Genomic DNA, 144,179 nt, shown 5'->3' with positions numbered 1-144,179 from the left:
ATGTACACCGCTGTAACAGAGGATTATACTGTGTTTCCCTGAAAAGCACACAAGCACTTCAAACTGGAGCTTATTTTTGGGGTAGGGCTTATAATGCAGCCCTCCTGGAAAATAGCGCTAGGTCTCATTTTCGGGCAAACATGGTATTTTTGGGCAGTTTCTCCTAGTCTTCTTTGCAGGACCTCTCAATCTCCACCAGGCTGGATGGGGAGCGTCAGTGCACAGCCATTTTCAGATCTCTCCAGAAAAGTTCAATCGGGTTCAAGTCTGGGCTCTGGCTGGGCCACTCAAGGACATTCTCAGAGTTGTCCCATAGCCCCTCCTTTGTTATCTTGGCTGTATGCTTAGGGTCGTTGTCCTGTTGGAAGATGAACCTTCGCCCCAGTCTGAGGTCCAGAGAACTCTGGAGCAGGTTTTCATCAAGGATGTCTCTGTATATTGCTGCATTTATCTTTCCCCCGATTCTGACTAGTCTACCAGTTCCTGCCACTGAAAAACATGTCTGCAGCACGATGCTGCCACCACCAAGCTTCACTGTAGGGATGCTATTGGCCAGTTGATGAGCAGTGCCTGGTTTCCTCCAGACATGACCCTTGCCATTCAGGCCAAAGAGTTCAAACTTTGTTTCATCAGACCAGAGAATTTTGTTTCTCATGGTCTGAGAATCCTTCAGGTGTCTTTTGGCAAACTCCAGGTTGGTTGTCATGTGCCTTTTACTGAGGAGTGGCTTCCGTCTGGCCACTCTACCATATAGGCCTGATTAGCGGAGTGCTGCAGAGATGGTTGTTCTTCTGGAACATTCTCTCTCCATTGAGTTCTTGGTCACCTCCCTGACTAAGCCCTTCTCCCCTGATTGCTCAGTTTGGCAGGCTGACCAGCTCTAGGAAGAGTCCTGGTGGTTCCAAACTTCTTCCACTTACGGATGATGGAGGCCACTGTGCTCATTGGGTCCCTCAATGCTGCAAACAATTTTTTTGTACCCTTCCCCAGATCTATGCCTCCATACAATCCTGTCTCTGAGGTCTAAAGACAATTCCTTGGACTTCGTGGCTTGGTTTGTGCTCTGACATGCACTGTTAACTGTGGGACCTTATGTGGACAGGTGTGTGCCTTTCCAAATCAATCAATCCAATCAACTGAATTTACCACAGATGGACTCCAATCAAGTTGTAGAAACATCTCAAGGATAATCAGTGGAAACAGGATGCACCTGAGCTCATTTTTGAGTATCACGGCAAAGGCTGTGAATACACACATTTGATGCTTTTCGTTTGAAATCTTTTCAAATTTATTAAAAATTAAAAAACAAACTTCTTTCATGTTGTCATTATGGGGTATTGTTTGTAGAATTTTGAGGAAAATAATAAATTTTCTCCATTTAGGATTAAGGCTGTAACATAACAAAATGGGGAAAAAGTGAAGCGCTGTGAATACTTTCCAGGTGCAATATATAAATAGACCCACAAGTGTTGTAGTTATACTGATATAACATATCATATAACATAATTTGTTTATAAAGAAATTATTCTATTTTCAGCTTTTAACCAGATTTGCAAGCTTCTGATTATTAGTCTTTGCAAAACTTTCTTTCAGACTTTGATGAGGTGGTAGAATTCTTAGAGGACGTCATTGAGGCACTTTTGGCAGATGAAGACGTACGCTCCTTCAGTGAAGTTTTCTTACCCGTGTTTGATGTTATTCTGGAACGTGTCAGGGAATTGGATTTATGTCAGATGCTTCTTTACAGTTATCTCGACATACTTCTATACTGTACCAAGCAAAAAGACATTGCAAAGGTAAGCAAAACAAAGCCAAAATTGAGCACACTAAGGCACATATCTTTGTCTGCTTAGCTAATTTCCTTAGAAGGAATTCTTTCTTTCTGAGGTTCCTGGGAAATTCAGCAACAAGCTTCAGCTGTTCAGATTTGAAAGACCCCTACCTGATCCTCTGTCCACACTTTTACTACGTTTTACAAGGTAGATTTACTCACCTCTGCAGACTCCAGTAGGTTGCTTTGTAGTGAGGTTTACCCTTTCGTATTTTGGGCTTTTTGCCATTGTGCTATGTTGCTCCCCATCTTGTTCATGGCTTTGGGGCATCCAAAGTAGTCCTGGATATAAATAAACCCTATGTCCTATGATGTACAATAAGGAAATTAGGATTTTTGGTTTACATTTAAAATCCCTTTTCTTGGAGTACTCTTGTATTGTATGGTTTCTCATTGCTTGTAACAACTTGAAGACTGTGCTGTGTTGGGAGGGGTTTAGCCTAGGCAGAGAAGCCTGTTGTTGTGTTGTCAGTGTTTTCCAGTATTCTTTCATCTGTATGTGGCAGCATTAGTCAGCATTTTATGGCCAGTGTATTTTCACCTGTAGGTGCCAGCATTTTATGGCCAGTGTATTTTCACCTGTAGGTGGCAGCATTAGTCAGCATTTTATGGCCAGTGTCCTTTCACCTGTAGGTGGCAGCATAAGTCAGCATTTTATGGCCAGTGTATTTTATGGCCAGTGTATATTTACCTGTATGTGGCAGCCTTAGTCAGCATTTTATGGCCAGTGTATTTTCACCTGTAGGTGGCAGCATTAGTCAGCATTTTTTGGCCAGTGTCCTTTCACCTGTAGGTGGCAGCATAAGTCAGCATTTTATGGCCAGTGTATTTTATGGCCAGTGTATTTTCATCTGTAGGTGGCAGCATTAGTCAGCATTTTATGGCCAGTGTGCTTTTCACCTGTAGGTGGCAGCATAAGTCAGCATTTTATGGCCAGTGTATATTCACCTGTAGGTGTCAGCATTTTATGGCTAGTGTCCTTTTCACCTGTAGGTGGCAGCATAAGTCAGCATTTTATGGCCAGTGTATTTTATGCCCAGTGTATATTCACCTGTAGGTGTCAGCATTTTATGGCTAGTGTCCTTTTCACCTGTAGGTGGCAGCATAAGTCAGCATTTTATGGCCAGTGTATTTTATGCCCAGTGTATATTCACCTGTAGGTGGCAGCATTAGTCAGCATTTTATGGCCAATGCATTTTCACATGTAGGTGGCAGCATTAGTCAGCATTTTATGGCCAGTGTCCTTTTCACCTGTAGGTGGCAGCATTAGTCAGCATTTTATGGCCAGTGTCCTTTAACCTGTAGGTGGCAGCATTAGCCAGCATTTTACGGCTAGTGCATTTTCACCTGTAGGTGGCAGCATTTTATGGCCAGTGTCCTTTCACCTGTAGGTGGCAACATTAGTCAGCTATGTAGTTATGAACATGAAAAAAAACCCATGTCCTGTGATGTACTCCAAAAAATTGTTTTACATGTAAAGCAAAATTCAATTTTTTTCCTGCAAATATGCAAAATGTGAGTTTTAAAGTCTGTAAACTCCTACATGCATGAAATGTATCAACAGCAAAGCTGCTTTTCTAGCTTTACAACATCTCTTGCTTCTTGCATCTCTTTTTTTTTCTGTACCTAAATATACTGAAAATTCCAGTTAACTTTGAAATGTGAAAGACGAACCCTTTCCACAGATCTGGATCTTTAAGTTAATATCTGTCCTTGTTATTCTGATCTATGTTGGTAACATTGTAAGGGTACTAATATATTAAGCTTTTTATACAATTTCTTTTTTTTTTTTGGTGCCATTTCTTCGGTTCCCCATCAGACCTTGTGACTGTTTTTTGACACACGGTGTATTTTATATTCCTGCGAAAAACTATAAATAAAGAATTAAAAAGACACAAATGGATGCAGCTCTGTAATCATAAATATATAATTAAATAGTTTTTTTTTTTATTATTAAAAGCAGTGCAAGTAACTGGACATGGCTTGGTGTCGGCCTCTAGCAGTTCCTGCAGAGCCAGGCTGTAATTAAATTCAAACTGTCAGCGCTCAAGTGGAAAAAAGGAAATAATCTTGCTGCAGGGAAACTTTGAAATATGTCTTTCCAGATAAATGTTCACTGTTGTTGCTGTAATTTTAATACTGAATGACTGGGAGCCTTTATAAAATACCAAAGAACAAGCAGAAAGTGTACAAGCATCCTGTTACATTTTAAAGTATAACTAAAGGATAGAGAAGAGAAGGATTGGAAACCCTGCCAGGCTTTTATTGCTGTCTGTGCCCCCATTAGGGAAATTCGCCCTCTATATTTGTCCTGTTTACCATAATCACCAAAAGTGAAAGTAAAAGAAAATCCAACATTTTGGGTTGTCCCCAGAATTGTAATGGGGGGAACTCTTCCAATGGGAACACTAGTTCTGGTGAGCTTGGTGACAACCAGGAATACCATCAATTTACTCCTCCTTCCTGTTGACTGTGGGACAGGAAGTGAAGGGAAACCCAATGAAACACAGATAGAAAAAAAAAAAATAAAAGCACAAAAAAAAAAATCTGGCAGGGTTTATAATCATCCCTCACTCTATCCAAAATGGTTCTGCTTTAATTTAAAAATAGTAAAGACTGGTACTCACAAATATTCTTTACAAACTTGCTTTGTCATATAAAATAACATCCAGGAAGAGACCTGCTCACTCGACCATCGCTGCCTAGAAAAAATCCCTGTAGTATATCCTTTTAGACAGCATGCAGCCACTGTCCCTAGCATCACCACTGACACATTTAAATGGCAGACCTTCACAAGAGCTGGTTTTCTTGGGCCCACTATTAGTTCACACTGCTGCGATGCGGGAACACTGCGAATATACTGCGAATCTACATGCCTCCCGGCGGCAGTTCACACTTCTCTATGCGAACTGCTGGGAGTGTCAGTGAAACGTTAATGACGTTTAGGGCAGCACAGTGGTGTAGTGGTTAGCACTCTCACCTAGCAGTAAGAAGGTCGCTGGTTCAAATCCCAACCACGACACTACCTGCTTGGAGTTTGCATGTTCTCCCTGTGCCTGCGTGGGTTTCCTCCGGGTACTCCGGTTTCCTCCCACAATCCAAAGACATGCAGGTAGGTTAATTGGCTTCTGTCCAAAATTTGCCCTAGTATATGAATGGGGACCTTGGATTGTGGGCTCCTTGAGGGTAGGGACCAATGTGAGTGTGCAATGTACAGGGATAGGGACAATTGTAGACACTCACTCAGGTTGAACTGGATGGACTGGTGTCTTTATTCAACCTAACAAACTATGAAACTATGAAACCTCCAAATCTCAGTGCGATCTGCAAACTCGGACAGGAATCGGATCGCATGGTGTGAACACCCATGCAATCCGATTCTGCTGCGGACCAAAAAAAGGGTTCTGTACGAGTTTGGGCCGGATGCGATGCGAATTCAGCCATACTATCTGTATGGCTGAAATCGCATTGCACAGAGATCGGATGTGATCTGCAGTGCGGTGCGAATCACATCCGATCTGGTACACCACAGCAGTGTGAACCCAGCCTAAAAGCCAGGGTCCCAGGCTGTGTAACACTGTCAGGTTTTCAGGACTCTACAGCTGTTGCCAAAAGTTGTGTATGACATAAATATGAATTTTCACAAAGTTTGCTGCCTCAGTTTTTATGATACCAATTTCCATATACTCCAGAATGTTATGAAGAGTCCCTTTTTGCTGTGAAAATGAACTTAATGCCATAAAAAAACATTTCCACTGCATTTGTGAAGAAGGCTTCAGGGTGCCCAAGAAAGCAAGCACCAGGACCGTCTCCTACAGTTGATTCAGTTGCGGGATTGGGGAACCACCAGTGCAGAGCTTGCTCAGGAATTGCAGCAGGCAGATGTGAGTGCATCTGCACGCTCAGTGAGGAGAAGTCTTTTGGTGGATCGTCTGGTGTCAAGAAGGGCACCAAAGAAGCCACTTCTTTCCTGGAAAAACATCAGGAACAGACTGATATTCTGCAAAAGGTACAGGGATTGGACTGCTGAGGACTGGGGTAAAGTCATTTTCTCGGATGAATCCTTTTTCCAATTTTTTTTTTTTTTTTTTTGGGGCATCTGGAACAAACCTTTCCCAGAGAAGAAAGGGTGAGCTCTACCATCAGTCCTGTGTCATGCCAGCAGTAAAGCATCCTGAGCTCATTCATGTGTGAGGTTGCTTCTTTGCCAAGGGAGTGGGCTCACTCACAATTTTGGCTAAGAAAACAGCCATAAATAAAAAATCCCCTGCCCCCCCCCCCCCGCCTTGGGTGCATGGCCAGGAAACACCCCAGACCTTTATCCCATTGAGAACTTGTGGTCAATCTTCAAAAAAAAAACACAAATTCTGACAAACTCTAGCAATGATTATGCAAGTAGAGGCTGCCATCAGTCAGGATGTGGCCCCCGAAGTTGGTTGACTGCATGCCAGGGTGAATTGCAGAGGTCTTGAAAAAGAAGGGTCAACACTGCAAATATTGACTCTTTGCATAAAGGTAATAAAATTGTCAATAAAAGACTTTGACACCTATGAAATGCTTGTAATTATACTTCAGTATACCATAGTAACATCTGACAAAAAAGGCCTAAAAACACTGAAGCAGCAGACTTTGTGAAAATTAATATTTGTGTCGTTGTCAAAACCCATGGCCACTGTTGTAGTGTGAGAGGAAAGTGCAGTAAAAGGAGTGCAGATTGCCAGGGAAATTTACTCATTACTATGCTGCTTCTCCTTTCACTGTCCAGTCACAGATTGGGGCAGGTCCAGGGCAACCTGGGATCAAAGAAAGTGGGTTGAATGATGCTGACCATCAGACTGGGGTCACCTACCAGAAAAAAAAATAAAAAGTGTTGTGAGGGAAATCTGTGGATTCAAAGTAAATATTGCCACCAAAAGCTTTTTTTGTTATTTTCGCTTGTTATTTTTGGTTGACATTCTGATTTAAATCTGCTTACAGTTTCATTGACCTAGCAATTTTGTTTATTGAAAACACTGCAATATAGGTAAGAATTTCCATTACAGTAATAAAATAACTTCGGTGATGACAGTTGGCTACAGTGACACTGGGATCATTCACTCATGCTGTGGTTTCCTTGTATACGGAAACATATTTTTTTTCTTTTATGTAGGTTTTTGTGAAACATATTCAGCCTCAAGATATATCAAATGGACATCAATACCAAAAGACTTTACTGGGTGAAATTCTTAGCATATCCTGCTTATTGCGTACCCCTGGTGTGGTAGAAAATCATGGATATTTTGTAAACCCATCACGTTCCAGCTCACAGGAGATAAAAGTCCAAGAATCAAATATCCACCAGGTAAAACAACACTTTCAGAGCCCAATTCACTAAAGTTTGCCAGCCTTTTTTTCTTCTTGTCGTAAACCAGATCAGAGAAAATGCACTTCATTTTGCAACCTGTTTTGAAAGCATTTCCCCAATGCTGGTAATCATCTGGGCTGGTATCCGCATAGCAGGGTCCACATGCCTACTGGTACTAAAGCCATAGGGGCCAACAGCCTGCATGGCTCAGAAGGAGAAAGATTTTACATGAACAATCTAAAGCAGAGTTTCTCAACCGGGGTTTTGCAGAACCCTAGGGTTCCCCAAGAGGTCCCCAGGGGTACCACCACCATCTACCCGTCAATCACAGGCATCTGACAGGTAGATCGCATGCTCACTGCCAACACATGCAGAGCGATGCAGGGAAGCATCTGTAATAGTGCTGGTTGTGGCATACTATTCCAGTCTGGCCCCTCCTGTCTATCCCAGGTGCTTGAATGTAACATGACATGGGATGCATGAGAGAGGAGGGGCCAGTGAGGAACAATGAGCCACAAACGGAGTTATCACAGACGCTTCCCTGATTTGCTCTGCATATGAAGAAAACTGCTACCGTAATGTGCCCTGTTGTTTGCCCAAAATTTAGCATCTGTGCAGAAAATTACAAACATTAAATAGGTACATTTTAATATTTATTTTAATTAATACTATTTAAAAAAAAAAATGGTTGTTATATCAACAGCTTGCTTGATCACACCAGTGTTCTGTGAGCTATAGATGTGAATGTTCTTTCTGGGGTTCCCTGAGATCTCAAGCTTTTTTCCAAGGGTTCTTCCAGGGTAAAACGTTTGAGAAACTCTATTCTAAAGCAATCGTAGCACTTAGGCTCTTTTCACACGGGGTGGACTGTTGCGATCAGCAGGGGATCTCTGAACTGATCCCCCGCTGATCAGAGCAGAGCGGGTGGATTACACATCCGTGCCCACTCTGCTCTATGGAGGACCGGGAGTAAGCGAACTCCACGGCTACCCCCAATCCACTCCACCTAAACGGAGGAGATTGGAGTCCTTTTATGCCGGGTACACATGATCGGAAATTCTGCCAGCAAAAGATCGATGAGAGCTTTTGGTTGGAAAATGCGACTTTGTGTATGCTCCATCGGACTTTTGCTGGCCGAATTCCAGTCAGCAAAAGATTCCAATCGTCTGCAGCAATTCCTACGCATGCTCAGAAACAATTCGATGCATGCTTGGAAGCATTGAACTTCATTTTCTCGGCTCGTCGTAGTGTTGTACGTCACCGCATTCTTGACGGTCAAAAGTTCAGTGAACTTTTGTGTGACCATGTGTATGCAAGCCAAGCTTGAGCGGAATTCCGGCGGAAAAGCCATCCAAGATTTTAACGGAAAATCGCTTGTGTGTGCGCGGCATTACATGTTTTTTAGCCGGCTTGGGAGTAGGAAGGTGTAAACGGACATCGGTCCATAGGAATACATGGACCTTCCGGTTAGGTCTGCCTGAAAAACTGACAGGCAGATCTAATCGCATCAGCTGCGTGATAGGGGGACCTTACACATTATTGTTACGCTCAGTGAAGATGCTTTGTGAATTGGGTGTGACATTTGCATTGTGTTACATTGTGATAATATCACTTTATATGCAATTTTTCACATGCAGCATTGTAGCTTGATGAATCAGAACCATTGTGTTCTTCAAATCGGAAATGCATAAGTTCAACACACTGTTCATTAATTTTCTGATTCTTAGTAACCTGTGAATGTTTTGTATAGAAGATTTTAGGGCTCTTTTTAAACAACAGAATAAGTTCAAATATGTGGAAACATGGAATTTGGTTTAAAGACTGATCATTTTTGGTTAGCTGCATATTGTATGTAACTATTTACTTATTAAATACAATCTTTTGTAATTTCTCTCTTGATCAGTTCATGGCTCAGTTTCATGAGAAGATTCATCAGCTTTTGAAGAACCTCCTTCAGTTATCTGCAGATACCAAGCACCAAATCTTGTTATGGCTAGGGAACTGTCTACATGCCAATGCTGGTCGTGCTAAAATTTGGGCAAGTCAGGTGCCTGAAATTTTCCTTCAGACCTATGCTTCCGATAGTTTCTTTTTAAACTTGGGTGCTGCCTTACTTCGCTTGTGCCAGCCTTTTTGTAAGCCAAAATCTGCTCGCTTGCTAACATTTAACTCCACTTACTGTGCTCTGCGGGAGATCAATGAAGAGGAACGAAGGACCTGGAATGTCCACATGAAGGGTGAGCACAGACAATGTAGAAGTTATTCTCTTTTTCATTATTGGAGATGCTGTATCTAGTGTTGTATTTCTTATATAAGAATGGTGATATCTATCTTAAGCTGGCCGTACACATAAAGGTTTCTCCATAGACATCCATAGATTTCCTCAACCATACTAAACAGTGTGTATTGATGAATCTCCAGATGCCATCTATTGCTTGGGACACCCAGCTCTCAAAATACCCGAAAAATGACTGCAGCTGATTGACTATAGTCAATGTTCAGCCAACTTTTTTTGTCAAGATAGGTGATATCATGCAGAATGGGTTGTAATGGATTTCTCCTCTAATTACTGTTCTAGTGTCAACCCACAATTTGGGATTTTCCTTTACTTTCACTTTGATGATTACAATGAAGAGGACTAATCTCCTAAACAGGGAGCAATTAAAACTGAAAGGCGTTCTAATCCCTCTCCTCTCTATCCAATTCTAAATAAAAAGAATGTTGCCTTTAGTTACACTTAAAGTAGAACTTTGGGCAACTTTTTTTTTTTTTTTCCGGATAGAGCAAGAGAGGGTTATAACCCCTTTCATTTTTTATTTTTTTCCGCCAGCTTCATCCCATTGTGGAGATTTCATTTCTATCCTATAGCCAAACAAGAATTGAGAGGAAATCTCTGCAAATTAAGGGAAATCCTTGGGGTCCCAGGGTCACCAGAACTAGTGTCCCCATTGGAAGATTTCCTCTCTATTACTTTTCTGGAGACAACCCAAAATGTAGGGTTTTCTTTTACTTTCAATGATAATGGTTACCAGGACAAACGGAGAGGGCATATCTATCTCCCTAATGGGTAAACAGACAGCAATAAAAACTGACAAGCATTTTTTTTTTTTTTTTTATCAATAACAATTTTATTCAAAGTTTTGGCAGATACATGGAAAATGCATAACGTAGTCTTCAAAACATGAGCAATTCACTTTCTAAACTGACATGACTATTACTGAGGCTTGTAGCCTCTGATTATCTAATAGCCCTGTATCTTTCTTTTGTAACAAGCTAACTCAACTGTTGTATACAAAGTAGCTATCAGCTAAACATATTCGCATAGTAAATAGCAAACGAGAGTCCGGGCAAAAACTGACAAGCATTTTAATCCCTCTGCACTCTATCCAAAACCTACAAAAAAAAATATTATACTTCAATTCCTACGAAAGAAAAACTAAACTGTTTTAACATTTCAAGTTAAAAAAAAAAAAAAATGTTTCTTTATACCTACCCAATCCTTACCCTTCTTACCTAATGTGCCCTCATTCCCTATATAATTAACTTTGCCATTTTTCTTCTCCATATAGGACTCGACAAAGAGACTTGTTTGATTCCAACAGCCGATGACCAGCAACCAGACTTTCCTCCGACCTTCAACTTAGTGACAGAAAACTTGGTGCTCACGCAGTACACACTTCATTTAGGCTTTCACAGGTACATGAAAAATAGCTTTTCATTTGGCCATAGGGTGAGGGAAATGGTGCAACAATTATGTAGCTGCTGCAAATGATTCAAACAACATGCCCTCAAATTGTGGCTTAAGAAGTGTTTTGTCTTTCAGTAATTTTTGTTCATCCGCACTGTATGGAATTGTTGGTTTGGGTTAAAATAAAAGTGAATTAAAAGCATTGTAAGCAAGATCACGATCTTTAGTAACTAAATAGCTGTGCTGTTACATTTTTCTTTATTGGTTTCAGTTAAAGCGGAGCTCCACCCTAAAGTGGAACTTTCGCTCATTGGAACCCTCCCCCCCTCCGGTGCCACGATTGGCACCTTTCAGGGGGAAGGGGGGGGGTGCAGATACCTGTATAGTACAGGTATTTGCACCCATTTCTGGCATAGATAGCCGCAGATTCTGCGGGTATTTACGCCACTTCCTGCGGGTCCCCCCCTGTCTGCTGGGAAACACACGGATCCCAGAGACAGTGGGGACCATTCTCATTGCGCGGTGCAACTCGCGCATGCGCAGTAGGGCACCGGGAAGTGAAGCCGCAAGGCTTCACTTCCTGATTCCCATACTGAAGATGGTGGCGGCAGCACCCGAGAGCCGATTGAGTCAGCAGCTGCAGTATTTGTAGCTGCTGACTTTTAAAAACAAAAAACGGTGGAACTCCCGCTTTAATAAGGAATGCACTGCTGCATTGTTCTGTGTGAATCTTCTAATACAGCTGAAAATGTTTTGTATTATTTTAAGGCTGTGTAGGATTGTGAATAAAATGCTTACTTTAATGCTGATTTCAGGTTGCATGAGCAAATGGTAAAAGTGAACCAAAGCCTGCACAGACTGCAAGGAGCATGGAGAGATGCCCAGCAGAATGGCAGCCCTGGTGCAGAGAACCTAAGAGAACAGTTTGAACGCCTTATGACAATTTATTTGTGCTTGAAAGCATCTCTAAGTGAACCTCAGACCCTACAGAACTGCCTCCATCTACAAGTCTCTACTGCAGTCCTGCTTGTGCAAATCGCATTGGGTAATCGAGGCACAGAACTGATTCCACTCGCCTTTCCTCTGCAGGATGTACAGCACAGTGCCCTGGCCTATGTACCAGGTAACATTCTCTAATATGTGAGTAGCTGCAATTTAAAGTGCTGCAACTTCCACTGACCTTTCTTTCAGTTAACCTGTTTTGAGACAAAGAGTGCCTTAGGTAATAGTGTTGAAGTGCAGGTGTCTTGTGGTGTTTGATCATACCTGATCCCTGCATCCTCAAGGAGGTCTTAGATGCTAATCTCCCGCTGTACACAGGATCTTAGCCTCTTTCCAAGTTCATATTAAAGTGTTTCTAACTCTCTGCATTAAGTAAAAAACCTTTCTGTATGCAGAGTTCCCCCAGCCTCCTCCTTATACTTAACTGAGCCCAATCTCAATCCAGTGCTGTGGGCGAGAGCAGAGGCTTTGTTGGCTTTCTCTCTCCTTACTGGACAGAGGCAGCAGCTGGAGCCATTTGCAGCCATTTAGAGGGGGGAGGAGTGGAGCCGCAAACTATGGGTCAATGGAGAGGGATCAGCTGGATCAGTGTCACCTCAGGATCGAGTCTGCACAAGTGCCCCAGAGCAAGCTGCTTGTTTTCAGGTGCACTTTTCAGGGGAGAGGCACCATGAGCGCCAGCAGGGAATCTCAGAAGGAGAGGATTGCACTGCTCTGTGCAAAACCACAAGTATAACATGTTTTGTTATTTAAAAAAAAAATAGGTTTACTATCAATTTAAGCCTTGTCCCAACCTCAGTCACTCACATGTCAAATGCCAGAGTTTTAGTGGACAGGCACAAAGTCAGGAAGTGACTATTTAGCTGCCGTTGTTTTCAAGATCTTTACTGTCCTACTGAGTTTTAATATTTCTGCATAACTTTGGTACTTATTTTTTCCTTTCATCTACCAGCTCAGGCAGAAAAATGATTGAGAAGAGCTAGGCCAAATTTTAATCTTCTGTTCTATCCTTGATCCTTTTAGCCTGTTTTGAATGCGTTGCAGTTACTCTCTTTCTTTTACCTTATAAGAGGAAAGTAGTGCTTTTCAGCGAGCATGTGTTGAAAGTTATTGTAATATTTACCCTAATTTCCCATCTATTAATATACGAGTTTGACATTTTTGTACATGCTTGCTTTTAATATTTTGTTGTTGTATTAAATGTAGAGTTCCTCTACAGGGGGCTCTGTGCTATCACTCTGGCATCACTATGCTTTCCTGACACACAGCTAGTGCATTCTTTCAGTGGGTTGGGTGACATGTAGACTCATGTTGTAAGAACAGTGGCGGCTGGTGCTCAAATTTTTTTTGGGGGCTGGGGGGCGCAAGCAAACTGAAAAATACTCAACCCCCCATCAATTGCAGCCTCACTGTGCCCATCAAATGCAGCCATTGTGCACATCATATGCAGCCACTTGTGCCCGTCAAATGCAGCCACTTACCCTGGCAATAAAAAAATTGCCAGGTTAAGTGGCTGCTCGGGGCTCGCAGCTGCTGGCACTAGCACACACACACCCTCGGGGCTCGCAGCTGGAACTCTCACCCCCGTGCGGGTACTCACTTTTGTTTTCCAGCGGTTTGGACATTTAATGGCTGTGTGTTGAGTTATTTTGAGGGGACACCAAATTTACACTGTTATACAAGCTGTACACTCACTACTTTACATTGTAGAAAAGTGTTATTTCTTCAGTGTTGTCACATGAAAAGATATAATAAAATATTTACAAAATTGTGAGGGGTGTAATCACTTTTGTGAGATGCTGTGTGGCACTATAACTTTCACACAAACCAATAATAATTAAATTTGTGATTTTTTTTTTTACCAGACATGTAGTAGAATACATTTTTGCCAACATTTTTGAAGAAATTAGATTTTTTTTTTTTACTTTTATTTTTTTTTTTTACTTTTTTTTTTAATTGGATATGATTTATAGCAGAAAGTAAAAATTATACATATATAATTTTTTTTTGTTTGTTTTTATATTGCAAAAAAAAAAAACAGTGGTTATCAAATACCACCAAAAGAAAGCTCTGTTTTGTGTGAAAATATGTGTGTGTGTGTATATATGTGTGTGTGTGTGTATATATAATATATATATGTGTGTGTGTGTGTGTGTGTGTGTATGTATGTATATATATATATATATATATATATATATATATATATATATATATATATATATATATATATATATAATATAACGTTGCGATTTTCTTATTAAAGAAAAGTGAAAGAACCTGTCTGAAGCTTTTGTAAGCTCTCGCGAGCATGGGCTCTCCTAACCCACTTATATTGAATAGGATTTCTGCTGACCCAATGATATGTAACCTTTCCAACAAATCCCCACGTCTCATTCCTCCATCACAACTGGCATGTCTTCTGTTGGCAGCTGTGACAGAGGAAGGAAGGATGGGCAATCATGGAGAGTGTTGTTATTCTTTACAATATATTTTATGTCATCCAACGCCAACAGACATCAGCAGAAATCATAAAAATATTTGTTGGGATTTAGTGCGACAAATATTCTGCATTTTTTTTTTAACAGAGTTCTTCGCTGATAATCTTGGTGATTTTTTCATCTTCCTGAGACGGTTTGCAGATGAAGTTTTGGAAACGGCAGCTGAATCTTTAGAACAGATACTGGACTTTATTACAGTGTTCTTAGGCAATATTGAAAGGTAAGAATGCCAGGAAATATGGAAAGTGTTACTGCCCTGGACAGGAATAGTATAAAGTTTTCTGTATTATCAATGTTTAGGAAATGTATTTTAGCTTTTAAGGAGCCTGTCACTCAAACACAATGTCTTTTATATTATTAGGATGTACAGTTTGTGCTTTATTTGTAATTAATATTGCCCCATGTGGGTTATAATTCTGTTACTTAGAGTGTAAACCCTTCCATATACCCATTGAAGCGACTGGCCTCAGATGATGCACGGAGATGAAACAAATCCTCTTACATAAGTTGTACCTGTTTACCTGCTGTCTTATCTACAACCATTAAAACTGCAGAATTTATAAAGCTTGTCTGAGCTGTCAGAATAAAGGGGGCAGAGAGATAAAATTACACTCTTCAGATCTCAGTGAGAAGAGATGAGTGCTGATTGGAGGGAAGCAACAGCCCAACACACACACACACACACACACACACACACACACACACACACACACACACACACACACACACACACACACACACACACACACACACACACACACACACACACACACACACACACACACCTACCTTTCACACAGGAACAGAGCTGAGGCTGTCAATCAGCTGGGGCTCCCTCCCATGTCACCATTTTTCTCTTGGTGTCAGGAAAACTTGTCATAAGTGACTCATGCTGATAGCAGAGGAATGAAGCAGCAGACAGAAATTACACTTTGCTTTGATATTTCATATCTGAGGTGTGCAACCACTTTAAGGCAAAACATGAAACTGATGAAATGCATATATAAGGCAGCTGTTTTACCTGCCGAAGAACTTGTTTTTCTTTTCTTCCAGCCGGATATTTACATAGCTCTGCCACTTAGTACAGCTCTGTCTGGCAAAGCAGGAGACATTTTTGATGCTTTTTTTTTTTTTTTTTTTTTTTTTTTTTTTAAGCAGTAACACTTACAGGTCTTTTCCCGTCCCCAGCCAGTGACTGGTCATTGAGAGGAGAAGCAGCAGACTGATGAGTCACTCTGCTCTCTCCTTCTACCAGCATGTTCTTTCATGAGTACTGAAGCACAGCTCCTTATCAATCTCAACTATAAATCATGGGAAATAAATACTGCATAAAGGTTGGGGCATATCTTTTTCATCAGCTTTAGTTGTAGTTCACTTGTAATTGTACGTGCTGTATATACTGCATGAAATTTACCTTCAAAACAACCAAAAGTGGACATTCAAAATTAGTGAGTCCCATCTACAATGAAAGGAAAGAAGGTACTCCCAAGTGCCGCACATCTCTCAAAACCCTGTGTGGATGATGAGCCCAGGCGCCCTGCAGGCCATGCCCCTGATGTGTAATGCCCCGCCCACAGGGCTTAGTCACGGAGGTGGAGATTCCACAGATAGGAGGAGAATAAGTACATCATTGAGATCCATGAGATTTTTTATATTTTTCTCTGATATTTTTCTTTGATCTTTTTGATTTTATCTGTTATAGAATAAACTTAAAGTGGTGTTGCCACCAAAAATATAACTTAAGTTGTATGTGCAGCATAGGGTCTTAATAAAATTAATTGGATAACAAAAACATTTTTTACTTACCTATTTCTTGCTGTTGCTAGGTGGTCCCACGAAATCTGCCTCTTCCATTGCCCGGGCTAAAAACGTCACTTCCCTCGGCAGCCCGGCTCGCTAAGGCTCCTGGGAGAAGTGTGTCACCATTTCCCAGGATGCCTTGAGCATCACAGAGGGCTACAATCGTGTTATTTCCCGTTGTCATGGCAACCGGACCTGTTGACGCCGCTTGATATTGCGCTTACTGCGCATGCGCGAGATCTTTAATCGAAGGGGCGGTGCATGCTGGTCTTTTAGCAGTACACTCTCCCGGAAGAGGATGCCTGTGGGCTTCACATGCCCACAGGCAAAATGACAACCGTCAGGAGACGGTTTTATAAAATCTTTTCGGATGAGAAAACGGCAGTCTTATATTTAATACTAATAATGATTGTCAGTATGCCCAAAAAAAAAAAAAAGGATAAAGACAGTGGAATCCCGCTTTAACCCAATAACATTTTAATACACTGCAGGACTTCCCGTTATAAATTTTTAGATGAAGGGGGTTTCCTACTCTGAGAATGTCACCCCCCCCCCCCCCCCCCCATTCTCTGGCTGCTTTTGCTTTTTTTTTTTTTTTTTTTTTATTCTTTATAGAGTTTTTTGTATAGTGCACATTTTTTTTTTTCAGATGGTTTGCTGACACAATTCTCAGGGTGTCTTTGGTCCTGTGTCCTTTTGGATGCCTGTGTGCTCTTTGGAGGCAGCTGAAAACAGCTGTATGTCAGATGTTCATGCCTTGCTGTTTCTGTATCTAGCTGACAAGCGCCTGATACACATTGTTCCTTTTATTAAGCATCAGTAGTTATTTTCCCTCTGTGGGCGGCATCTCCATCTCCATGACTAAGCCCCATGGGCGGTGCGAAACAAGTCAGAGGCATGGTCTATATGGAGCCTGGACTGAGGCTGCTCTTGCCTTTCACACAGGGTTTTGAGAGATGTGTGGTACGCGTGACTAATCCTTTTTTCCTTTGCTTGTATCTATTGAGCTGATATCAGCTCTTTTCCCTGCCTGCACTCCCAGTAGTCGTTGGCGGACGAAGATTGGCATGAGCCTGGGGTGTCACCCCTTCTCTTTGTATGGGTATACAGCTACTATGGTTCAATAGCTCATCTTGGAACAAGGCCATAACATTCATGGTCACACATCTAATATTGAGTAGGTCCCCCTTTTGCCACCAACACAGACTTGACCCATCAAGGCATGGACTTCACTAGACAAAGCATTACACTGCCTCTGCCGGCCTGCTTTCTGCCCATAGTGCATCCTGGTGCCATCTCTTCCCTAGGTAAGCGACTCACGCTTACCCAACTATTTACATAATATAAAAGAAAATTGCTCTGTGGTGCAGTTTTGATGCTCATGTTCCCATTGTAGGCACTTTTGGCAGTAGACATGGGTCAGCCTTCCCCCTCCTTGCTTGTCTGCAGCTACACTGCCTCATTTGCAGCAAAATGCTAAGCACTGTGTTCTGACACCTTTCTATCAGAACGACCATGAACTTATTCAGAAATTTAACAGTAGCTCTTGTATTGTATGAGACTATATGGGCCAGCCTTCATCTCCCATGTGCATCAAAGAGCCTTGGCCGCCCATGACCCTGTTGCTGTTTTTCTTTTCCTTGGACCACTTTTTTAAGGTCCTGCTCACTGCAGACCGGGAATATTTGGCCAGAGCGACCTTTTCATAAACCCATGCTGATTACTAATAATGATATTGTTTTCATCAGCAAATTCTTGGATATGGTCCCTTATCCCCTCATATAGTTTACATACTACTGATATTAGACTGACAGGCCTGTAGTTTCCAGCAATATCCCGTAAGAGCTGCAGTTTTGGAGATGCTCTGACCCAGTCATCTAGCCATTACAATTTGGCCCTTGTCAGAGTTGCTCAAATCCTTATGCCTAATATATCCAACCCTTTTTCAGATGCCATTGTAATGCGATAATCAATGTTATTCATTTTACATTTCAGTGGTCATAATGTTATGGTTGATCAGTGTATGTATATGTGAAAGGAGGAAGTGGTCCAAGCTCGTTTGGCTGTACTTCACCTGTGGATCACATCACAGGAGTGCAGATTGTTTTGCATTCCTGTGACTTGTTTTCAGCAGACAGGCTGAAGCCGGATGTCGGCTAATGTCACAGAGCCAGTCCAGGTTTGGGAAAAATCGTGATCATATGGTCGTAATCCACCCACATGCCTGGATCGGTACCCAGCTCAGTCTCCCGTCAAGCTGCTGAGAGCCTGATCTGGCTGCTCCCACCCCTTCACAGCCCAGCGCTCCAGTGAGTGGGGAGGGTTGGAGCAAAGCAGAGAGCCGGTGATTGGCAGTCACCAACTCTCTCTGCTCACAGAGCACTGAGAACCGAGCAATCAGCAGTATTTGATCGCTCGGTTCTCAGCCTTAGAGCCTGTGGGGGACAGATGCTGCATACACCTAGGTTAGTATGATTTAGTGTTGAAAATATATTTATTGAACATTTCAAGTAAAAACAATAATAGACAGTAACCTTCATGAAGCAAATACAAGCAGGAACAGTAACAGGACTACATTTATGAATGGACGGCTAACGACTATCAACCACAGTCGGCCCCGTCGGAAAGTTTGGAAAACAGGGAAAACAGCCTGTTCCCGATCCACAAGGCCACAGTAGGGAAAAAATACTCATGGGTTACTACATGAGACAACGTGTAATTAGCATTACGAAGAAGACAGAAAGAAAGAGAGAAAAGAAAGGGAAGAGAGGAGCAAAAGAAAGAGGAACAGAGTGATACAGGGAAAAATGAATATCAAGATGAGAGGAGAGGGAAAAGGGGGGAAGGGGAAGGGATACGGGTAGGGGGGGGGGAAGGGTAGGAGAGAGCCCACAGCGTCCTTATGCATTCAAAATTTGTTCCATTAAGGTGTCAGAGGAAGAGAAGCGGAGCCAGATCGACCATTGAGATATAAACTTGGTGTAAGTGTCATTGTCCAGTGCCAACATCTCCTCCATTCTCATGGTGTCATTCATAATGGATACCCACCGTGACAATGGGGGGGTAGTCGTCGTCTTCCAATAAGCAGGTATCAGCTGCCTAGCAGAGGACATAAAAAAACGAAGCAATCTTTGTCTCTGCGATTTAATAGACCCGGGCAATATTGAGAGTAATGCAATTTTCGGAGAGATAGGAACTGGAGTATCAGCTAGAAGATTATAACATTCAAAAACCTGTGTCCAGAAGGGGCGGATCCTCTCACAGTCCCACCAGACATGTAGATAGGTTCCGACTGAGGCTTCACAGCGCCAGCAGGTGGCTGGCGTAGACGGGAAGATTTTGTGTAAAGTAGCAGGGTCTCTGTACCATCTGGACAGCAGCTTATAGTTCTTCTCTTGAGAGTAGCAGGAGATGGTCGACTTGTGTGTGAAGTGGAAAGAAGTTTGCCAGTCCGGCACAGTGATGTCTTCACCCAAATCCGCAGACCACAGCCTAGTATAAGGTGGGAGCTGATCATGCGCTAAAGTCTGTAGTAAGTTATATAAGGAGGATAGCAGGTGTTTGGGGGCTTCTGGGAGCGAGCACAACACCTCAAAGTCGGTAAGCTTGCGGTGTATTTGAGAGGAGGAGTGTAGGCGTTTGGTAAATGCGGACACCTGTAGGGCCGTGAGCCAATCTCCAGAGTCTGCCAGGGGGACCGGGGTCCCCTGAGAGGGATGCACAAATGTGTGAGCTTGCGGCCACTCCGCACGCCTAAAGGGTCCTAGGGAGGCTGCCCCTGTACTTTGTGGTAAAGCAGGATGGTCAAAGAGGGACGTCAGGGGGCCCGGATCAGAGGAAAGGGTGGTGTTTAGCCCTGTCTTATACCATAATTTCAAGGAGGCCAAGGTCAATGGGGATAAGGATGTCATACTAGAGTAGTCCTGATTGTATCCCCATAGAAGAGCTCGGAGATCCACAGGAGAAAGGTCCTGTTCAACGGCCACCGAGGCCTTGCAAGGAGGACGGGGGAACCATTCTATGATGCGAGTCATATGAGCAGCTGCATGGTAAGTCTCAAAGTCAGGGAGGCCTGTTCCCCCCATAGTCTTCGGGAGTGTAAGCAGTTTAAATTTAACTCTGGGGAGGCCCCTGTTCCACATGAATCTGATGGCTATCGAACGCAGGGAGATGAAAAATGATTTGGGGACTTGGATGGGGATGGTTTGAAATAAATACAGGAGCTTGGGCAGGATGTCCATCTTTAGGATATTAATCCTTCCGAACCAGGGCAAGGGAGACCCCCCCCATTCCTCAAGGTCCTTCCGTATACGGTTAAGCAGGGGAATATAGTTCAGGGAAAACAGGTTAGCTAGGTTGGAGGGTATAATAACCCCTAGATAAGAAATCCCCTTGGTCTGCCATTTAAATGAGAAATTGGATTTTAGAAGGGACAGTGTGGAGGGGGTGAGGGATATGTTAAGGGCTTCAGTCTTAGTAATGTTGATCTTGAAGTTACTATGGGTACCAAAACGTTTAAATTCTCTGAGTAGGGATGGTAGGGAGGTGTGCGGATTCTGAAGGTACACAAGGAGGTCATCAGCATACAGGGAAAGTTTGTGATGCGCAGACGGAGTGTGGATACCTAGAATGGAGGGGTTTTGTCGTATGGCACAGGCTAAATGTTCAATAATAATGACAAAGAGGAGGGGGGACGGGGGCAGCCCTGGCGGGTACCGTTTGCAATGTCAAAGGGGGCTGATGTGGTACCGTTGACTAGGACCGTAGCCGAGGGTCGTGAATATAGGGACATAACTTTAGAGATGAAGGGAGTTCCGATGCCAAGTTGTTGTAGAGACAGCTGTAGGAACCTCCAGCTGACCCTATCGAAGGCCTTTTCAGCGTCAAAAGATAAAAGGCAAGCTTTCAGGCCTTTACGTTGGATCAGGGAGATAAGATGTATCGTCTTGGAGGTGTTGTCCCTCGCTTCTCTGCCAGGGACAAAACCCACTTGATCGTTGTGAATAATTTTAGGCAATAAAGGGGACAGACGGGTAGCCAGAACTTTCGCAAATAGCTTAATATCTATGTTGAGCAGGGATATGGGTCGATAGCTGCTGCATTGGGATGGGTCCTTGCCTGGTTTAGGGATAATAGAGATGTTGGCAGATAAAGATTCCTTGGAGGGGAGGTTAAGACTGTCTACCGAATTAAAGGCCTTTGTCAGAAGGGGTGCAAGTTGTGGGGCAAATGTCTTGTAGAACCGGGGTGTAAAGCCGTCAGGACCCGGGCATTTGCCCACTTTAAGGGCTTTGATGGCCTGCAGAAATTCAGAAGTAGTTAGGGGCTCATCTAGGGATGTCGCGTCTGCATCATCAATAGTGGGTAGAGCAGTTTCCATAATATAATCCTGTGTGGGGTCGGGAGAGGGGGGGGACCGATCGGAGGGGTTTGCACGCGGGAGGTTATAAAGCTGTGAATAATATTGCCGGAAGGATTCAGATATCCCGGAGGTGTTAAACGTTTTCCTAAGGTCCGATTGGACGATAAAGGGGATAGAATGTCTTGGGGGTCTAGGGTGAATAGTTCTGGCCAGGTGTTTACCACATTTATTCGCCAGGGAGTAGAAGTGATTCCGCGCTTTATCCCGGGCAATGAGGGAGTGCGCGTCTAAGAGCTGTAGCAAGTCTCTGCGGGCGTTGGAAAGCCGGACAAAAACCGTAGGGTCCAGGTCTTTTTTATGAAGGGATTCAAGGAAGGAAAGGAGTTTGCGTATATCATGAGCGCGGGCCTTCTTAAGGCGGGAGCCGTGTTGTATGAGGGTACCCCGGATCACACATTTGAGTGTGTCCCACTGGTTCAAAGGGGAGGTTGTGTCCGCGGAGTGGTCACCTATGAAATTTTTAATGACTTTGGAGACATCCGCCACGCACACGGTGTCCCGCAGCAGATTGTCATTAAGCCTCCAGCTCGCCCCCCGGCGGGCAACAGGGGGGCGGACTAGAGTCAGATAGACGGGGGCATGATCGGACCATAGGAGGTTACCGATCGCCGTTTGGAGAGGCGTGTCTAGAAGTGATTGCGATATGAGAAAGTGGTCCAATCTACTGTAGGAGTTGTGTGAGACTGAAAAATAACTGTAATCCCTTTCCGTGGGATGCTGGACTCGCCAGGCATCCACCAGATGGGAGGAATGGAGGAGTGATTTAATACGTGTCAAGGTGGAGCAAGGTACAGAAGACTTACCCGAGGATGTGTCTGCGGATGGGGAGAGGGCAACATTGAGATCACCTCCAACAATAAAAGCCGACCCTCCAAAGGAGGATAGTCTGGTGAGGACTGAAGAGAGGAACCGAGCCTGGCCCACGTTCGGCACGTAAACGTTAGCTACTGTAAAGAGAAAATCGTTTAGTTTCAATTTCAAAAATACATAGCGGCCTGAATCGTCTATGAGAGAGTCCAGGACCTCCGGGTTAAAAGATTTATGAAAGGCAACAGACACCCCCTTGGATTTGGCCTGCGGATTAACACTGTGGAACCATTGAGGGTAGTACCTATTGCGCAGTGCCGGAATAGCTCCAGCTCGAAAATGTGTTTCCTGGAGCAACAGAATTTTCGCGTGCTTTTTGTGAAAATGGTAAAGTGTCTGGCTCCGCTTCTCGGGAGTGTTGAAACCCCTACAATTAAAGGAAGCAAAAGTTATCGAATCGTCACTAGCCATGGGGGATCATTAGGGTGGAGCTCGGGATCAATAGGATAAGTGACACTATGGGCAAACCCCATTGGGGTAAGGAACAGGAATAGAGGATGTACAGGGGAGGTAAGGGAGGGGGGGAGGGGTGGGAGGGTAAAGGCAGAGAGAAGGTGAAGGGGAGAAGAGAAGAAAGAATAGAGAGAAAGAACAGTATGACAACCTTGCATAAGTAGTAACAACAGTGGCAGGTATGGTAACCCGTTCCCAGCACAATAAGCAGGGGGACATGAAACAGGGCATTTAGAAACATCAGTGATAGGAGACGGGCCCAGTAGGTCAGGCAGAAAAGAGGAGTAGGCAAGAAAAGTAAAATAAAAATAAAAATAAAAAAGGCCACTAGGTGGCTCCAAAAGGCAAACATTACAAAGAAAAGAAGCCTGTCATAAAGGCACAAATCAGTGCATCGCACAGTGATCATAGGATCACCGTGGGGCGCACAAAAAAAAAAAAAAAAAAAAACCCCGTAAAGGGGGGGGGGAGTGTGGGATAAAAACACAGAGTCGGGCAGCTCCCAGCACCCCGGCCCCATGGGTAAACCAGTATCAGTTGCGACCTAAAGAGTAAACTAAAGAACATAGTAAGCATAAACATCTTAGTGGTCATCAATAAATGCAATTGTAAACCGGCATAAAATAGAGAACATCTATGAGTCATAGGGGGAAGAACATGCAATAGGCCCAACAAAGGGATCAGATTAAACAAAACAATAATCATAAAGTATGTCAAGGGCAACACGGAGGGGACCGTTGTATACAGTGGGTTGCAAAGACAAGTCTTGAGATCAGTCCAGGAACTATCAGCACAACGGATAACCCCAACTATAGGGAAAGGGGGGAGGGGAACACAGCAACGGGGGTTGTAAAAGATATGCAAAAAACCTGTAAACAAAAGGGTTAATCAACATGTGAGATATTCGACCCATACGGGTCCAAGGCCATCACAGGGGAAGGCCCCAGCGGCGGGAGGAGAAAACAGGCCCGGGGGGCCCACTGGATCGGGTCAGTCGTTGGGATCCTGAAGCTGCGGGGACCGAGTGGTGCGCTTGCGTCCTTGCTTCTGCCATTGCGGGGTGTAGGGTAGACCTGGAGTGGTCGGTGCAAACGGCCAGTCAGGCAGGGCAACTTGGGGCAGTTCAAGCGTACTAAGAAATGTAGGCAGGTCCCCCAACGTACGAAATACAGCGGTTTTACCCGCGTGGTGCACTCGAAGATGGAACGGGAAACGCCATTGGTATTTGATCTGTCTTGCTTGCAGGAGTTGCGTGAGGGGTCGTAGGGATTTCCGCAAAGCCAGTGTTTGGCGAGAGAGATCAGGAAGGAGCATGATGGGTGCGTCATTAAAGAGGATCGACTGCTGCGTGCTGGCGGCCCTCATAATGTTCTCCTTTATTTTGTAGAAATGGACACGGCACAACGTGTCGGTTAGTATGATTTAATACTTCTCTTTTAACCACTTCAATACTAAGGGCGTCATATGACACCCTTGACATTGAATGGGAATATCTGAATGATGCCTGCAGCTACAGGCATCATTCAGATATTATTCTTTCCGGCCGGCAAATCTGTGCATGATAAGAATGATCATAGGGGCAGTTCCGCCACTTGATCGTTCTTATAGTCGACATCCCTCCCTCCCCACCCCTCCCGCCGCCATCCAGAATCAGCCACCGCCGGATGACGAGCGTAGAGATTTCCGGTGACCAGATGGTCACCAGTTATCTCTATGACCATCGAAGGCCCGGGCGCGACGTTATGATGTCACACCTGGGTTCCTGGAAATAAACAAAGTCGCGATCGTGACTGTCAGCATGAGATCAGTGATTTTTTTTTTTTTTCACGATCTCATGCTTTCCAGCCTGAAGAAGAGATGTGGAGTCTTATTGACCCAATGACCCTGCATCTCTTCAAAAAGAGGACCTGTCACACACCATTCCTATTACAAGGGAAGTAAAATAATAAAAAATAAATTAAAAATGTAAACCGCCCCTGTCCCCGGTAGCTTGCGTTCAGAAGCGAACGCACATGTAAGTCCCGCCCACATATGTAAACGACATTCAAACCACACGTGAGGTATTGCCGCGTGCGTTAGAGCCTGTGCAACAATTCTAGCACTAGACCTCCTCTGTAACTCTAAACTGGTAACCTGTAAAAAAAATTTAAGCGTCGCGTATTGAGATTTTTAAGTACCGAAGTTTGGCGCCATTCCATGAGTGTGCGCAATTTTAAAGCGTGACATGTTAGGTATCTATTTACTTGGCGTAACATCATCTTTCACATTATACAAAAAATTGGGCTAACTTTACTGTTTTGTTATTTTTTAATTCATAAAACCGTTTTTTTTCCCCAAAAAAAGGCGTTCGAAAAATGATTGCGCAAATACCATGCAAGATAAAAAGTTGCAATGACAGCCATTTCAATGATGATTTTTACATGTAGGAGTGCCAGAATATACCTGGTATTGAAGTGGTTAAGCAGGTTAATATAATAGATTTTTTTTTTCCTGAATGAGGAGTATACTACACAGAACACTGGTAACTTTTACATGGTCTCCGGAGTCCAGTAAGTAATATTGGTTAATACATTACTGATGGACTCTGGAGACCATGTAAAAGCTACCAGTGTTTTGTGTAGTATACCCCTCATTTAGGAAAAAATCTTGTGGCAGTTTTTCATGCCCACTGCAGTCTGCGGGAAACATTACATAAGAGAGTTTTAGCTCTATTAAGGAAGACTGGGCAGCACAGAATGCCTTGCAGGAGGTTGCAGCCATACTATAAAGACTTTTACAAAGCCTGCTAGGTTCTTTTATTCTATACCGATTGCACATGTTGCCTGCAGTTGCTCTTTTTAATACTTTATAGAAATGTAGCTAAAACTATATATATTTTTTTTTTCAGAATGAAAAATCCTCACCTTCGTGCCAAGTTAGCAGAGGTACTGGAGGCTGTGATGCCTCATTTGGAGCAAACCCAGAATCCACTAATCTCCAGTGTCTTCCATCGCCAGCGAATCTTTTGTTCATACCGACATGCACCACGCCTTGCAGAAGCTCTTATAAAAGTGTTTGTCGATATAGAATTTACAGGTAAGTATAGCAGAGTAGTGTTTTATTGCACAAAGGCTCTACCTTTACACTATTTTAATTAAGTATGCTAAATATTCTTCCACAGGGGACCCCCATCAGTTTGAGCAGAAGTTTAACTATCGGCGGCCTATGTACCCTATTTTAAGATATATGTGGGGACAGGACACATATCGGCAGAGTATAAAGGTTAGCGGTTCCACATAATACTTGCTACTTCTGGCGTGCTCATCTGTGATTGCTTAATCTTCCATTTTTTTAACAACACTTTTGTGTTCCACAGAATCTAGCTGACTATGCAGCAGAAAACCTTGAAGCTGTGAACCCACCACTGTTTTTGCGATTTCTCAACTTATTGATGAATGATGCTGTATTCTTATTGGATGAAGCTATCCAGGTAAATAAAATAAAAAAAAAGTGCAACAATATTAAATGTTATGGTTTTAATGCATACAAAAAGTTTTATATATTGAAGCTTACCAGTCCTCAGATACAATAGCTACAATATTTCTCCTATTCCCTTTTCCCCCTTATTTTCACCTGATGATCCTGCAAGTAACACACTTCTTGTTTTTAGTTTTGGTGGCTGTATTCGTTTTCATCCTCCAGTACACAAAATACCTGTTGATCTTGCAAGAAATACAGTGTCTGTCACTACGTGTATGCCTTAAAGTGTTACTAAACCCAGAACCTGCAGTCACTATGGTCTGGTCTCCCACAGTACAAAGAAAATGGAAATGCAATTATCTTAGTAAATATAAACTGATAAATAACGTTTCTCATCAGCAGCATATAGCAGCCTTGTGACTTTTATCAGTTCCTAGTAAAGCTTGTAGGAGGAGTTTTCATTCTCCCTTGATCCTCTGTCTGGACAGTGCTGATTGGCCCTGTGCTGATCACATGCACTCTCCCAAGAAAAACAAAAACTCTCTAGCAATACACACTAAACTGAGCATGTGCAACCTGTCCCCTGACTCTGTAAATATCAGGTAATTTTTTGGAGACAGTGGAAGAAGAGGAGGATCAGAGAGACGGGATTGAACAGCCATTATACACAATGCACAGGATTAACCCATTAGGGGAGTATAACCAGCATGATTTACTGCATATACAGACACGCTTTACTGTTGTGGATTAAGTAACACAAGAAAGTAAAAACCTCCTTCTTGTGTTACTACTACGATGAATCCACCATATAATAGAGGTGAAAAGAGACGTGTGATGTCCACCCCATGGCTGTTTCCATAATACAGTGGAGAAAAAGGCATAGTTATGAAGGAACAGGAAGGGTGCTATTTGCAGGATTACCAGGGGAAAATTCAAGAAAAAAATCTGAAAACGGAAAACTAATGCCTCTGCCACATCTGAGGACTGGTAAACTGCAATATACTACATTTTTTTGTTTTTAACTGCTTCCCATTGTTACCTGTATGATGGGAACGGTGATATCTGGGTCATGGCTGCAGCCATAACCCAGATATCATTTTATGCCACCAGAAACTCCATATAATGTAAAAGTGATTGAGTGGCTATACAACCCCCCCCTCCCACTGCTGCCTGATGTTTTTGTCATGCTCTTCCGTCCCCCCGGGAGCCTGATACCAATTTGACCGCTCCCATCAGGTGCACTAAAATGAATGAAAGGGACTTGTGTATGTTTTTCCCCCTATGTGATGTCAAAAAGCGGAAGCAATGAATTTTTCACTTCCAATTTTGGTTTGTTTGTTTACAAGCTTTACTTTCTTGTAAAGCATTTGCTCGAGTCGATCTTGATCAAACGGATTCAGCAGTGGAGAGACCTAGGGTCTGATAGACCCCATCATTTTACTCATGCAGGGCAAAGTGACAGATGAAATTGTCTCTGAAAGGCCCCTTTTCCCCAATGCCTTTATACTCGCCTTGCCAGCATTCCCTCTACTGCAGCCATCCACAGAACCCATCACTTTTGGGTATAGAGCATGTAACCCCCCATCACTGTGACAGTGATCAGATCTAGCAGGCTGCTTGGCCCAAGCATTGTCACGTGTTGTGAAGAGTGAAGTCTCCATTTGTAAAGTTTGCTGACATTTTTGTGCTGGCTGTAGAGGAGGAAGGAGGTGCTGGTAAGGTGAGTATAGGGGGTGGGGATTCCCTTTGCAGAGATGCTGTTACTTTTCTCTGCATGGGCAAGGTAACAGTGGGGTTGATTTACTAAAGGAAAATAGACTGTGCAATTTGCAAGTGCTGTTGCACTCATTTTCCCCAGAGCTCAGTGACTCTGGTGATGCTCTGCTGATTTCCATCATCCAAACGTGCCAGCAAAAATGCTGTTTTTTTTAAATATGGGTATTGTTTACAAAGTGAATCTTTACCACATTCACTAAGCTGTCGGGAAAATGAGCACAGCTGCATTTGCAAAGTAAATAAACCCCTAGTGTCTCTTCATGGAATTTCTAGATTAGGTGTGTTCTGATGATTTCCCTTTTTCTTGTCTCTTTCTTGACTTCCAGTACCTGAGCAAAATTAAAGTACTTCAAATAGAAAGGGACCGGGGCGAATGGGATAATTTGAGCACCGAGAGCCGACGGGAGAAGGATTCCAATCTGCTCATGTTTGGCCAGTTAGCCAGGTTCCACAACATCATGTCAAATGAAACCATTGGGACCTTAGCATTTCTTACATCAGGTAACGTATATAAGACAGATTATTCTATATACCGTATTTATCGGGGTATAACACGCACCCCAAGTTTAGGAGGGCATTTTAAGGAAAAAATTTTTAGGAGGGAAGTTTAAGGAAAAAAAAAACTTACATTTAAATGCCCATCAATGCAGCCTTATCAGTGTGCATCTGCAGCCTTGTCCATCATTGCAGAATGATCAGTGTCATTTGCAGCTTGCCCAGCACTGTTTGCAGCCTTGCAGAGTGTCATTTGCAGCTTGCCAGTGTCATTTCCAGCTTGCCCAGCGCCGTTTGCAGCCTTGCCCATGTTTAAATATCCCGCCGCCGAGACAAACCGAGCGAGCGCCGCCGAAAAAGACCGAGCCGTCTGCTCGGCTCCGCTCGTAGTCCCGCCTCCCTGCTGTTTCTGGAGTGAGCGCTGCTGAAAAAGACCGAGCCGACTCTACTGTGTATTCGGCTTGGCTCGGCTCGCAGTCCCGCCCAGTATGGGCGGGACTGCAAGCCTAGCCGAGTACACAGTACAGTCAGCTCGGTCTTTTTCGGCAGCGCTCGCTCCAGAAACAGCAGGGAGGCGGGACTACGAGCGGAGCCGAGCAGACGGCTCGGTCTTTTTCGGTGGCGCTCGGTCTTTTTCGGCGGCACTCACAGACAGTGGGGATCGGCGTATAACACGCACCCACGACTTTCCCCCGATTTTAAAGGGGAAAAAGTGCGTGTTATTCGCCGATAAATACGGTACTTGTTCCAGGAGGAAAAAGGAAATGTCTAAATATTGTGATGACACTTGTAGCTTTGGACACATTTGTTAAAAAATATACGTATTTTTACTAAATCACACACTTGTAAAAAGTATTACCCAAAAGCAAAAGAGAGTGCACATCCACCCTAGTGTAACACAATTTTATTATATTACAAAAAAAAAAACTTGATCTAATGCACTCACAAGGGATGGAGAACTGACAGACTCATTGAAGAGTGTTCCTAGCCGCCTCTCCTGGGTCGCCACATTCACCGTCCAAAGGGGGGAAAAGATCCCAGAAGCACTGGATGGAAGTCTCCGTTTTCCTGTCTCAATGGAGCCGCTGTCACTCAGCGAGTTTTCCATCCAGTGCCGTGGATGGGTAGAATGGAAAAAATTTTTTTGCTACATTCCACCCATGCATGGTGCTGGCTAGACTGGGCCCATGCGCAGCGGGGTCCCTGCAAGCCTCGCTGAGTGACAGCGGCTCCATTGAGACAGGAGAACTGAGGCTTCCATCCAGTGCTTCTGTGATCTTTTCCCCCCTTTGGTCGGTGACTGTGGTGATCCAGTAGAGGCGGCTAGGAACAATGTGTCTGTCAGTTATCCATCCCTTGTGAGTGCATTGGATTACGTTTTTTTTTTTAATCTAATAAAATTGTGCTACACTAGGGTGGATATGCACTCTCTTTTGCTTTTGTTTTTGGGTAATACTTTCTACAAGTGTGTGATTTAGTAAAAAATCCATATTATTTTAACAATTACATTTTATGTTGTATAGAATAGGGGGATGGTTTGAGTAGTTTCACAAAAGACAACTGGGCAGGGCTGACACCAATCAGTTCACAAAAATGTGTTGTCAGCCCACAAAAAGCCTTAGGAGCTGAGTGGCACTTCAGCAAATATGTTTCTGTACTTGCAGGATTTTTAGAGGAATAAAATATTTATTGAAAGCCCACGGTGATTGACATACACTGTGAAATACTTTCAGATGTTTGGGTTAGGGATTAATTTAGGGGTAGAGCTCAGGTTCAGGCTTAGGTTTAATGGTTAGATTGAGGTAAAGGCTATATTTAGAAGATGGGTTGAGAGAAATAAAGGTTTGAACATCTTCCCCGTGCCTGGTCATTCCTAAGCTTTTTGAAATCAAGGTAATGACATCTATCTTATCTATCTTATGTCATTACTACCTCAGTCAGTTTTTTTCTGCCAGCCTGCTGATTGGACAGTGAAGCAGCAGCAGCAGCAGCGTATTGATGAGGTCATCCTAAAGCTCTCCCCTCTCCTGTAATAAAATTCATGGTACAGCAGTCATATTGAGATATGGTATTTATTAGCAAATTTGCTTTCTGCCTCCAACTCTGTGGATGGTGGCTTGTTGGCTTAACAAAATCTGTTTCTTTCTTTATTTTTTTTCTTTAGATATATGCTCACTTTTTGTCCAGCCATTTTTGGCAGAACGTATTATTTCTATGCTTAACTACTTCCTCCAGCATCTCGTGGGTCCTAAGATGGGGGCCTTGAAAGTGAAAGATTTTAGTGAATTTGACTTCAAGCCACAGCAACTGGTTTCTGATATCTGCACCATCTACTTGAACTTAAGGTAAATGTTGTATTACGTCATAAGGGGTTTACAGTCCCACTGACAGTTGAAAATTGTATGGTAAACGTAACCTGTTATTCAATGGCTTCTTCAGTGTATGGTTTTCTAGCTGAAAATTGCAGAAAGTGTTTTTTTTTCTACCTTTCAGTCATTATTATTTATTTATTTATTTATTATTGGTATTTATTAGGGATTGACCAATTACTGGTGCGGCTGATATTCACTTTTCTAGAGGTATCGGTCAAAAAAACTGACCGATATTGCTTTAATGGGTCTTACCAAGGTAATGCATCTCCCCGGTAGCGTTCTTTAGTGCGGACGGTTGGCTTTATTGTAATAACAAGGACTTATGCGGCTCAGCAGACACTCGGTTATTATTACAAACAGCGGGAGGGAATATACCCACCTCCTTCCGCCTCTCGCCTGGACTCTCCCGTCACACCGGCAAGCAGCCGGCATGTCCACCGGCTGGCCGAAGACCTGAACAAAGCCAATGCTTGGTTCGGGACTCAGATCTAGTAATCCATAAGCGATGTCATGACATCAGTTCCTGGATTACTGGCATCTTAAAGGCGCCAGTTTTTAAAAAATAAAAAAGTATTTAAAATGATGATCTTGAATACTTTGAAGTCCAGTGGTGGAGGGGTTTGGGGTCTTATGGACCCCTATCTCTCCATAAAGAGTACCTCTCATATGCCTATTACTGTCACAAGGGATGTTTACATCCCTTGTGACAAAAATAACAGTGATAAAAAACAAAAAAAAAGTAAAATGACAGTGTAAAAAAAAAAAAAAGTTTTAAATGTACAAAATATCAGCTATCTGCAGAAGAGGTGGCCGAAATATCAGTATCATATTGGCACCGAAAAAACTATATTGGTCAATCCCTGGTATTTATAGTACGATCAGTAATTGCAATTTTTAAAAAATTCTAATAAGTACATGTTATTATTGGTATTTTTTTTTTTAACTTAACGTTAACTTCCTCTGTCAATGCCGACTATTTTTAAAGTGGTAGTAAATCCAGAAAAAAGCAAAAAAATGGCATCCTGTGGCATCGCATTGTTTACTTTAAAACTAAGCCCTCCAGCGTCACCACTGACCGGGCTTCCGTCTTCATCTGGTCTTCTTTCCGGGTTCGCAGGGCTCTGGGTGTTTGAATGGCTAAGTCTGATGATGTCATTCCTGCACATGAGCCATGATTGTGGCACAGCGATCTGAAGGGAAGTCATACTCAGTATACCATCCCTTGAGAGCGCAGTGTGCATGCGCAGGTGATGTCACTGGCTGCAAAATCTGTGAATATTTTTTTAAATGGTTCATGTTTAGGAGATTTTAATTTTATGTACAGGTAAGCTTACCTGTAGGTAAAAGTTGCCAAATGGAGTTTACTACTGCTTTAAACCTTATGTTGTTAGCATTAGCAAATAGATATTAAAGTATGTCATATTTACTTGTTTAGAACTTGTTTTTACATTTCGTCAGTTGCGTCCTGGTTTCCAGGCCTAGGTGAATGATGCCATAAATCCCAGGAGTCTTCAAGAGGGGAGGAGGGGTTTTCTCATCTAAGCACACCTTATGCCTGCATGCCTAAACTAAGGGCAGATGGATTTCAGGAAGTAAATGCGACATGAAACATCTGCCCTTATTTAACCATTTCAGCCCTGGGAGGATTTACCCCTTTAATAAACAGGACATTTTTTGTGATACGGGACTGCTTCGCTTTAACTGACAATTGCGCGGTCGTGTGATGTTGTACCCAAACAAAATTGATGTCCTTTTTTTTCCAAAAATAGAGCTTTCTTTTGGTGTTATTTTATCACCTCTTGCGGTTTTTATTTGTTGTGCTATAAACAAAAATAGACTGACAATTTTGAAAAAAACAAAAAAAAAAAAAACAATATTTTTTACTATCTGCTATAATAGATATCCAATAAAAAACTAACTTATTCATCAGTTTAGGCGAATATGTATTCTGCTACATATTTTTGGTAAAAAAACGCAACAAGTGGTGTATATTCATTGGTTTACGCAAAAGTTATAACGTCTAAAAAAAATTTGAGGAACGATTTAGGGACTTTTTAAAAATTTTTATTTTTTATTGTTATTACTGAAAATGGCAGGGATCAGCGATTTTTAGCGGGCTTGTGACATTGTGGGGCAGATACATCTGACTCAAAGTGACACTTTTTTGGGACCGGTGACATTTATACAGCGATCAGTGCTATAAAAATGCACTGATCACTGTATAACTGGCACTAGCAGGGAAATATTTAACACTAGTGGTGATCAAAGGGTTAAGTGTTCCCTAGGGAGGTGATTTCTAACTGTCATGGGGATGGACTGACTGGGAGTAGAGAGAGATAGCTGTTCCTGATCACTAGTAACAGCTGATCTCTCTCTCCTGCCCTGTCAGAATGGTGATCTGCCTTGTTTACATAGGCAGGTCCCCATTCTGCCTCTCTCTCGGTGCCCGCAATACCACATGCACAGACCAAAGTACACTTACGTTGGTTTGTGCAGCCGAGCCACCTTGCTGCAGTATATATGCTGAAGGCGGTCGGCAAGTGGTTAAAGTGGGTGTAAACATGATTCATGAAATTTTATCTGGACACACATATCTGCAGAGATTTGTTCTCTCTTCAAAGCACTATGTCCCGTATCTGTCTTCTGCTCCGTTTGTCTGTTTTCAGCCTGATGACTTCTAACAAGTTCTCCCAGACGGAACCTGAAGTTTGTGTCAGGGAATGAGTTATACATAAATTCGCACAAAGCTGAACTATTCAGAGGCAAGCTCTGCATGTGTTGGGAGGGGGTGTCTACCTTTCCTCCAATCCGCTATCTCAGTTTCTCACAGTGTATAGCAAGAATCCACGCCCACAGGTGAATCTGAAAGAGAAAATTCGAACAGTATGTGCCCTTTCTAAACAGTATATAAAGTTGAAGACAGCAGATATAGATGTAAAACTTATGTAGGAGGATTTGTTTAATCTCTGGGTATCATCTGCGGCTCTTCACTTCACTGGGTATATGGAGGGTTTACACAACTTTAACCTGTTCCTGACCGACTCCTGTACTTGTACGTCGGCAGAATGGCACGGTCGGGAGAAGTAACGTGCCTGCCGCAAGCTCCATGCCCGCGGGTCCCGCGGACTCGATCTCTGCGGGGATACCCGCGATCGTGTCACGGAGCTCAGAACAAGGAGATGCCGATGTGAACAGCATCTCCCCATTCTGCCTAATGTCAGCACACTGATCGTCTGCTCCCTGTCATCGGAGCAGTGATCAGTGCGGTGTCACACACAGCCACGCCCCCAGACAGTTAGGAACATGCCCCTAGGATACACTAAACCCCTCCCAGCCCCCTAGTGGTTAACCCCTCCACTGCCAGTGACATTTTTACAGTAATCAATGCAATTTTATAGCATTGATCGCTGTATTAATGCCAATGGTCCCAAAAATGTGTCAAAATAGTCCGATGTGTCTGCCATAATATCGCAGTCATGATAAAAATCGCTGATCGCCGCCATTACTAGTAAAAAAAAAAAATATATTAATAAAAATGCCATAAAACTATCCCCTATTTTGTAGACACTATAACTTTTGTGCAAACGAATCAATAAACGCTTATTGCGATTTATTTATTTTTTTTTTTTTTTTTTTTAACAAAAATATGTAGAAGAATACGTATCGGCCTAAACTGAGGAAAAACTTTTTTTTTTTTTTATATATTTTTAGTTAATTTCGTTGTTTTTTTCAAAATTAACACTTTTTTTGTTTATAGCATAAAAAATAAAAACCGCAGAGGTGATCAAAATACCACTAAAACAAAGCTGTATTTGTGGGGAAAAAAAGAACGTAAATTTTGTTTGGGAGCCACGTCGCACGACCACGCAAATTGTCAGTTAAAGCGACGCAGTGTCGAATCGCAAAAAAATGCTCTGGTCAGTACCCAAGGATGGTCGCTCCTATTCACCAATGCTATTTGCTCAAACTGTACGTGTCTTAAAGAAAATAAACAAGCCGGGAAATATGATCGTGGCATTCACTAATCCTTCCGGGGGGGTGAAGTGGTTAAGATGGCCATGGCCAAGAATGCAGTGGGGTATTTTTCAAAGTGATTTCACAGCAAAACAAAGTATAGACACATGGATGGATGAGGGGAATTTGCTTTGAATATTAAAAATTAAATACCGTATTTATCGGCGTATAACACGCGCCGGCGTATAACACTCACCCCTAGTTTAGGAGGGAATTTTAAGGAAAAAAAAAACTTGCATTTAAATGCCCATCAATGCAGCCTTATCATTGTCCATCTGCAGCCTTGTCATGCAGCCTTGTCCACCATTGCAGCCTTGTCATGCAGCCTTGTCCACCATTGCAGCCTTGTCATGCAGCCTTGTCCACCATTGCAGCCTTGTCATGCAGCCTTGTCCACCATTGCAGCCTTGTCAGTTTTATTTCCCTTTGGCCGAAAGCCGCCGAGAATGGCCGAAGGCGGCCAAAAGCTGCCGAGAGGAGCCAAAGGGCCTGAAAGCCACCCAGAGGCTCAGAACTGCAGGGGATCGGCGTATAACACGCACCCACAATTTTCCCCTGCTTTTAATGGGGAAAAAAGTGCGTGTTATACGCTGATAAATACGGTAGCATTTTTGTTTTTTGGTGCTGAGATGCAGTATAGTTCCACTTTAAGAAATTTGACATTATCTGGTTCCATATATGCATTGTAGACCATTTTGAGGTAAAAACCTAACATGTGATGTAGAGGGTTTAAAGAAATAAAAGGTGCACACCTAGACTTGCACATAAAAAGAACACAAAAGAGATGCAAACTGTAGTCATACCCGGTACTTATTCTCTCTCTTGCAGTGACGAAGAGAATTTCCGTGCCTCAGTACCCAAGGATGGTCGCTCCTATTCACCAATGCTATTTGCACAAACTGTACGGGTCTTAAAGAAAATAAACAAGCCGGGAAATATGATCGTGGCATTCACTAATCTGGCTGAGAAGATTAAAGTGAGTAAATGCTTTGGTAGTAAATAGTCTTGCATTGTAATGCAATGTGGAGTATGTTTAGGGAAATACTTCTCTACCCCAATCATTTAGAGCCAAATATGTTTTTATTGCTTTTAACAGAATAAAATAATACTGATACATTTCAGATGTCCACAACATGGGGTAATACAATGCAAGTCACACTTTCCGTATATCGTTGGAAACATTTCCAGTGTAGACACTAACACACCCCCGCCTCCCACGAGGAGCAGTGAGGACCAATAATACTGTATACCGAAGGAAAATTGTTTGATTCCATGCAGTGAAAGATTTATTAAGTACCAGCAAAAAATTATATATTTAAATGTGTAAAATCAAATAACATATATAAAGAACTGCTGCCCCTACTGATTACTCCCACTTAAGTGGGGTAGAAAGATGAGAAAAGGAAAATAGAGGTAGGTGTGGCGCTGTTCATTTAAATAGCTAAAATAATTAGTGATATAATGATGTGCCTAGTACAATTGATTAATATAGCTTGTGAAAAATAAAAATAAAATCTATTGCAGATTAAAGGGGTAAAAACTGGCACATCCCTTAGTAAAAACAGCACACAGTTAATGCACCAAGCAGTGTTAGACCCACAGTTAACCCTTTGATCACCCTAGATGTTAACCCCTTCCCAGCCAATGTCATTCGTGCAGTGACAGTGTATATTTTTAGTACTTATCACTGTATTAGTGTCACTAGTTCCCACAAAGTTTCAAAAGTGTTAGTGTCAGCTTGCCCACCATACTATCCCGCTATAAGTCACTGATCACTGCTCTATTTGTGTGAAATAAATTATATACATTTCATCTGGGCACAGTGATTTTCCAGATGGCAAGTGGTTAAGAAAGTGATGAAATATTGCTTTCTAGTCTTCCTTGTAAAGAAACCACAAAGAAAGTTTCCCCGATCTAAAAATCTAACAAGTATTATGTCCTCTTTTTTTTCCCTTTTTGTTTACTTTGCATGAAAACATCCTGAACAGTAAAGAATCTTGTACAGCCAAGCAGTATATGCCGGGCTGTTAGGAAAATGAATTTGTGCCTCTCCAATAATGCTATTCCCCAGCATATCAAATATATCTAGAAGTGTTGGTACTTCTTTTAAGATATATACATTGGATAATAAAATGGTGAAAATCCCTTTTAATTGCCTCCCAAGAGTTTTTCCTCTTAGTTACACAGTCAGGTTGAAAAGAAAGACACAAGTCCATCTAGTTCAACCATAAATAAATAAATAAAATAAAATATATTATACAATCCCATATACCCAATCCTATACCCACAGTTGATCCCGAGAAAGGCAGGATCCAATTTGCTACAGCAGGGGAGAAAGTTCCTTCTTGATCCCAGAGAGGCAAGAAGATTTTCCCTGGATCAACTTTACCTATAAATGTTAGTACCCAGTTATATTATGTACACTTAGGATAGAATTCAGGCCTTTCAAAACTTGCATATTCCAGATGAGGTCTTACTAATGATTTGTACAGGAGCAAAACGATCTCTCTCTCTCTCTCTCTCTCTCTCTCTCTCTCTCTCTCTCTCTCTCTCTCTCTCTCTCTCTCTCTCTCTCTATCTCTCTCTCTATATCTCTCTCTCTATATCTCTCTATATATATATATATATATATATATATATATATATATATATATATATGAAAGGACTTTGCTCACTTTCGAAACCACAGCTTGGCATTGCATGCTATTATTGAGCTTATGATCTACCAAAACCCCCAGATCCTTCTCCACTATGGATTCCCCCAGTTGTACTCCCCCCTAGCATGTATAATGCATGCATATTCTTAGCCCCCCAAGTGCATAACTTTACACTTATCAACATTAAACCTCATCTGCCACATAGTCGCCCAATTAGACAGAGCATTGAGGTTGGCTTGTAAATTGGAGACATCCTGTAAGGACGTTTATTCCACTGCATATCTTGGTGTCATCTGCAAAGACAGAAATGTTACTTTTGATCCCAGACCCAATATCATTTATAAAGATGTTAAAAAGTAAGGGTCCCAGCACTGAACCTTGGGGTACACCACTGATAACCTTAGACCATTCAGAGTAAGAATCATTAACCACTACTCTCTGAATTCCGTCTTTTAGCCAGTTTTCTATCCATTTACAAACTGATATTTCCAAACCTGTAGACTTTACCTTACACATGAGCTGTGTGTGTGGGGAACTGTCAGATGCTTTTGCAAAATCCAAGTATACCACGTCCACCGCCACCCCTCTGTCCAAGGTTTTACTTACCACCTCATAGAAAAAAATCAGGTTTGTTTGACAACTTCTGTCTTTCTTGAATCCATGCTGTCTGTTGCTTAAAATATTTTTTTCCAGCAAGAACTCGCCTGGTCTTTTATTAAACTCTCCAGTATCTTCCCGACTATAGAAGTTAAACTAACAGGTCTATAGTTACTTGATAAAGACTTTGTACACTTTTTAAATATGGGCACCACATTGGCTCTACCCCAATCTAGTGGTACTATTCCTGTCATTAATGAGTCGCTATAGATTAGATACAATGGCATTGTAATTACAGAGCTCAATTCTTTTAGGATCCGTGGGTGGATGGCATCTGGTCTAGGTGCTTTATCCACCTTTATTCTGTCTAAATATTTCTGGACCATATCCCTTTTGAGCCATTGTGGATCATTTGGGGCTGTGATGAACAACTATTTTTTTTTTTTCTTTTGCACTTGTCAAACACACACACACATATATATACATACATATACATATTATTATTTTTATACACAATTTATATAGCGCCAACAGTTTACGCAGCGCTTTACAATGTATAGGGGACAACAACACAATTACACACACACACACACACACACACACACACACATATATATCTATATCTATATATCTATATATATATCTATATATCTATATATATATATATATATATATATATATATATATATACACCACTGGAAGCATTTTATTATAACAGACCAAAAGGGAGCAAATAAGAAATATTTCCTGTTTTACCTACACTTTAAATTTTTTTCCCCTGATTTTAGTCTTTGGCAGACAGACAACAGCGCGAAGAAGAGACCTTTGCTGATGCACCTGATGAGTTTCTTGATCCTATTATGAGTACCGTGATGTCAGATCCGGTCATTCTGCCATCCTCCCGTGTCACTGTGGATAGGTCAACCATTGCACGACATCTACTAAGGTAACTATTGGATGAATAAAATGGGTATGATATTATTCCCTTCATGTGAAAGGGAATAAACTGTGCTGCATATTCTAATAAATGTATAAAGCATTGACGACCCAATACAAGCCTATTTGAAAAATCTCCTTTCATATTGTGAAAGCTGCCTGTCTGCTGCCCATGTTTTTCCTCAACTTCTTGGATTCCACATATGCAGCTTCTTCTCTGCTGTTTACTTTAAATGTCTAAGAACTACATATCCCATGTTACCTTGCTGCCTACAAGCAGTGACTCCTATACAGGCTCTGCCTCCTCCCAGCACCTCTGTAGTTTAGAAGACAGGCTCTGTGAAATGTGTGACACATTAGTGCATATTTACAGGGCACAGTGACTACATGTCACAAAATTCAGGGAAGTAAATGTGCTTCTTCAAAAAGTACATTTTCAAACTTCAAGGCCATTCAAATTAATAGGAGTAGGCTAGACACAATTGAAATACAATGTGAAAATTAATATTTGACTTTAAATCTTAGATACTACACCTTGAAGTCTGTTTATATAAAAAAATAAATGTTGGACAAATGTGACATTCACCCACCCTTGACAAATTCTGTCTGTTTTTCTTATATACAGTGATTTCCTGTGATCAGCAGCTCCATCTAGTGGCCTTAATGTGCTATTTTTTTCTGCTTGTGGTATTTCAGAAAAAAAATACTACAGTAATGATGTGATAAGGAGAAGGGGCAGTGTTTGTAAAAATATAATATATATATTTTTTATCATTGCTTTCAATTGTAGAGAGCTTTTTTTCTGTATTTCCACCATTCACATAGGCTAGGCAGAGTCGTTTAGTTAAACATTAGGTATGCTTCCCTTTCAAGAGGAACTTCGCCCTTACTATCAAAAATAACATTAAATCCTAAAACTTATGAATGAATAAAAGTTAGAAAAAACTTACCTATGAGTCTATGGAATCCGGCAATGTCTTGCTTGTAGGGAAAGTTCTTCCTACACCTCCCCTCTTCAGCCTTGCTATCTTGAATTGCCCACAATGTGTCTGCGCATGTCTGGACACCCAGCACATATTCAAAGATGCTGCAGGCACACCCAGCACCCCCCCCCCCCGCGCCATTTCTATACATGCGCAAGATCCCACAAAGCTGCCTTCTGGAATGCGTAATGTGGAAATCACAGGAAGGAGTCCATGAAGTTGTGCACATGTGCAGGAATGCTGCAAGAGGGATTACAGCCTGACCTTTAGCATTCCTGGTATGTCACCCTTGAATAGGCAAGAATAAAGAACCTGGGCATTGGGGGGGGGGGGGGGGGGGTGGAATAATGCTTTTTTCATTTGGGGAAAAAGGATAACCCTAAAATTGATGAAAGTCTGATTATTTTAATTGGCTTCTTCCAAGAGGGGAAGAAACTGCTTTAGATTCTGAAACCTTTCACAAAGTTCACTAAAGCTGGCCATATATGCATAGAAATTTGGCAGGTTCAGCAGGGACTGGCCAAATTTTGATTCATGCATGGGCACTGTGGTTGTACAGAAGTCAATCTACCAATCAACTTCTGCACAACCACCCTGTTGCAATGAAAATATGGACTCCTGTATGGATGGCTGTTTAAAAGGTGACAGTCCTTTTGTTAAGCTTTTGTTGTTGCGATCCACATTTAGTCAGCAAACCTACCTTTTGTGTACGAAATAAAAAAACCATACTGTATATACTGTATGTTAATTAAATTAATTGTATGCATTCTTTTACCTACAGTGATCAGACTGACCCTTTTAACCGAAGTCCTCTCACTATGGATCAGCTGAAACCAAATACGGAATTAAAGGAAAGGATCTCGGAGTGGCTTGCAGAACGCACACAACAGAGTGAGAACATGGGAAATTATTCATTGTAGAAGGACTCATGGACTGAAATGGCACGTATAACGAAGCCCCCAAACTTTATAGCCAGACCACCACCGGATACTCTGCTCTTCACAAGCATATTGATGAACGAAGGAACTATGAAAGACACTGTGTCATGCACATATTTAACATATAAATTTTTTTAACATTTGATTACTTGCTGCCAAAGAAGGAAGAGTTAATACCTGCTCTCCAGCTAATATGTTTTGGGGTGTTCTAAGAGAACTAGCAGTTATACACAATAATAAATATGCACATCTATTTGCAAAGACAGTTCTTTAAGAAGACTGATAATATATATTCAAAGCTGTGATGTTCCCGAGATATCTTCTTTTACTTCAGCAGCACTGGCTACTGCACAGTTGGACACCTTCAGTGCTTTTTTTTTTCCTTTGTTCAATTGGATTTATGGATTCCTTGTCAGATTTTATTGGCCCTTTTTGGTGTAAAGTTGGCAAGCTCCTATAATGAAAGTTACAAGTGCTGAATTCTTTGGACTGATACCTCTCTATTGACCACATCTGAAGGATCTGGTAGATTTACCGAGATCTTGGAAACCTCTTGATAACATTTTGTATAGGAATTAAAGTTCATCTCGTGTTACTTATCTAGTTTACAACCTTTAGGTCATAGGTGGACTAAATAATGCAGATTTCAGAAATAATCAAATCATCCTTAGACTTAAGTTAACATTTTTAGTATATAATTTTTAAAATGTCGTACACAATATAATGTTTTTGTGTCACTAGGGATGTGTCTTGCTATGTTTTAGGTAAAGAAAGCTGATTCTGTGAATTAGACAAAATTAGGTGGAGAGTAATGTGTAAGTTATCAAGCAGGAGAACAAATGTCTCTATATAGGGGAGGTAGATTCTAGCTGCTGAACTGTAAATGTACAATAATTCATGTTAATAAATTGTAAATCTGCATTTGAGTATTTTTTTGCTTTATTGAAATTGGATTTCCTAATATTCATATGGACAACTCTGCAGTATGCTGAGGATTAGCAAACCTGATCCACAGGCCCCTATGGGGCTGACTAACGCTAGCCATACACACAGTTTTCTCAGGTTCAGCCTAATAGATATCTCTATCCACACTAAAGCTGGCCATACATGGATCGAAATTTGTCCAGTTCAGCAGGGACCAGCCAAATTCCAATTCATGTGTGGCCACTGTGGTTAAGCAGAAGCGGGCAATAAGTTGTAGCATTGTGTATTCTGACAGAGAGGGAGTCTCCCTGCTGTCAGAATACAATGACACATCAGGGAGAATTCCCCCCATGCACAACAAATGTGAGAACGGGGGAATCGGGTCAATTTTTTTCATTCGACCCTCTCGTTAAAAGGAAAAACTGAAGCATGTATAGCCAGCCTCAACAACATACTTGGAAGGATCTCTACTGCCAGCTTTTTTATTCAAACAGCTGCAAAACCTACAGCTACCTGAATACCTGAACAGTGACTGCCTCTGATAGGGTGCTATCAGTGTTCGGCCAACAATTTTCCACCTGACTATTTTGATTTTTCAGTCGACCTTTGTTGAGTTGGGTGGTGCCGACAGGGCAACCAGTTGCTTGAATTTCAGTAGATTCAGTTGAAATCAGCTGATATTCAAGCCATGTATGCCAATCTAATTCAGTTCATATTGTACTGTAGACCAAGCCCTGATCTTCCAGCACGCGCCAACGTTTGGTTCTGCTGAGGCGCTCGTCCCTTCTTCCATCCATCAGTGTATACAGCTGGTTTTACCTCCTCTTCTGTTCCTGACAGATGCAGCATATACAGATTTACTCCATATAATTACTGCTGTCTTACACCAGATTCTGCTATTTTATATGTAAGTAGGGCTGCAACAACTATAATCGATTATGAAATTAATCGATTACTATTTTCATAATCGATTAATCGGCCAGTAACATAATGGGGTTAAAAAAAATAAAATGAGCCCTTTATAGTACAAAAAGAGCAAATAACCGCTACTGTAAATATTACTTTCACAGTTCTACAGTAAGAAAGAACCCCTTACAGCAGTGATTATCTGCTTTTTTTGGACTATAAAGGGCTCATTTTAGTTTTTTTAACCCCATTATGTTACTAAACGTCTTGGACCTGGTTCACATCTGTGTTTTTTGGTGCTTTTTGCAGAAACGCACTACAGTTCATTTACATGGTTTTCTATGGGACACGTTCACCTCTATGCTTTTTTTCAACCGCTGCATTGTTGGAAAGGGTCAGGGACTCTTTTTTTTTTTTTTTTTTTTTAACACAAAACGGTGCTTTTTTGGTTCAATATACTTCAATAGAGAAGCTGCAGAAAAGCAAGTAATGCTTTTTTGAAGCAATTTGTGTTTTTTTAATCTGCCCAACATCAAATTGGCAAAATAAATGCAAAATCACGTGTGCAAAAATCAAAACGCACAGCAAAAAGCACTGCGGAAACGGATCAAAAGCAAACTGCATAGGTGTGTACCGAGCCTTATGCTGGCCACACGGATCCATTTTCAGATGAGAATAATCAGGCGAAAAATCCTTGTACATTCGCTGAATGAAAGAATGTTTGAAATTTTCACTTGTTTTTAACATTCTGTTTTTAAAATGAATGTAATTTCTGAAAAAAAAAACACATACACTGTGTGAAAATCATAATATTCTATTACTTGCAAATTTTCCCGTCACTGTGGTTAAAAATGAACGTCAATTTGACCCCACTAATGATTAGAAAATTGAACAAACGTTCTTAAAATTACATTTTTTTTTTATTTATTTTTTTAACCACATCAGTACAGGGCACTTAAACACCTTCCTGCCCAGACCAATTTTGAGCTTTCAGCGCTGTTGCACTTTGAATGACAATTGCGCGATCATGCTACACTGCACCCAAATGAAATTTTTATCATTTTTTTCCCACAAATAGAGCTTTCTTTTGGTGGTATTTGATCACCTCTACGGTTTTTATTTTTTGCGCTACAAATAAAAAAATACCGAAAATTTTGAAAAAAATAATGTTTTTTTTTTGTTTCAGTTTTAAAACTTTGTAAATAAGTACGTTTTCTTCTTCACTGATGGGCACTGATGGGGCTACACTGATGGGCACTGATAAGGCGGCACTGATGGGCACCAATGATGTGGCACTGATGAGGTGGCATTGATGGACACTGATATGTGACACTGATAGGCGGCACTGATAGGCGGCACCGATGGGCGACACGGATGGGCGACACGGATGGACACTGATAGGTGGCACAAATTGGCACTGATAGCTGGCATGGATGGGCGGCACAGATGGGCATGGATAGGCGGCACAGATGGGCATGGATAGGTGACACAGATGGGCATGGATAGGCGGCTCAGATGGGCATGGGTGGGCACTGATAGGCGGCACAGGTGGGCACTCATAGGCGGCACAGGTGGGCACTCATAGGCGGCATTAGTGTTATACTGTACTAATGGATGCCAATCAGTGCCAAACAATGGGCATCACTGATTGGCATGAATTATTGTGGGCACTGATTGGCATCCATTATGGGCACTGATTGGCATCCATTGTGCTGACTGGCATCCCTGGTGGTCTAGGGAGGATTACCTTTTTCCTGGTGGTCTGGTGGCGTCCCTGGTGGTCCAGTGTGGGCATCCTCGGGGGGGGCTGTGCTGATAATCAGCACAGACCCCTCCTGTCAGAGGAGCAGCCGATCGGCTCTCCTCTACTCGCGTCTGACAGACGCGAGTGAGGAAAAGCCGATCACCGGCTCTTCCCATTTACACTGTGATCAGCCGTGATTGGACACGGCTGATCACGTGGTAAAGAGTCTCCGTCGGAGACTCTTTACCGAGATCGTAGTTGCCGGGTGTCAGACTGACACCCCGCAACAACGATCGCCGCGATGCATGCCCCCGGGGGCGCGCAGCGGCTCATAATCCTGATCACCTCATATGACGTCCGATCAGGATTATGAAACCACTTTGCCACCGTCAATTGCCTATAGGGCGGGCGGCAAGTGGTTAAGGAAGACATTGTTTAAAAAAAAAAAATAATTGATCTCTGAGTCTGATGATATTTACTAGATTCACCCTTTAATATACTATTAGAGGATATATACTGTAGATACTATCTCTCCTCTAATAGTATATACAGTATATCTCTTCTGTTATTCTCAGAGTGGATTTGATATTTTGCTTCCTAACCATATAGTTGGTTATTTATATTTACCACCGCATAGAGATATTGAAGAATAACTTGTAATGCACTCAGTGGTCTGAGAGAAGGCCTGTAATGTGCACACTCACAGTGCTTTGTTCTGGATGGTTGTGAGTTAAGAGTCTTGTCGGGAGGCCTGTAATGTACAGTACTGCTCTGAATGGTCATCTGAGGAGGCCTGTAATGCTTCATAGTGCTAACCGCTAAGCATGCTATGGACTCGCTTGCTGGAAGTGGAAGCACTCACAGGCTCTACACAGGCAGAGCTCCAGGGAAACCGGAAGTTCACGTGTGACATCCCTCCCTATCATTTTTGTTTTCTTTTCGTTCGTTGATGAAAATTAAATTGATTTAGAAAATTTTGATGGAAATCTAATGGGTAAAGTTAGATTTTAATGCGTTATTTAAACATTTCTCTACAATTTCCAAACTCATTATACTCCCTGTCTGAGGAGGCCTGTAATGCTGCACAGTGCTCTGGATGGTGGTCTGAGGAGGCCTGTAATCTGCACAGTGCTCTGGACTGTGGTCTGAGGAGGCCTGTAATGCTGCACAGTGCTCTAGGACGGTGGTCTGAGGAGGCCTGTAATCTGCACAGTGCTCTGGGACGGTGGTCTGAGGAGGCCTGTAATTCTGCACAGTGCTCTTGGACGGTGGTCTGAGGAGGCCTGTAGTGCACACAGTGCTATAGATATGGGCAGTCTAAGGAGGCCTGTAATGCTCTGGACATTCTAAGGAGGCTTGTGATGCACACAGTGCTCTGGACAGTGGTCTTTGGGGAGGCCTGTAATGTGCACACTCACAGTGCTCTGTTCTGGATGGTTGGACTCTCGTCGGGAGGCCTGTAATGCATGGTGCTGCTCTGGTTGTTCATCTGAGGAGGCCTGTAATGCTTCACAGTGTTAACTGCTGAGCACGCTACGGACTCGCTTTCTTGTTGGGAGCGGAAAGCACTCACAGGCTCTACACAACCAGAGCTCCAGGGAAATCGGATGTTCACGTGGGTAAACATCCCTCCCCCATATTTTCATTTCCCTTTTGTTCTTTGACAAAATTAACACTGGTTTCAGCATTCCTTGATATAGTTTATGTGGAAGTATAGCATATAGCACAGTGGCAGTAAAGGTGTCCAGTGCATCCCCTCACCAGTTTTCCAACAGTACAAACAACCCCTGCCCCATGGCCCCTGCTCCAACCTATAACTGGCCTTTACACAAAGTAGCACATGGAAGGTCGATGCATGTCAAACAAAGCCGGAGGAAATTCCCAGCTCAACTTACTGAGCCTTTAACAAACCGACTCTCAAAAATGTATAGCGTTAGGACTGCGGATAATAATGGGGTGCACTGAAGTGGCTCTGCAGCTTATGTATGTATTATCAAATGTGTGCTAAATAAAACTCGTACTAAAACGCATACTGTCAGAATAATTTGGTTGCTTGCAGGCTGGTTGGTAAGTTGAGCTGGGAATCTTCTATGGTTTTGTTTGACATGTATCGCCCTTCCATGTGCTTCTTGCTGCAAAGGCCAGTTATAGGTGGGGCAGTGGTTAAGATTGGTGTACAGGCCTAGTGTTTGCTATATTAGATCAGCTGGTTCTATTCTTTATGGTGGCACTTATTATGATAGTATGAATCTCTACTGGATTTTATACTTGCCCACCTTAGGATATTGTTTATAAAGACTTATGCACACCTCCCAACTTCTTAACATGGGAACGAAGGACACCTATTAGCAAAAGTATGCAGGCCTAGGACATAGGGTTGCCACCTTTTCTTCAAGCCAAACCCGAACACTTTAGTGGCCTGGGATATCTTTGGATGCCCCAAAGAGAGTAGTAATGCGGTGCACTTTGCGTGCCACAGTGAACGGTGGGTGTGGCCGACTTGCTCTTCCAGGCATCATCGCCCTGCCACTCAGTGATGCCGAACTTGCCTCCAGACATCTTCCTGCAGCTCCCGGATGACAACAAATTTGTGTGTGACTATTTTGATTACTTGGGGAGTCACAGCCTGGTCTGAATAATGTGTTTGAGTTTCAGTCTGCCTGAAACCCAGACACATGGTTAAAAACCCGAGCTGTCCAAGTGAATGCCAGACAGGTGGCAACCCTAATAGGACACACCCTCTTCCATGCCCTCTTAAAGGAGAATTTTATATATACGGTATATATATATATATATATATATATATATATATATATATATATATATATATATATATATATATATAAATAAAAGATTAGTTAAACCCAGTCCTTTTTTTTTACCACTACTGTTACTTTATACTGGCTTTTGAATTTTACAAATGCAGCAAATTAGAGATTGGATGAAAGGTTTAGCACTGGGAAACACCCTTTGAACGCTAAATAACACATTTTATATATGTAGCACTAACCACCGAAGGAGCTGCTGGTTATCTTTGGGCTTACCGTTACCGTCCATTCTCCTTGTTGCACGTCTAGGGGACGTCCCGTGGTAGATGGCCCAGTAACTTGAGACTGACAATAGATCCACTTGAATGGATTTTATTTGCAAACTCAAACAATTGAACAGTCTTTCAACTTGGGATCAGAGGGTTGGAAAAGGAAGTTCAGGTACTCTCAATGTCAAAGTCCAAAAAACGTTAAAGAACTTGCTTACTTTGACTGCATCCCGAGAATAGCCATTCGTAGCTGGATGATCACTCAAGTTGGACAGTCCCTCTCTCACAAGGCCTAGCAGCCAACAAGGTGCTTACTCAGGAACAAAGTCTTTGTCACAGACGTTGTTGCAGAACGTGTAGGGAAACTAAGCTTTAGAGCACTTGTAGGATACCTGGATCTTTCAGCCCGCTTGGCAATATCCACAAGACCGGATACTCTTGGTTACTTCAGCCCTTCCAGGCTATTGTTAAGAAAATCAACCAGTACGTGGTGTTCTTCTAAAGAGTCCTCCCCTGGAATGCTTGAGGTACACTGGGTCTCTTCCGATCCGGAGAGCACCCAACTACCTCGGAATCCTCCTTTAGTTTCCTTGCCTCGTGCTAGCCAGCCCCGAGACATTAAAGTCAGGTGGATCCGCACCCCAGGCCATAGCCTTCCTGGGGGCTGGTCAGGAGGACCAGGACCATGTAATCAGCACATCATACTGGACCAGAACCCCGAACCACGTGACGTCTGCATCTTAAATACCCTCTCCCAGAGGGCACAGCGAGAGGGCCACTCCCACTGACCTGGCTCCGAAAAAGAGTAACTTAAGCACCTAACCAGACCATAGTTCCATGCCTGCCACAAGAGACAGTGCCCTCTGTGGCCAGGCTGAACATCTCACAGTCCAGTCAGACTGATGCAGAGGTCCAATTTAGACAAATAAACCCAAACCAAACTGCAGTTTAGGCAAAGTTTAACTTTGGAAAAAAACGCAGAGCGCGGGCTCTTCAGGAGCTGCCACTACATATACAATTTTATAGATTAGACCAAAATGAGGGACAGAAGGACTTTGTTCCAAATCAGGGACAGTCCCTCAGAATCAGGGACAGCCAGGAACTACGACTTCTGTGTTGTCTGGCAATAAAAGCTATTTTAAAAAGAAATGTGCAACAAAATGCTGCAGCAGCCAGATATGGGGCACACATCAGTAGAGCTAATTTATTTTTACTGAGGAGAAAACTACCAAATTTTTTTTATTTTTGGCCTACTTTATCTTTAACCACTTCAATACTAAGGGCGTCATATGACGCTCTTGACATTGAGTGGGAATATCTGAATGATGCCTGCAGCTACAGGCATCGTTCAGATATTCTTTCCAGCCGGCAATTCTGTGCACGATAAGAACAATCATAGCGGCAGTTCCGCCGCTTGATTGTTCTTATAGACGACGGGAGGGGATTCCCCCCTCCCGCCGCCATTCCGTGCTTCTCTGGGCTCTCCCGTGCCATCGGGGGCCTGAAGAAAGAATCGCCTGCCGTCAGATGACGAGCATAGAGATATCCGGTGACCAGATGGTCACCAGTCATCTCTATGACCATCGGAGGCCCAGGCGTGACGTTATGACCTCACGCCCGGGTTCCCAAAAATAAACAAAGCCACGATCGCGGGTGTCAGCATGAAATTGTGAATTTTTTTTCTTGATCTCATGCTTTCCAGCCTGGAGGAGAGATGCGAGGTCTTATTGACCCCACATCTCTCCATAAAGAGGAGCTGTCACTCACCATTCCTATTACAAGGGATGTTTACATTCCTTGTAATAGGAATAAAAGTGATCAAAAAAAAATTTTTTTTTTAAAAAGTGCAAAAAATAAATAAAAAATTAAGTAAAAAAAAAAAAAAAAAAAAAACGCCCTGTCCCTGGTAGCTCGTGTTCAGAAGTGAATGCACATGTAAGTCCTAACCACATATGTATACACCGTTTAAACCACACATGTGAGGTATCGCGTACGTTAGAGCGTGTGCAACAATTCTAGCACTAGACCTCCTCTGTAACTCTAAACTGGTAACCTGTAAAAAATTTCAAAGCATCGCCTATGGACATTTTTAAGTACCGAAGTTTGGCGCCATTCCATGAGTGTGTGCAATTTTAACCACTTCAATACCCGGCCATAGTCATATGATGGCCACAGATGGGATCTCCCATCCTGTGTGGACGTCATATAACGGCCTCATTATTTTGCCGCTCCTGCGGGCCCCCGAGGGCAGCGCGATCGTGGATGAGCGCCCAGGGCGCGTGCAGAGCGTCGATCGAGGATGCGGCTTGTCACCCTGACACAGCCCAACCCCGATCGCAGTAAAGAGCCAATTAAATTGGCTCTTTACCACGTGACCGGCTGTGTCCAATCACAGCCGGTCACAGAATGTAAACAAACCGTGGTAACGAGATGGTACCGGGTTCTCCTTCCCACACACTGATCGTGTGTGAGGAGGAGATTGCGGTAACATCTTGTTACCGCCTAGTGTACATACCAATCACACTGATTACCCCCCCCCCCCAATAAAGAGGACCTGTCACCACCCATCAAAGTACCTGTCATCACCTATCACAGCCCATCTGAGTACCCGAGTACCTGTCAGCCCATCTGAGTACCCGAGTACCTGAGTACCTGTCCCAGCCCATTTTTGTACCCGAGTACCTGTCCCAGCCCATCTGTGTACCCGAGTACCTGTCCCAGCCCATCTGAGTACCTGAGTACCTGTCCCAGTCCATCTGAGTACCCGATTACCTGTCCCAGCCCATCTGAGTACCCGAGTACCTGTCCCAGCCCATCTGAGTACCCGAGTACCTGAGTACCTCTCAGCCCATCTGAGTACCCGAGTACCTGTCAGCCCATCTGAGTACCCGAGTACCTGTCAGCCCATCTGAGTACCTGTCCCAGCCCATCTTTGTACCCGAGTACCTGTCCCAGCCCATCTGTGTACCCGAGTACCTGTCCCAGCCCATCTGAGTACCCGAGTACCTGTCCCAGCCCATCTTTGTACCCGAGTACCTGTCCCAGCCCATCTGTGTACCCGAGTACCTGTCCCAGCCCATCTGAGTACCTGAGTACCCGATTACCTGTCCCAGCCCATCTGAGTACCCGAGTACCTGTCCCAGCCCATCTGAGTACCCGAGTACCCGAGTATCTCTCAGCCCATCTGAATACCCGAGTACCTGTCAGCCCACCTGAGTACCCGAGTACCTGTCAGCCCATCTGAGTACCCGAGTACCTGTCAGCCCATCTGAGTACCCGAGTACCTGTCAGCCCATCTGAGTACCCTAGTACCTGTCACAGCCCATCTGAGTACCCGAGTACCTGTCACAGTCCATCTGAGTATCAGAGTACCTGAGCACCTGTCAGCCCATATGAGTACCTGAGTACATGTCCCAGCCTATCTGAGTACCTGAGTACCTGTCCCAGCCCATCCGAGTACCCGAGTACCTGTCACATCCCATCTGAGTACCCAAGTACCTGAGTACCTGTCACAGCCCATCTGAGTACCTGAGTACCTGTCACAGCCCATCTGAGTACCTGAGTACCTGTCCCAGCCCATCTGAGTACCCGAGTACCTGAGTACCTGTCACATCCCATCTGAGTACCCAAGTACCTGTCACAGCCCATCTGAGTACCTGAGTACCTGTCACAGCCCATCTGAGTACCCGAGTACCTGTCACAGTTCATCTGAGTACCCGAATGCCTGTCACCAGCCCGTCGGAGGACCCAAGTACCTGTCACCAGCCCGTCGGAGCACCCGAGTACCTATCACCAGCCCGTCGAAGTACCCGAGTACCTGTCACCAGCCCGTCGGAGTAACAGAGTACCCGAGTACCTATTTGCAGCCCATGCCTCATAGAATACACATTGGGGTGTTTGCTTTCCAAAATGGGGTCATTTTGTGGGTAATTCTATTGTCCTGGTGCTCCAGGACCTTCAAAAGTGTGATAGGTAGGAACGAAATGAGATGTGTAATTTATGCTCCTAGAACGCCTGAAGGTACCACTTCCATGTTGGACCTCTGTATATGGCCAGGCTGTGTAAAAGTCTCACACATGTGGTATCACAATACTTAAGAGGAGTAGCAGAATGTGCTTTGGGTGTAATTTTTGCTATATACATGCTATGTGTTAGAAATATCTTATAAATGGACAACTTTGTGTAAAAAAAAAAAGATTTTAATTTTCTTTCCACGTTTTCTGAAGACTTGTGTAAAAAAATTAACCGCTCAAAAGACTCATAATGCTTCATAGAATATACTTTGGGGTGTTTGTTTTCCAAAATGGGGTCATTTCGTGGGTAATTCCATTGTCCTGGTGCTCCAGGGCCTTCACGAATGTAATAGGTCGTTAGGAAATTAGAGGTGTCATTTATGCTCCTAGAACACCTGACGGCGCTCCCTGCATGTTGGGCCTTTGTATGTGGACATGATGTGTAAAAAAGTCACACATATGTGGTATCGCCATACTCAGGATGAGTAGCAGAATGTATTTTGGGGTGTAATTTTTGCTATGTACATGCTTTGACTTAGAAATATCTTATAAACTTACCACTTTGTGTAAAAAAAAATATGTTTTCATTTTCTTTCCACGTTTTCCGAAGACTTGTGGAAAAAAATTAACTGTTCAAAAGACTCATTATGCCTCATGGAATATACGTTGGGGTGTTTGCTTTCCAAAATGGGGTCATTTTGTGGGTAATTCTACTGTCCTGGTGCTCCAAGGCCTTCACAAATGTAATAGGTCATTAGGAAATTAGAGGCGCCATTTATGCTCCTAGAACCCCTGATGGTGCTCCCTGCATTTTGGACTTCTCTGTGTGGCCAGCCTGTGTAAAAGTCCCACATGTGGTATCGCCATACTCGGGAAGAGTTGCAGAATGTATTTTGGGGTGTAATTGGAAGTATGCATATGAGGTGTATGAGAAATAACTTGTTATTATGACAATTTTGTAAAAAAAAAATCTTCTTTTTCCCAAGAATTGTGGGAAAAAATTACAACTTCGAAAAACTCACCATGCCTCTTACTAAATACCTTGGACTGTCTACTTTTCAAAAAGGGGTCATTTGGGGGGTATTTCCTGACATTTCAGAGCTTCAAGAAATGAGATAGGTCATCAGTACATCAGGTGTGATCAGATGTGATCAATTTTCAGTGATTTGCACCATAGCTTGTAGACTCGATAACTTTCAAAGAGACTAAATAACATCCACTAATTTGGTTTATTTTTACCAAAGAGATGTAGCCGTATAAATTTTGGCCCAAATTTATGAACACAAATTACTTATTTGCAAAATTTTATCATAGAAACTAAAAAAAAGTGTTTTTTTTTCAAAATGTTCGCGCTTTTTTCACTTATGCAGCAAAAAATAAAAAACCCAGTGGTGATTAAATATCACCAAAAGAAAGCTCTATTTGTATGAAAAAAAATGATAACAATTTTTTTTGGGTACAGTGTTGCATGACTGAGTAACTGGCGCTGAAAACTAAAAATTGGTCAGGTAAGTAAGCTGTATAAATGCCCTGCATTGAAGTGGTTAAAGCGTGACATGTTAGGTATCTATTTACTCGGCATAATATCATCTTTTACCTAATACAAAAAAAATTGGGCTAACTTTACTGTTTTGTTATTTTTTAATTCATTAACTTGTTTTTTTTTCCAAAAAAAATGCGTTTGAAAAATGATTGTACAAATACCGTGCAAGATAAAAAGTTGCAATGACCGCCATTTTATTCCCTAGGGTGTCTGCTAAAAAAATATATATAATGTTTGGGGGTTCTGAGTAAGTTTCTAACAAAAAATTATGATTTTTACTCGTAGGAGAGAAGTGCCAGAATAGGCCCGGTATTGAAGTGGTTAAGATTCTACTGCCCAAAGAAAAGATGGCGGGCCTAAATTCTGCCGTCTACGCGACGTGGCGATCAGGACCTGTGCGTTACGTTTTGTCACTGTCCGTGTCAGGTGATTGGGTGACGGTCACATGATTGGTGTGAAGGGAAGCAGTGAAGATGGCTGTGTACCTGCAGTGGAGACGCTTCGTTTTCTTTGAGAAGGAGTCGGTGCGGTTCCCCGGGGAGGGCGGCAAGGCTCTGTCCCTTCCGCCCGGGATTATAGTGTGTGACTCCGGGCGGGGCAGCCTGCTGTTTGGGGATATCCTTGTATACATGGCGGTGTGTAGGAAAGTGTCTGGTATAGTGTGTGAGCACCACAATGTCCTGGACTCCTTCTCTCCATAGTCAGTAAGTGGGTGATGAGAGCTGGGCTGTCAGTGACTGGGCTGGCTGCAGCGCCCTCTGCTGGGTGCAGGCGATAACCTAGCCCAAAAATCGGTGCAATCCCCAGTATGGGTTTGTTTACTCTTGTGATTGGGGGATTGTGAAACCTGACAGGGGAGCCTTGTTTTTACTGCCCCACAACCACCCCTCTTCTTTTGATGTAGGGGATCATGCTGCATCAGGAATGTTACCCCCCCCCCTCGAAATGGCCTAGTGAGTGCGACCCATTCAAGTAAATGTGGCTTCGCTGCAACCTCCCACAACGTGTGGCTGTCCAGAGTTCAGGGGGTTAAAACAATCAGTGAGGAGGTGATACAATCTCATATCACTGACTGCCCAATGCTTTCTGAAGAGCAACCCGAATGCAGGTCGCTTTTAAAAGAGGAAAGCAGGTGCAGATGAGCCCTATGGGTGATTGTGTGCTGCGCCATAAATGGGCTGACCGTTATCGTTCGTTCTTTCTCCTTTACACTAGCCACCCCTCTGAAAAGCAATCAAAGCATGTTTCACCAGCACACCATGGGTCTTTGAAATAGCACTGATTTGTTGCGTGACCCCCAAATTACACCTTTTTAAAGGTAGCTCCACTTTTGTATGGGAAAAAAACCCACAAATAATAATATATAGTGTTTACAATTTGTGACAAGCTGTAATGTTATTAAAAATTACCTTTTCCTTTTTTCAGTCTGCAGCTGTTGTAATTTTTCTGTCAGATTCACAAATTCAACACAATATGGCAACTTGGAGGTGTTCTACTGATGGTGTACAGAATACCCACCCAGGTAGCTCATCTCCTGCTTGTGTGATTGGCTCACTTTCTTACCCTGAAGTCTGCACTAAGATACAAATCAGATTTTGTGACTCCTCGTATCTTCTGCAACTAAAATGTCAGTTTTGGTTATATACCCCCGAAGGGTTAAGCATGTCTAAAGGGATGCAGACCCTGACACTTTCCTCATTAGAACGTTGCAAGTGCAGCAGCTGATCATTAATGGAAAAAAGACATTCACTGTGCACATGGACACAAACACACAGGGATTTCTTCAGAATAACAAAAAGTAGGAATCTGCAACAAAGTTTGTTAAAATCCCTGCAATGTACATAGATCACCCAGAGGGGAATGTTTTTTTTTTCCATCAATAAAAGTGGTGTTACTCTTTAAAGAGGAAGTAAACCCTGATGAGTTTACTTCCTCTTTCATTCCCTGCAAAGGTAAAGCATAATGGATTACTATGCATCGCATAGTAGTCTATTATGTGTCACTTTCCTGACACAGGAGCCAGCGATGTCACCGCTGTCCCCTGTAGCACGGAGCATCCATCTTCTTGGTGGGTCTCCCTGCTCTGCCGCTATCATTCGGCGAAGCCGCGATGACGTCACTCATGCGCATGGGAGCCGCCGCTCGCGGCATATCGCCGTTGACCGCGGCACGCTCAGTGCGCCTGCGCCCTGCCGGTGCCTGTCTTTCGGCAAATATCTCCTAAACCGTGTAGGTTTAGGAGATATTTCTTGGACCTACAGGTAAGCCTTAATCTAGGCTTACTTGTAGGTCAAAGTGTGTTGTAAGGGTTTACAACCACTTTAAAGCTGTGATGTGATCGTTCTAATAAATATTTGGATGCTATTTTGAAGATCCATAGTGTGCTCTCTGGTGTTACCGGTTTCTAGCTGGCAGTTGCTGTATCAGTTGCCTACTACTGTTTGCCATTTCCAGGAATGTGTGCAATGGGAATATTACAAATGACCTCCAAAAAGCGGTTCACCATTGAATGCTTTTCAGAGGGCAGTTGACGGGACTGAGAGGTGATATGTTGCCTCCCAGGTGAACCCATGAGAGCCTGCAGTATGACCCTATTCACTTGGATGGGTCGTGTTTGGCATCAATACTGTCTGCTGAATGTGACCTGTGGTATAATTTTTGCTGTTACTGTAAAGCATTGTGGTTGCAACATGTGTACCTCCCCTTCTGGCCGCCTGTTAGGGTAAATTGGGTGATCAGAGGGTGGTAAAACTATAGCTTAACATCCTATTTTGCTACCCCCTCCCCCTTTCAAATGTAAATGCGGTCACGAGCCAAAATATCATCTGGTTGTGGTGTTTTTTAGTATCAGCCGAAAGGGGGGGGGCGATACCAAAAGGGGGCGGGGTCTGTCCCATGTGCAGCTCATTGCTGGAATGTCATACTGGTGCACCCAGTCCTCCACTCCTCCCCACAATCACTGTGTGTTACGGAGCTGAATTACATGGACTGTAGTAACAATGTCCCGCCTCCTGTGATAGATGGCACACTGATCCAACGGAGGGGCATTGAATCAGTGTGACGGGATCACAGGAGGCGGGGACATTTTTACAGTGGTCCAGGCAAATCAAATCCACTCTGCGACACACAGTGATGGCCCCTCTGATCCGGCCACAGGTGGGCTGGCCCATGTTCTGAACATTGGCCAGGGAACGTGTACTCTGAATGTAAGCAAGTTTTTCTGATTACCCTCCTTAGGACTACATGTCCCATCATTCCTAGTGCCACATGTGCTCCTGTTAGGATGTCATCTTTTCTGTTTGGGCTGACTGTGGATGTCCAGTGCAGGTAGTGGCTGCATTTAGTCTCTGAGCACTCACATTAGGGTGGCTCTGGCAGGCCTCCATAGGACTCTGAAAGGCAAGGAGTCATGCTAACAATGAGAATTGGAGCCAGCAGGTAGAACAGTGTAAAAAGTAAAGATAGGAAAAAAAGAAGCCAAATAAAATGTAAGTACTAATCTCTTGAATAGAAAATAAATTGGGTTTAATGTCACTTTAAAAGCTGTCACCAAAGTGAGAAGTGATGAAAATCCTCTATTTGGGACTCCCTGTTCCTATGACAATTCTCCTAGGTGGGAATTTTAACTTTAGAAAAATGTTCTCATTTCCTGTTCTGTCTCCCAGAGAAGTGAAGGAAAATCTTTCCAGCAGGCAGCAGAAATCAACTCGATGGAGTTTGAAGCCTTCTCTATTCTATCAAAAACAAAAATGATTTGACTTTATATTCACTTTAAAGTGGTTGCAAACCATGAACTAAGCATACACCTCTATAGTGTGTACTTGTCGCAATCCAGAGCACTAAGTGGCATTTTTGTCTGCTGCTTCATTCCTCTATCTGCATGAATCACTTCTGACAAGTTTTCCTGACACTAAGGGGGGGCAGGAGGGACCTCCCAGCTGATTGACAGCCTCAGCTCTGTTCCTGAGTGCTGTGTGAAGTGGGTGTCTTTGTTCCCTCCAATCAGCTCTCGGAGCTCTCCTCACTGTGCTCTCCACTCCCTTTTTCTGACAGCTCAGACAAGCTTTATAAATTCTGGACTTTGAACGGCTGTAGAGAAGAGAGGTCTGCAGATAGACAGGTACAACTTATGTAGGAGGATTTCTTCCATCTCTGTATCACCTGAGGCCAGTCACTTCACTGCGTATATGGAAGGCTTCACAATCACTTTAATTTCTGCTTTCTTTGTATATTTTTAATGACTACCACCAGTGAAAGCTATTTCATACCTATTCATTGTTAGCTTATTTATCTTTTTGTTTTGTAGAGTTGCCCTGTTCTCTTTCTGTATATTACATTTTTATACTTATTGTGTTTTACTCTTGAGGAAGGGTACTCAGATTTCTGAAACACATTGGCTGCCCTTGAGTTTCAATAAAATCAATAAACAAATAAATCTTTCATCATGACTGGTGTCCCTTGAGCTCCTTCTTAGATACAGACCCTTTCCCTCTGTAGGAAAACCTGCAATACCTTCTATGCAACACAGAAGAAGGTTTAGTAATTATGTCATGTATTTTATCTTATGTGGAATTTATTAGTCATTGTGACCTTTTTCTCATTAGCTAGCTGCAGTTTATTATTAGGCATGTGGTCAGCTATACTTTTGTTTTAGAAGGGAAGTATTCAAAAACGTTGTCACCAAGATGCTATGCACAAGGAGAAACAGTGTTTTGGGGGCTTCTCGGGCACAGTAGATGGTAGCAAAACCAAAATGGTTTATAAAAACGGTATTGTCTGTGGGTCAACATTGTAATCACAATAGTGAGTCAAAAGGCAAGTTTTCGAAGATGCTTATTTTAAGAGGAACCCCAGGTTGTAAATCTCTAGAAAAGGGGTTTGTTGCATGCAAGCAGTGTTGGTACCTGAATTTCACCTGGTAACAACCTCTTTAAATCTCTTTCACAGCAGATTAAAGAAGGGAAGACTGCAGGAAGGGCCTGTCAGGTGTGCTGCTCTGCTGATGGGGCGAGAGAGCAGAGTGACAGATATGAGCAAATGTATCTGCTGTTTCTCTATTTACAGTCATAGGGTGGGGAAAGTACAAGACATGTAAGTATTACTGAACTGCAGAAGAATAACATCAGGTCTTCTCCTTCATTAGGCAGGGCTGTGCTGTGTGGCAGAGCTGTGTAAATCTCAAGAACAGATTGACAAATACAAATTCTTGACAAGTAAAACCACTCATATATATGTACTTTATCTGTGCATTTAGATGTATGCCTAGAGTTCAGCTGATGTAGTTGATAAGGAGGCATGTCATTACCCATCTATAGTTTCTATATGCTGGCATATTGATGTTTCTGCAGTTGGATGTTGTACCTTCTTTTGTGGGTTATGTCTTTAACTGAAAATTAAATATGACAGGGCAGATTTGGTTCTTGTCTCGATCCCTTCAGCTCACCTCCTTTCAGGCTTACAAACTTCGTGTTACCCATCTTCATCAACTCAAACAACACAATATCCTTGTTTCTGTAGGGGAGGATGAAGAAGGCACTAACCCGCTGGTAAGTTGTGTTTTTTTTTTTGTTTTGTTTTTTTTTTGTTTTTTTGTGATTGAGGATTTTAAATATAGAAGATTCAATCCAAAACTTTTGTCAGGGTGTATCTCTGACCTTTTAGCCCCTTTATCCATGTGGCCACTAATTACTAGCAATTACTGTGATATACGAATACTCAAGCGCTGATATAGATAAAAAATTAATCAAAACCTATTAAATTATGAAAAATAACTTCACCAATGATAATGATCCCTCAATAGACAATGTAAATAAAAATAAAAGTGCACTAAAAAACTCTAAATGATCAAAACATTGAATTAAACACAATAAACACATCTTTATTAGAGCATCAGTCAAGCACTCCTCCTCACAGCCTTCCGGTGCAACCGAAAGGTTTCACGTCACTTGACTCCTCCTCCCGACGCGTTGCATCACAGGTCACGTGACATTTTCAAGGGAAAAGGTCACGTGACCTGTGACGCAACGCGTCGGGGGAGGAGCCAAGTAACGTGAAGCCGTTCGGTTGCATGGGAAGGCTGTGAGGAGGAGTGCTTGACTGATGCTCTCATAAAGACGTGCACACATTACTGGTTTTGTGAGTAGGAGCATGTAAAAGCAACAGCAAACAAGGTGTATTTGCAGTGTAACACGATTTGGATTTATTTTTTTTGTTTTTCTTGCATGATCGGTGAAAGAATCGACATATGAAGTGGAGGGGAAATATACATTAAAAGACCAATGAATATTGCTAAGAAGTACTGCAGTACAACTCTACCACTCTGAGCCCTGTGTGTGACAGCAGTACGGGGAGAAGTTCCCTGTACCAGCTGTCACATTTTAAAGTGCCTGGACCATATGGTGCTCCCCCTACATGGCTACATCATTCATTCATTCACAGAGTTTTTTGAATGAATGAACTACAAGTACTGTCATCCTTCGTAGATTGAATTTTAGTTCTTAATTAACTACCACGGCGCTGTTGAGCACTGTGGTGGTTCATTGATTCTTCTTGTCCACGTTGAAGCTGCCTGGCTGTACGATGTACGGGCAGACAGCTCATGCTGACAGTCTGCAGGAGACCTGCTGATCACTGGTGAAATGCTTTCCAGGCTGCTAAAAACAAACCTAAAAAAAAAAAAATTGCATTTTTTTACATTTTTATTTTTAAAGGTGAACTTTAAAGCTGGCCATAGACAGACTGTATGTGGCTCTTTTTTTTTGACTGAAGTCAATAGGACAAGCAGGAAAAGTTTTGTCAGACAGCAGCTGCTGATCCATGTATTCTGTTAGCAGAGTTCCGCTGTCAGAATATAAAGTCCTGGTGGAAGGGTTCCATCATCCACTTCACTTGTGCGGATGGAGGAATCGGTTCCTTTTTTCGTTTAACCCTCTTGCTGAATGATAAAAATGAACCATCTATGGCCAGCTTAAAGTGTTACTAAACCCAGGACCCTGCATTCACTATATCTGGTCTCCCACAGTACACAGAACAAGGAAATGCAATTATTTTAGTAATTGTAAACTGCGAAATACCTTTTCTCATCAGCAGTATAAAGCAGTCTTGTGACTTCTATCAGTGTCTGACTGAGCACTGATTAAAGCTTGTAGGAGGAGTTTTCATTCTCCCCTGATTGTCCTTTGAGGCTGCAGGATCCCTGACCCTCTGTCTGGACAGTATTGATTGGCCCTGTGCTGATCACATGCACCCTTCCAAGAAAAAAAAAAAAAAAAACTTTCAAGCAATACACACCAAACTGAGCATGTGCAGAGTGCCTCCAAAGGCTCTGTCTTATCAGGAGATGGTTTTGGGACTGGAAGAAGGGGAGGATCAGAGAAGACAGTAGCCCTTTTACACAATGCAGAAAATTAACCCCTTAGGTTCCACAGTGAGTATAACAAGCATGCTTTACTACATATACAGACTGATTTTACTGTTGTGGGTTTAGTAACACTTTAAGTAAAACACAGAATTTCTTTATATATTTGTAATAATAAAAAATTCTCTTTTGACAGATTAAAGTTTGGAATTTGGAAAAACGTGATGGTGGTAACCCACTTTGCACTAGAATTTTTCCAGCCATTCCTGGCAATAAACCCACAGTTGTGTCCTGCATCACAGTTCATGAAAACCTCAACTTCATGGCTATTGGTATGCTGTATAAGATGTGTTCTGTGTTTGTGTGTGTGTGTGTGTGTGTGTGTGTGTGTGTGTATAAACTAATGTGTATATGTTGTAACCCGCAAGAACCTCTCAGAATAATCTTCCATTTTGTTTAAATTTTTTTTAGAAATCTTGTGCTTATAGTTTGGTGCATTATTTTTCTTTACTTTGGTATTTGGCTGACGGTATTCAAAACCAAATATATTATAATGCATATAGCGTTAACTAAATCTTTTGACTTGGTGTTCTCTCGGTAAAACCAGTCCCTGTGCTCCTTCTGAATGAAAAAAATATACGTTTAGGGGAAATTATCAAAACTGGAGAAACCAGAATCGGTAGCTGTGCATGGCAGCCAATCAGATCATATCTTTCATTTTCCATGCTCAGCTGAACAAGCTGAAGATAAGACCAGATCTGTTGCCATGCACATCTTCTCTAGGTTTAATACCCCCCCCCCATTATACCCCTTTTTTCCTAGTCCTAGGGTGATTTACTAAAACTAGAGTGTGCAAAATCTGTTGCAGCTCCACATAGAAAGCAATCGGCTTCTAACTTAAGCTTTTTCAATTAAGTTTTGACAAAGAAACTTGGAAGTTGTCAGTTTCTATGCAGAGCTGTACCAGATTTTGCACTCCCCAGTTTTAGTAAATCTACCCCTTGTGTAAAGTTGTTGTGGTGATGTCTATAATTTTACCAACATGTACCAAAGTTGCAAAACTGCATTCAAGCTAGGGCTGAAACTAATGATTATTTTCATAATCGATTAGTTGGCCGATTATTGTTTAGATTAGTCTATGCATTAAGATAAAAAGCCTTCTGTGTGCAGCAGCTCCCCTAACACTTACCTGAGGTTCCTCTCTGTCCAGCGATGTGCACGACTGTCTCAGCCATCCGAGAAGCTCCCTCCTGATTGGTTGAGACGCAGCACGGCACCATTGACTGCCGCTGTTGTTAGTCAGCTCGCCAATCGGGGGGGAGAGAGCTGCTTGCTTCTGGGGGCAGGAGCAGGGGGATGGGGGGGGCCCTTCTGCCACCTGTAAAAATAATCAAGTGGCTGAATAGCTACTATGAAATAAAGGATGTGATGCGCTGATTTCCAACCATACAATGATCGCGATAGGCCACAGGTATGCGATTATCAAATAAAGTGCAACTGTGCATAAATTAATCAGGTGATACTTCTGTGCATATATAACAGTAATAACTAGTGCATAAAACCATAAGGTGACTCTATGTGCAAACAAACGCAGATTTGTCATATAGACCAAAATACATATATGAAGTGTATAAACTTAATTACAAAATGTATATAGTGAAGCAAAGACAAATTCTGGATATACGTTAAAGTGATAACTGGTGCAAAGACCATAAAGTGACTGTATGTGCAAATCATCCCAGTTGAAGTCTCCAAGACGTAACGCGTAGGAACCCGGAAGTGACGTCCATATCCGGTCTTACCTTAATGCTGTCTGTCAGACGTGTTTTTATCAGCTTCGTTTGTGAGTAGTTTTTAAACCTGTTTAATAAAACTTCTATGCTTTAAATACTACACTATGGCGGTCCCTCTTAATCTATTTTTCTGAGTTTACCTGCCATTCACGAGGAAGTGAGAGAAGTCTCCTATAGATTGTGTTACACAGCCGTTCTTTGCAATCATCCTGGTGTTCATCATCTATATTGCTGTTCACTCACAACAGTGAGGTAATTGCATAATATTTGTTTTTTTGCACGGATCATCACGGATGGATTAATTGCCTAGCACGCTGCACGTTTTACTTAGCGTATTCACCGGATTGCATGATCTGATTGTGTATGGGACATTTACCTTCAATCACGTTGGCCACTTGAATTGAATATTTTATATTTTTCTTTCTTTACCTGTTTGTGCTCCATTTTACACATTTTTTGATAAGCAACATTCACTTTTTAAATTTTTTGGTTTGTATGACAAACTTGCGTGTTTTTTTGCACATACAGTCACTTTATGGTCTTTGCACCAGTTATCACTTTAACGTATATCCAGAATTTGTCTTTGCTTCACTATATACATTTTGTAATTAAGTTTATACACTTCATATATGTATTTTGGTCTATATGACAAATCTGCGTTTGTTTGCACATAGAGTCACCTTATGGTTTTATGCACTAGTTATTACTGTTATATATGCACAGAAGTATCACCTGATTAATTTATGCACAGTTGCACTTTATTTGATAATCGCATACCTGTGGCCTATCGCGATCATTGTATGGTTGGAAATCAGCGCATCACATCCTTTATTTCAATTTCTTAGTGGTGAGAGACAACTCATTTAGTGATTGCAGCTTTTTTCCATTAGTTACTTTTCTATTTCCCATAGAGCGCAGAAGTTTCCAAATATACACTGAATAGCTACTATGATTGATTGTTTCTATGGTGCAGGGAATCACTTGCTGTAAAAGAAGATATCTGAATGATGTCTGTAATTTCAGAGAATGGCCGAGCGCCACCGAGATACACAGGACATCTGGCTCTGTATCTCGGCGGTGCCACTTTTAAATGGCAAGGCTGCAAATGACACTGACAAGGGTGCAATGATGGACAAGGCTGCAGATGGACACTGATAAGGCTGCATTGATGGGCATTTAAACGTTTTTTTTTTTTTTCCCCTTAAACTTCCCTCCTAAACTTGGCCGATAAATAAGGTGTGTGTGTAAAATATATATATTATGAAAATAATCGTTAGTTGGGGGGGTTGGGGCGGACCCCTTGTATAGAGTGCCCCTCTAGCAAGATAAAAAAAACTTCTAACTTTTTAGAATCGCTTCCTTCTCCTGCCCAGGACTACTTGTCCCCTTTAGGCTTTGCTCCTCACACATTCACAAATTCTTAGGCACTTGCTGACATGTATAAATGGGGGGGGCGTGGCAAGATGGCGACCTGAGTGGACGTGTGTGAGGGGAGCTCCGCATTGCATTGCTTATTTATCCGTCTGCAAACGACTTATTGAGCCTGTCTAACCCTGTGAGTGTGCCACTTGTCTTTGGGCATGAGAAGAGGGCACCCCGGCTCCCAAAAGAAGCGGCAGCAGGCCCAGAAAACCTCGCCGGATCCCCGGGACGCACGTGTGCTCTCCCTTAACATGGCGTCCCAGACGGATAACCCGGAGGCGGCAGCGCTGGGAAACGAACAATTCACCGCTCTGATGCAGGCGATTTCGGGATGCCAGACCACGCTGACGGCCAAAATAGAGCAGATGCAAATGGAGATGGGTTTAATCCGGAGGGACATGGACAAGTACAGGGACCGGCTTACTGAAGCTGAGCGGAGAGTGGGGGATACGGAGGATACGATTCACTCGCATGGTGAAGCTCTCCGGACCCTGCAGGTGAAGATGAAGGTACTGGAGTCTCGTGCCGAAGACCAGGAAAATAGAAATCGGAGGAACAACCTCCGCCTGGTGGGCCTCCCGGAGGGATCGGAGGGCCGAGAACCGGCGACTTTTGCGGAACACCTGCTGCGCACCCTTTTACCCCAGGCTGTTTTTTCCCCTCAATTTGTGGTAGAACGAGCGCATCGGATGCCTTCGGTGAGAGGACTGCCGGGGACGCCGCCGAGGACCTTTATATTTCGGCTCCTGAACTTTCGTGACCGGGACGTTGTGCTGAGGGAGGCGAGGAAGATGGAGGAGTTGCGGTATGAGAATGCCAGAATTATGATTTTCCCGGATTACTCGACTGAAACACAGCGACTACGCCGCACGTTTGATCAGGTCAAGGCACAGCTCCGCGCCAGAGCCTTGAAATACAACATGATGTTCCCTGCTAAACTACGGGTGGTCGATGGCGAATCGGTTAGATTCTTTGGGTCACCGGATGAGGCTTCTCGCTGGATTGAGTCGCTGCCTCGGGACCGTTAACTCTGCTGCTTTTTTGTGGAGGTTGGTGACGCTCCTGCCGCGCCTGTGGCCTATCCTTCCCACCGTCCGTGACTCTATCCTGATGTGGGTTCTGTCTATCTGGGCTTCACCATTCGTGAGTGTCCCCTTGGAGTCCCGCTTGCCCCTGTTCGGCCCCCCCCCTCTGACTTTTGTGGGGGGTTGGTGAGATGTTACTATCCCGGTCCGCGGGGAGTGTGACTGGGCTTCCCCATCCCCCCCCCCCCCCCCCCCTCCATATTTTTTATTTTTTATTATTTTGTTTCTATTAGTTGGACATGTATAAATGGCATATTTAGCTTTGTGTACTGCACTGTGTATACCGACATGTATGGATGGTGTACTGAACTGTACATGTGTTCCACTGTATTTTCTGATATGTAAAGAAATAATGCATTGTGTATGCAGGCTAACTACTCAGCTGACCAACTAATCGATTATGAAATACGTTGACAGCTATTTTCATTATGTCGATCAGTTGTTTCAGCCCGAATTCAAGCATTAAAGGCTAAGTTCACCTTCGAAACATGTTACATATTTCATCTGTCATAAGGGTGGAATTTTCACCATGTTTCAGGTCCTGCCCCCCTCCCTGTGACAGCAGGTGGGGGATCCTCTCCCTGCTCCCACCGCCACTTTTTAAAAACGGTGCGACTGTGCGGGGCCCTGCCCCCACCGCCGCATCCATATATTCAGGTTCCTGTGAATGACTATTCTACAAGTATCATCTGCCACACAGCAAGATGGATTTATAGCTTCAATGGGCTGTAGGGACGCTGGTAAATGCTCTTGTAGTCCACTGACCTGTCTGCAGGAAACCACATGGCATCAGTGATCTACTGATGAGTGCAGTGCTTTCCAGGCTCCTGCAGGAATTTTTTTTTTTCATTTCCCCCCCCCCCCCCCTTTTTCCCCCCTGCAGAATGTGCATTTATTATTTTTTCCTGTAAAGGTGAACTTCTCCTTTGTTTACCTTCAGGCATTTAAGGGTTAAGAGACACTGTATTAGAAGTAAATCAGACAACTGGGTTATACTGGAGGAACTGGACACTTGCAGACAAAAAGCTGTTTGGCGGCCTGGTACAACCCTTTCCCACTCAAATGATGCTCCAGTTTTTTGCCAGTGTCCTAGGAAGATAAGCATCTTTTTTTCTTTGCAGAAAAGTTTTTAAAATTTATAAAAGACATTTGTACTTATGTCAGTCAAGTTTTTTTCGTTCTGTTACTGTGTTTCACAGCAACCTGGATTAGCTAATCTTGGGGTCTAACTACGGCGGCCTCCAAGGCTAGGCCAGTCGTACCAAAAGTTGCAGGACTTGCCTGTAATGTGATCCTTGGAACTACGAGTTCTGCTTGTGGTGCTCCCCATACACCTAGTGAGTTTTTATTTATTTTTTTAGCTGCCAAGCACTTTACAGGTCGGTCCAGGGCCATGGTCCAGCCTCTGATGTGACTCAGTCTCTGGTGACTCCCATGGGAATATGCGCATAGATGGGTCTCTTCACAGAGGTGCTTCAGGACCTCTGTCTCAGGTGGAGGATACCATATGAGGACCTTTTTGGCCTGCAGATTTGACAACAAACTGAGTAAGTTGGCATCCAGCAGCAAAGCCTTGGCCGTGGCAGTAGAGGCTTTGGTGGCTCTGTGGTATCAGTATAACCTGAAGTATGCCTTTCTTCCTCTAAAACTCTATTCTTGTCTTCTCCACTGCATTGAGGTAGAGGGAGTTGTCTCTGGAGGATGTGGTACTCCAACCTCACCAGGCTCCCGGCAGAATCCAATATTGGCTCTCTTGACCACCTGGATCTTCTTTCCCAGACCAGGTCTTAAGAGATATTGGCTTTTCTGATTAATACTGGCCATAGACAGAAAAAAAGTGATTGATGTGCTCAATCGTTTGACTTTCTAAACGTTAGTGCAGGGCTCACAATTTCAAGTCCTGAGCTACTAGCCAGGTCTTAAGAGTTACTTGCCACCAGTTGCTCCATCCAACCCCTACCCTGCCCCAACCCTAAACAAGCCCTCTTAAATTATCTAATGAAATCATACTGTTAAAAGTTTTATGCAGAATTAAGGTTCAAAAATATTAAAAACATTAACGTAAAGCATATTTCATTGATCTGACTGTGATAAAAAAAAAAAGATAAAATATGATTGGCTGCTATAGACACTGTACACATCACTGCCTTGTTAAGTAAATATGTGCTACGTACTGACTGCAGGGGGGCTACAATGGAAACTACACTTCCCAGCGTGTAGAACAGCACACTGAGCCCTCCATAGAGATAACTGGGGGGAGGCAGCTTGTGTAGCTTGTCTGAGCTGAGCGGACATGCTCCCTGCCCAAGCCGGAATACTCAACCTCAATTAGTTAGGTTGAATAAAGACACCAGTCCATCCTGAGTGAGTGTCTACAGTTGTCCCTATGTACATTGCACACTCGCATCGGCCCCTACCCTCAAGAAGCCCACAATCCAAGGTCCCCATTCATATGCTAGGGCCAATTTTGGACAGAAGCCAATTAACCTACCTGCATGTTTTTGGAGTGTGGGAGGAAACCGGAGTACCCAGAGGAAACCCGCACAGGGAGAACATGCAAACTCCAGACAGGTAGTGTCGTGGTAGGGATTCGAACCAGCGACCCTTTTTACTGCTAGGCGAGAGTGCAAACCACTACACCACTGTGCCGCCGCAAATTAATATTCACTCGTCAAATGAGATGAGAGTAAATAGACTCCTCCTCCTATGGGTGCATGCCTTGGCTCACCTACCGTGATGATACAGAAAAGCATTGGCTGCACACCAAAAAGTATCAAAGTCCTTTTTATTGCATCTTTCCACAAAAGTGCAAAACAAACACCACAGGATGGTAGCAGGTCCGGTTGACATGTATCACGCAGTTACATTGTGCTTACTGATAACCAAGTAAGCACGATATAACTGTGTGAGACTTGTCAACCTGACCTGCTACCATCCTGTTGTGTTTTGCACTTTTGTGGAAAGATTAAATAAAAAGGACTGATACTTTTTGGTGTGCAGCCAATCCTTTTCTTACATTAATTCTTCTTAGCGTAGATTCAACAAGGTGTTGGTCCATATTGACATGATAACATCATGCAGTTGCTGCAGATTTGTCGGCTGCACATCCATGATGCAAATCTCCCATTTCACCACATCCCAAATATGCTCTATTGGATGGAGATCTGGTGACTGTGGAGGCCATTGGGAGTACAGTGAGTAAATTATCATGTTCAAGAAACCAGTGGTGAGATGATTTGAGCTTTGTGCATTATCCTGCTGGAAGTAGGCATCAGAAGATGGGTGCACTGTAGTCATAAAGGGATGGACATGGTCAGCATCAATACTGAGGTAGGCCGTGGCATTTAAACAATGCTCAATTGGTACTAAGGGGCCCAAAGCGTGCCAAGAAAATATCCCCCACACCATTACACCACAAGCCTAAACCACTGATACAAGGCAGGATGGATCCATACTTTCATGATGTTTGCCCCAAATTCCGACCCTACCACCTGAATGTCACAGCTGAAATTGAAACTCATCAGACCAGGCAACGTTTTTCCAATCTTCTGTTGTCCAATTTTAGTGAGCCTGTGCGAATTGTAGCCTCATTTTCCAGCTCTTATCTGACAGGAGTGCCACCCGGTGTGGTCTTCTGCTGCTGTAGCTTTAACGTTTTGACGTGTTGCTCATTCGGAGATGGTATTCTGCATACCATGGTTGTATTTGAGTTAATGTTGGACTTTCTATCATCTCGAACCAGTCTGCCCATTCTCCTCTGACATGAACAAGGCATTTTCGTCCACACAACTTCCGCCCCACTGGATATTTTTCTTTTTTTCAAGCCATTCTCTGTAAACCCTAGAGATGGTTGTGCAAGAAAATTCCAGTAGATCAGCAGTTTTTGAAAGACTAGCCCGTCTGGCACCAACAATCATGCCGCGTTGTTTTGCTTGCGTCTATTTAGCAAGGTTACTACTGTGTGGTATAACAAGCAAGCTGAGACTTCTACAGTGTGTAAATGTGCTTTTACTATACAAAGATGCTGTACATACAAAACTATTACAGTCTTAGGAATACAATACATGACTGACAGATATCTCTAACAAGCAAAATGCGTAGCAAATGCAGCCTATGGTCTATAACAGTACAAATACACTTAAAGGTTACTTATCTTCTGTTACTGTATGTTTGTGATCTCCATTGGCAACAATGCTTCTTGGGAACCAGGCTAAAATCTTTCATCATGAGTGGCTTCTGATCTTCAAAGCATGATGTGTGTAGCTTATGCCTGAATCCCCCTTTTATGTCAGGCTGTTTACCATAGTTACACAAACAGAAAACCTACCTATTTAATGTAGCTGTAGAAACAATGGACTGTTGAAAACTGTCAATTGAATACAACAATGGTATCTACCCATTGTCTACTCAAACCAAACCTGACAGTAATCTAACAGTCATTCTTTCAGTTTGAGAGCTAAAAGAATCTCAAACAAGTAATGTCTTGCTTGTTTACTGTGGTTATAGAGACAATAGCCTGTTGAAACTGTCAATTGAATACAACAATGGTATCTACGTACCTATTGTATGAAACAACATTTGTTTGAGAAATCTACTCAAACCAAAAAACTGACAGTAATCTGACCAACTCACTATTGTAATATTGTCCCATGTATCTTATGTCTGATTAATATGCAAAAAAATTATATTAACAAATGCAACACACACGCATTAATTTGAGCTGAGCACATACGGTGGATATAAAGTCAACAAATCCCTGTTAAAATGTCAGGTTTCTGTGATGTACAAAAAATGAGACAAAGATAAATCATTTCAGAACTTTTTCCATTTTTTAATACGCTCTTTAAACTGTACAACTCAATTGAAAAACAAACTGAAATCTTTTAGGGGGGATGAAGTAAAAATAAACTAATGTTGCAGAAGTGTATACACCCTCTTATAACCGGTAAAGTAGCTGTGTTCAGAATTCAGCAATCGCATTCAAACTCATGTTAAATAGGAGTCAATACACACCTGCCATCATTTAAAAGGGTTGTAAAGCTAAGTTTTTTTCACCTTAATGCATTCTATTCATTAAAGGGGTTGTAAAGTAAAAATTTATATTTTTTTAAAATAACAAACATGTCATACTTACCTCCACTGTGCAGCTCGTTTTGCACAGAGTGGCCCCGAACCTGCTCTTCTGGGGTCCCTCGGCGGCTGTCTCTGCTTCCTCCCGCAGGTGCTTCTCACGTTAATGCGAGCTCCCTCGCATTGGTGAGAAGCACTGCGGGCACGCTCCCGTGATACAGCCGGCGGCTATAGCCGCTCGCTGTATCACAAGGCCCCGCCCCCCGGCGTGCTGCGTCATTGGATGTGATTGACAGCAGCGCGAGCCAATGGCTGCACTGCTTTTAATCCATCCACTCCAGCCAATCAGCGGCCAGGCTGAGCGGCGAAGAGGACGGCGGGGGCGAGCGCGGGATTTTCGAGGGGTCAGGTAAGTAAAACGGGGGGACTGGGGGCGCCAGCAGTGTGAGATGTTTTTTCACCTTAATGCATAGAATGCATTAAGGTGAAAAAACATTTACCTTTACAACCCCTTTAAGGTGAAAAAACATCTGATAGTGCCAGCCCCCCCGTTTTACTTACCTGACCCCTTGAAAGTCCCACGCTCGTCTCTGACATCCTCTTTGCCACTCAGCCTGGCCGCTGATTGGCTAGAGTGTATGGATTGAAAGCAGCGCAGCCATTGGCTCGCGCTGCTGTCAATCACATCCAATGATGCAGCGCGCCGGGGGCGGGGCCGAGTGATACAGTGAGCGGCTATAGCCACCGGCTGTATCACGGTAACACCCCCGCAAGCACTTCTCGCCATGCGAGGGAGCTCACATGAACGTGAGAAGTACTTGCGGGGGAAGCCGAGAGAGCCGCCGAGGGACCCCAGAAGACCAGGTTCGTTCCACTCTTTGCAAAACGAGCTGCACAGTGGAGGCAAGTATAACATGTTTGTTGTGTGTGTTTTTTTTTAAATCCCTTTACAACCATTTTAAAGTGCCTCTGATTAACCCTAAATTTAAAGTTCTGGTAGGTCTTTCCTGACATTTTCTTAGTCACATCTTACAGCAACAGCCATGGTCTGTAGAGAGCTTCCAAAGCATCAGAGGGATCTCATTGTTAAAAGGTATCAGTCAGGAGAAGGGTACAAAAGAATTTCCAAGGCATTAGATATACCATATTACAAAGTGAAGACAGTCAACATCAAGTGGAGCACATATGACACAACAGTGACATTACCAAGAACTGGATGTCATTCCAAAATTGATGAAAAGACGAGAGGAAAACCTGTCAGGGAGGCTGCCAAGAGGCCTAGCACAACATTAAAGGAGTTGCAGGAATATCTGGCAAGTACTAGCTGTGTGGTACATCTGACAACAATCTCCCGTATTCTTCATATGTCTGGACTATGGGGTAGAGTGGCAAGACAAAATCTTTTTCTTAGGAAGAAAAACATCCAAGCCCAACTCAATTTTACAAAAGACATCTGAATTCTCCCAAAAGCATGCAGGAAAATGTGTTATGGCGTTTTGGGACATTTCACCATGATGACCTTTATTAATCGCATCCATTACAATGGTCTGATGATACCAAGGTTGAACTTTTTGGCCATAATTCCAAAAGATATGTTTGGCGCAAAAACGCTGCACATCACCAAAAAAAACACCATACCCACAAAGAAGCAAGGTGGTCACCATTTAAGAGAGACAGGTCCCGCTTCTTGGTGTTTTTGTCTACTCCTTATACCGCTTTTCTACAAATCTGAAGCACCATGGTTTAACAGAGTGTCCCTAGCTGGCCAATTACTTTTTGGTTGCCAGTGTTCAAATCCTCCTGAAGGCAGCAATATAACCCAATTGTCGCTGACTTTTTTTGATCCTGTGTCCCTTAATGTACTCCAAGAAACAGATTTTTATGGTACGAAAAAATCCTGTTTTACCTTCCTTTGTATGAGTCAAATCCCCCTTCATTTGTCTATCATGTTTTTTTATGCTGCATAGGGCTCCTAATGCTTTTTCTCTTTTGTTCACTTCCTCTTTTTTTTTTTTTTTTTTTGCTTCAGGTTTTGCAGATGGGAGTGTGGTGTTAACCAAGGGTGACATAACGCGCGACCGGCACAGTAAGATCCAAATGTTGCAAGAAGGGAGCTATCCTGTTACAGGCATGGCTTTCAGGCAAACTGGCAAGACGACCCATCTATTTGTTGTAACAACAGAAAATGTCAAGGTAAGGGATTTTTTTATTTATATAAAATATTAATGCTGCTCTCCAGTGTTGTAATCTGACTTGCATGAGAATAATTTTGCCCGTGTTAGATCATCTGGCTCAGTTGTGTGTTGCCGACCGCCGCACGCCGATGTACGTCGGTACAATGGCACGGGCAGGCATAAGGACATACATGTACGTCCCTTGCCTCCCGCGGGTCGGGGGCCCGATCGGGCCCCCGCCCGGTGCCTGCGGCGGTCGGTATTCGTTCGGGAGCGATCCCGGACGAGGGGACGGCCATTCATTCATGGCCACCCCCTCGCGATCGCTCCCGACGAATAGAAATCCCCGGTGACATCACTTCCTCTCCTGTAATGTAAACACAGGAGAGGAAGTGATGTATTCTCTCCTCCGTGTCGGTATTTTTCGTTCCGACACGGAGGAGAGCGGATCAGTAAGTTGCACCAACACTCTACACACACAGTAGAACATGCCAGGCACACTCACACCCCCCCTTTACCCCCCGATCACCCCCCCCAATTACCCCTGCCCCCCAGTCACAGTGACACCAATGTCATTTTTTTTTTTTTTTTTGCATTGGTGTCATTTGTGACTGTAATAACTGTTAGGGCAGTTAGAGTTAGCCCCCTTTAGTTCTAATGTACCCCCCTAACCCCCCCAATAAAGATTTAACCCCGTGATCACCCCCCGTCGCCAGTGTCACTAAGGCTGGGTTCACATTGCAGCGGTTTATGAGAACGAATGTGATTCGCACCGCACTGCAGTGCAAATCACATCCGATCTCTGTGCGATTCGAGTTCAGCCATTCACCGCACCCGCCGCACCCGCCACACCCGCCGCACCCGCCGCAAATTCGCACGGGACCCTTTTTTTGGCCCGCAGCAGAATCGGATCGCATGGGTGTTCACACCATGCGATCCGAGTTTGCAGATCGCACTGCGATATGCGAACTGATCTGGGGGTGTCAGTAACATTTCACTGACACTCCCATCAGTTCGCATAGGGCAGTGTGAACTGCCGCCGGGAGGCATGCGATGCGGGAACCCGCCGCGGATTCGCGGCGTTTCCGCATCGCTCCAGTGTGAACCCAGCCTAATAAGCAATCATTTTTCTGATCGCCGTATTAGTGTCACAGGTGACGCTAGTTAGGCAGGTAGGTATTTAGGTTCGCCGCAGCTTTTTATAGCGCCAGGGACCCCCATATACTACCGCATAAAGCCCCCTGATTGCCCCCTAGTTAACCCTTTCACCAGTGATCACCATATAACTGTTACAGGTGACGCTGGTTGGTTAGTTATTTTTTTATAGTTTCAGGGCACCCGCCATTTATTACCTAATAAAGGTTTAACCCCCTGATCACCCGGCGGGTGTCATTTGTGACTAATAACTGTTAGGGCAGTTAGGGTTAGCCCCCTTTAGTTCTAAGGTACCCCCCTAACCCCCCCAATAAAGGTTTAACCCCGTGATCACCCCCCGTCGCCAGTGTCACTAAGGCTGGGTTCACATTGCAGCGGTTTATGAGAACGGATGTGATTCGCACCGCACTGCAGTGCAAATCACATCCGATCTCTGTGCGATTCGAGTTCAGCCATTCGCCGCACCCGCCGCACCCGCCGCAAATTCGCACGGGACCCTTTTTTTGGCCCGCAGCAGAATCGGATCGCATGGGTGTTCACACCATGCGATCCGAGTTTGCAGATCGCACTGCGATATGCGAACTGATCTGGGGGTGTCAGTAACATTTCACTGACACTCCCAGCAGTTCGCATAGGGCAGTGTGAACTGCCGCCGGGAGGCATGCGATGCGGGAACCCGCCGCGCATTCGTGGCGTTCCCGCATCGCTCCAGTGTGAACCCAGCCTAATAAGCGATCGTTTTTCTGATCGCTGTATTAGTGTCACAGGTGACGCTAGTTAGGCAGGTAGGTATTTAGGTTCGCTGCAGCTTTTTATAGCGCCAGGGACCCCCATATACTACCGCATAAAGCCCCCTAATTGCCCCCTAGTTAACCCTTTCACCAGTGATCACCATATAACTGTTACAGGTGACGCTGGTTGGTTAGTTATTTTTTTATAGTTTCAGGGAACCCGCCATTTATTACCTAGTCTCACTAGTGTACCCCTAAATTTAGGGGTGTCTACTTTCCAAAATGGGGTCATTTGGGGGGGGTTTGTGCCATCTTGGCATTTTATGGCCTTCAAAACTGTAACGCCCTTAGAAAGCCTGAAGGCGGTGCTTGGTTTTCGGGGCCCCGTACGCGGCTAGGCTCCCAAAAAGTCCCACATATGTGGTATCCCCATACTCAGGAGAAGCAGCAGAATTTATTTTGGGGTGTCATTTCACATATGCCCATGGCATGCGTGAGCAATATATCATTTAGTGACAACTTTGTGAAAAAAAAAAAAAAAAAAAAAAAGTTTGTAATTTTCCCGCAACTTGTGGCAAAATATAAAATATTCCATGGACTCAACATGCCTCTCAGCAAATAGCTTGGGGTGTCTACTTTCTAAAATGGGGTCATTTGTGGGGGTTTTGTGCCATCTTGGCATTTTATGGCCTTCAAAACTGTAATAGGTAGTGAGAAGTGAACTCAAAAATTTACGCCCTTAGAAAGCCTGAAGGCGGTGCTTGGCTTTCGGGGCCCCGTACGCGGCTAGGCTCCCAAAAAGTCCCACATATGTGGTATCCCCGTACTCAGGAGAAGCAGCAGAATTTATTTTGGGGTGTCATTTCACATATGCCCATGGCATGCATGAGCAATATATCATTTAGTGACAACTTTGTTAAAAAAAAAAAAAAAAAAAAAAAAGTTTGTAATTTTCCCGCAACTTGTGGCAAAATATAAAATATTCCATGAACTCAACATGCCTCTCAGCAAATAGCTTGGGGTGTCTACTTTCTAAAATGGGGTCATTTGTGGGGGTTTTGTGCCATCTTGGCATTTTATGGCCTTCAAAACTGTAATAGGTAGTGAGACGTGAACTCAAAAATGTACGCCCTTAGAAAGCCTGAAGGCGGTGCTTGGTTTTCGGGGCCCCGTACGCGGCTAGGCTCCCAAAAAGTCCCACATATGTGGTATCCCCATACTCAGGAGAAGCAGCAGAATTTATTTTGGGGTGTCATTTCACATACGCCCATAGCATGTGTGAGCAATATATCATTTAGTGACAACTTTGTGTAAAAAAAAAAAAAAAAATTTTTTTTTTTGTCATTATTCAATCGCTTGAGGCAAAAAAATAAAATATTCAATGGGCTCAACATGCCTCTTATCAATTTCCTTAGGGGGTCTACTTTCCAAAATGGGGTCATTTGGGGGGGTTTTGTACTGCCCTGCCATTTTAGCACCTCAAGAAATGAGATAGGCAGTCGTAAACTAAAAGCTGCGTAAATTCCAGAAAACGTACCTTAGTTTGTAGATGTGACAACTTTTGCGCAAACCAATAAATATACAATTATTGACTTTTTTTTTACCAAAGACATGTGGCTGAATACATTTTGGCCTAAATGTATGACTAAAATTGAGTTTATTGGATTTTTCTAATAACAAAAAGTAGAAAATATCATTTTTTTTCAAAATTTGCGGTCTTTTTACGTTTATATCGCAAAAAATAAAAACCGCAGAGGCAATCAAATACCATCAAAAGAAAGCTCTATTTGTGGGAAGAAAAGGACGCAAATTTTGTTTGGGTACAACATTGCATGACCGCGCAATTACCAGTTAAAGCAGCGCAGTGCCAAAGTGTAAAAAGACCTCTGGTCATTTACCAGCAAAATGGTCCGGTCTGAAAGTGGTTAAAGAATAAGTTCACTTAAATTTTTTTTTCATAGGAGCATTGAAAGCATTGTAACCACGATCAGCCGCTTGCAGGTGCCATGCAGGACCCTTTTTTTTTTGGTCCGTACTGGAATCCTACACCGTTTGACAGTTCGCACTGCGATCTGTGAACCATCCTGGGGGTGTCATTAACTTTTTTACGTTGACACCCCCAGCAGTGTGAACCAGTGTGTGATTCAGATCGCAGGGTTTGCCCGCATCACACTAGTGTGAACCTGGACTAACACATCTTCATTGTTCCAGGTTAGCCTGCCACTCAATTTCGCCAGCAGGGAAAGCAAGCCCCTGTTAAGCTCAAAACCAGCTTGTCGAAGGTCACACAAGGCTATGGAATCTTTCCCTTAACCTGCGTGACAGAGCTGGGCCAATTATTAGAGCGTGGGAGTGGACCCTAGATATCTCCTATCATAAATTTCCCCCCTGCCTGTCAGCGGTAATGCAATCTAAGTCGTGCATGTGCAGCTTAGACCGCATTTACAGCTTGTTCTGCATGTTGTGACTCTCATGCGGTTGTGATGTTACTGCAGCCCTGGCCAATCAAGTGGCCAAATATATGAAACCCGGAAAGAAGACTGGGTTAACATGGAAGCCGCCAGGGATGGAGGGGAGCTGTGACAGCCCAGCGCTGGAGGGCTCAGTTTGTAGGCAAGTCTCTACTAATGTATTAGTATAGGGTGCATACTAGTACATTATGATTTAACCCTGCAGGGTGGCACTTTTTGTTGTACTTAAGGAGAATTTCCTACTGCTTTAAAGGGTGCTTTAATTATTTACTTGACTTTGTTAATAGGAAAATCGTGTTCTTCATCTGACAGAAATATGTATTTTTGCCCAGAGGAGTGTGTTTTTCATCATAATATTAATACTGTGAGCATCTTGTTGTTCCTTTGCCACATACTTCCCTGATTCCTTTTACTGTCAATTCAGGGACAACAAGGCCAGTGGGAGCCTGGGGAGTCAAGGCTGTGGTACTTAACGCCCCTAGCGGTAATCCCGAGTCCGGCTTGGGTTAGGAATTTCCTGATAAAAGCGGTAACCCCGAGCCAGACTCGGGATCGCTTCGCTGAATGCAGGGGAGGACACAGGGAGACTTACTTACCTTGTCCCCTGGATCCAGCGATGTCCTCCGTGCTGTGTGATCGAGCTGTCCTCCGCTCGATTCACAGTGCCGAATGCCGCTGAGCTCCGTTCCCTGCGACGTTACGGCGCACGGGAGCGGAGAACGGCGGCAAATTAAAAAAAGTAAGAATACACAAAACACACGCAGCACTGTAATCTTGCAGATTACAGTGCTGTATTAAAAAATACACACCCCCTTTGTCCCTAGTGGTCTGTGCAGTGCCCTGCATGCACTTTTATATTATAAATACTGTTTTTTTTTGCCTGGAATTTGGAGATTGCCCATAGCAACCAAAAAGTGTCCCTTTTTCAGTGTTTTTGGATTTGATTACATTATTGAATCATTTTTATTATTCTTTATTATATTATAAACTTTATCATACCCGGGATGTCTGCTAGACTCTGGTTTGAACAGATTTAAGAGAGTTATTCCTAAGAATTACAGGACTACAAAATAAAACGCCAAATTCCCATGCAAAATAATTGTACCGCTTTCAGCACCTAAAACCGGACTGAATCATACCGCCAGGGAGGTTAAACAAGCTATTGCCATCTTACAGAAGTTCCCCAAACTGTTTTTTTTTTTTTTTTGTTACTTACACACTGTGCAGACATGTTTGGATGGAAACCACCTTCACCTAGCTTGGCATTTTGTTCTCGGCTAGTAAAATTCAAGTTATTAAAGTGGTTCTAAACCCTTAACATTTTTTTTTCCTTAATGCATTCTCTGCATTAAGGTAAATAACGTTTAGTTGGTAGTAGTAGTATCCCCCCTTTTGCCGCCCTAATACTTTCCTCACCCAGTCCAGGGGTTTGCGTGTCTGCAGCCACTCTTTTGCTACTCCTCATCCTCTCATAGGCTTTTGTCAGTCGAATCCTGTGATTGAGGTGGGGGGGACCGAACTGTGCTATCTGTGTTTATGGATGAAAGCTGTGTGGTTTTGGAGATAGCCAGCTGGTGTGCTCCTATAGCAAGTGGCTTTCTATGGGGGCACATAAAGAAGAGGAGGAGCCAGGAGCATTGGTAGGGACTTTACAACCACTTTTAACTCAATCCTTTCATCCTTTCCCTGGATGAATACATTACATGAATTTGAGCCATTATAAAGATGTATTTCTTCACTCATGAGTCCTATTCAGCCATCAGATTATTTGTGCATGTTTTGTTTATGGTCAGCGACACCGAAACATGCAAGCTTGGATACACTAATGGATGATTCTCTCCGTTAGATACAAAAACAGGGATGGAAAACTCTCCACTTGATACAGGAACCCGGACCTCCAAGGTGTCCTCAGACCACTTCTAGGATCCCGACTGACTTGGAAAGATGGTTTTTCCAAAAAAAGGAAGAACACCCCAACCACACTCACCAAAATCCTCTCTATGTGTTCCTTTGGGCTCTACAAAAACTGGGCACTGGGCTCTACAAAACTATTTTGAGAGAGATTTAGTACTATATTTCTTATGAAATCATTCTAACTTTTTTTTTTTTTTTACCAATTTTTCTACTCTTTCAGGCTTATGAGTTGACACCTAAGGATTACCCATTCACAGAACTAGATTCTCATGGTTGTGGGCTGCGTTGCTCAGCCTTGTGTGATCCATCTCAAGACATGCAATTTGTGGTGGCTGGTAATGAATGTGTATATTTATACCAACCAGATGAGAGAGGGCCCTGCTTTGCTTTTGAAGGACAAAAATTGATTGTGCATTGGTATCGGGGCTATCTGATCATCGTAACAAGAGAGAGGTCAGCAGTTTAAATTATTTCTTCTGCTTCCTCCTTACCTAAGGCTTTTTTTTTTACCATTTATTTTTTATTTTTTGTTAATAAAGTTTATTTTCATCCCAACATTCAGGTACTTTCTCAGTATGTCATTGTTGCTGTTGTGTATTTTTTGCTTTTTGTTTTGTCTCACATGTGCTTCACTTGCAGATCAGACTTTGCTGCACGCTCAGGAGATACCCATGCACCTGACAGACAGACATTGACAATTTATGATTTGGGAAACAAGCTTATTGCATACAGCTGCACACTGACTGAGGTGGTTGATGTTTTGGCTGAATGGGGCTCTCTTTATGTTCTGACACGTGATGGCCTCCTGCATGCTTTCCATGAAAAGGACACACAGACTAAACTAGAGGTAAACATCTTTTCAATTTACTTCAGTGGAAGACATATTGGTTTGGTAATTTTTTTTTTTTTTTTTTTTACAATTAAAGAGTAACGCCACTTACATGGACAAATCTGCAGCGCTGTAATTTTCTTTTAATACAATATGGCTACCTGGAGGAGTTGGTGTTACCTGGCACAATTGGTGTACAGAACACCACTTAGAAATGTAATTTTCTGTTTGTGCGATTGGCTTATTACTGATTTTACCAGAAGTATTGCACTAAGATACAAGTCAGATTTTGGGCATCCCTTACAACAAAAATGTAATTTTTGGTGAGTTACTCCCAAAGGGAAAATCTTAAGTAAGATACAATTACTAAAGTTGTTGCTTGCACAGGCCTATGGTGGATATTTGCAAACCTTATATTTTATGAGCCACAATTGAAAGCTTTTTGATAAATGCTGTCCACTGGGGACACTCTCATTGATGCAGCAGCACCTGAGTCTCCAAAGCCAAAACAAGCCCCAGTGGGGGCTGACCAAATAAAAAAAGACTTTTGTTTATCATACAGTACAAAAAACAGGATTTGATTCACAGACCATGGATTATATGCTGCTACCTTCAGGTGGTTGGACAAAAAAAATTGAGTCCACCCCCAACTGTCCCCATATATCCCCACTCAATCCGTGAGGCTCCAGCTTTGTTAAAAAGCAATAGACGCTCCAGATTTTTGCTAGTGTTCTTGGGTGGACAGACACCTTCTCCCCTTTTTGAGAAGTTTTTCTTACCATCTTTTCACCAGATTTAACATTACTATCAAGATCAAACTGCTTTCAGGCCTCATTAGAAGTTTACAAATTGATGACCCTTGGGCTGGGATTGGATGCATTTTTAACCGCATCCAATTCACATAACATGTGAATGTGACTGGCTTTCAATGGAGTCAGTTCACACATGTCTGGGTTGACTGTGGTGCGGTTTTGAAAAGGATCCTGTGCCTTTTTTGGGTCTGGTTCAGGTGCAAATTTAGGCAAAAATCTGCACCTGAACCGGTGAACAGACTCTGGACTGCAATACTCAGGCAGACATGTGTGATCCCAGCCCAAAGCACATCTTGGAAACCATACTTGGACCCTGCAGTCATGGGGCTGGTTTGTAATGATTGCCAGGGCACTGAATCCTGCATTTGGCATTCACACTAAGGTAGTTGGCCTTAGAGTGCTATACAAGTTCAGGGTCGTAGTCAATCCCCTTGATACCCAGACCCAAAAAACCCCCTCTGAAGGGGTATGCCTACCGTGATGGCGTAAGTCTGGACCCTGAACGACATTAGTGATGTGAACGAGGTAAGATAAGGTTTCCTTGTATTCCTTAAAATACCAGTTCCTGGTTTGTCTTGATGGCTCTGTAGTGTACACTAAATACATCCTTATTCTACAAGATATACCACATTGTTATGTACACAAGCAGTTCACGGGGACAGATGTAAGGGGGCTTTCACGCTTAGTGTTTTTCCATATTTGTACTGTTTCACAATTTAGCCTACAATGCAAGCTGATTGTATGCCACACCGCCAGCTGCCCAATTCTGAAAGGAAGCCATTGGAAATCTGTTAGCATCTGGGTCACTACAACTCCTTCATACCAGACAAACCCACCCCCCTAATGTCCATTCAGCGAGCACCCTGCAGGGAAATACCCTCGTTTGGCAGTGGAGGATTGGCTTGGGAGCAGGAACACACAGAACAGACAGTGATGAGTCTACTACAGGCCCAAAGGAAATGTCAGTTTTTTTTTTTTAAGTTACTAGTGTTTTTGTTGCTCTCGAGCAATGTCCAACTCCAACACCTCTCCAACCCCATAGCTCATGCTCACGTACAGGCTCACTGCATGCACCCTGTTTGACGAAGACTGAATGGCCTTTTGTGTATCTCCTTTTGAGAGTGTGCTTCCTTGGCAAGTTCTTTAATAAATATGTTGAGGCAGCTACTGATGCCAGAGGTTTCAGACCCCCACTATCCAAAATCACACTTCACTCTACATTCTGTATCCCTTACTGTGCGCATCTCGTCCGTGTGCCCCCTCAAAAATGCAATCATCATCTACTGTGCATCCTTTCTGCCGTGGCAAACCTTCCCACTCTAAGCTGAATGAAGCTGCTAAAAAAAAAAAAAAAAAAAAAAAAAAACACTTAGCCCAACTTAAAAAGGAGGTCAAAAAATCTTCTCTGTAGTTTTTCTAGGAGATGTAAACATCAACCTGAAAACTGAGGCTTCACTCTTTCATCGCAAGCCTTTAATCCCTACATCCACCAAGCCTGCTCAGATGCCCTCTTTACAATAAAACCAAAAAACGATATTAAATAACATGACAGAATAAAGGCATTTTAATTATATAAAAAGGGGGGGGGGAACCAAAGAGGAGACAACAAAGAGACAACATTAGAGCATTTGCAAAGTTTGAAGATTAAAGGAAGGGTCAAGGATAAGGTTGAAAAAATGTCTATTCTATTCTTAATTTTTATTGTACCTCCCACAGATGCTGTTTAAGAAAAACCTGTATGTAATGGCCATTTCTCTGGCAAAAAGTCAGCACCTGGACAGTGATGGGTTGTCTGAGATCTTTCGCCAATATGGAGATCATCTGTATAATAAAGGAGATCACGATGGAGCTATCCAACAATATATCCGGTACGTCTATTTTGAAATGTCAGTCGATTCAAAACATGCATTTCGGTTTAGGGTACATGCCAGATTTAATCATACTTTTGTAAAGCAAAAAAAGTCTGCGCTAACGTTACTAAATATAAATGGCAGTCCCCACCAAAAATTACAAAAAAAGCACTTGTAGGACAGAAATTAATTTATCTTTATACTGTAGCTTGTATGGGTTAAATTTTTTTTATAATACAATTTCTGTATTTATAATCATGGTTGAAAAGGACACAACTCCATCTAGTTCAACCAATAACAAAAAATAAATTATACAATCCCATATACACAATCTTTTACCCACAGTTGATCCAGAGGGAGGCGAAAAACCCCAGCAAAGCATGATCCAATTTGCTACAGCAGCCAAGAGGCAATCGGATTTTCCCTGGTTTAACTTTACCTATAAATGTTAGTACCCAGTTATATTATGTACATTAAGGAAAAAATCCAGGTCTTTTTAAAGCAGTCTACTGAGCTGGCCAGAATCGCCTCTGGAGGGAGTCTCTTCCACTTTTTCACAGCTCTTACTGTGAAGAAACCTTTCCATATTTGGAGATGAGTTAAGATAAGTTTTTTTCTTCTAGGCGTAAAGAGTGTTAACTTGTCCTCTGTGATGACCTTAACCACTTACTGACCGCCGCACGACTATATACGTCCTAAGTTTGAAGAGGAATATCGTTGTTATGGCAGCAGCTAGCTGCCATAACACCAGTATCCTCTTCTTTTTCCGGCGGTCCGCTTTCCGATAAGTGTGGTCTCTGCGGCGGATTGCAAGATCACTTTTATCGGCGGCAGTAGAGGGGCCCCCCTCCCACTGCACTACGGTACCCGCCACCGCTTATCGAAGGTGATGGGATCCTTTCACATGCTGGGTATGGAGACGAGTGAGGGGAAGATGGCTCCCACCCATCTTCATACCATTGCTGGGCGAAAGCAACATCAAAACATCACTTCCGCCCATAGCGCTTAAAGGGCCATTTTTTTAAATTATTAAGAGGTCCAGTCATGCATTTTTTTCTATTACAAGGGATGTTTACATTCCTTGTAATAGGAATAAAAGTGACAGAATTTGTATTTTTTTTTAAAGAACAGTGTAAAAAATAAAAGGTACAATAAATAAGAGAAAAAAAAAGCAAACATTTTTAAACGAGCCCCGTTCCGCCGAGCTTGCATGCAGAATAGAAAGCCTATGTGAGTAGCACCCGCATGAAAACGGTGTTCAAATCACACATGTGAGGTATCGCCATGGGTGTTTTGATCGTTAGAACAAGAACAATAATTCTAGCCCTAGACCTCCTCTGTAACTCAAAACATGCAACCTATAGAATTTTTTAAAATGTCGCCTATGGAGATTAAGGGTAAAAGTTTGTCACCATTCCACAATTTTTAAACGTGACATGTTGGGTATCACTTTACTTGGCGTAACATTATCTTTCACAATATAAAAAAAAATTGGTCTAATTTTTACTGTCTTATTTTTTTTAATTTAAAAAAGTGTATTTTCTCCAGTCCTATTCCAGGACGGCACACCTAAGCGATGACTGGTCTCACCTGGCAGGAAACACAATCAACAGCAGAGTTTAAAAAGCCTCACCCCTCCCTCTGACCCTCAGTTATTGATTGTGTTTCCCACACTGAGGCTGTAAAATCGTTTGTTTTGTTTAGAGAGACCTAAGGTCTGGAACCATGGTCACTCCCCTTAGAACAGACTCAGAACAGTCAGGTTCGGGGTCTGTAAAAGGGTCAGTCCTTTTTTCTAGGGGGTTTCTTTAAATTGTCAGGCAGATGGATAGGCTCCCCTGATTGTTTCCGGGTCACTAGGACAGGTGAGGTGTCCATAACCCCAGGGGCCATGTGTTCTCACTCTTCCCTGCTACCTGAGAGTGGTTGATGGTCTAGAGGGCTGCTTATTATCCCCTGGAGACCGGGGAGGCTGTGTGCACGCTGGCCGGGGTGTATTCCCCCTGGGAAGAGAGCTGTGCCTTTCCAAATGACTGCTCGGTGCGGACGGTGTACGCGGTTGCCACTGCGCATGTCCGGAAACCACCGAGACTCTCGTGAGGTCATTTTTGGCGGTTCCGGACTTCGCCAAAATGGCGGTGAGCAATTAAGGAGGAGGCAGCAAGCAGGGCAGAGTGAGAGGCCAGAGATCCACAATCCCTCAGAAGCCTAAGCGGCAGCACTCTGGAGCTGCAAGGATGGAAAAGGAGGGAGGATCAGAGCTCGCAGCACCAGAGGTTGCCACAGAGTAACTCTGCTGGAGCTAAGGGGGGTGGCATTTGGGGTGGCTCTATTTCCCCCTCCCCCAAAAAGGATACTCTGTGACAGTGGCTAGTGGGGTAATTTTTATTTACAGAGACAGAATGCCCTGCCCCGGGGATGGCCAGCAGGCCTAAGACAAAAGCCACATCAAAATCTAGACGCTGTGGTTATTGTAATGACAAACTTTCACAGGACCACAACAAGCCTTTCGGTTAAAAATGCATCTACAAGCTGGCAGAAAAAAAAAAAGAATGACGGGCACTGCAGACAGAGATGCTAGCTACCCTTCAATCCTTTAAGGCCACATTTCAAAAATGTCAGGGAGAGGCCCCTTCAGGAGGGGAAAGTTCTCCCTCACAGGAGGACAGATCCACCAATATGGGTGGATCCCAGGAACCTGCCTCCTACTACTCTGATGAGGTGGAGGTTCATGATTCAGAGCTGAGCTCCTGTGAGGAGGGTTCGAATCAAGATCAGGATAGCCAGGTAGAGGCTAGGCCTGGGGGACATCTTTTCTCAGCTGAGGATATGGAGGGTCTCCTCAGGGCTATTTATGCATTGGAGGACATTCAGTTGCCCTCGGCCCATGTGACGGCTCAAGATGGGGTTTCCAGAGGGCTGGGTAAACTGCAAGCTAGATCCTTCCCAGTGCCTTCACCAATCCCTTAAATATATAATTCTGAGGGAAGGGAAAGAGCCTGAGCGGAAACTCTTATAGCTTTAAAACCTGGAAACGTAGGCGCCCTTTTTAAGGAGGAGGAGGAGGAAGATAGATTCTTTAAGGTCCCACATCTAGATGCGTCCTTGGTGCAGGTGTCTAAGAGGTTGGCCCTGTCCTTTGAGGACTCGGGCAACATACAGGATCAAATGGATAAAAAATCAGAGACGTTGTTGCGTAGGGCCTGGGAGGCCATTGCAGCGACGATGGGCCCAGCGTTGGCCTCGGCATGTGTGGCCAGAAACGCGGACGCATGGCTTAACAAACTGATGGACCATGTCTCGCGTAAAAGAGTCCAAGGAGGTGGTAGACTCACTGGAAGTCATTGGGAGAGCAATGGCTTACCTCGCAGACGCTGTGGTGGAGACAGTAAGAACGACTGCTAAGTCAGCGGCATTACTGAACTCAGCCAGGAGAGCCCTTTGGGTCAAAACTTGGGATGGAGATTTTACTTTTAAGTCCCGACTGTGCATTATCCCTTTTGAGAGCTCCCTGCTCTTTGGTTCAGGACTGGAACAGGTTCCTTCCCGATCTACGGAAAAGGGTAAAAAATTCCCTACAAAGTCCAAGAGGGAGAAGGGGAAGAAGTGTTTTTGTGGCCCCTCTGCAAAAAGCGTTTAAGAGCAAGAGTGATCAGAGGAAGAAGTGGGGGCTTGGGAAGGGCAAGGAAAAAAGTGGAATTCTTTTTTCCGTCTCCAGTCCTGCTAGTAAGGATACCAAATAACGCCAACATAAAAGTTGGCGCAAGGCTCTCCCCCAGTAGGAAAACATCTCAGAGAGTCCTTGCATCCTAAATCTCATAAGAGAAGGTTGGAATTTCGGTCACTCCCCCCTCAAAAGTTTCTCATTACTCATCTTCCCAAGGACCCACTGAAAGCAAGAGCAGCATCCACAAACTCGCAGAACAGAAGGTGATTACCCCTGTTCCAGTGAGTCAGATGACTAGGCTTCTACTCCCACAATTTTGTGGTTCCAAAGCCATCAGGCAAGTTTTGGCTAATTATAAATCTGTGGAAGCTAAACTGGTACTTGCTGTACAAAAGATTCAGGATGGAAAGCATTTACACGGTCAGGAAACACCTTCAGAAAGGAGTTTTCGTGATCATGTTAGATCTGAAGGATGCTTATTTGCATGTACCCATTGCCCCAGAACATCAAAAGTACCTGCGGTTCACTGTACGCACGGAGCAGGGGGTACAGCATTGGCAGTTCAGGGCGCTCCCCTTCGGCCTTGCGGCCAATCCAAGAATCTTCACCAAGGTTCCCACCAAGCTGGTATCATTTTTACACCTTCAGGGGGTAGCACTGATACCATACCTAGATGATCTGTTGATTTACAGTCCATCCCGAGAACAACTCCAGAGGGACCGGGATTTATAGTCTTGTCCACTCTGGAGTCGCTGAGTTGGAAGATCAGTCACGAGAAGTACTCCCTGGTCCCATCGCAGTCCAAAGTGTACTTAGGGTACTAGCTAGACTCGTGGCCCAGAGAATTTTTCTTCCTCTGGAAAAGGTCTTCAAAATTCAGAGGGCAGTGACAGTCCTCCTCGAGGCCGGAGAGGTTTCATTGAGGAGCATTATGAGAGTTCTGGGGCTTATGGCCTCCTGCATCCCAGCTGTTCCTTGGGCTCAACTCACGGGGGCTCCAGGGCTTCCTTCTCTCCTCTTGGAATGGGAGAAGAGAATCCCTGGAGAAGAAGGTTCCTCTAATAGAGGAGATAAGAAACTGCCTAGAGAGGTTGAACGGGTCGAGCCACCAATCGGGAGTTCGGACATGGACACCACTAGATCCGATAAGCGTAACAACGGACGCAAGTTCCTGGGGCTGGGGTGCTCATTTGGGAGATCACTACACCCAGGGTCACTGGGACCGGAGTCGGAGCAGAGGATCCTCCATTTTCCTAAAATATCTTTTTTTTTTTTTTTTTTTTTTTCAGCAAGAACTCAACTATGTGGTCTTTTTATTAATCTCCCCAATATCTTCCCGACTATAGAAGTTAAACGAACAGGTCTAGGTATAGTTACTTGGTAAAGATTGATTCCTTTTTAACCACTTCCCGACTGGCGCACGCCGATGTATGTCAGCAGAATGGCACTGACAGGTAAATGGGCTTACAGGTACGTCCCTTTAAATTTGCCGCTGTGCCATCAGCGCACGCGCGTAGGTCGGGACCTCCGTGAGTCCGATCGTTGGTCCTGCAGACTCGATCGCTGCGGGGATACCCACGATCATTTCACGGGGAGGAAGAACGGGGGGATGCTAAAGTAAACAATCCTCTCCCTGTTCTGCCTAGCAACAGTGACACTGATCTCTGCTCCCTGTGATTGGAGCAGAGATCAGTGATGTGTAAAACACAGCCACGCCCCCCACGGTTAGCAACACGCTCTTAGGACACACTTAACCCCTACACTGCCATCTAGTGGTTAACCCCTTCACTGCCATTTACACAGGAATCGGTGCATTTGTTTTTTTTTAAACAAATGCAGGTTTATTAATCATAGAAAATGGTTACAATAAAAAATGGTAGTGGGCGCAACCACACAACTCACACAGTATAACAAAGCCATGTTGGATATACCCCTAGCACAGCGAGGAGAAACATTCTAGATAACAGAATATGTTGCCATACGGACCTCCCAACCAACCCACCCCCAATTGCCCCGTGGCACGAACACCAAGCGCATTAACATCAGTCCACACAGGTTTCCACAGCATTTAACCATCTATCCCACACCTTGTTATATTTGGCGGGGCATCCACGGTGACTGTACACTAGTTTTATATAAGGCAGTTTATCATTAATTGCTACAATCCAGTCCCGCAGCACAGGGGGAGCTGGACGCATCCACAACTTTGCTATCAGCTTTCTGTGGACTGTAGGAACGTGGTAAGATACACATCAATCGTGACATCAGGGAGCATTCCTAATATGCACACTTTCGGGTCCATGAGCAAAGGTGACCCCATGTGGTCATGTAGGAAGGAAATTATTTGCAACCAGAAAACTTGAATCTTAGGACATAACCACACTAAGTGATAGAAAGAACCAGAAGAACTGAAGCACATGGGGCACCCCGGGTCTGAGCCAGGTCGGAACTTCACTAGCCTAATAGGGGTCAGGTACGATCTGTAAATTATATATAGCTGTGTAAGGCGGTCTGGAATACTCAATGACACCAGCTTAACGTTTTCTAACACTTCCTCCCAGTCCGACCCGTCCAGTGGGCCCATGTCACCCTCCCATCTAATCCTAGCCCTCTCCGAAATCTGGTTTATTTCCCTCCTCCTCAATAAACTGTAAAGTGTGGAGATTAATTGGGCCGAGTTGTCACCCAGTAACAACTCAACCAGAGACAAAGTCTGAACGTTGGGAGGGCCCTCAGCAAATTGGGTTCGAAGTGCATGCCGCAGTTGTAGGTATCGGAATTGCATAGAATGAGGCAAGTCAAACTCCGCACGTAACGTTGAAAAGTCGCGAACGCCCAGAGGGGTTATAACCTGGTGAAGAAAGACAATGCCCCTGGAGGCCCAAAGGGCGGCTCCAGGGACAGTTAATAGTTCGTTCAGCGCAGGGTTACACCACAGTGGGGTGTGCGAGTGGTGAAAGTCAGCGCCAACAAGACCCAACGCCAGTCTCCAAATCCGCCTGTGGTAGGACAGCAGGGGGGTCGAGACACCCCCTGCCCTCCCAGCCCGGAAGAGCAGCTGAAGGGGAGTATGAGTGTGCATACCCTCCCCACCACCCACCAGCGTCTGGCACCTTGCCCCATCCGACCTGTGCAGGGGATAAAAATGTGACAGTTGCGCCGCCAAATAGTACGCCCTGAAGTCCGGAAGGGCCACCCCCCCCGATCCCGTTGGGTTTTTAAGGGTAGTCCACGCCAGCTTATGTCTAGAGGATCCCCATATGAAAGTACTCAAAATAGTGTCTATCGTTTTGAAAAATCGAAGAGGGATCAAAACCGGGGAGTGCCAGAGCGCGTATAGAATTTTGGGGAGCAAAATCATTTTCGTCAGATTAACCCTGCCCATCACCCCAAGAGGGAGACGGGACCAGGCCTGAGTACGTGACTTAAGAAATAAAAACAATGGCTCAACATTAAGTAGTAGGTAATCCCGCGGCTCCCTGGTAATACGTACCCCCAAGTATTTAATTTCGGAGACCCTGGAGAGGGGAAGGGAGGCCGCACAACGGTCCGGTACCGACGCGTCCAGCGGTAAGATCTGGGACTTGGACCAATTTATGGCCAACCCCGAATAGCTGCCAAACTCCCCCAACACCTCCAACGCATTCCGCAGCGAAGGACCCTCATCCTCCAGGTACAATAGGGTATCATCCGCATACATACTTACGGATTCTACAAGGGTACCACTGCAGAGGCCCGCTATCCCCGGGTGATGCCGGAGCCTGGCCGCCAGGGGTTCTGCCGCGAGGGCATACAAAAGGGGGGACAGCGGGCATCCCTGACGCGTGCCCCGCCCGACCGGAAAGGGATCCGACACCCAACCGTTCACCGCGACCCTGGCCGTCGGTTGATAGTAGAGTAGGGTGACCCACCTCACAAAAACAGGGCCAAAACCGAAGCGCTCCAAGCACTCCCACAGGTATCCCCACTCAATGGAGTCGAAGGCTTTGGCCGCATCTAAGGACACCACCACCCTCGACCCCATCGAGCTATGCCTAGCTTGCACATTCATAAATACCCGGCGGATGTTCATAGCCGTGTTCTTTCCCGGGATGAAGCCTGTCTGGTCTGGGTGTACAAGGGACAGTATAACCTTGTTCAGTCTGATGGCTAAGATTTTTGCTAAAATTTTGATATCGGTCTGGAGTAAGGAAATGGGGCGGTAAGATTCAGGAAGGTGTGGATCCTTGCCAGGCTTGGGTAGCACAATGATGGTGGCCTGACGCAGCGTCTCGGGGAGGGTTCCCGATTCGAGCATATATTTGAACAGTTTCAACAATTCTGGAACTAACACATTAGAATACTGGGCGTAAAAATCTAGAGGGATACCGTCCTGTCCGGGGGCTTTTGCTGAGGCCAGTGAGGAAATCGCCAATGCGACCTCATCACAAGTTAGAGGGGCATCGAGATCTGCAACCTGCGTCGGGGACAGTCTAGGAAGAGATATTCCCTCCAAATAAGTCCTAGTCTCCTATTCTTGGTGTATGTACCTGAGAGGTATAAGTCGTCATATAGAACTCTCGAAACATATCCGCCACCACCTGTGGATCGGACACCTCAACTCCCCGGTGATTGGTCAAGGAGACCACCACCGGGGGTCTGGAGTCCTGGTGTGCCAGATATGCCAGAAGCTTCCCTGCGCGTTCACCCTGCTCAAAAACCCGTTGTCTGGTGAAAAAGAGCTTCCGCTTAGCCTGTTCAAATTGTAGATGTTCAACCGCTCGGGTGTGTTGTCTAAGCAGCTGTGCCTTTGCCTGGGTAGGGTCAGCACAGAAGTCGGCTGCAACCGCATCCAATGCCTCCGTAACCTGCTTCATCTGCGTCTGAGACGCCTGTTTCAGCCGGCCTATACGCCGCGAGAGGGTGGAGCGGACATGCAATTTAAAGGCCTCCCAAACGTGATCCGTGCGGGCCGAGTCTCTGTTAGTGTCAAAGTAAAATCGCCATTCCTCCTCTATGTCCTCGCAATTGCTCAACGCCGACAGCCAAAATGGGTGGAGTCTCCACTGCTTCGGACCTGCCTGGCGTGCCAGCTTGAGAGTTGCCCAACAGGGAGCGTGGTCCGAAAGCGAACGGGCGCAGTACCCTGCGTCCGCCAGTCCGGGCAGCAGGCTCTTAGCCGTCAAAATATAATCAATGCGGGACATAGAGGAATGGGTTGCAGAGAAACAAGAGTACTCCCGTTTCTCGGGATACCTGTGGCGCCATGGGTCCACAAGTGAAAACTCCCGCAATGTGCGACCCAATCTGGTCTCTCCATGGCCACAGGCATCCCCAGCGATACGCACCCTGTCTAAGTCCCTATTTTGCACCATGTTAAAATCCCCTAGCCAAATGGCGGGGGTGGAGGGGTACATGGCCATATAAGATAGGCCCTCAGTGACAACTGTAGAGTTATATGGCGGAGGAACATAAAATGCCAGTAAAAGATATTGGGCCCCACAAAGAACACAATGCAAGAACAGGTACCTGCCCTGGGGATCCGTCCGCATAGATATTAGCTCAAATTGGGTAGATTTGGTCACCAGGACAGTGACCCCACGGGAATAGGGGGTATAGGTGGCATGATATGCCCAGCCAATCCAGGGGCGTTTCAGCGCCAGCTGCAATTGTCCGGTAATATGCGTCTCCACCAGCACAATAACATTAGCCCTATAGGATTTGAGATGGTCAAACACCGCTGTACGTTTCAATTTATCCCGCAACCCCCGAACGTTCCAGGACAGGAATTTTAACTCACCCTGAGATAGTAAGCAATAAACTTAGGAGAAGGAGGAAGGCGGGCGATCCCCAAGACAGTGACCCCCCCCAGCACAGCATAATCATACATTACAGAAAGAATTTTACAAAGTATAACTGGTACCGGAACAAGTCCTGTGGTCATGTGTAGTGTGAGAACAATAGCACCCAAGTAAAACCTGCAACTAAACCTGAAATTAACTGTCAAACATCCCAACCCCCCCCCCTCCCTGCTCTCAGCCCCCCCAACCAAGCCGGAGCATACATCCCAAAACAAAACACAACCAGATTAATCCTGGTAAAGTATGAGAGCGAACAGTCCGCTGGGTGCAATTCCAGCGATGGAGCACGGCACACACACACCGCCCGCTGGTACAGCAACCAGCAGCCAGGCATATGAGCGAGCCGAGCCCGCAGCACCATAATCATACAGTGCCCAAAATAGTCACATCAATACATTTGCAAATTGTAAAAGTCATATAGTATACCAGCATGTCCCATACTGTGGGAGCTCACGAGAAAGGTCAGTGCCCGCCAAAGACCCAGTCCCAGGCCTAGGTGCCAGCAGAGAAAATCCGCCAGGCGTCCCGGTGCAACAATCCCCATCGTAATAGGAACCCGGCCACAGGGGAGATAGAGGTGGGGAAGGTCGGATCAGAGAGGAACAGAGGGAGAAGAGAGAAAGAAGAGTGACGGGGGAGAAGAGGAAGAGAAAGGTGCGAGAGGCCTCGAGAAGGGAGAAAGAGAGGAACAGAGCATGAGGGAGAGGGAACCGAGGAGGGGGGACAAAAAGAAAAGGGTGGGGGGGGGGGGTGGCTGGGGACCAGGTACACAGGGGGAGAGGAGGAGGAATAAAAGGAAAAAATGGAGGGGGGAACCGAGGCCGATACCGGGGTAGGGGAGTACCGTTACAGCAGGGGCCCCACAAGGTAACAGGCACCAGGGAAGGGAGTACGGTCACCGCAATAAAATGGTTGCCGGCCGTTGCACGTCCGCTGCAGAATAAAGAAGCCTCCGGATGAAGGGATGACATGGACGTGTCCGTTCGATATCCACGGAGGGAGCAAAGTATTCAATGCACAGTAAACATAGGGAAACTCAGGGGTCCAGAAGAGTCAGCGATGCAGCCGCTTCGGCAGGGCCCAGTCCGCAAGTCCGCCATAACAACAGCTCCCAGAGGCAAAGGAGGCCGGGTGCGGGCAAACGATGGGTGCACATGGCCGGGGGGCGATCAATTTCGCGGCAGCCGGTTACGGGCCGCATCCTGTTGATCCAACCAGGCCACCGCCGCCGCCGGGTCCTCAAAAAAATGTGCCCGGTCCTCCCCCGCAACCCGGAGTCTGGCTGGAAACAGCATGGAATATTTAATGTGATGGGCTCGGAGGCGGCGTTTAATATCCACAAAGCGCGATCTCTGCCGCTGAACCTCTGCCGAGAAATCCGGGAAAACGGAGATATGGCCATTCTGAAAAGGGATGTTTCCTCTTTCACGGGTAAGTCTCAGGATAGTGTCCCTGTCCCGGTAATTCAGCAGCTTGGCTATAAAGGTGCGCGGAGGGGCACCTTCAGGCGGCGGGCGCGCCGGCATCCTGTGCGCCCGCTCCACCACAAAAGAGGTAGAGAAGGCCTCCCTGCCGTAGGCTTTAATAAGAAGGTTCTCCAAGAATGTGGCCGGGTCAGTCCCCTCCGAGCCCTCCGGCAGACCCACGAACCTCAGATTGGACCGGCGGGCCCTGTTCTCCAGGTCGTCCTGCTTCTGGGCCAGTGCCTGCAATCTTCTGTGGATATCCTCCTGCGCATTCTGCAGCGGGAACAGGACATCCTCGGCTTGGCTAATTCTGGTCTCCGTTTCCGTGACCCTGTCGCGCAGTTTGGAGAGATCCTGTCGGACCAGGGAAATGTCCACTTTAACTTCCTCAATCTTGCACGTGAGGACAGATTGGCAGGAGGAGATCGCGTCCAGCACTCTCGCCGTCTCCGCCGCGGCAGGCTCCACAGGTGGGGCGGCCGGGCCGCCATGTTGGTCCTCGTGGTCCCGGTCTTGTCGTCGGAATTTGTCTAGTGCAGCGGCCGCCGCAGCGCTTCTTTTCGATGGGGACATACTCGCACACTAACCGGACACCGACTGGTATAGCGGGTAAACACAGGGAGATCTGCGGGCTTCAAGGATGGACTTGTAGGATGTTAGATGGTACGGAGCTCAGCTCACACGCGTCCTACTCCATCGCCAGCCAGGCCACGCCCCATGGAATCGGTGCATTTGTAAAGCACTGATTGCTGTATAAATGACAATGGTCCCAAAAATGTGTAAAAAATGTCCGATGTGTCTGCCATAATGTTGCAGTCACAATAAAAAACGCTGATCGCCGCCATTACTAGTAAAAAAAAAAAAAAAAATATTATTAAAAAGCCATAAAATTATCCCCTAGTTTGTAAACGCTATAACTTTTGCGCAAACCAATCAATTGCTTATTGCGATTACTATTTTTTTTAACCAAAAATATGTATCGGTCTAAACTAAGGAAGAAAATTTTTATTTTATACTTTTTTGAGGGATATTTACTATAGCAAAAAGTAAAATTTTACATTTTTTTTCAAAATTGTCGTTGTTTTTTTGTTTATAGCACAAAAAATAAAAAACGCAGGGGTGATCAAATACCACCAAAAGAAAGCTCTATTTGTGGGAAAAAAAGGACGTCAATTTTGTTTGGGAGCCACGTCGCATGACCGCGCAATTGTCAGTTAAAACGAAGCAGTGCCAAATTGCAAAAAGTGGTCTGGTCTTTGGCCAGCAAAATGGTCCGGGGCTTATGTGGTTAAACATGGGCAGCACATTGGTCCTACGCCCATCCAGTGGTACCATTCCAGTCATTAACAAGTCTCTAAAAATTAAATGATGACTTTGAAATGACAGAGCTCAGTTCTTCTAGGATCCGTGGGTGGATGCCATCTGGTCCAGGTGCTTTATCCACCTTTATTCTGTCTAAATATTTTTGGACCATATCACTTTTGAGGATCATTTGGGGCTGTGTTTATTATCCCCATTATGGAGCTCCCCCATGCTGCTTTGTAAACAGAGAGCTGAAGAAAGCATTTAATAAATTTGCCTTCTCTGTCCCCAGTCACCCACTCTAGATAATATTGTAAAGGGCTTACATGCTCAGACCGGACCTTTTTACTATTCATAAATTTGAAGAATTTTTTTGAGATTGTCATTTTGTTTTGAATTTTTGCGTCCTTGATTATCATTTTACATATTCTGTTTCTTTGTAACATTTAACCACTTCAGCTCCGGACCAATAAACACCTTAAGGACCAGAGGTCTTTTTGCAATTTCGCACTGCACTGCTTTAACTGGTAATTGCGCGGTCATGCAATATTGCACCCAAACGAAATTTGCGTCCTTTTCTTCCCACAAATAGAGCTTTCTTTTGATGGTATTTGATTGCCTCTGCGATTTTTATTTTTTGCGATATAAATGAAAAAAGAGCGAAAATTTTGAAAAAAAAAGATATTTTCTTCTTTTTGTTATAAGAAAAATCGAATAAACTAAATTTTAGTCATACATTGAGGGCAACATTTATTCAGCCACATGTCTTTAGTAAAAAAAATGTCAATAAGCGGATATTTTTTGGTTTGCGCAAAAGTTATAGCGTCTACAAACTAGAGTACATTTTCTGGAATTTACACAGCTTTTAATTTATGACTGCCTATCTCATTTCTTGAGGTGCTAAAATGGCAGGGCAGTACAAATCCCCCCCAAATGACCCCATTTTGGAAAGTAGACACCCCAAGGAAATTGCTGATGGGTATGTTGAGCCCATTGAATATTTATTTTTTTTGTCCTAAGGGATTGAATAATGACAAAAAAAAAAAAAATTTTTTTTTACAAAAAGTTGTCACTAAATGATATATTGCTCACACATGCCATGGTTATATGTGAAATGACACCCCAAAATACATTCTGCTGCTTCTCCCGAGTACGGGGATACCACATGTGTGGGACTTTTTGGGAGTCTAGTCGCGCACGGCACCCCGAAAACCAATCACCACCTTCAGGATTTCTAAGGGTGCAAATTTTTGATTTAACTCCTCACTACCTATCACAGTTTCGAAGGCCATAAAATGCCAAAATAGCACAAAACCCCCCCAAATGACCCCATTTTGGAAAGTAGACACCCCAAGCTATTTACTGAGAGGCATGTTGAGTCCATGGAATATTTTATATTTTGCCAAAAGTTGCGGGAATATTACAAACTTTTTTTTTTTTGCACAAAGTTGTCACTAAATGATATATTGCTCACACATGCTATGGGCAGAAGTCAAATTACACCCCAAAATAAATTCTGCTGCTTCTCCCGAGTACAGGGATACCACATGTGGGGGACTTTTTGGGAGCCTAGTTAACTAGCTACCTAGCGACACTAGCGACACTGATGCAGCGTTCAGAAAAATTATCGCTTAGTGACACTGGCAAAAGGGGGTGAAAGGGTTAACTAGCGGAAATCAGGGGGTTAAAACCATTATTGGGTAGTATATCGGGGTACCTAGCGCTATAAAAACCTGGCGGTGAACCTAAAAAAATAACTAGCTACCTAGCGACTGTAGCGACACTAATGCAGCGATCAGAAAAACGATCGCTTAGTGACACTGGCAAAAGGGGGTGAAAGGGTTAACTAGCGGCAATCAGGGGGTTAAAAACATTATTGGGTAGTATATCGGGGTACCTAGCGATATAAAAACCTGGCGGTGAACCTAAAAAAATAACTAGCTACCTAGCGACACATGCAGCGATCAGAAAAATGATCGCTTAGTGACACTGGCAAAAGGGGGTGAAAGGGTTAACTAGCGGCAATCAGGGGGTTAAAAACATTATTGGGTAGTATATCGGGGTACCTAGCGCTATAAAAACCTGGCGGTGAACCTAAAAAAATAACTAGCTACCTAGCGACTGTAGCGACACTAATGCAGCGATCAGAAAAACGATCGCTTAGTGACACTGGCAAAAGGGGGTGAAAGGGTTAACTAGCGGCAATCAGGGGGTTAAAAACATTATTGGGTAGTATATCGGGGTACCTAGCGATATAAAAACCTGGCGGTGAACCTAAAAAAATAACTAGCTACCTAGCGACACTAGCGACACATGCAGCGATCAGAAAAATGATCGCTTAGTGACACTGGCAAAAGGGGGTGAAAGGGTTAACTCTAGGGGCAATCAGGGGGTTAAATCTTTATTGGGGGGTGATAGGGGGCTACCCTGGACCTAACACTAACTGTCCTGACAGTTTTTACTGTCACAACTGACACTGAATGCATTGATCAGTAAAGAAATGATCAATGCAATCAGTGACACTGTGACTGGGGGGGGGAGGGGGGGCGGGGGGGGGATCGGGGGGCGATCGGGGGGGGGGATCGGGGGGGGTTTGTGTGCCTGTGTGTACCTACATGTCAGTGTAGTGTTCGTGCAGACTTACTTTTACTCTTCTCCTCGTAGTCCGGTCAAAAAGACCGCCCCGAGGAGAATGACATCACTTCCTCCTTCCTGTGTAAACAATACACAGGGGAGGAAGCTTCTCATTGGCCAGGAGCGATCCAGAGGGGGTGGCCGAAAACGAACGGCCATCCCCTCATCACGGAGCGCTCCTGGACCGAATCGGACCGCCGTAACCAGCGGGAGGGGGTCCGATGGGACCCCCCACCCGCTGGAAGGCAATCACGTAGATGTACGTGATTATGCCTGCCTGTGCCATTGTGCTGACGTACAATGGCAATACGGCGGTCCTCAAGTGGTTAAACTACGATAGTGTTCCTTCATTTTTATATATTTTTTTTTAAAAGCGCCCACAATTTTTTCTAAGATAAGCACTCGCCAGTATCTCCATTTTTACTTTATATTAAAGAAAAACAGAATTCTCAGTTTATTGAGCAGCAAAGTTGTCATGGCAGCTTTTCACCAGTGTATGTCAGAAACTGTGCCTCTGTGTCTAAAATATGACCGGCCAGGTGCCTTAACCTAGTACAGTTCATAGTAATACAGAATATGTGCTTGAGGAGGGTGAGTTTGTATGGTTGATGTGTGTCCATTCACATTTATATGGACTGCCTGCATACCAGTCAGCTTTGGTACAAAAAAAAAAATATATATATATATATCTATATCATCTCTGTCTGACATCTGTATATGTCTGTTAATGCTCTACTGGGCTTTAGTGCTCATGTGATTGAGCCCACAGGTGTACTTTATGCTAGGCCTCTGCAATTTCAAACGGCTTTCACTTTATACTCTTATTTTATCAAACAAAACGTTTTTGAGCATCGAGGGTACATGTTCGTACATGGCTCAGAACAAAGCACATGTGAACTACCATTTCCACCGAGTCTAGTATCAGCATATTATATCTAACCATCCGGTTAGACAAAGAGCGGTATTGTATTAGTCCACTCTCAGTGGTGCACATATAGATAATCATTTCCCTCATACATTGCCATAGTAAAGCAAAAACAGTGGTAAACATTGAATTGATCCTCGGAACAGTCATACATCAGGTCTAGTGGGGCTAATCTGGGAATATCTAACCATTGGGACCACAGTTTGTCAAATTTACCTCTTACCCCTGTGCTGATATATGATCTTTACCAAGCGACTAGTGTCGCCCAATTTGGGTGATCCACTCCTGTAGTGTGGGGGGTTCCGTGGATTTCCAGTGTCTCAGTATTAACTTCCGAGCCTGGAATAGGGCCCTCGCTACAGCCAGTCTGGGAGTATCCTCCAAGAGTAGTGCATCTAGTATACCTAATAAACATATCTTAGGGTCAGTAGGTATCTTGGCCTTAAAGACCCTATTAATAGTATCTAGGTCCTGCTTCCTGTACCTGTGGAGCTTCGGGCATCTCCAGAGGAGATGTACTAAATCTCCATGTTCTCTGTTGCATCTAGTGCATTCGGGTTTGATCTTACCCCAATAGAGGCCAATCTGGCAGGTGTATAATGCACTCTTAGCAGAATGCAGAGATGTGACAACCACTGAGCCACATTCTGGGAGCACTGGGGAACTGCCTGTAGGGCCTCCTCCCACTGCTCTTCCTCGAAAGCACCCACATCCTCTTCCCACTGCGACACCACTTTAAAGAGGAAGTAAACCCTGAAGGGTTTACTTCCTCTTTCATTCCCTGCAAAGGTAAAGCATAATGGACTACTATGCATCGCATAGTAGCCCATTATGTGTCACTTACCTGACACAGGAGCCAGCGATGTCACCGCTGTCCCCTGTAGTCCGGCGCATCCATCTTCTCGGTGGGTCTCGCCGCTCCGCCGCTGCCATTTGGCAAAACCGCGATGAAGTCACTCCTGCGCATGGGAGCCGCCACGCGCGGCATATTCGCCGTTGACGGTGCCGCGCTCAGTGCGCCTGCGTGCCGCTGTCTACGGCGCATGCGCCGTAGACAGCGCTGCCTGTCTTTTGGCAAATATCTCCTAAACCGTGTAGGTTTAGGAGATATTTCTTGGACCTACAGGTAAGCCTTAATCTAGGCTTACCTGTAGGTCAAAGTGTGTTATAAGGGTTTACAACCACTTTAAGAGGGGTATCACCATGGAAAAGGCCGAGAAGCATGGCATAGCCACAGGAAATAAATCCTTTGTATGTTGTAACCTCAAATAAGTATTTAAATATAGGTGTGGGGTCCAAGGACCATTGGTCCCCATCCCCCCTGTGCCCTAATCGCGTGCTGAAGCTGCATGTAAAAAAATATTATAGTAAAAAGTGAAAAATAAAGCGTTTTTTTTTTTTTTTTCAAAATTGTTGGTCTTTTTAAAAAAAAATGTTTATATCGCAAAAAATAAAAACCGCAGGGGTGATCAAATACCACCAAAAGAAAGCTCTATTTGTAGGGAAAAAAAGGACGTCAATTTTGTTTGGGAGCCACGTCGCATGACCGCGCAATTGTCAGTTAAAGCGACGCAGTGCCGAATCGCAAAAAGTGGTCTGGTCTTAAGCCAGCAAAATGGTCTGGTCTGAAAGTGGTTAATAAGACTCGTGGCCACTCATTAAAATTAGAATAAAAGAGGTTTAACCTTAAACTACGTAGAGGGTTCTTTACTGTAAGAACGGCAAGGATATGGAATTCCCTTCCACAGGTGGTGGTCTCAGCAGGGGGGCATTGATAGTTTCAAGAAACTATTTGATAAGCACCTGAATGACCGCAACATACAGAGATATACAATGTAATATTGACATATAATCACACACATAGGTTGGACTTGATGGACTTCGATATAACGCTGCAACTTGATGGACTTGTCTTTTTTCAACCTCTCCTACTGTAACTAAGTCTGGGGTTACTAGCAATTAACGCAGTATATTCTCTGTGAATAATAGCTGTTATTAGCAGACAATACTCAAATGCTTAGGCATCCAACAAAAAAAATTGGAATTCCTGTTAAAAAACAAAACCAAACAAAGACACTTTTTTTTTTCTCTGGCAGATTGAACAGCCTGACTGACAGCAATTGGTTAAGCATTGTGAGGCCAATTTAACAGGCGTTAAGCTCAGCAGGCTCAGAATTCTGGCAGCTTTATGCTTGCAATAGTTGCTTGTGAGTTCCTTTTCATAGAACTTGCAAAAGGTCCTCATACTGGTGTTGGCTATTAAACTAGCCAAACGCACAACTCCTGAGATGCCTACGGCGGTTTGTACCTATATAGTCAGATGCTATACAAGGTTCTGTGCACATTGTTGTTAAACACAATCAGCTAAAATGCATGAGTGCAGGAAAGCACATCAGTGGAGGATAAACTTCCTTTCACCATGCAGTTATTCCTGGCTAGTCTTCCTTTGCGGTGGAACAGGTATTTGCGGATGTTTGGATGATTCATCCAAAGAAATTCTAGTGGGAAAAGCCCCCCCTTTTTTTCCATTTAAGTAAAGGAGTAAATTTTTATTTTTCAAAGCTCCTTCTGTTTGTGCCAGGGGCATCAGCCTCCAGGCAGTCACGATGGCTTCCGCCATCAGGTTCATTAGGTAATCCTCAGATTTAACTCTAGCGGTTACTGTAGCCTCCTTATCAGGAGGCACCTCGCTAGCTTAATAGGGGAATTATTCTGCAGTTCTGGTAGATGTGACAGGAAGACGAATGGGGGACTTCCTACATAGCTCCAATATGGCGTGCCAAGAGTCCCCCGTCTCCTCGTTTTTTTCTCAAAACTAACGTTCCTAAGGATCCAGAGAGAGTCTCTCTCCCCATGGAATTTATACGATCAGTAGTCTTCCTACAAAGGGGAGAACTCTGGGCGTCTGTCGACATCCTGGATGCTTATCTCCATATGCCGAATTTCCCCGCTCACCAGACCCTGGCCCCTCCTTTAGCCAGGTTAAGGGCTCAAAGTATAACGATACTAGTCTACTTAGACTATCTACTCTTGATAGGTCAATCGGTAGCCCGTTTAAACCAAGGTCTGATTACCACAGACAACTACCTGAAATACTTGGGTTGTCCACTAAAGCGTATTTTTACCCCAGGAAGCTAAGAAGTATCCTTCTATTTATCTTTTTTATATGTGTTTATTAGGAAAGATGGTGGCTTCTTCAAGGCCGTTCAGTATGCACAGTTCCATTCAAGACTGCTGCAAAATAGTATCCTGTCAACTGGGAACAAGAAGATCCAAGCTCTGGACTTCCCGTTGTGTTTATTCACCAAAGTGTGTAAGAGCCTCAATTGATGGCCGATATCCAAAAATCTTCTAAAAGGAACATCCTTTCTACCAGTTACCTGGAAAGTGGTAACAGATGCCAGCCCTTTCTGCTCGGGAGCAGTCCTGGAAGAAACATCTGTCCAGATGGCCGCACTGGTCGCCTGTGCTTAGGGCGGAGCGCTACCATGTTGGATTTCAGATCGCAGGCCGTCTCCTTTGTTTCCCCGTGTTATCATATCCTATTTTTAGCAGTCAACACTGTCAGGGTGTGCAGCGGGTGTTCCTGTGGGTCCTGGGGTAAAACCGAGCACTTTATCCTGCTGGAAACTGGATCATTTCAGGGTAATGTGCGGGAGCTCTGTGCTGAAGTGTCTGCTCACATTCCACACTGGCCACGCCCCCTTAACTTTATACTCTACTACACCAGTTTTGTTGGTGGTATAGTTTTCTTAATTATACATAATAGAGCATGGGGTACTTTTCATTCATGACTACTTGGATATGCTGTTATTTTCAGGTGAATAGAAACTGGGCAAAAAGGCAAGAATTCCTTGCCGAGCTGTTTGATATAGTGGAAAGGCTTAATCACATAGCTCCCCCACTCAGACCTATTTGTCAGATGATCAACCTCTTTCCCTTTTCTCTACCAGAGTCAAGCTTACTGTATGTGCTGTCATGTGATAGGAAGGTGACCATAAATCACATCATAGATTGCACAGAGGAACCTAGGTCCTGCTTACCATCAGTTTGCCCATTGGGCAATGCAGGTCAGAGCGGGAGAGCTTATGGGGAGAATGTTTGGTCACTAGGGCAGTGTTCATGGTGAGCTGGTTTCTAAAATGTGCATCATTGCCTTGCAGAATGTTGAAGGAAGGTAGCTCATGTCTTGCAAACTTTTATATTTTTGCTGTTTTCCTTGCATTATTACCCAGTATTCTTCATATTTTCTATTCATTTGCTTCATTCCCTTTCTTTTACAGAACAATTGGAAAGTTAGAGCCTTCCTATGTTATCCGAAAATTTCTGGATGCCCAGAGGATACACAATTTGACAGCGTACCTTCAGGCTTTGCATTTACAATCTCTAGCCAATGCAGACCACACCACTCTCTTACTAAACTGCTATACAAAGCTAAAAGACAGCGCTCATCTGGAGGAGTTCATTAAAGTGAGCACCGCTAATGTCTTCTTTTTATAATAGGTTTCTACTAATCGTTCCTTCAAACCATACAGCTTCTTCGGTTAAATGTTTAATCTGTCTTTTTCAATTAAATTAAAACGGTAGTAAACCTCTTAAAAGAGAAAATGGCATAATGTGCTAGTATGCATTGCATACTAGCATGTTCTGAAATACCTTAGAACAAAGCCCTTCCAGCAGGGCTTTTTCACCACTGAGAAGGCTGACGACTTCTCCTATCCTTTCTTCCGGGATCGTGGGCTCCGGTGCTGTGAGTGGCCGGAGCCAGGATGACATCACTCCCTTACATGCGCTTCAGTTCCGCTGACGTCAGTGGCTGCATGCAGGGTGAATATCGATGCACATTTGGTATATATTCATTTCACTTATATTCAACGACCGACACAACTCCTCTTAGCCATTGGGTTGTTATGCCCACCACTAGGAGAATACTAGGCATTAGTTACACAACACTCAAAACTCTTTAGTTCCGCCCAGGGGGCGGTTCCTTGGGCTACAACCCTCCAGCCTGCAATGCAGTCATCAGTTTTATTTTACCTAGTGAAGGAGAAGGACCTAGGAACCCTGCGGGCCCATCAGTCCATGCTTTTTTCTGCAGAAGCGTGACTTTTTGCGCAAGATGATTGATCCTGTGATCTGCTATCAACAGCAGGCTGGGTGACAGGCTGGATATGCTTATCCTTGTAGTCTCCCCAGTCCAGCCATCGAGCGTGTGCAGGCCGCTGCTACGCGCTAGGCAGGCCACGACGAAACCTCAGCTCCAGAGGTGGTCAGTGAGTTTTTATGCTCCAGGACATACATATGACTGGGCTACTGATGTCTGCATCACAGTATGCTGGGCCAGCAGCCACCTTGTACTGATCAGTGAGTGGGTCTTTGATGGAATGTCTCCCAGCTCTTCAGGACTGGTAAGTACAGCTCTCCTGGCCTCGGTGGGGCTGAGCAGCTGGGCATTTCCTGGGAGGTCGAATCGGGGGTCCCTCACCTCCCTCTCTTCTCTCCCTGTCCCCCTATTCCTCCCCCCTTCCATCTGGGGATGCTGCTGAGCGGTGTGTCTATGCAGGGGCTCTACGGGGGGGCTCTCACCTGGGGTGGGGGTTGCGCTTGCTAGCTGTGTCCTGGGTCCTGTTCTTTATGCCCCTGGAAGGTGTCTGTGACGCCATGCTGGTGTCCGGCGCAGCAATGTGCTCACTGCCATCGTTTTCTCCCTGTACCTCATGGAACTGCTTTCGGTGGCCATTTTAGGTGTGGGCAAGGGCAGCATGCTCTTCTGGGCTTCAGCGGCCATTTTCCGGGTGATTGTTCCTATACAGGACACCATTTTCTTGAAGCCTGAACACTTTTTTTTTTTTTGTGCGTGATACCCTGAAGGTTCAGGAGCCAGCAGATCCTTCTGCTGATGTAGCGGTCCCCTTTGGGTCCCGGAAGCCAGCACGTTCACTTAAGGTGTTCCCATATCTGACTTATTTTGACAAGTTAATTTACAAGGAATGGGGTCTCCTGCAACTGACCATTTTCGGTCCCCAAATCCATGGCGGTGCGTTACCCCTTTGAGGGAGGCCTTCTCAAGAAATGGTCGGCTCCTTCGGTCGTGGACCCCCCAATATCCAGGTTAAATAAAGTAACTACGATCCCGGTAGAAGGGACTCCTGCATTTAAGGATCCCAAGGACAGGAAGGCCGAGGCAGTGGTTCGTTCCTTGTTTACGGTTGTGGGGTCAGCTGTGTGACTAGTACTGGCATTCGCACTTGTGTCGCAGACACTGAGTGGGCAAAACTGTTGCACTGCGAATTTGGAGAGCAACAGGCTTCTCCTGTCTGCGTGGAACTAGCAGACCAACTAGTACAAGGCCTTAAGTACCTTTTGTGACGCGGCCCTGGATACTCTCCCTCTGTTATCGAGGGCTTCAGTGTCAGCAGTGGTGCTCAGGCACCTGATTTGGTTAAAATGCTGGTCTGCTGACCAGGCATCCAAAAAAGCCCTGACGGATCTTCCCTTCCTTGGTGACCAGCTCTTTGGAGGGGGTTGTCGCCTTCAGGAGTTTGCAGCCTGGTGGTCCTCTCGGCTATCTGACCAATGGGTCTGCGATCTGATTTCCTCAGGCTGCAAGGTAGTTTCTCTCTCTTGGCCGCCAAACAGATTCTTCCCCTCCAGCATACCCGTATCCCCGGCTCGCCGGGAGGCCCTCTTGGGGGCAGTAAGGGACCTGCTGAGTCGTGGGTGGTTGTACCGGTTTTGGAATCTAACGTTTCCAGGGATTCTAATCAAATCTGTAGTTCCCAAGAAGGAAGGGGTACGTCCAATCTTGAACTTAAAAGCCCTCAATCACTTTGATAGTGCAGAGGTTCAGAATGGAATCGGTTCACTCAGTAGTCACTGCACTCCATCAAGGGGACTCCCTGGCGTCCTTAGACATCCAGGATGCGTACCTGCACATACCCATATGCAATCGGCATCAAAAGTTTCTGTGATTTTTTTTTTTTTTTTGCAGTCGTGGAAGCCCACTACCAGTTTGTGGCTCTTCCTTTTGGTCTGGCATCAGCCCTCCGAGTCTTTACCAAGGTATTGGCTCCAGTTTTCACATTGCTGTGGCAACATGGGGTCGCGATCGTGGGATACCTAAACGATCTCCTCCTGGGGGTATCTTCCTCCTCAGAGTTAGAGGAGGATGTGGCGATTACTATGCAGACCCTGCAAGAGTTTGGGTGGCTATTGAACCTAAAAAGTCGGTGATTGTACCTCCAGGGAAGCAAGAGTTTTTCTCCCTTCAGACAAACTGCAGACTCTCAGATCCGTGGTAAAACTGATAAGGAACCGGAAGTGGTTGTCGCTCCGCTTCTGCATGCGAGTCCTGGGACTCATGGTAGCCCCCTTCAAGGCAGTACCATATGCCCAGTTCCACACTAGAGTCCTGCAGAAGGAGATTTTGACAAAATGGTACAAATCTCAGTTGTCCCTGGATCGACAGATCCAGGTGAGCTAGTCAGTCCGAGATTCACTGATCTGGTGGCTGAGGTCCCTGGTGATTCAGTCCGGGAAGTCGTTCCTACCTCTCAAGTGGACTGTGATCACAATGGACGCCAGCCTATCCGGCTGGGGTGGAGTGATGGGGGTTCAGTCGGCTCAAACAAATTGCTGATCAATCTGCTCGAACTAAGAGCGATCAGGCTGTGCTTCTCCACATGGTCAATGAGACTTCAGGGGCGTCTGATCAGGATCCAGCCAGACAACGCCACGACCGTGGAATACATCAATCACCAAGGGGGAACAAGAAGCTCAGCCGCCGCACGGGAGGTCGCTCACATACTTCGGTGGGCAGAGGGACACGTACTGGCCCTGTTGACCATTTACATCCCAGGAGTGGAGAACTGGCAGGCGGACTATCTGAGTCGACAGATGCTGGACCCAGGAGAATGGGCGTTGCATCTGGAGGTATTCAGGCTACTGTGCCTGAGGTGGGGCACACCAGACATCAATCTTCTGGCCTCCTGTCTCAATCGGAAAGGTGGCGAGATTTGTGTCCAGGACAAGAGATCCGTGGGCAGGCGTGTTACACGCTGGTGGCTCCGTAGGGTCAGTACCAGCTGATCTACGCCTTTCCTCCACTGAAACTGTTACCACATCTGCTTCGCAGAGTGGAAGTCGAGGGGATCCCAGTAATACTGGTTGCCCCAGATTGGCCTCAGCGTCCTTGGTACGCAGACCTAGTGCGCCTGGTGGCGGACGCCCCATGGTGACTGCCGTTACAAGAGCACCATCTGTCTCAAGGTCCGATTCTCCATCCTGCTTTACCATCGCTGGCTTTAACGGCATGGCTATTGAGAGCCAGGTGTTGAGGAACCGGGGTCTGTCGGACTCGGTGATCCCAACTATGTTGAGGGCACGGAAATCTTCTTCTCGGAAGATATATCATCGTACCTGGAAAGCTTACATCTCCATGTGTGAGGAGAAAGGATGGCATCCGCGCTCCTTTTCTATATCCAGCATCCTGCTGTTTTTTTAACGAGGAGTAGACCAGAAATTGGCGTTAAGCACCATTAAGGGGCAAATATAAGCCTTGGCTGTCTTTTTTTTTTTTTTTTTTTTCAGCGACCCCTGGCGTCTCGCTCATTAGTGAGTACCTTTGTTCAGGGGGTGCGACATGTAGTCCTTCCCTCCGGTGTGTCCACCGTTACCCCCCCCCTGGGATTTGAACCTGGTGTTATCAGCGCTTCAAAAACCGCCATTTGAAAATATCAGGGAGATACTTTCCCAGAAAGTGGTCTTTCTAGTGGACATCACATCAGCCAGGAGGGTTTTGGAACTGGCGGCTTTGTCCTGCAAGTCACCTTATCTGGTTATCCACAAGGATAAGGTGGTGTTGCATCCGCAACCGTCTTTTCTACCGAAGGCGGTGTCGGCCTTTCATATCAATGAGGATTTTGTATTACCATATTTGTGTCCTAAGCCGAAGCACCCTAAGGAAGTGGCCCTTCATGCTCTGGACGTGGTTCGGGCTCTAAAGGTGTATTTGTCTGCCACTGCTCCCTTTCAGAAGTCAGACTCACTGTTTGTTTCGGTGGCTGGTCCAAAGAAAGGCATGGCGGTCTCGTCGGCCACCATTTCCAGGTGGATCAGACAGATTGTAGCACAAGCCTACGCCTTGAAGGCGCAGATGCCCCCGTTTCCGGTCACGGCCCACTCCACAGCGGCAATCGGAACGTCTTAGGCCTTCCGACACCAAATGTCAGTCGCTCAGGTGTGTAAAGCAGGGACCTGGTCGTCTGTCCACACGTTTACCAAGTTCTACAAGGTAGACGTTAGTGCATCGGCTGATACCTGTTTTGGGTGCAAAGTTTTGCAGGCGGGCACGTTGTTGCAATTGAATGTGCAATATATTTTATTTTATTTCCTGTTTTTTCGATAAAAACGCAGTACCGTTAAGTTAATGCCATGTTGCATTACATTGCGCAGTTTGGTGCAGTTGTGGGTAGTCGCTCCTGTTGAGGGTATCTTGGTTTTGTGGTGGAGTTCTCCACGCACTGTTGTTTTTTTGTGGGTAGTTTCACTAGTTCCCACTTGCCATGGTGGATTAAGTTTCTATGCTGTTTTCCCACCCCTTGTTCGGCACTGCTTGGGGATGTCCCAATGGCTGTGACGGTCGGTGAATATAAGAGAAAATAGGATTTTTTGTAGTCGCCGTTAAATCCTTTTCTCTGTAATTCACCGACCGACACAGCACCCGCCCCTCCTTTTTCTCTTTACGTTATACTGCTTGCTGACGTACTGATGACTGCATGGCGGGCTGGAGGGTTGTAGCCCAAGGGACCGCCCCTGGGTGGAACTAAAGAGTTCTGAGTGTTTAACAACTAATGCCTAGTATTCTCCTAGTGGTGGGCATAACAACCCAATGGCTAAGAGAGGAGCTGTGTCGGTCGGTGAATTACAGAGAAAAGGATTTTACGGTGAGTACAAAAAATCCTATTTTTACCTACAGGTAAGCCTTATTATAGGCTTGCCTGTAGTTACAAAAAACAAAGCAGGGTTTAGAACCGCTTTAATTACAATTGTATCAGTTCTGTGAGCCTCATTTTTAGCTTTTTTTTTTTTTTTTTTTGTGTTTTTTGTTACTCAACAACTTTTGCTTATTTATTCCTCAGGGGAGTGTGGATGAGGTACATTTTGATGTAGAAATAGCTATTAAGGTTCTTCGGCAAGCTGGTTATCATTCACATGCCCTGTATTTAGCAGAAAAGCATGCCCATCATGAATGGTACTTAAAAATACAGCTAGAAGATATCAAGGTAAGTGGTTTTCTTCAATGTCTGACTATACTCTTTGCCTACATATTAAATAAATAATAGTAACACCAGAGCATAAACTGTACCTGTGTCCAGAACATGCACATTAAAATATTTGCATATTCTGAACAAGCAGTAGAATCACCTTTTTAAAACAAGCTTTTACTCACATCTTTAGCTTTGTGGAAAATGTAATCTTCAAAATGTGCACTGTGGTCAGAGATCAGTAGTATGTAACCCAAGATTCAGCGGTCAGTGCTAAGCAGCACAGCAGAGTTCAAAGATCAGTGGTAAGTAACTCAGAGGTCAGGAGTAAGTAATGCAGAACTTGGGAGAAGGTAAGAAACACCGTCGGGTACATTTAGTTTCCCAGGGACAGATCTTTGTGCAATGTACAGGGATAGGGACAATTGCAGACACTCACTCAGGTTGGACTGGATGGACTGGTGTCTTTATTCAACCTTACTAACTATGTAACTATATACCACACAGGAATAAATGGTAATCTCACCTATGTGTATAAGCCTTAGTTTAAAGCAGTATTGAACCCAAAGACAAACTTTAAGAAAAAAGAACTCCCCCTTGGGGTGGGACTTTAGAGGCACTACTACATCAAAATTATAAAAAAAAAAAAAAAAAAAAAAAAAAAGGTTTATTAAAAATGTCACACACACAAAGCGTATATAATACGCGACCATGGATGCAATACAATATGCAAAGAATTAGCAAAGAGAAATGATACAACTTCCTTAACCCAACAACGTTTCAGAAATGAATAGTTGTCTCCTTCATCAGGGGTTTTCACAGGAAGTATAGTATCTATGAAATTTAAATGTAAGGTAGTGAGCCAACAAATTCTAACATATAATACTACATAGTTACAGAATAATACAGGCATAGCACTACTTACATCATAATCACTTAGCAAGTACACTTGAGCATCCATAGAGATTAAAAACCAGGAAAAAACATTGTGGCATAGAGTCTCCCACAGATCCCATCCACCAGGTGCTGATAGATTAGACTGTCAAGGAGGAGGGAGGGGGCCATAGAGTATGAGGGGATAGGTATCCCCTGGTTTCACCCACCAGCCCTGCTGAAGTCCGGGGATCCAGACTAATAGCAGGCTGGCATGTGCACTGAGGCCCAACCAATGGGGGGTCTGGAAAAGACAAAAAGGAATGGCTTAGTACTTAGTAAGTATCGGTGTACAAGAAGGGAACTAAAAGGGGAGGGGTTTTTGGGAAGGGAAAAATTGTTTTCCCTTCTGTAATAAAACACAGATCTTGAGATGAAACCTACCCAAATCCAATGATGGTATCAGAAGCAGATGGACAAACAAGGAGAAGTGACTAGGAGGTCTGTGGACCCGTAAAGTGGGAAAACACTGTCTGGTATGGACGCTGTCAACATGGAGAGCACCCCAAAAAAATATAGAAGAGAAGGGGAAAATGTGTAAATAAGGGTACTTTGTGTCAAAAGTTTTGAAAGACAGACAAACCAAATCGTGACATGTAAAAACCGTAAATAAGTATAGTATATCAGTTACCCAGATAGTTTATTTTCTAAATGGCAAGTTCCACCAGCAACGCCAGGAGGCATCCTCCCTTTGGCCCTATCTGACCTGATATGAGCGTGCTGTAAATGCAATCCAAACAGACAGCTGATCCGCAATAATGCAGATCAGCTGAGTGTTGATAGTCTCCTCCTGTAGGTTGCCCCCTGGGATGTATCTGCGCCACACCCCCACATGGCGCAGAAAACACCACGTGCATGCGCCATGCAGACAGCACAGCGTTGCCGAGCAATAAACACTGCTCATGCGCAACGTCAAGCAAGAGCACCACAGAGGGGCACAATGCAACTGCGTCCCATAAGCACGAAAAAGCATCACATGACGACATGGTCACCATGGATGCAAAGGGGAGGAGATGGTCTGCAATGGTGTGGCGGACTTACCAAACCAAAATAGCCCCAAGAGGAGACTATATTGCCGTGCTGGGTGCACATGGTGCGGGGATAGACCAAAACATGATCTGCCCAACTAAAGAAAATTGACAGTGTATAATACATGGAAGATGGATAACAAATCCATTATAACAAGCAATCAGCTTAGAAGTAATGGGAAGTATATAGAGCACAGAAGGGATGTGCAGAGGGCTCCATGAATAAATAAATAAACCAATAAATGGCAAAATGAAAGGGCAAAACAATTGATAAATATTGATTATATACATACTACACACTGCTAATGCATATTGACAAAGGGGAATACAGCAGAAAAGGGAGGGGACCAGAGAAGGGAGGCGTATAACCTTGCTTTATTTTTCCATCCCACCCGAATTGAAGCCCTCCAAGAAGGGCCTGAAGCAAATCGCATCATTCAATCTGGGAGGGTGTGTGGCTCGTAATGTATATATTCAACGCAGTTCGAGCTGAAGGAGACTTTTATTCCAGTCTCCTCCCCTTGGACTAGGATGGATGCGGTCCAAAATCAGAAATTTTATGCTGGGAAAAATTCCTCGGTGAACCAAGATGGTATGCCTCCCCAGAGGCAGATAAGGATTACAGACCTGCATACTTCGGATGTGTCGATTAGCTCTTTTCCTAAAGGGGAGCTTAGTCTTTCCAATGTAGAATCAACTGCAGTCACATCTGAGAAGATACACTACCCCAAATGTCTTGCAATCTGCAAGGTTTAAAGGTTTGGCCATTAGGTGGAGTGGGGCTTTTGTTGGTGTCCATATATCTACAGTAACCACATGTACCGCACATGAAGGTACCTTTGTATTTTCAATGGTCCACTTCTCTGTCTCTATTTACTTTTCACCAATTTGGAGGCAAAAGATGTTTCTCCCCTGAAGGTGAAAAGGGGTACATCTTGGACCAGTTGGCCCAGGATGGGGTCCATAGTGAGGATATGCCAGTACTTGGAAACAATTTTCAGAATTTCGGCATTTTTGGTTACAGTATTTGGTTATGATCCTCAGAGGATTTGAGATTGCTCACTGAAGTTGCTCAATCTTTGTTTGCCGAGAATAAATTGCAATGAATTCATACAGCCAATATTTAAGGGTGAGACGCAATTGTACAAACAACAATGTTTTCAAAATCAAAGCTGACAAACTGCGTGAGAGGCTCCTGCTGAGGGGGGAATCCAATACATCAATAAAAAAGGCATTTAGACGGGCTACAACACACACTAGACAGAACCTTTTGTATTCCCAGAAATATCCCAAATCTGACAATCCTCTAAGATTCATAACCAAATACTGCAACCAACATGCTGAAATTTGGAAAAAAAATTCCAGGTACTTGCATATCCTCACTATGGACCCCATTCTGGGCCGACTGGTCCAAGATGCACCCCTTTTCAGGAGAGCAACATCTTTTGCCTCCAAATTGGTGAAAAGTGAATATAGGGGAGACAGGGAGGTGGACCATTGCAAATACAAAGGTACCTTCATGTGCGGTACATGTGGTTACTGTAGATATATGGACTCCAACAAAAGCCACACTCTAATGGCCAAATCTTTAAACCTTGACACTTCGCAAATTGCGAGACATTTGGGGTAGTTTATCTTCTCGGATGTGACTGCGGTTTCTTCTACATCGGGAAGACTAAGCTCCTCTTTTGGAAAAGAGCTTATCGACACATCCGAAATATGCAGGTCTGTAATCCCGATCTGCCTCTGGGGCGGCATACCATCTTGGTTCACCGTGGGATTTAAAATTTTTGATTTTGGACCGCATCTTTCCTAGCCCAAGGGGAGGAGACTGGAATAAAAGTCTTCTCCAGCTCGAACTGCGCTGGATATATACGTTCCGAGCCACAAACCCTCCCTGATTGAATGATGCGATTTTGCTTCAGGCTCTTCTTGGAGGGCTTCAATTTGGGTGGGATGGAAATATAAAGCGCGAGACCTATATATTCTTCCCACTTAATATATAACCACCAACACTCAGCTGATCTGCATTATTGCGGATCAGCTGTCTGTTTGGATCGTACTTATAGCACGCTCATATCACATCAGATAGGGCCAAGGGGAGGATGCCTCCTGGAGTTGATGGTGCAACCTGCCATTTGGGAAAAAAAAACTGTCTGGGTAACTGATATGCCATACTTATTTACGTTTTTTATATGTCACTATTTGGTTTGTCTTTCAAACCTTTTGACACAAAGTACCCTTATTTACACATTTTTCCCTTCTCTTCTATATATGTATTTTTTTGGGGTGCTCTCCATGTTGACAGCGACCATACCAGACAGTGTTTTCCCAAAACGGGTCCACAGACCTCCTAGTCGCTTCTCCTTGTTGGTCCATCTACCTCTGAGTGAAGACATTGTTGGATTTAGGTAGGTTTCATCTCAAGATCTGGGTTTTATTACAGAAGAGAAAACAATTTTTCCCTTCCCAAAAACCCCCCTCCCCTTTTAGTTCACTTCTTGTACATTGATGCTTACTGTGCCATTCCTTTTTGTCTTTTCCAGACCCCCCATTGGTTGGGCCTCAGTGCAAATGCCAGCCTGCTATTAGTCTGGATCCCCGGACTTCAGCGGGGCTGGTGGGTGTAACCAGGGGATACCTATCCCTCCTACTCTATGTTCCCCTCTCTCCTTCTTGACAGTCTAATCTATCAGTACCTGGTGGATGAGATCTGTGGGAGACTCTATGCCACAATGTTTTTTCCTGTTTTTTTTCAATCTCTCTATGGATGCTCAAATTTACTTGCTAAGTGATTATCATGTAAGTAGTGCTATGCCTGTATTATTCTGTAACTATGTATTATTATGTTAGTTTTGCTTGGCTGACTACCTTACATTTAAATTCATAGATACTGTACTCCCTATGAAAAACCCCTGATGGAGGAGACAACAATTCATCTCTGAAACTTTGTTGGGTTAAGGAAGTTGTATAATTTCTTTGCTAATTCTTTGTATATTGTATTGCATCCATGGTCATCATGTATTATATACACTTTTTATGTGTATGATATTTTCAATAAACCTTATATATATATTTTTTATAATTTTGATGTGGTAGTGCCTCTAAAGTCCCACCCCTAGGGGGTTCTTTTTTTCTTTAAATTTCACTGGGATGTAGCACACCTTTCCGTAGAGGTCGACCGATATATCGGCCGATATTTGCCGTTTTTTAAATAATCGGCATCGGCCGATTGTGCTGATAAAAAGCCGATTTAGAAACTACAGCGCGACTTAGAAATGACTTCTGTAGAAGTCAGTGTAAGTTGCCTGAGTCTCATAGAAACGTCTTTCCTCCTCTCTGGGCAGGCTGCCAAGAAAAGAACAGAAAGATACAATGTTTACACTTCAATGAATGAAGTCATCTCTATGTGTAGAAGTTCTCAGTTTAACCATTTAAAGACTAAATCTTTTCTGACACTTGTTGCTTACAATTAAAAGTCCTGTATTTTCTGCCAGAAAATCACTTAGACCCCCCCAAAAAATTATATATATTTTTTTAGCAGAGATCCTAGGGAATTAAATAGCGGTTGTTGCAATATTTTATGTCACACGGCATTTGCACAGAGGTCTTTCAAATGCACTATTTAAAAAATAAAAATAAAATAAAAACAGTAAGAGCCGGTTCACACAGCGGGCGATGCGAGGCGACACGACTCGCCTCGCCTCGCTCTCGCAAGTCGCCCCCGTTCTGTACAATGGAACCGTTCTGAGAGGAGCGACTCGAGTCGCTCCGACTCAGAAAAAAGGTTCCTGTACTACTTTTGGGCGACCTCGGGGCGACTTGCATTGACTTCTATACAGAAGTCATTTGCAAGTCGCCGCCGAGGCCACTGCAGGTCGCGGCGAGGCAAGTTGGAGTCGCCTCGCCTGCAGTGTGAACCGGCCCTAAAGTTAGCCCATTTTTTTTTTTTTTCGTCTAAAAGTTTTGACTACCTGTTTTTATTTAATATATAGGTTTTTATTTTTTTATTTTTTTTTTATCTAAATCATACATACAAGTAAACTGATTGGAGGTTTGTTATGTTTAAATGTAAGAAAATTTTCTGTATCACTTATGAAGGCCGCTTTCACACTGGAGCGGGCAGGCGTTGATGGTAAAACGCAAGTTTTAGCGGCTCTTTACCATCATTTTAGCGGTGCTATTTGGCTGCTAGTGGGGCAAATATAACCCAGCTAGCGGCCAAGGAAGAGGTTAAATGCGCCCATGAAGCACTGCTGCCAAATCGCATTGCATGCGCTTCGGCAGTGGTGCCCATTCATATCAATGGGCAGGAGTGGTGGAGGAGCGGTACACTCACTCCAAACGTGCTGCTTGCAGGACTTTTTTTTTTTTTAAGATCCTGCCAGCGCATCGCCTCAGTGTGACAGCACTCGGGCTTTCACACAGACTGCAGGGGAGCCATTTGCAGGCACTTTACAGGCGCTATTTTTAGCCCAAAAGCGCCTGAAAAACGCCCCAGTGGGAAAGGTGTGTTAGATCAAGGGGGATTAAAAAAAAAAAAAAAAAAAATAAAAAAGGAAAAAAATAAATAAATAAAATAAAATCGGCCTAACATATCGGCCCAAAAAAAAATCGGCATCATATATCGGCTATCGGCCGCCATGATTTCTAAATATCGGCATCGGCCAGAGAAAACGCATATCGGTCGACCTCTACCTTTCTGAACAGTTCCTACCAGAAAAATGAAAACTTGTAACTTATTGTAGCTTATCCATTCTCAGATGCGATGTCTGCCCCATTTTTTAGGCTTTGCCTTCCTGTATTTTCACCTGGTGATCCAGCCAATATGTGTTGTTTTTCAAAAGAACAAGCTCTGCTAAAAATATCAGTTAACAAGGAATGGGACAGACCTTTTAACACTAGCAGTGGTGCGTACAATGATCCCAGTCTCACAGCTGCCTGCTGTGTCCTCCTGTGTTCATCCAGAGTGGAGGCACTCTGACACACTGCATTTCTGATCGAAGTAAAGAGCCTCTGATGGATACTCTTTACCACCTGATCAGCCCAATCACAGCTGATCACAGTGTAAACAGGAAAAGCCGTGTGCCGGCTTTTCCTCTACTCTCACTGACAGACACGAGTAGAGGAGAGCCGATCGGCTGTTCACTCACCTGACGGGGGGTGGGGGGGGGTCTGCACTGATTGAATATCAGTGTAGCCCCCCCCCCGCCCTGAGGATGACCACCAGGTAAGCCCACTAAAGCCCACCAGGGATGGTAATCATTGCCCATTAGGGATGGCACTCTGTGGCTCTCAGAGTTTATTCCCATTTTACTACAAGCAGTTGTAAATGACCAAGGTCAAGTAAAATGATTGTTTTTTCAGAATGAATGAATGAATGAATGAAATACTTATATAGCGCACAATGCGAACTGAATCGCCACTAGGCTTCAGAAATGTATATCTGATGCATATTTTCAAAACTATTTTGTGTGTGTATAGAATTTTCAAGAAGCTTTGAGATACATAGGACGCCTTCCCTTCCCTCAAATAGAAAGCAATAAGAAGTGCTATGGAAAGATACTTATGTATCATGTGCCCAATGAGACAACACAGCTGTTGAAAGACTTGTGTACCAACTTTGCTCAGCATGAGGGAGGAAAGAAGGTGAGTGGCAGCTGCTAAAAGTAAATGTTCGTAAGGAAATTTGCATTAAGGGAAACTGTTTTATTTACCAAGACTGCTATCTTCACATTAACTTTTCTCAAAAAGAGCTGAGGATTTTAAGTAACTTTATAGCCAAAAATGCAGATTTTTAACAGGTGTCTGAAAAATGAAAAAAAAATGTTCCAGAGGGGAAGTGGTCACATTGGATATATGACATTGCATATTGATATCCATTTTCATTTTTGGCCCTTTAGGTTCCTTTTTTTTCTTTTCTTTTTTTTTCCTCATCTCCTGCTTACAGAATTCAATAGCTCAAACTGAAATGTTTACACAGAAAGTGAATGAGTAAGAGCAAAATCTCATGAGCGAGCTGAAATTACAAGCTAGGAAGGAAGTCTTTAACATAATGGTCATAATATTGTTAATGCCTGCAGCCTGAAATCATGTTATCCTCTGACCTTGGATTCTGTTCCATCCTGGAGTTTTCTTTGGCACATTTGGGTGCTGCTTGGCCTTCCTGCTAAGGTTTTCTTTATGGTTGCAAGATTTTATGATCCAAAGCAACCTATTTGTGGATTTTGATCAGTGGCCACAAGCGTGCATCTACACTTCAGTAGAGTTCACATCTGATTTGCCATTGGCCCTATTGACTTTGAGTCATTGCTGCAGAGGCTAATTCTGAGGACCAGTTCACACTAAATGCAGTCCAGTGTGTTTTTTTTTTCTGCATAAAAAAATGCATTAGATAGTGGAGTATATGGTTTTTCCATGGCATAGTTCACACCAGAGCATTCCAGTTATAGAAAAAAGTCAAATATGCTTCATTTTTTCTACATTGAACTGTACTGGAATATGGTAAAAATTCTCCAGAAAGCGCACTGAAACACGTTCTTTAATTTTAGGTGAAGAAAATCGGGGGGGGGGGGGGGGGGGAATGTACTGGAATGCATCAAAAAACCCTCCAAAAATGCATCAAAAACATGAAAACGTGCATGCAGTAAAGCATCCAGAATGCATTTCTATGGTGTAAACTGGTCCTGAGTCTCTACAGGCCATTGCTGAGTTTGCCTATGGCAAGTTGCAGTCTACTGCCGCTATGGCTCCCAACTAATGGACAGTTTGAATGCTATTGATGCAGCGTGTGACACTCTGAAACTGGAGGGATCAGTCTTTTAGTTGTTACCAGTGCTTTTACAGCTAGGATCATTTTAAACTTCTAGGCACAAAACTTTTTCTGTGCACCCGCTAAATAAATAAATAAAAGGAAATTGTAATCCGAGGCCTGCTTCAGAGCCACAGTATCATCTAGCAGGTTTTCATTTAATCGCCAAGTCCATTGTCGCATTTCTGGGGATATAGGGGCAAGGGAAGTGGAGATAGGTGGATAGTGAGTGATCCGATGGACGCACCGGAGAGCGTGAATCAAAGTATTGATCCACCAACAGAAGTTCTATTCATGTGTACACATTGTGAATGGCAGAATAGTAGCTAAAATCCTTCATGGGGGGATGGCGCACTCTCCAGCAGTTGAACAGATGGTGTGCATGCAGGGATTTCCGAAATGTTTGAGAAATGCAAAGGAGTGCGTGGAGGTGCCCGATGAGGTATCTATCTAGGAATGCCAACTGCCCTGTGTTATGGTGCATATACGGCCACGAGGTTGAGTTTACATCCAAACAGGGTGCCTTTCAGGAAGACAAATCTACCTTCCCAGTCCTTGTAATGGTCAAGGGGGATGAAACGGCAATTTTTAACCACGAGGAGGTTCGAGGTCAGAATTGGACTTTGCCACGGTGCCCAGACCTTCTCGCGCATGGTCCGGTATTTCATCCTACCTTACAGATGCTACATTTAATGGTTTGACTATTGAGACCCACATTCTAAAGGACCATGGGCTGTCACCTTCAGTAGTTTTTACTTTGGTTAATGCTAGGAAGCTGGCCTCCAGAGTCCTATACTATAGAGTCTGGAAGGCATATTTCGCCTGGTGTGAATCCAGGAGTTGGCACCACAGAAAAATATGTTCATAAGTAGGATCCTTGAATTCCTACAGATGGGATTAGAAATGAAGCTGGCCTTAAATACTATCAAGGGCCAGGTGTGGGCCTTATCAGTATTTTTTTCAACAGTCTCTTGCTTATCACTCTCTGGTTCGTAACTTTATTCGGGGGGGGGGGGTAACATGGATTTATCCTTCAGTCAGGACACCCCTGATCCCCTGGGATTTGTATTTAGCCCTGTTGGCTTTACAAAAACAGCCATTTGCGCCTATACAGGATATTCCTTGGTCCTCTTGACGAGGAAAATATATATTTTTTGGTTGCCATATCCTCTACCAGAAGAGTATCTGAGTTGGCGGCTTTCTTGTAAAGAGCCATTTTTGATTATGCATAAGGATAAGGTGGTATTACGGCCTCATCCCAGATTCCTACCAAAGGTAGTGACAGGTTTTCTTTTTAAACCAAGATATTGTCATACCTTCCTTTTTTCCCAGAACCACGGTCTATGGAAGAGAGGTCACTACATTTTCTTGATGTGGTGAGAGTGGTCAAAGTCTATTTCAAGGTGACCACTCAGAGCCGCAAAACAGATGTATTGCCAAACGGTCCTAACAGAACACAGGCAGCGACAAAATCTACTATTTCCAAATGGATTCATCAAGTGATTGTTCAGGCTTATGGTCTAAAGAGGGAAAATTCCTCCTTTTTTATGTTAAAGCGCACTGTACCAGGGCTGTTAGTAATTCTTGGGCAGTGCATCACCAGGCCTCCATGGCTTAGATCTGTAAGGCTGCAACTTGGTCTTCAGTCCCTACATTTACCAGATTCTATCAAACCGATGTAAAAGGTTATGAGGATATCGTCTTTGGGCGCAGTGTACTGCAGGCTGCAGTATGAGTTTTCTAGTCTCCTAATGCCCTACTTTTTGTTGTCTCCCTCCGTTCAGTTGTCATTGCTATGGACATCCCACATAGTAACTACTATAGCTCTGTGTCCCGTGATGTACGATAAGAAAATAGGATTTTTATAACGGCTTACCTGTGTAAAAAAAAAAAAAAAAAAAAGTACATCACGGGACACAGAGGTCCCTCCCTTCTTTGGTATACACGTGTATTGCTTGGCTACAAACTGAGGTACTCCTAGTAGTGGCAGGGATTATATAGAGAAGGCACTTTTTGTCTTTAGGGCATGCCAGTGTTTGTCACCTGAAGGTGGCCTATAACCCACATAGTAACTAGTATGGCTCTGTGTCCCCAGATGTACTTCAAAGAAAAGGATTTTACAGGTAAGCTGTTATAAAAATCCTATTTTTTTTACCTAAATACATTGCCTGCATTAAGGTAAGACACCCCACTAACTTTAACCCCCCCAACCCTAAACACTGACCTACCTTCTTTTACTGTGTCAGCCCTGTCCTGGCTGCAGCATTGCTACTCTCATTTCCTAGTTTCATAGGCGACACTTTAGGTAATGCTGTCAGTCAAACATCTTTGTGGAGGGAGCACGGTGGGTGTAGCTTACTGGTTTTGTGTGTGTCTATACATACAACCTGGCTTACTAAGGAGGCACAGGGAGAAGCAGACAGTGCCGGCAGGGGGACTTCCAGAAGAGGAGGTAAGGGACTGCTCTATGCAATATCATTGCACAGAGCGATTTAAGTATAACCTCTTCTTCCTCTTCTTTATTATTTATTATATAGGTACTTATATAGTGCTGTCAATTTATGCAGTGCATTACATATATATTGTACATTCACATCATTCCCTGTCCTCAAGGTGCTTACAATCTAAGGTCTCTGACATTCATACACATACTTGGTCTACATCTAGACAGCAGCCAATTAACCAACCAGCATGTCTGTGGAGGGTGGGAGGAAACCAGATTACCTAGAGGAAACCAACACAGGCACAGGTTGCACATGCAAACTCCTTTCAGGCAGTACCATGGTTGGGACTTAAACTGTTGACCCTACTGCTGCTGGCTGGAAGTACTAATCATTTAGCCACTGTGCTGCCCTTCAACCACTTGCCGACCAGCCGCCATCGTTATACGGCGGCAGGGCGGCACGTTCCCGCAAATCTCCGTAGGTGTACGTCGGCTCCTTTTAAGGAGCCGTAGCAGGTACGTGCCCCCGCTGTATGATGGGGGACCCAATTAGCATGGCCGCAGTGTCCGCCGGCCACGGGATGTGAGAGCCAGAATGGGAATCTGTCAATGTAAACAGATAGATCCCTGTTCTGACAGGGGAGTTAGAGAGAGATCTGCTGTTCCTAGTGATTAGGAACAGCGATCTCTCTCCGCCACCAGTCAGCCCAGCCCCTATACATTTAGACACACCTCCCAGGGAACACACTTAACCCCTTGAGCGCCCTAATGTTAACCCTTTCCCTGCCAGTGACATTTATGCCGTAATCAGTGACTATTTTATAGCACTGATCGCAGTAGAAACGTCAATGGTCACAAAAAAGTGTCAAGTGTCCACTCTGTCTGCCACAATGTTGCAGTCTTGCTACAAATCAGATCACCGCCATTACTGATAAAAAATGATATATAATAAAAATGCCATAAATATATCCCCTATTTTGTAGACGCTATAACTTTTGCGCAAACCAGTCAATACAAGTGTTTTTTTTGTTTTTTTGACCAAAAATATGTAGAAGAATACATATTGGCCTAAAATGATGAAGACCTTTTTTGTTTTTTTCAATTTTTTTGGGGGGGGGGGGATATTTATTATAGCAAAAAGTAAAAAAATGTTTTCAAAATTGTTGCTTTTTTTGTTTATAGCTCATAAAATAAAAACCACAGAGGTGATCAAATACAACCAAAAGAAAGCTCTATTTGTGGGGAAAAACATGCCTCAGTTTTGTTTGGGTACAGCGTTGCACGACTGCGGAATTGTCAGTTAAAGCGACGCAGAGCCGTAGTGCAAAAATGGCCTGGTCAATCTTCCGGCCTGTAAGTGGTTATAGTCTTTTAATATCGCTTTGCTGTATGTGCCCTATTTCCTATAGTCACGTGCGTCTACATTAAACAGTATCACTGGTATTGTTTAGGAGTCCAGGATTTGTACTTGTTAGACCAAATTATGCATCTTTTTGCATTTCACAATTCACTCATGGCTGCTTTGTAAAGCGTGCAGTGCGTAGATTTTGCTTAGACTGTACAGTATTAGAGTTGATAGTTCAGTGCTGTGGTAGTTTTGGGGGGGACTACTGTTTGTTAAAGGCTCTGATTACGGCGGGAGGGTATATACCACTCACCCTATGGTTTGCTGTGTTCTATTACTCATATATGATGATATAAATAATATGGATAACTACCTCTTGTTACATTAGAAATACATTATTTTCACTAAATTCCCCTGTAACCCTTTTGATTTAGTTTTATTAGAATTCATATTTGTAGGGGGTCTCCACTTCTGAATCTATCCCTTCCCCCAACCAGGTTTCCTGGTCTCTTCTATCTGTCATCCTTTTGGTGTTCTTCCAACCTTTTTTCTGTGTCGGTAATAAATCTATATAATGGTTTTAGGAAGAAGTTCCAGTCTAAATATGCTTTAATAGGTTGATGTTTATTACCTGTACCTACATTCAAGTTTTGGATTTTAATAAAAAATGGAATGTGTTTTACCATTTTATGATAACTTCCTCTGTCTTTTTTTTTTTTTTTTATGCGGTTGTGTGCTTTTTTTTCCAGGCAAATCCTGAAGAGTTTATTCCAATTTTTGCCAACAATCCTTGTGAATTAAAAATCTTCCTTGAACATATGATACAAGTACAGAATGATTCACCTCAAGGAGTATATGATACTTTGCTGGAATTACGTCTGCAAAACTGGGCACATGAGAGAGACCCACAAGTACGTACCAAGTGTGCTTAGCATCTGCCCTGCCCGCATTTGTATCTGCGCATGCTTGCACAGCCCTTTAGTTGTCAAGCTGTTTAAATGCAAGACTGGGAAATCTGGTGCTGGTAACAGGCATTTAGCAAGGTTCAGCAAGTTCTGAAAGGCTATTGGGCTGCTCTCTGCAGGCGGCTGGTACTAAATGTCTAGTAAATGCTTGCGGAATACAAGAATAACAACATTTACAAGCATAAATAAACAAGTGCTCATTAGTTCTAAACTTTGAAGGATCTGTCCACCCCAAATTGATATTTCACTTTTTGGTAAATGCTGAAGTTTTAAACCACCTACCAGTTTACCTCTCAGGCACTTTATTGGTGAGACTCTTGGATTTTTTTTATTTTTTTACATGCAAACCAGAGGTGCAGGACCACACAGACGGTAGGAGAACCCAAAATTGCCAGATTAACAAGATCAGATAATTATGGTTAGGAGAGCTTATTGTTGGGGTGTCCAAGACATAAGAAGCCAGGGGATAACTTGGGCTTCACCAACTTTTTGGTGGACTTAAGTCTTAAAGAAAATGTTACATAGCTAGTGAAATTCAAGCAATGTGTGTACTCCTGCTTTAAATTCAAGTGATGACTCTTCTTACTTCATCATCCTTTTTAATTGTTCACTGCCCCATTAGTCTGAATAGTATTTTATCGTTGGGCTATATGTGCCTAACCTAATATAAAACTTGTATTAACAGGCAAGGCAGCAACTCCAAAATGATGTCATGACGCTTCTGAAGAGTGGGCGCTTTAAGAATGTGTTTGATAAAGCTCTTGTCCTATGCCAAATGCACAATTTTCAGAAAGGCGTGCTGTATTTGTATGAACAAGGCAAACTGTAAGTACCTCCACTCTGTGACTTCCAGCGTTAATTTAGTCTACTAAAATACGACTAAAACCATTTGAGATGACTAAAATACGACAAAAACTAAAATGGCATTTTAGTCAAGACTAAAATGGACTAAAACTAAAATGCCATTTTAGTCAAAAGACTAAGACTAAGACTAAAACTAAATTGAAATTTGACTTCAAAATTAACACTGGTCTGTAGTGCATGTTCATACCTCAATACCATAAATAATAACATATTCGTTTTTTCACTCCAGCAGTATATGAGTTTGGATATTGTAGAGAAATGTTAACTAATGCATTACAATTTAATTAAACCCATTTGATTTTAGACGACTAAAATTAGTTTTAGTCAACTAAAATGTACTGAAGATCTGAAGATTTTACTCGACTAAAATGTACTGGAGATTTAGTCGACTAAATACGACTAAAACTAAAACAATTGCAGAAGATTAAAATGGGACTAAAACTAAAATGCAATTTTAGTCATAAGACAGACTAAAACTAAATCAAAATTTTCTGCCAAAATTAACATTGGTGTCTTCCTTTTATAAAGACTAAGTAAGTCATGCATATTTTTTTTTTTTTATTGCATTGCTTTTTCTCCCAGTTTTCAGCAGATTATGCATTATCACATGCAAAACAATCAGTACCAAGAAGTAATTGAAGCTTGTAAACAGTATGGGGAGCAAGAGAGTTCTCTGTGGGAGCAAGCGCTTGGCTACTTTGCACGCAAAGAGGAAGATTGTAAGGAACACATTGCCACTGTGCTGAGACATATCGAAAGTAAAAATCTCATGCCTCCACTATTAGGTTAGTCATCTAGGCTCTTAACTTTAACTTTATAAGCTTGTTTATTTTTGTAAGACTCAATTGAAATTGCTAAAGACGACGAAATCTGGTGTATGTTGCCAATTTAGAAAATAAATCAACTTCAACCAGCTTTCTTGAAAAATTCTGAATGTAAAGGGTTGTCCCTTGTGTTTTTGTTTCAATGAAAGCAAGGAAAACCCAAAGAACCATGTCAGGTAGATTCAGTGGTGGGCAGGCTTCATCAACCAATATAATTAGTAATTCACTAGTTTTGTTTTATTAAAGTGGTTCTAAAGTCTCAAGGAGTGCATTAAGGTAAGAAGCCTTCTCTACTCCAAGACCCCCCCCCCCCCCCCATTCTTACCTGAGCTCAATCCCATCCTCTTGCCACTGTCTCCCTCCGCATTGGGCAGATTGCTAGCTGCGGGAACAATTGGCTCCCATTCCTGTCAAGGACACTGGACAGATAGCTAGGAGTGCCGGCTGGGGACCTGAAAGAGGAGGTTCAAGGTCGGAATTGCACAGAGCAGCAGCTAAGTATAGACAGGTTTATTTTTTTAAATGTTCCTTTCTACAATGGTTTTAATTAGTTGCTTAACCACTTGCTTACTGGGCACTTAAACCCTCTCCTATCCAGACCAATTTTCAGCTTTCAGCGCTGATGCACTTTGAATGACAATTGCGCCGTCACATGACACTGTACCCAAATGCCGCAAAACTAGTAGAGATTACGTCTACACCAACATCAATCACACCCCCACTCATTTGTGGGGAGTACTACCCAGGAATTTTTATATATATTTGTATTATAAAGATTTGTTTTGATATTTATGCTGTAATTTATGAATTTTTTTGGTATATTTTCTAATGATATATTCCTTTCTTATTTATGATTTTTGTGATTTTGGGTACCGCAATAGTCCTACGATCCTTGGGTGATTAAGGGTCAAAAATGGTTTGGAGTAGCCCTTGTTATATCTACCCACCTCTTCCTAATTGTTTGAAATTCAGGATGATGGTACCTGTACTTTTAATTTTTACATTATCGTTGAGGCAAAATTTTCTTGACTGTACCCAAATGAAGTTTTTATCATTTTTTTTCCTCCCAAATAGCTTTCTTTTGGTGGTATTTGATCACCTGTGCGATTTATTATTATTTTTTTTTTTATCTTTTGTTAAAAAAATGTAAAAAGACAGAATTTTTTTAAAAAAATTATTTTTCATTTTGTTATAAAATTTTAAAACTGGTAATTTTTGTCGGTCATTGATGTTGTTCGCTGATGAGGTGGCAGTGATGAGCACTGATCGGTTACACTGATAGGCAGCACTTCTAGGTGGCACTGATTGGCACCACTGGTGGGCATTGATAATGCAAAGAAGGGGAAGGCGCACTGACCTAGTGCATTACCATAAAACAGCTTTATTTAAAATTGAATCAAATAGCAAAATGGCTACTCACAAACGAGTATTGATCACAGGCCTGTGATCAATACTCGCTTGTGAGTAGCCATTTTGCTATTTGATTCAATTTTAAATAAAGCTGTTTTATGGTAATGCACTAGGTCAGTGCGCCTTCCCCTTCTTTGTATTCTCTCTTTTTAGTATTTGAACACCCAATGTTCTAAAGGAGGGCTGCAAGACGTAGTGACTACACCATTTCAAACTGTTCATATCACATTTAAAGACCAAGAAACCAGAGCGCAGGAGAATTTGCTGTTTTTGGGCATTGATAATGGCCTCTTCCTTTTCGGGTCCGATGTCCCTTTAAGATGAGCCGGTGGTCGGCTTTTTTTTTCTCCTCCGCTGTCGGCGTGAGGAAAAAAATAAAATAAAATCACAGAGCTTTTGTATTGATCATGTGATCAGCTGTCATTGGCTGACATTTGATCACATGGTAAGGGGCCGGGACCGGCCCCTTACTCGGATCGGTAATCACCCGAGTCTCAGTGACTCGGTGATCACAGTGCGCTCCGCATGCGCCCTGTAAGAAGCGCGCATGGAGCGTGCACAGGGGAGGCTGTCACGGCCTCCTGGGAATTCAGATACGCGCAGTGGCCGTCATTCGGCCATAGCGCGGATGTCAAGTGGTTAAACATGGTAAAGACCATGCCTGTATGAGTCTATCCGAATGGAGGCGATGGACTTAAGTGATGCCTTAAAATTCTCTGGGAGAATGTGACTGACATTTCACATCATGGTGTTATGCACTACCTGCATCATGCTTCTGCCACAAGACCAAGCCCAAAGTCAGTAAGTGCACCAGTGTAGAGGGCAGGGGCAACCCATCCATTAAGGCGCATGAATTACAGCAGTGGGGTGTTTTTTTTTTTTTTTTTTTTTAACCACTTGAGACCTGCGCTATAGCCGAATGACGGCTACAGCGCGGACCTCCTTTGCCGGGACTACGTCTATTGACGTCGTCCCGTGCACGAGCGGCCTGCGCGCCCCCTGAGGGGCGCGCGCGGCGCACTCTGTGATCGGCGAGTCTATGAGACTCGCCTGATCACTGATTCAAGCAAGGGGTCGATCCCGACCCCTTACCACGTGATCAGCTGTCAGCCAATGACAGCTGATCATGTGATACAATGGCGGCCGTGATCGGGACACCAGTCCCGATCACAGCCAGCCCTGCCAGTGCCCACCTGCCCCCTGCCAGTGCCCACCTGCCCCCTGCCAGTGCCACCTCATTAAAAAAGTGCCCCCCGTCAGTGCCACCCAGCAGTGCCCACAGTGCCACCCATCAGTGCCCACAATCTGCCTCAACAATGGTGCTGCACCCCAGTGCCACATATCCGTGCCCATCTGTGTCATCTACCAGTGCCCAGCAGTGCCACCTATCAGTGCCCATCAGTCCCATCTATCAGTGGTACCTATTAGTGCCACCCATCCGTGCCATCTTATCTTTGCCCATCAGTACTGCCTTATCTGTGCCTATCGGTGCCACCTTATCTGTGCCTATCAGTGCCCACCAATGCAGCCTATCAGTGCCGCCTCATCAGTGCACTTCAATGAAGGAGAAAAATGACCTGTTTGCAAAATTTTATAACAAACTATTAAACATGATTTTTTTTTTTTGCATCTTTTTTTTTTGTTTGTTTAGCAAAAAATAAAACTCCCAGCTGTAATTAAATACCACCAAAAGAAAAATTCTATTTGTGGGAAAAAAATGATAAAAATTTCATTTGGGTACAGTGTTGTATGCCCGCCCAATTGTCATTCAAAGTGCATCAGCGCTGAAAGCTGAAAATTGGTCTGGGCATGAGGGGGGTTTAAGTGCCCAGTAAGCAAGTGGTTAAGCACCTGATTAGAGCCAGAGGCGACTCTAACGGGCTTCGAAATAGGGCGCTATTCTAACACTGGATTGTCTTTCTGTCAATCAGGCGATTGGCTGAAAGGACAGGCAATCCTATTGGACACCTGGGGGAGTGAGATGCACGGCGGAGGCTGCAGTGGTCCACAGGCGGAGGACGGGAGAAAGCTTTCGCCCACCGGGTACGCTGCCTGCTTCCTCAATTGGTTAAGTATGGGTCTTTAATGTCCCAAACTGTCTTTCGTGGGGGGGGGGGGGGACACAGGGCTGGCTGTTTGCTGCCCCCTCAAAAGAGAAAAACTGAAGTGTGCAAAATCTGACTACAAAGCACAGCTGCACATCAACTTGTTCAATTAAGCTTTGACAAATAACTTGGAAGCTGATTGGTTTCTGTGCAGAGCTGCAGCAGATTTTGCACTCTCCAGTTTTATAAATCAACCCCATTGTTGCTGTCTACCATTGTAAAGGTAGAACTGCTACTGTGTGCCAGTGGGTAGGGGGCATTGCTTGCCACCATTGTGAAGGGAACAGTGGTACTAGATTCCATTGACAGTGAAGCATTGCTACTGGATATCACCAACAGAATTGGGGCAGACATATCTAGTAGGCATTCTGGATCAACATTTCCTTATAAACAATGTATCCTACTTGAGTGGCTAGCAGCCAAACTATGTTAAAGTCTACAATACTTAAAAGAAATAACCATAATATGAATTTGTTAACCTATACTGTTTTTATGCAAGGTTAAATTAACTTTATTAGTGTAAAGGTTTTAAGTCAATTTGGATTTTCTCTGAAAAATGTTATCTTGTAAATCCCTGACCTTTTGTTACAGTGGTGCAGACCCTGGCTCATAATTCCACAGCCACTCTGTCTGTGATCAGGGACTATTTAATCAACAAAATGCAGAAACTGAGCCAGCAGACAGAAGAAGATGAAAGAACTGTTAATAAGTACAGGGAGGAAACGGCTCGCATTCGCCGTGATATCCATGAACTGCGCAACAGGTAAGAAAAGATGAATGTGCAATTTCATTTTCCAGGCATGAAAAAAACATTGTTTACGCAATTGCACGTACACAGAACACTGTTGCCTCATATACAGCCTTTTCAGTCCTTGACCTCTTATTTCCTCCCATTATACCTTTTTAAAATGTAAGCTTGTAGCTGAGAGGCAGTCTTTCCCCATCTCTTGTTGGGAAATAGGTCATCTAGGGCAAAGTAGCTGGGTTCATTTGTTCCTCTACTGCCTCTACTTACCATCCCTGCTCTCCCTTATGTCCCTTTTTATCTGACAAGGCCCCTCTGATATATTGAGATCTTCCAGGTATAAGGGAACATACAGTTCTTTCCATATGTCCAATGATGCATATTCTGAGCTGCAAATCCCCATGCCTGAGATTTGACATGTTAAGGTGTAGAGGAATAGTCTTTTAGTCTTGAGTAATGCTGGACTTTTCGTCAGCAAAGGTCCGACGGACCGAATCCGTCGGACAATTTGACCGTGTGCGGGCTTCATTGGACTTTTGCTGTCGAAAAATCAGACGGACTTTAATTATTCAATCTTTATTAAATAATAATATTTTAACAAAAACATTAATAACTTTTGTTATAAATTCTTATGTTATCTTACATAGTTTAAAATATAAAGTGCAGCGCTAAATATGCATTAACAAAATTGTGACAAAATTGTGACAAATTATCATATACAAAACAAGAAAAAAATATTTATATGTATAAGAGAGTGTGTGAAAAAACCCTCTATAATGTTAAATGCACCCAACATTTATACAAACATTAACTTATTATAAAAATAACCCATAAAGTGATTAAATGAAGTCCATATCACAAATCCATATCTACTTCATTTAATCACTTTATGGGTTATTTTTATAATAAGTTAATGTTTGTATAAATGTTGGGTGCATTTAACATTATAGAGGGTTTTTTCACACACTCTCTTATACATATAAATATTTTTTTCTTGTTTTGTATATGATAATTTGTCACAATTTTGTTAATGCATATTTAGCGCTGCACTTTATATTTTAAACATTTTTGGCTAAAAATATTCTTGTTTTAGCGTGTTAGCTGCTGTTTTAATTTATTTGGAATTGCGCAGTGTCACATTGGGTGTATTGAAATCTTACATAGTTTAACACAAAAATAGGGTAGAGAGAGAGCGTCTTACACAAGGCAAAGAGTCGCAATAATTAATCACAGCCCTGGCAGTTCGTCCCTGAGCTCCCCCCTCTACCCATTTAATTTATTATGTTCATCCCCCCCCCCCCCTCCATTACCAGTAACCAGAACGTTATCTTCCTATCTTTATATTTTCCTTCTATCCAGGGTCTCCACATCCGTTCGAATTCCTTTAAATTGCGTCTCTTTATAGAAGCGGCTCTCTCTTTAGGAAGGGTTTCATTCAGAGTCTATCCAATTTCTCAGTGTAGGAGGCTCCTTTGATTGCCATCTCCATGTTATCATTTTCCTAGCTTGAAATATACACTTCAAGATAGTTACCGTAGTACTCTTTTCTCCCTGCTCCAGTCTTACAATCGCTTAATTTAACGGTTTGTCTATTGAAGCCCACATGTTAAAGAATCGGGGGGTTTTCAGGTTCAGTGATAACTACCCTGATTAATGCAAGAAATTGGGCCTCTAGGACCATTTATTACAGGGTCTGGAGGCCCTATGTTTTTCTGGTACGAAACCAAAAGATGGCATCCTCGGAGGTATGTCATAGGTAGAATTCTTGCCTTCCTACAGTTGGGGGGAAAAATGAAGCTAGCCTTGAATACCATCAAGGGTCAGATCTCGGCCTTTGTGATTGTTTTTTTGAAAGGCCGCTTGGTTCACATTCTTTGATCTGGGCCTTTTATACAAGGGACAGCGCGTATAAATCCGGCAGTTAGGTCGCACTTGTGCCTGTAGGGTTGATGCGCCATATTCCTTTGATCCTCCTAACGGGGGGAATTGGTGTTCTTGGTTGCGGTAGCCTCCGCAAGAGAGTTTCAGTGTTGGCAGCTTTCTTTTGTATAGTGCCATACTTATTTATTCTTAATTACTATGAGCCTCTGTGTCCCCTGATGTACGATAAAGAAAATTGTTTTTTTTTAAGACGCTTGCATGTAAAATCCTTTTCTTTGAGTACATCACGGGACACAGCGCTTCCGCCCCTCTTGTGGGACACTTGCTACAAAAACGGAGTTACTCCCTGTAGGGGGGAGGGGTTATATATGGAGGAAACTTCCAGTCTAATTGATTACACCAGTGTCCAGCACCTGAAGGTGAGATATAACCACTTAGTAATTGCTATGAGCCTCTGTGTCCTGTGATGTACTCCAAGAAAAGGATTTTACAGGTAAGCTGTTATAAAAATCCTATTTAAAAAAAAAAAAACAACCTGGATAAGACTTGTTACTGACAAAACAATCAGACTTCACCAGTTTTTAAAACATTGCCATTTTTTCTAACTATTATTCTGCTGCGGTCAGTGCCGTATTATTCTGTAGTAGCATCATCTACATGCCATATGCTGCACTGGATGCTGTTCCAGGAGCATCAAAGACATCAAAATCATGTTGGGTTGAGTGCTTCTCAGTCATTCAGAGGAAGCCTGAAGTGGAAGGAAAAAGGTACAAGGAAAACAAAGCCAGCCTTTACAGCTGAACATCAAGATAAGCAAATATTGTCTAAATACAAACAGCATATCTATACTTTGTGTATTGCTTCCAGCTCTATGTAATTCAGCATGAAATGTTGCTTCTGTGCAGGAGCTTCCTGTAGACTGGTCTCGGCTGCTCCTTGTGACTGGTCTTGTATCTACTCCTTCCTGTAGTTCTGTGCAGCCTGTGGTAAGTGGACCTGCTGGGTCCCTCCCATAGCTCTAGTCTTTGCACATTTTATGTGCAGCATAACGATGCCACTGCTACTTTTACAAAGTAATAACAGTTTTGTTTTTTTTGTTTTTTTGTGAACGCTGAGTGAATGTTTATATTGTGTGGCTTATCAGGGATATAGTAAAATTTTGTTTTGTACATTAGTTTAGCTTTACCATTTGTTATTGTTTAGAACTGTGAAATTTTCATTGTCTCTTTTTATGAAGCCCCAAGATTTTCCAGAAGACTAAATGTAGTATCTGCAGTAGTGCTTTAGAACTTCCGTCTGTGCACTTCTTGTGCGGTCACTCCTTTCACCAACACTGCTTTGAGAGCTATGCAGAGAGTGAATCCGAATGCCCAACCTGCCTGCCTGAGAATCGCCAAGTCCTTGATATGATCAGGACCCAGGAAGAGAAGAAAGATCTATATGACCACTTTCAGCACCAGGTTTGTTTTTTTTGTTTTTTTTCAAAAGTAAAATAAATTTGCTCTGTTCTATTCAAATTATATATTCTATTACTATACTATATATACTATAAACAAAAAAGTGCGAAAAAAACGCAATATTTTTTACATTTTGCTATAATATCCCCCCCCCCAAAAAAAAAAAAATATATATATATATATATATATATATATATATATATATATATACGGTATATAAAGTCTTTCCTCGGTTTAGACTGATACGTATTCTTCTACATAGTTTTGGTAAAAAAAATCGCAATAAGCGTTTGGTTTGTATAAAAGTTATAGCGTTTACAAAATAGGGGATAGTTTTATGGCATTCACTTCAGACGTTTTTGGGACCATTGTCATTTATACAGCAATCAGTGCTATATAAATGTACGGATTCCTGCGTAAATGACACTGGCAGTGATGGGGTTAACCACTAGGGGGCAGGGTAAGTGTTAAGTGTGTCCTGGGGTGTGTTTCTAACTGTGGGGGGGTGTGGCTACATGTGACATGTCACTGATCTCTGCTCTCAATCACAGGGAGCAGAGATCGGTGACACTGTCACTAGACAGAACGGGGGAGATGCTTGTTTACATTAGCGTCTCCCTGTTCTTTCTCCCCATGAGGTGATTGCGGGTATCCCCGCAGCCAGCGGGACCCGTGACCCGACTCATGGAGGTCCCGGACAGCGCACACGTGATGGCATGGCAGCAAATTTAAAGGGACGTACCTGTACATCCATTTGCCTGTCCGTGCCATTCTGCTGACGTACACTCCATAAGCTACAGTGCCTTGCGAAAGTATTCGCCCCCCTTGAACTTTTCAAACTTTTGCCACATTTCAGGCTTCAAACATAAAGATATAAAATTTTAATTTTTTTGTGAAGAATCACCAACAAGTGGGACACAATTGTGAAGTGGAACGAAATCTATTAGATAATTTAAACTTTTTTAGCAAATAAAAAACTGAAAAGTGGTGCGTGCAAAATTATTCGGCCCCTTTACTTTCAGTGCAGCAAACTCAATCCAGAAGTTTAGCGAGGATCTCTGAATGATCCAATGTTGTCCTAAATGACTGATAGTGATAAATAGAATCCACCTGTGTGTAATCAAGTCTCTGTATAAATGCACCTGCTCTGTGATAGTCTCAGGGTTCTGTTGAAAGCGCAGAGAGCATCATGAAGACCAAGGAACACACCAGGCAGGTCCGTAATACTGTTGTGGAAAAGTTTAAAGCCGGATTTGGATACAAAAAGATTTCCCAAGCTTTAAACATCCCAAGGAGCACTGTGCAAGCGATCATTTTGAAATGGAAGGAGTATCAGACCACTGCAAATCTACCAAGACCTGGCCGTCCCTCTAAACTTTCAGCTCAGACAAGGAAAAGACTGATCAGAGATGCAGCCAAGAGGCCCATGATCACTCTGGATGAACTGCAGAGAACTACAGCTGAGGTGGGAGTGTCTGTCCATAGGACATCAATCAGTAGTACACTGCACAAATCTGGCCTTTATGGAAGAGTGGCAAGAAGAAAGCCATTTCTCAAAGATATCCATAAAAAGTCTCGTCTAAAGTTTGCCACAAGCCACCTGGGAGACACACCAAACATGTGGAAGAAGGTGCTCTGGTCAGATGAAACCAAAATCAAACTTTTTGCCCACAATGCGAAACGCTATGTTTGGCGTAAAAGCAACACAGCTCATCACCCTCAACACACCATTCCCACTGTCAAACATGGTGGTGGCAGCATCATGGTTTGGGCCTGCTTTTCTTCAGCAGGGACAGGGAAGATGGTTAAAATTGAGGGGAAGATGGATGCAGCCAAATACAGGACCATTCTGGATGAAAACCTGTTGGAGTCTGCAAAAGACCTGAAACTGGGACGGAGATTTATCTTCCAACAAGACAATGATCCCAAACATACAGAAAAATCTACAAAGGAATGGTTCACAAATTTTTTTTTTTTTTTTTTTTCTTTTTTTAAAGCCACATCAGCGAATCATGAAGCGAGACTAGAATCAACTTTACGTTCATCGCTGTCTCTTATTTAATTTCACATCATTGTAGCTATGGTTTATTTACTCCCACCACTTTTTTTTTTTTTTTTTTTTTTTTTTGAGTAATAATAAATTTCATGTATCACTTTATTTCTTTATCATAAAAAAGTATACCTTTTTTTTTTTTTTCTACTCCCTTCCTATTCTAATTATTTACCCTCTATCCCGAAAACTCCCCCCCCCCCGAACCCCACCATGTCAGTAGTGTTCCTCTTCTAGATGTCTTCCTCTAATACCTATCTTTTTGGTCTCAGCTGTGCTACATAACTCCATTCCTGTTTAAACTCTTTCCATCCTTTCCATTTTCTTTCAAATGCTGCTCTTTCATCTTCGTCATTCATGCATAAACTTTCGCAGTTAAATATTCCCTCTACTGCGTCTACCCATTCCCATATCGTTGGGCATTCAGCCTCATACCACTTCCTAGGAATCAGTTTTTTTGCGGCGTTTAAGAGATGTGGAATAATTGTGTCTTGGTATTGTTTAACTCCCCCCTCAGTCCCATGGAAAAGCACTATCCAGGGATCCGGTTTTATAGTTGTTTGAGTTATTTCTTTTATCCTTTGGAGGATCTCATCCCAATATATCTTAATTTTTGCACATCCCCACCATAGGTGTGTCATTGTTCCTATGGCTTTACATCCACGCCAACACTCAGCCGTTGTTCCTTGTTATTTAGCTATTTTATCTGGAGTGTTGTACCACCGCGAGATGAGTTTATAATTCATCTCGGCTGTCCCATTGTCTACTGCCGAACTATGTGTTATATTCAATATTTTGTTTATCGTCTCTTTATCTTTTTGTGACCCTAATTCCTGTTCCCATTTTTTTATATATGGCGGTATCTCCCTCTGGCTGGCCCGTATCAACAGCTCATATAGCCTTGATATTGTGCCCTTAACTTTATCTGTCTTGCAGAGTTGCTCTAACCCCGTGAATTCATTTTCAACTCTACCTGGTTGAGGTAATCTTTGTATAAAATGTACCAGTTGGAGATATCGCCATCTATCTTTCACCATAAAACCAGTGTGTACTAATTCTTCAAATGAAATAAGTTTCCCGTTTTTAATTATATCATTTAATTGTGACCCTTCTTTTTTAATCCAATTCCCACCTATCTCCCTTTTCCCTGGGGGAAAGTATTCATTATGTTTTAAAGCTATCATCGGTGAGTTGTAGTGTCCATTTAATCTTTTATATACCCCGTCCCAAATCTTAAGTGCAATCCGTGTCAACTCATTTGTGTTTATATCCAGTGCCCTATATTTCGGGGGATTCCATATTATCTCCCTAAGTTGTGCCTTACTATATATACCTTCGAGATTTACCCACCTTTTTTCATTCCCTTTTCCCCTTACCCATTCTACTATTCTAGACAATAAGGCGGCTTGGTAATAATAATACAAATCAGGGACAGCCAGTCCCCTAATCCTTTTCTCCTGTTTTAATATCCTGTGGGACATCCTGGATTTTTTATTATTCCATATGTATTTGCTCATTAATGAATTTAATTTTAAAAAATAATTGGAGGGTATCTTAATCGGCAACATCTGAAATTTATATAATATTTTGGGAAGGATGAACATTTTAAATACATTTATTCGGCCAAGCCAAGATATAGATCCGTTAGCTGCCTTCCTAAATTCCGCTTTGATTTCATTAAGTAATGGGATATAATTCAAGTGGAACATCTTATCTAGCGTGCGTGCTAATTTTATTCCCAAGTATTTTAGTTCTTTTACCCACTTAAATTTACATTTTCCCTGAATTAATTGTTCTTCCTGTTTGCTAACGTTTATATTAAGGATTTCCGATTTTATTTGATTAATTTTAAAATTCGATATTTTCCCATAGTCGTCAAGGGCCTCAATAACTTTTAGTAATGAACTTTTGGGGTTGCTGATATAAAATAGTACATCATCCACGTATGCAGCGAGTTTATGTTCCTCCTGCCCCGCCCTAATTCCTTTTATTTCTGGATTATTTCTAATCGTCGAAAGTAAAGGTTCCAATGAAAGCACGAAGAGGAGGGGCGAGAGTGGACAGCCCTGTCTGGTCCCGTTCTCCATCTCAAAGGGAGGGGAGGGCAACCCATTGATATTTACAGTCGCAGAGGGATGTTGATACAGTGTTTTGATCCACTTGACCATCCTTGGACCGATACCCATTTTTTCTATTGTCTGGAACATAAATTCCCAATCAACCCTATCGAAGGCTTTTTGGGCATCTGTTGATAGTAGTAAAACTGGGGGTTCCGTCTCCTCCCTTTGAGATAGCAATAATAGGGTTCTAATCCCATTATCTTTTCCCTCTCGGCCAGGCACAAACCCCACCTGGTCCGAATGTACCAGGAAATTCATGACTGTCTTCATTCTGTTCGCCAGTACCTTTGCAAATAGTTTAGTATCTACATTTAAAAGTGAAATTGGTCTGAAACTGGCACACTTAGTTTCATCTTTCCCTTCCTTTAATATGACAGTGATAGAGGCAAACAGTGCCTCTCTACTTACATCTACTTACATATTTTTCCCCAATTACGTTCATATACCTGCAAAGTTTCGGTACCAGGATTTCCTTAAACCTTTTATGATAGTAGATTGTTAGTCCATCAGGTCCTGGGCTCTTCCCCAAAGCTGAGTCTGCCAATGCCTTATTTATTTCTACTTCTGTTATAGGTCTTTCTAGATTTTCTTGATCTATTTCCCCTATCTGAGGAAGTCTTGCATTGTTGAGATATCTATCTATATCTTTTATGTCCCCCCCTTTTTTCTGCTTCTTATTTTTTATTGCATATAGTTTCTCGTAGTATGTTTTGAATGTTTCTGCAACCTCCTTTGACGTATACACCAAATCCCCGTGTTCTGTTTGTATTTTCTCAATGTAGTTGATAGCTTTTTTCTTTTGAAATCTATTGGCCAGATATTTAGTGGGTTTATTTCCTTCTTGGTATCTTATTTTCCTTAATTGATTAAGGTATTTTTTTATTTCTTGTTCTCTTAGCCCATGTAGTTCTTCCCTTTTACTTAATAAATTTTGGTATATCTTCTTATCCGTGATCCCCAATTTATGTTGTTCTATCTTACGGATTTCCTCACTAAGTTTGTTAGTCCTTTCGGCCCGTTCTTTTTTTTTTTTGTGAGCCTCTAGCTATCAAGATCCCACGGATATATGCCTTATGGGCATCCCACAGGACTTGCCCAGAGATGTCCTCGGTTTCATTTATTGAGAAATACTTTTCTAGTTCTCTACCTACAACTTCACCCCCCTCTTTATCTCGAATTAATTCCTCGTTTAACCGCCACCTAGTGGCTGATTTACTATATCCAGGGATCTGTATCTTCATTTTTATTGGAGCGTGATCTGATTGTGTTATTATTTCTATGCTTGTTTCCAATACTGTCTCAAGAACTCTATGTTCCACCAAAATGTAGTCAATCCTGGAGTACGTCCCGTGCACAGGAGAAAAGAACGTATAGTCCAATTTATTGGGATGTTGTGCTCTCCAGACATCCACTAGTTGATTCTTATTCAGGTCTTGAGTAATATTTTTCAATTGGACGTTGCTCCTTCCCCGTGCACGGGACGTACTATCCAGTTCGGGGTTCAGACAGAAGTTTAGATCTCCCATCAGGACCACATATCCACTTTTAAATTCCTTTAATTTAGTCAGAATTCTTTTCAGTTTACCTTTTAGAAATAGATATCTTCCCTCTGGGTCTGTTTCTCTTCCCTCTACAGTAAAACGGGTATTTTTCCCAAATCCTATTGCAACTCCTCTTGCTCTATTAATAATCGTATCCCCATAATACCAACTTGGGTAGTCTTTAGAATAGAGCCTAATCCTTGACGTGTGTGGAATATGCGTCTCTTGCAGGAAAATCACATCAGCCTGATATTGTATCAGTTCTGCCAGAATTTTATGCCTCTTTTTTGCAGTACTGAGCCCCTTGACATTATAGGACAGAAAATTTAACTCCTTTTTTTTGTTATCCATATCTTATCTTTTTAACCCATTTACTTTCTTTTTCCCAGAGGATTCCACTACTGACATGTCCCCTACCTCTTATCCCCCATACCTCCTCCCCCCCATCCCCGCACCCCCCACCCTTATCTCCCTCCCTTCCCCCGACCCCCCACCCCCCACCTCTATCTCCCTCCCCTCCCCCGCCCTCCCAACCTCCCTCCCCATCAACCCTCCTCCCTCCCTTTGGGCACCAATCGGCCCTTGACTTGTAAATAGACCACATTTCTCTGGCCATCTCCAAGTCTTCAACGTTCTTGAGGTGGGGTTCTAGATTTGGCCTCCTTGTCCTCCCTCTCTAGATGTATCTATAGAAAGTGAGGGAATTACTGGGCCCATCTCTTATCTAACCTTATATTCATCTAATCTCCTCCCAGCTCCCCCCACCCCCCCTCCCCTCCAAAAACCCAACAAACAGTTCTCTCATATTATTTCCTCGTACCCCTCCGACCATCCCGGAATAGCAGGGGTTTGGATTTCTAATTTATCGCAAAAGGCCCCTAGCTCCTCAGGGAAACTTAGTTTAGCCATTCTACCATCTTTGAATGCAAGCAAACATGCCAGAAATCCCCAGCTGTATCTAATGTTCTGTACTCTCAGTAGTTCCAGCAAGGGTTTTAGAAGGCGTTTTCTAGCCAAAGTTTCAGGCGCAAGGTCAGGGAATATTTGTATCTCAGTTTCTGCGTATTTTAGGGGGGCTTTCCCCCTTAATTTTTTCCAGATTTCAGCTTTATCCTCGTAATGTTCAAATCTAATAATGATATCTCGAGGTCTCCCTGTTTCTTCTGGCTTTTTCTTCCCGACCCTGTGCACCCTCTCGATTCTAGGGAATGCCATTTCTCCTCGGTCTAATATAGGCCTAAATATTTCATCTATAATCTCCCTTGGCTCCTCTCTTTTATTTTCAGGAACCAATCGTATTCTCCAGTTTTGTCTCCTATTAGGAATGGTTCACAAACGTATCCAGGTGTTAGAATGGCCAAGTCAAAGTCCAGACCTGAATCCAATCGAGAATCTGTGGAAAGAGCTGAAAACTGCTGTTCACAAACGCTCTCCATCCAACCTCACTGAGCTCGAGCTGTTTTGCAAGGAAGAATGGGCAAGAATTTCAGTCTCTCGATGTGCAAAACTGATAGAGACATACCCCAAGTGACTTGCAGCTGTAATCGCAGCAAAAGGTGGCTCTACAAAGTATTAACGCAAGGGGGGCGAATAATTTTGCACGCCCCACTTTTCATTTTTTTATTAGTTAAAAGTGTTTCAAAAATCCAATAGATTTCGTTCCACTTCACAATTGTGTCCCACTTGGTGATTCTTCACAAAAAATAAAATTTTTATATCTTTATGTTTGAAGCCTGAAATGTGGCAAAAGGTTGAAAAGTTCAAGGGGGCCGAATACTTTCACAAGGCACTGTACATCAACTACTTTGGAGGCGTAGGTGGGCTTTTTGGCCCCATAGACTTCAATGGTAATGACTATAAACGTGTTTTTTGCCTGTAAGAAATGGTCACCACTCCCCCAAACACACAACTTTCCATTGGCTAAAACCAAAATGCCTGAATATGCCTTTAAACCGTTGAATTATGCTTCTATTATGCTCATTTACATACTCGCAAATACTCAAATAAAAATCCTTGAAATTGGCTAAAAATCGCTCTGATGTGAATCCAGAAGTTGGGAATTGCTTGCATGTGTTCATATCACATTGTATGCCTTTGTGTACGTTAAAATGGCCTTTTTAATTCTTCTTTTTTTTTTTCTTTTTTTTTTTTTTACACTATATATTTTTGTGATTTGCACACATCTGAAGCACTACTCAGCCTGGCAGGGGCAGACTTTTTTTTTTCCTTTTTGTTTCACCAGTTCACGTAAATTGGATCAGCAATAACACCTGTGCACTTTCTGGTTGCAGCATGGCAGAGTCATGTAAACCATAAAATTGACTAAAGGGAAATCTATTGCCTTGTAAAATTGTATGTTACATATTTATTTCACCTGCTAGTTTGCATGCATGCCTGGAGTTTGTGCTGAAGCCTAAATCCAGGTTTCATTTCACTATAGTTTGTTTGGGCAAAGCGGTGCCAAATAAACTTTTTCCTTTACTTAATACATGTGGTTGCTGTCAGCATTGTATAAACTGTATGTAGCATCAGCAGTACATGGATTTCCCATCACATTCACGGAACTAAATCACGTTAGGCTGAGTGCTACTCTACCATTCACAGAAAGCCTTGTATTTTCTGAATGAATGCAAGGCTTCCTCTGAATGGCTAAGGTAGATATTGTGAACAAACTATTTCAAGTTGGGCTCACACATGTCCGGCTGTAGTTTGCAATCTGTTTTTAAAAGGAGCTGGAGACCGGATTGAATCGGCTTCAGAAAAGTTATGCATACTGATTTCTACTTTACAGGGCTAGATAGGTTAGTGTTAGAATGTGGATGTCTGTGGGATTTTAGTGTTAGGGTGGACTTACACTTTAAGGTGTGATCCGTTTCAAAAACTGACTACGGCTGTCTCACACATGTGTGAAATGGCTCCATTGTAAGTTGGTCCGGTTCACATTTTTATGCAAATCAAATTGGAAAAATGCATCTGATTTGCATATATGTGAACCGAGCCTTAAAATCAAATAAAGTTCAGTTTCAAAGCAGTAAGTATTAAACCCAAAAGCAAATTGTTATTATATTGCAGCTTACCAATTTTTAGATGTGTTGGCTGTATTAGTATTTTTTCTTAGTCTGTCTTTCCTTTATCTTCACCTGGCCAGTAAGGCTTGCCATATACAAGTCCATTTTCCTTTGTTCCAGCAGGTTCATGTGATTCCCTGATATGGATGGGGAATCCCCCCCCCCCCCCCCCCCCTGAGCTTTTGTATTTGGACAGTCAAGAGATTTCCCTGCAATCATAAAACATTCATCAGCACTGCTGGCTATAGCTGGTGGCACTGATGAAGAGATTTTCCAACATACAAACCATTTACCATTGACAGGGGTGCTTATAATTATTGGCTTTTATATATTCATGTTCAACCTTTATCCCGAAAGAAAAAAAAATCTGTTGCTGTGACTGCAGTGTGAGCTGGAGTTTGGCTTCAATTTGTTATTGTATCTAAATCTGCTAGCGCTGCTAATACTGCTGTCCAAAGGTCCCTCCTGTGCTCCTTCATCCAGAGTGGACACACTCTAATGCAAGAGGTGTGTTACTGGCCATATCACCAGGTAAAAACAGGAAAAACAGCCTAAGGATTGGTAAGCTGCAATATATTAAATTTTCAGTTTAATACTGCTTGAAGGGATAAGTTCACCTTTACAAAAAAATAAATGCACACTTTTTGCAGGTAAAAAAAATAGATTTTATTTTTTATCATTAGGGACCTGTAAAACAGTGCATCCACGATCAACAGATTCTGTGTGTAATTCAGGGGTCTCAAACTGGCGGCCCTCCAGCTGTTGCAAACCTATAAGTCCCATCATGCCTCTGGCTGTAGGAGTCATGCTTGTAACTGTCAGCCTTGCAATGCCTCATGTGACTTATAGTTTCGCAAACAGCTGGAGGGAAGCCAGTTTGAGAACCCTGATGTAATGCCATTGACTTGCAGACTGTGTATATTTGCCTGTATCTCTGATATACTGTATGGTGCATCCGCTTTTATAAAGGGCTGTACTGTGTCCACATGTATTACTAAGAGAAATATTTTTTTTTGTTTAGGCCAGGATGGACCAAATGAAATCTGCAGTTATGCTTTAAGCTTTTTGTAGTATTGCAAGCACTGAAATTATTCTGCTGCCTTACAGCCCCTACTTCTTTCTTGGCTGATTTGTGGACTTAAAGTGATTTGTAAACAATCACACCTTGTAAAACAGCCATTTAATTTGCAATAGAAATGAAAGGCAAAACATTCTTGTATAGATATGAAAAAACATAATTACCTTTTTTTTTTTTTTCATTTTACCTTTTTTTTTTTTTAAATAAGTGGTCACATTCCCTCTGTACTCAGCTGCGTAAGAGCTGGAAGAGGAGGAGGAGGAGGAGCAGTAGCAGTACACTGAGCTTCCCAGTGAATCACTGCAGTGGTGGTGGGGGGGGGGGGGTGGGGGTGGTGTCAGGACAAGTCTGATCATTGGAGGAGAGTACACTGATTTACCAGCATAGCTAGAGAACTGACCACAGTGTTCTTGCTTAGTTTCTAATCGGAAAGCAGAGGGGCTGGTGGGATCACCAGGCATTTCACATAAAGTAAGCAATGCAAAGATAACAGGATACTTTCTCATAAAAGTACATGGTACAGGAGGCAAATATCAGGAATATGAAGTGTTGGGGTAAAAACGCTTTGAGCTGGCCATACATGGCTCAGTTTTTTTTTAATTCAGCCAGTCTGCTGAAAGGGGAAAAATGTAACCGATTTTCCCATCTACACATTCGAACTGGATCGGGAAAGCCTCCTGACTGTTTCATTATGTTCTGACAGCAGGACTCCTACCCCCCCCCCCCTCCCCCACTCCCCCACTGTCAGAATACATTGATTAGTGCTGCAGCCAATTGGCTACATGTGCTGATCGAGCAAAAATATACCACCAAGCCCATTCCTGAAAAGTCGATCAACAGTTCAACTTCTTATGACTGGGAATGGCCATACATGGATCGAGCTTTCAAGCCTCTAAGCTATTTTGGTTTTTGACTTTGCTACTACATTTCCTTTAAAAGCCTCGTTTTAGATTTGTTTCATCTAGTCTTTAATTATTAGACATGGCATATTTTAGAATATTGAGGAGAATGGTGGTTTAGTTTATTATCTTTCTTTTTATTTTTCTAGCTGAAGTACTCCAATGACGGATTCAGTGTGGTTGCAGACTATTTTGGTCGTGGTGTGTTCAACAAGCTTACGCTAATTACAGATGCCCCTACAGAAAAATCCAGAATAACTAAGGATGTGGGGTTACAACGGGACCTGCTTATGAACACCAGAAGAAATGTTTAATCTAGCCACAGGAAAAAATCTTTTGCAGCATTGTTTGGAACTGGAATAGAAACCTGTACATTCTTAAAGTGCAAGAACCGTTGAAATAAATGGATTCGTGGAAATACAATAAGATAGTAAAAAGATACACAATATAATAACTTTGTAGAGGAAACCTATTTCATTTTCAGTGACTTAAGATATTAGTAAAGCTGTCTACATGATAAAAAGTGCTTCAACTATTCTCAATACTGTATCCAGACTGGGAGTGGAATATGGCTTGTGTGTGTGTATTCTAAAGAAAGGAGTTACATTTAAATATATGTAAAAAAAACATGTAACCAACCTATGGGAATCCTTATTCCGTAGAAATTTGTGTGATCATTGTTTCAGAGCTGATACAATGAAGTGTACAGTGCCTTGCAAAAGTATTCGGCCCCCTTGAACTTTTCAACCTTTTGCCACATTTCAGGCTTTAAACATAAAGATATAAAAATTGTTATTTTTTGTGAAGAATCACCAACAAGTGGGACACAATTGTGAAGTGGAACGAAATCTATTGGATTTTTGAACCTTTTTTAACTAATAAAAAAATGAAAAGTGGGGCGTGCAAAATTATTCGGCCCCCTTGCGTTAATACTTTGTAGAGCCACCTTTTGCTGCGATTACAGCTGCAAGTCGCTTGGGATATGTCTCTATCAGTTTTGCACATCGAGAGACTGAAATTCTTGCCCATTCTTCCTTGCAAAACAGCTGGAGCTCAGTGAGGTTGGATGGAGAGCGTTTGTGAACAGCAGTTTTCAGCTCTTTCCACAGATTCTCGATTGGATTCAGGTCTGGACTTTGACTTGGCCATTCTAACACCTGGATACGTTTATTTGTGAACCATTTTTTTGTAGATTTTTCTGTATGTTTGGGATCATTGTCTTGTTGGAAGATAAATCTCCATCCCAGTTTCAGGTCTTTTGCAGACTCCAACAGGTTTTCATCCAGAATGGTCCTGTATTTGGCTGCATCCATCTTCCCCTCAATTTTAACCATCTTCCCTGTCCCTGCTGAAGAAAAGCAGGCCCAAACCATGATGCTGCCACCACCATGTTTGACAGTGGGGATGGTGTGTTGAGGGTGATGAGCTGTGTTGCTTTTACGCCAAACATATCATTTTGCATTGTGGGCAAAAAGTTTGATTTTGGTTTCATCTGACCAGAGCACCTTCTTCCACATGTTTGGTGTGTCTCCCAGGTGGCTTGTGGCAAACTTTAGACGAGACTTTTTATGGATATCTTTGAGAAATATCTTTCTTCTTGCCACTCTTCCATAAAGGCCAGATTTGTGCAGTGTACGACTGATTGTTGTCCTATGGACAGACTCTCCCACCTCAGCTGTAGTTCTCTGCAGTTCATCCAGAGTGATCATGGGCCTCTTGGCTGCATCTCTGATCAGTCTTCTCCTTGTCTGAGCTGAAAGTTTAGAGGGACGGCCAGGTCTTGGTAGATTTGCAGTGGTCTGATACTCCCATTTCAAAATGATCGCTTGTACAGTGCTCCTTGGGATGTTTAAAGCTTGGGAAATCTTTTTGTATCCAAATCCGGCTTTAAACTTTTCCACAACAGTATTACGGACCTGCCTGGTGTGTTCCTTGGTCTTCATGATGCTCTCTGCGCTTTCAACAGAACCCTGAGACTATCACAGAGCAGTTGCATTTATACAGAGACTTGATTACACACAGGTGGATTCTATTTATCACCATCAGTCATTTAGGACAACATTGGATCATTCAGAGATCCTCGCTGAACTTCTGGAGTGAGTTTTCTGCAGTGAAAGTAAAGGGGCCGAATAATTTTGCACGCACCACTTTTCAGTTTTTTATTTGTTAAAAAAGTTTAAAATATCCAATAAATTTCGTTCCACTTCACAATTGTGTCCCACTTGTTGGTGATTCTTCACAAAAAAATAAAATTTTATATCTTTATGTTTGAAGCCTGAAATGTGGCAAAAGGTTGAAAAGTTCAAGGGGGCCGAATACTTTCGCAAGGCACTGTATGTGCCAAGCTTAAGATGGGGATCTGGCAGTCTCAGGAAGCTGGGCAGTAGCATCTACTAATTGCAGACATTGGGTTAGATAAGGATGTAATATATATAAAAGTTTGTAAAATTGAAAACTTGTCTGTTTTATACAACTTTCTCATTTATTTGGGGCGATTTGACATAAGACTACTTGTGTGGGGTTGATTTACTAAAACTAGAGTGCAAATCTA

General features: G+C 43.3%; 2 protein-coding genes across 2 annotated transcripts in view; both read left to right on the top strand.

Moving 5' to 3' along the window:
* UBE4A (ubiquitination factor E4A) overlaps positions 1–42,053 on the top strand; it is a 66,756-nt gene extending 24,703 nt beyond the window's left edge. The window contains exons 7-20 of the mRNA XM_077456887.1: positions 1,594–1,796; positions 6,981–7,172; positions 9,079–9,412; positions 10,745–10,871; positions 11,679–11,986; positions 14,451–14,583; positions 25,793–25,980; positions 26,066–26,166; positions 26,261–26,374; positions 28,467–28,641; positions 30,800–30,980; positions 35,850–35,997; positions 39,064–39,221; positions 40,976–42,053. Coding sequence (XP_077313013.1) covers positions 1,594–1,796; positions 6,981–7,172; positions 9,079–9,412; positions 10,745–10,871; positions 11,679–11,986; positions 14,451–14,583; positions 25,793–25,980; positions 26,066–26,166; positions 26,261–26,374; positions 28,467–28,641; positions 30,800–30,980; positions 35,850–35,997; positions 39,064–39,221; positions 40,976–41,114 — 2,501 coding nt within the window. The 3' untranslated portion in view covers positions 41,115–42,053. The remainder of the gene's footprint in view (positions 1–1,593; positions 1,797–6,980; positions 7,173–9,078; positions 9,413–10,744; positions 10,872–11,678; positions 11,987–14,450; positions 14,584–25,792; positions 25,981–26,065; positions 26,167–26,260; positions 26,375–28,466; positions 28,642–30,799; positions 30,981–35,849; positions 35,998–39,063; positions 39,222–40,975) is intronic.
* An 11,678-nt stretch (positions 42,054–53,731) lies between these two features.
* Positions 53,732–143,839, top strand: VPS11 (VPS11 core subunit of CORVET and HOPS complexes). The gene is made up of 16 exons (XM_077456886.1): positions 53,732–53,914; positions 58,697–58,845; positions 60,853–60,988; positions 72,056–72,219; positions 78,692–78,924; positions 79,111–79,318; positions 81,829–81,980; positions 102,080–102,266; positions 107,936–108,079; positions 115,507–115,671; positions 121,371–121,532; positions 122,272–122,411; positions 123,033–123,235; positions 127,381–127,552; positions 130,653–130,875; positions 141,778–143,839. The coding sequence occupies exons 1-16, from the start codon at positions 53,773–53,775 to the stop codon at positions 141,940–141,942; spliced, it is 2,745 nt and encodes a 914-aa protein (XP_077313012.1). The 5' UTR covers positions 53,732–53,772; the 3' UTR covers positions 141,943–143,839.
* The last annotated feature ends 340 nt before the right edge of the window (positions 143,840–144,179 follow it).

The sequence above is a fragment of the Lithobates pipiens genome, unplaced genomic scaffold (assembly GCF_037356315.1).
Source record: "Lithobates pipiens isolate NorthernLeopardFrog02 unplaced genomic scaffold, aLitPip1_a1.2 Scaffold_27, whole genome shotgun sequence".
Classification (NCBI taxonomy): domain Eukaryota; kingdom Metazoa; phylum Chordata; class Amphibia; order Anura; family Ranidae; genus Lithobates; species Lithobates pipiens.
Note: the sequence above shows the minus strand (reverse complement) of the source record. Positions and strands in the feature narration are given on the sequence as shown.

Coding starts and splice junctions, on each gene's coding strand:
- VPS11 (XM_077456886.1), top strand. CDS start 53,773: ATGGCTGTGTACCTGCAGTGGAGACGCTTCGTTTTCTTTGAGAAGGAG. Junction 72,220..78,691: donor TAACAACAGAAAATGTCAAG/GTAAGGGATTTT, acceptor CTACTCTTTCAG/GCTTATGAGTTGACACCTAA. Junction 123,236..127,380: donor TCTCATGCCTCCACTATTAG/GTTAGTCATCTA, acceptor CTTTTGTTACAG/TGGTGCAGACCCTGGCTCAT.